General features: G+C 40.3%; 1 long non-coding RNA gene across 1 annotated transcript; it reads right to left on the bottom strand.

The window, feature by feature from the left end:
- Window positions 1–19,263: 19,263 nt before the first annotated feature.
- On the bottom strand, window positions 19,264–64,219 carry 4930533N22Rik (RIKEN cDNA 4930533N22 gene). Its single transcript, NR_131122.1, has 8 exons — window positions 64,154–64,219; window positions 57,967–58,256; window positions 45,317–45,552; window positions 41,096–41,377; window positions 40,298–40,398; window positions 38,678–38,784; window positions 31,971–32,059; window positions 19,264–19,619 (listed from the first exon to the last, which is right to left on the bottom strand). It is a non-coding gene; the product is annotated as an RIKEN cDNA 4930533N22 gene (long non-coding RNA).
- Between the last annotated feature and the right edge of the window lie 69,770 nt (window positions 64,220–133,989).

The raw sequence follows: 133,989 nt of genomic DNA, 5'->3' as shown, positions 1-133,989 counted from the left end.
CTTGATAGGAAAACAAAGGATGGCAAAGATTAACTCATTCAATATTCTTTTTAGTTATTTACAATTTGCCACACATTAAATATACTTAGGTGGGCCTTTCTGCATCCCTTTGATACTCACCAGATCCCAACCCTCTCGCTATAAGGGTTTTTCAAGCTATCAGAGCTCACCTAAGACCATAGAAAAACAAAGAGATTTACATTATGATTTATAACAGCAGCAAAATTATAGTTATGAAGTATCAATGAAAATAATTTTATGGTTGGGGTTCACCACAACATGAGGAACTGTATTAAAGGGTTGTAGCGTTTGAGAACTAATACTCTATAAGGTTGTCCTGTAGGTAACTCTGTGGGGAATTTTCTTAATTAGTGTTAGGTATGGGAGGACTCAGCCCATTGGGAACAGTGCCACCACTGGCCCCTGAACTTTCTTTTTTTTTTTATGTTTTTTTTCCATTTTTTATTAGGTATTTAGCTCATTTACATTTCCAATGCTATACCAAAAGTCCCCCATATCCACCCACCCCCACTCCCCTGCCCAGCCCCTGAACTTTCTAAGAAAGCCGACTGAGCAAGCCTCAGAGAACAAGCGAGTAAACAGCTTTCTCCATGGCCTTTACATCAGTTCCTGCCTCCAGGTTCCCATTCTGCTTGATTTCCTGCAAAGACTTCCCTCCGTGTTGAGAAGTTTAAGCCAACCCCTTGCCCCCAAGTTGTTTTTGGCCATGCCATTTTATCTTAAGAATAGAAACAAAAGACATAAAGGATGGGGAGTGGGTGTAAAGGGAGAGGTTGCTCACTGGGAACAAAATCATGGTCAAGTAGAAAGACTAAGTTCTGAAGCTCTGTTACATGCTAGGGTAGGTTGACTCCGATCAGCAATTATGTACTGTAGTTTCAAAAGAGGTAGAAGAGAGGGCTTTGAATATTCTTTCACAAAGACATGATAAATGTTTGACTTGGTATGTTGTTGATGTTGAGTTATGGTATGATCAGATTGCCATAATTTGATCATTATACAATAGATTTGTAGATGAAACATGACATTGTGCCCAGTGAACTAGTTAGCTAGTTGTCAATTAAAAACAAAATGTCAATCTCCTCAAACAGTGTAAGGATCAGTTTACCTCATATTTCCATGGGGCAGCATGAAACTAGGCAAGTCTGAGATGGGGGTGAGGGGTAGGTGTAGATAGGATTAACTACACTTCAGTCAGAGGGGGTAGTTCTAATTCATGAGTATTTTGTGACCAGAAGACCAGACTGGTGAAGCCAGAGGGGTAAGACTGTAGATTCACCTGCAAAAGCACATTCCACATCCCTGTTGCCTTCCCATCTGCTAACATCCTAGGAGCCCAAGCATTCTAGCTGATCTCAGAGTCAAAGGAGGACGGGCTAGTCTCGGGATCAGGTTATAGATGTTCAGTCCTATTGCTGCAGGAGTTAAGACCTGGGACATGATTTACTGTTGTCATCTGTTAGCAATTTCCCTTTTGTTATATGAGGAAGGAAAGGGAGATAGAGCTATCCACCTTGTAATTTTGTTGTGAGGGCTAATTGTAACATTGTAGGTACATCCCTTGACATCTCATATATAATCATTGGCTATTAACTTCCTTTCTTTAAAAAAGCTATCATGGATAATAAGGTTCTTTGATGTTCAAACTCCTAAATGATATTACTAAACTGATAAAATAGAAAAGGTACACTGCAATTTTCAAAGCCTTTCTCTCCAGTACACTAGTGCGTAATGGAATTTCACTCACTGCGCCTACATGTTCCCATTAGGGATTCAATTAGTTCCAGTTTCATAAATACCTTTGCATACTTGCATTCAGGGTGTAAAGCCATTCTGGATTTTGATATTTAAATTTTTCTCACATCAAAACATCGTCTGCCTTCTTTTCCCTTGTTTGTCCCTTGTGGCTGTGAGACAGTTTGCCTCTTCACAGGTTCACAATGAGGTTTTACTGTTTTCATGGAGAGGGTTTGAAGCCTGCTGCCTGAGTATCCAGTACCTGAGCTGGTGTCTTGGTGGTTTCAGAGCGATGCCACCCGCTGAGTGATGACAGGGAGGATTTGGGGCACAGGGGCTCTCAAGCTCCCATAAATCCTCTCTTCTCTGAAAAGTCAAGCAACTGTTGTAGAAAAGCAATAAAGTCCTGTGTGCTATATTAGTGTGACTGCTGCCCCAGGAGAGGGGATACAGCCATCTGCTCTGTCAGTGACAGTCACACATTGCGCCAGGGTCCAACCCTACTGACTGGACTTTGTGGTCTGAAATTGTTTTAGTGCGACATGGAACTAAAACCGTGGCTTAGTGGATCTGATGGAGCCATTTAAGCCCATTTATTAAAATTTAAATCATAGATGAAGAGAGCTTAAGCTGGTTTACGGAAGATTCAAGGGCAGTCTGTGGTGGATGAGTTCCACCACATGGACAGATTTACTTGTTAGGGCAGGCTCTCCAGGGAGCTGTTGCTCTCTTTGGGGGGTCACACAGCAAGTGCCTGAGTGCTGGGCCTAGTTCCATAGCTAGACTGGAGAGGATCCATCATGTCAATTGAAGACTTCAGTTTAGGTAGGGAAGAAAGCCCTTTTCTTTACGGGTATCTAAGAAGAGTTTGGGACTCCTTGGGCCCCTGTGAATTTTACTTCTCTATCACATAATATTCGATTCTCCAGCGACAACTGTATAACAATTTGACTTTATAGAGATATCTGGATTGGAAAAATCTCAGAGAATGATCTATATTCATCCTTTTGGGTGATCATTGTTTTGTTTGGTTTGGATCACCTTAACACAAACTAAAATCATCTGGGAAGGAAGACGGCATCAGATAGGCCTGTGCGCTTGCCTGGGGCGGGGTGTATTTTTTTGATTCCTGATTGTTGTGGGAAGGTCTTGTCTATTGGGAATGATGCCACCCTTGGGAAGGTGGTCTTGGGTTGTATGAACATTAGTCAGGAGAGCAAGTCTGTAACTAACATTCCTCCATGGTCTCTGCCTCAGTTCCTGCTTTGGCTTTCTTTAATGATAGGCTGTGCATAACCTGTAAGTCAATGTCTTAGTCAGGGTTTCTATTCCTGCACAAACATCATGACCAAGAAACAAGTTGGGGAGGAAAGGGTTTATTCGGCTTACACTTCCATACTGCTCTTCATCACCAAAGGAAGTCAGGACTGGAACTCAAGCAGGTCAGAAAGCAGGAGCCGATGCAGAAGCCATGGAGGGATGTTCTTTACTGGCTTGCTTCCCCTGGCTTGCTCAGCCTGCTCTCTTATAGAACCAAGATTACCAGCCCAGAGATGGCACCACCCACAAGGGGCCTTTCCCCCTTGATCACTAATTGAGAAAATGCCTTACAGTTGTATCTCATGGAGGTATTTCCTCAACTGAAGCTCCTTTCTCTGTGATAACTCCAGCTGTGTCAAGTTGACACAAAACTAGCCAGTACAGTCAATAAACCTCTTTTTTCCTCAAGTTGTTTTTGGCCAGTATTTTACCACAACAACAGAAAGCAAATAGGGCAGGGTGTCTTTCTAGGTCCACATGAAATATGTCTTCATGCCTCACTCCATATACCCAGGGAAGGTTTCTAAATGGAAGGTCTTGATACTTGGCTTAGTCATTTTGGAGTTGTCAGTTTCAGCAAATCGTCTGACCTCATAGGCTTGTTTGAGCTTCGAAAGAGTATCAGGTTTCTGTAGTGTAGTAGCTTTCATGTTTATGGCACTTGGGAAAGGACTCTGGGTGGAAATAAATTTCTATTTGGGGCCAGTGAGCTGGCTCAGTTGGTAAAGGCCTTTTCCATCAAACCTGACACCCTAAGTTCAGCCCCAGAGCCCTCATGGTGGAAAGAACTGACTTCTGAAAGTCGTTGTTTGATACACACACACACACACACACACACACTCACACTCACACACACACACAAACACACACACACACACAGAGAGAGAGAGAGAGAGAGAGAGAGAGAGAGAGAGAGAGAGTTTCCCCACTCCATATACATAAACCTAATAAAAAAATCTTTTTTTTTTTTAAGAAAAAGGGAGAATCAAGAAGCCATGTAAAGTGCTTGAAGTAGTTTGTGACAGAAAGCATCGTGTAAATGGGACTCTTATTATAAGACCTCAATGACCATGGACTAAATGAGATGGTATAATGAATGTTGTAGCATATAGAGTTGTACATTGGATTGTAGCTACTGTTACTGAGACCCCTGCTCACCTCCCTTCATAATCCCTGCTGTGGAAAATACCTTAGTGTGTGTGTGTGTGTGTGTCTGTGTGTAGTTCTATAACATCTTCATACCACAGAACTATTTTGCCTCAAACAGCTACTGAAATTTTTTTCTAAAGCTTGGAATTTCAGATGAGACCAATTATTGGTGGTATTCTCAATCCTTCTAAAGTAATGCTAACCAAGAAACTTCCCTCTTCACCCATGGGAGATGTGACCACACTTATTAATGCCCCCCATATATCAGAAAGTGTTACACTGGAAGATGCATTATACCCAATAAAAACATATTCATAGCTATCATTTTTTGACCACCTGAAATTTGGCAGGCATTTTAAAAACAATTTTTCTCTAATTTCTCTAAAGTCTTTTGTAAAATCTGATGATTATCTTTGATTTTAAGAGAAGAAAATTGAAGATCTGTGTTTATAGCTCTGAAGGCTTCCGGTGATCACTTTGCAAGATTACGATGGAGGAATTTGGCATTCTCTGTACCACTTAAGTAGATTAGGGGAGAAGAGGGAAGAAGCAGTAATGAACAGGGACACATTCATGTTACAATTTAGAAAATGCTTCCCAGGGGTTTCTTACTTGATTCTTGGTATGAACAACCTGGGCCAGCCTGTCTCCAAGACTGCTCCTGCCCCTCAGCCCCTCTGGATTCATATGGCTGCTGCGGTCTCCTGACTTTTCTCATGTTCCTATTCCCTCCATATGGTTTCCTTTCTAAGGCTGACTTGCAGCTATCTTCTCTAAGCCTCCTTTCCCAACCCCTCAGGACAGGATCAGCCACTGCTTCCTTTTATACCTGTTTTATTGAGAAATAGAATGATGGAGCAAGAAGGGCCCATCTTTCAGATGGATGTTAACAGTATTTTAGCTTATTCTTATTATTGTAAGTATTTATTCCAATTTATGTGTATAGGTGTGTGCTCCTTCATAAGTTCATATGCATCATGTTACTGCAGGAATCCAAGGAGGCCTATAAAGGGTATGGGACTCCCTGGTATTGGCATTTACAGACAGTTGTGAGATGCTATGTGGGTGCTGGGAGCTGAACCCATTACTCTGCAAGAGCAGTGAACCACACAGCATCTCTCTGGCCTTACTGTCAGGTGGGATAAAGAGAGAAAGTTCACTGTCTTACTTTGAAAGCAATTGATCCCCCACCAACCTTGCCGTGGTGGAGACTGACCACAGGGCCTTGCACCTGTGAATTGAGCACTAAAGCCCTGAGCTCCAGCTCCAGTTCTAAGCGATCTCTTACAGGATGAGCGAATGTGAAAAGGTAGTTTGTAGCCCCTTATATGTATGCTAGTTCACAAATTGCTTCTATTCTCCCTGCTTCAGCGGCTATACCAACAGAGTTACATGGTGAGTATCTTATCCCTGAATTGATTGAAATCAGTAAATATGTCTCTTGGTGTGGTCTTTGTATTAAAAGGAAAACTCCTATAACCAACATCTTAGCTTCTCCTCTGTCTTTTGGTCAAAGGCTGGCTTTGCAAAGACTCTCTTTCTTTTCTTATTTTGTAAGGAACTCTGTATCTTCACACTTTACAGAGGGCAATTAAAAGGAATCAATTACAGTCAGACTTGGGAAAGCAGTGTTGCAACAAAGGGGAAATAAATGAGTCAGGGCACTTACCATCACTGAAGCTGAGAGACTGCTCTTGCCTCAACAGTCTTTCTCAGGCATGAGACTGACAGCCATAAACAACCTAGGAGGGCGTGGTGAGGTGAGGGCTTTGCTTTATCTCCTGCAGGCTGGTGTAGAACTCAGATGTTCAGTCAGGAGAGACGGTGAGGCAGAGTGCACCCACTGAGGCAGGCAGGATGTCTTGTCTTCTCTGCACACTGACGTTCAAAGCAGTATCACCACCAGCCAGCTCAGTATAACTGTGATCTGCATGGCTAGCCTTCCTGATTGGTTTTGGTAAATTTTCTTTGGGGATAAGACAGAAACCATTAAATGTAGACTATGATTCACTGGTTCTAGGAAGGGTCTGTTCAGGAGGCATCCAACAATGCTCTAGGCAATGTAAAAAGTAGCCATTGGACTTTGGGCCCATATAGGGAGCTGCATCACCTTGCTGAGAGCTCCAATGTGGGGAGCCGCCCTCACATTCGCCATTGCAAGATGGCGCTGACATCCTGTGTTCTAAGTGGTAAACAAATAACCTGCGCATGTGCCAAGGGTAGTTCTCCACTCCCTGTGCTCTGCCTTCCCTGTGACGACAACTCGGCCGATGGGCTGCAGCCAATCAGGGAGTGACACGTCCTAGGCGGAGGATAATTCTCCTTAAAAGGGACGGGGTTTCGCCATTCTCTCTCTTGCTCCTGAAGATGTAAGCAATAAAGCTTTTGCTGCAGAAGATTCCGGTTTGTTGCGTCTTTCCTGGCCGGTCGCGAACGTGTGTAAGAGTTGGTGCTGAAATCCGGGATGAGAAAACCCAGGACGGGCTCCCCACACTCCAAGCCAGGCCATGGCACTTCCTCATCCCTATCCACATGTAGAGGCTCTGCTTGCTACATAAAGATAGTAGGAATGGGTCTTAAGACTTCTCAAGAAAATTTAAAAAGCGGTGAGGCAAGAATGGGTGGGTGGGTGGGGTAGCACCCTCACAGAGGCAAAGAGGAAGGGGAATGGCATGGAGGGTTGCAGAGGGGAGACTAGGAAGGGGGACAACATTTGAAATGTAAATAAACAAAATAACCAATAAAAAATTCAAGGAGCATCTTGGGCTTTGTGTATGTGTGTATGTATGTGTATTGATGTGTGTGTGTGTATATATGTGTATTGATGTGTGTGTGTGTGTATGTGTGTGTGTGTGTGTGTGTATGTGTGCGCTGGCCTCTCACTGGCCTGGGACTTGCAAAGTAGGTGAGTCTGGCAGGCTATCAAGCACCAGGAATTCATCTATTTATTTAACTTACAGCACTGGGATTCCAAGTGTGTGTCATTGCAGCACCTGCCTTCTTAATGTAGGTGCTGGGGATTGAACAGAGATTCATGTTTATATGACAACAAGCACTTGTCCTATAAAGACTTTACTAACTGAGCTATGCTCCAGATTTCCCTTCGCTGTCCTTTGGGAGATGGGGTACTAGATATGGAGCAGGTGCTCATTAGGCAAACCCTCTACCACTAAGTTACATGCCCAGCTCTCTTTTGTTGTTTTTAACATTTTTTTGTTCTATATATTTCAGTCATATCATTTCCCCTTCTTTGCTCCTCCTGTTTCCCCGTATCCCTAAATCCTCAACCTCACATTCCTTCCCTCTCTTAAAAAAGAATCAAACACAAGCAGAAGCAAACCCAAATGAAGTCAAACCCAAAACAAACAAACAAACAAAACTAAGCCACAAACCAAACTGAAACAGACATGAAGCTCATTTTGGGTTAGGCAACTATTCCTAAGCACATAGCATGCTGTGGGGTGTGGTTAATATAACCAGTGCCACTCCACTGAAGAAAGCTGTTGTTTTCTTTCCCAGAAGGTATCAATTACAGATAACTTTTGGGTTAGGGGTGGGGCTTAGTGTCCACCTTCCCTTCGACATGCTGGTATTTCGTCTGGTTTGGTCTTGTGCAGGTCTGCACGCTGTCACAGTTTCTCTGAGTTCCAGATATCTTTAATTTCTTTTCATTTTTGAGGGCTTCAGTAAGTTGCCCAGGTTCACCTTGAGTCACTCTGTAACTCAAAAGGCCTTGAACTTTCCATTCTCCCATTTCAGCCTTCAGTGTAGCAGAGATTACAGATCACTGAGCTAGCTCTCCATCCCACTTTCTTTCTCATTGAAGTAGTTGGTTCTATGTTCCCATATACTGGAATAAGTCTTGAATCCGTAGCAATCACTGAAGGCTAATACATTGTTTTCTTATATTTAAGCCAGGATCTCAAAACCAATATGGTTAGTAAGCTTGGCTATGCCTGGATAACTTGTCTCTTCGTTAACTTCTCTTCATGCTAATGATTCAGATTTTGACCTCTGGCAATTTCACATTGATTTTTTTTTCATATTGAGAACTGAACATCTTTTATGAGTACATCTTAAGTAAACAGCATAAAAGTTGTCTGAATTTTTCATTTGTCATTTGTAAACATGAACTTTCATTAGAGGGCTCTGAGTAAGCTGCAGTTTCACCAAGTGAGTGATGACCCTTAGCAGTGAACCACTTAACCTCCCTGGACACATTATTGTTTAGACTCACTTAGGTACAAGAGAAACGATGTACCACTAGTACATTGTATGTCATGGGTTAGTTTATGTTTCTGATGTGTATCACAGAATCCAATCGCACACATATGGCCAGGTCTCAGAACCCTCAAGTCAAGAACTTATCTCTCAGGGCTCCCTCTATTCCTTTTATCTATAATTCGCTCACCATGCTAGCTATTTTCTTCTTACATTAACAGGCAATGATGGACTTTGTGTGCAATCCACGACAGGACTATAAATATACCACGAGATCCCAACCTCTCAGCAAGCATTCCGATGCTGACTTTCTTGGATCAAGGTCCAAGATTTCTATGCCTGCACTGTAGGTGACCTGCAGTAGATAGTGGCCTAACTAACAGGGATTACATCACATCAATCTTGATGGAGGGATCAGATGTGGGAGGAAGGCCTTGGAAGAGATCCATGGGTTCTGAAGATGAAAATAGGCATAAAAGCAAGAAACATGTTCATATATTAAACCATTTCCTGAGCAAACATTGATTTCATTACTTCTGGTGAGTTAAGTGAATTTATTTCTAATTAACTAATTAATCTTATGTATTGGATTGCGCTGTTTTCATGTGTATCTGCGCACCATGTGCCTGCATGATATCCTCAGATCCTCTGGGGCTGGAGATTGCTATGATCTGCATGGAGGTGCTAGGTATAGAACCTTGGTTATCTGGAAGAGCAGGCAATTCTCTTAACCATGGAGCCATCTCTCCAGTCTCAAGTCATTACATTTTGTAGGAAGTATGTTGTAGATATTTAATCTATGAGCTGTTAGTTTCCATTACTAATTGAATCTAGTTACTTAGAGAAATCAATTATTTTCTCAGACAACTATTCCCTGAAAAAAATATCTATTTACATTGATCTTTTCCCTAAGCAACTTGCAGTAGTAGTAAACACTTGCAAGGATGACTACATTTGGACTCTGTCTCTCTTTTGTCTGTGTGCATGAATGTGTGTGTGTGTGTGTGTGTGTGTGTGTGTGTGTGTGTGCGTTTGTATACATATGTGTGCATACCTTTTCAATCCTCAAACTTGTCACATGAGAAATGTGAGTATGCAAATTTGCCCAAAGAGTTTGAAAAATTGTTTAAGGTCAAGAGATTATAAGTGGTGGAGCTTGGATTAATGAAGATATAATGGAGATATATTTAAATTAAACATGTCAAATAATAACAGATTACATAAATGTGGTATAATGCCCTATAAATTGGAGGAGGTTTAAGGATGACATAAACTAATTTCATAAAAATTATAACATTAACACAGAGAGTTGCTACTGTTCCACTACCAGAAAAAATGGTTTTAAAAGTTCCCAATAACTTTTTGGTAGAGGTACTTAAAAATTAGACTACTTAGAGGTAATTATAAAAGGGTAGGGAGAAATAAGAAAATTTGGGCGGTATTCAGATGTGAGAGGGCAAAATTCCTCAGGACTGTGCCAGAGAGTAGATCCAGTAAGGACTGGCTTCTGAGTTTGTTCTTTTGGGAAATTCTACTAACGATTAATTCAGCCTGGACTCAAAACCCTGGGTCTTTCACAGCAGTAACATCCCAGTGGTCCCAAATCTGCAGTAACAGCATCCTCTGAGGGATCCAGCCTGAAGCTAATGTTTGATAATACATAGTGGGAACTGCTGCTGCCTGTCACAAAGTCACTATATGAAACACTGGCAGGAGGTGACTGTGCTGCCTAGAAAGACCTTATACAGTTCATGCAGTGATTTTGTTTTTGGGTGGAGTTCTTTTGTTTTTGTCATGATAAAGTCAGTCTTATTTATATTCTCAGAAAATATTATACATGCACAACACATTTTGTTCATATTTACCTTTTCACTCTTCCCTCTAACTCCTCCCAGATCCACTCCCATGACTGCCTTCCAACTTTATGTCTTTTTTTTCAAGTTCATCTAGTTCAATTAGGATAGCCTGTATATGCATAGGTATGGGGTCATCTACTGCAATACAATCAACCAACCAGGATGCATACTTCTAAAGAATCCTGACCCCTCTGATATAAATAAAGAATTTAAAGACATTCTAGAATTCACTGAAAATGAAAATGAAACATACTGAAACTTTAGGGGCACAATGAAAGCTGTGCTAAGAGGAAAATTCATATCCAAGTGCCTACATAAACCGTTTTGCAGAGGTCTCATACTAGCAAAGTAACAGCACACCTGAAACCTCTAGAACAAAAGAAGTAAGCACACCCAAGATGAATAGACAGAAAGAAATTATCAAACTGAGTGCTGAAATCAATAAAATACAGAGAACAATAAAAAGAGCCAGTGAAACAAAAGAGTTGGCTCTTTGAGAAAATCAACAAGATAGACAAACCTTTATCTAAACTAACTAAAAGGTAGAGAGAGAATATCCAAATTAACAAAATCAGAAAGGAATGGGGATATAACAACAGAGAATCATAAAGATATACTTTAAAAATCTGAACTCCATCAAACTGGAAAATCTAAAAGACATGAGTAACTTTATCAATAGTCACCATTTAACAAAGTTAAATCAAGATCAGGTAAACAATTTAAACAGGCCTATATTGCCTAAGAAAGAGAATGCAAATAGATCTATACTTATCACCCTGAACAAAATGTAAGCCCAAGTGAATCAAAGACCTCAACCTGAAGCCAGATACACTGAAGTTGATAGGAGAGAAAGTGGGATTTAGCCTTGAATGCATTGGAACAAGAACAACTTTCTGAATAGAACACTAAAATCTGCAATGAATAAATGGTATGTTATGAAAAACAAAAGTCTTCTGTAAGGCAAAAGTCACCATTAAAAAAAGACACATAACAAATGGCACTCTACTGAATAGGAAAAGATTTTCACCAACTTTGCATCTGTCAGAAGGCTAACTTTCAAAATGCATGAGAATAGTTAAGATAAATAACACTAGTGACAGCTTATGCTAGTAAGGATGTGGAACAAGGGAAACACTTTTATATTGCTGGTAGGAGTGCAAACTTGTATAGCCACTATGGAATCAATATGGTGGTTCCCCAGAAAATTTGGGAATTGATCTACCTCAAGATTCAGCTAAACTACTCTTGAGTATAGACCCAAAGGATGTCTCATCCTATCACAAAGACCCTTGCTCAACCATATTCATTGTGACTTTATTTATAATATCCAGAAAGTGGAAACAATCAAGATATCCCTCAATTGAAGAAAAGAAATAAAGAAAATGTGGTACATGTACACAAAGGAGTGTTACTCAGATAAACATGGTATATATTTGTTTATAAGTGGATATTAGGTATTAAGTAAACAATAGCCAAAATACAATCCAAGGACCCAGAGAGGATAGATAAAGATGAATGGCCTAAGGGCAACACATGGACTTCACTGGGAGACGGGATTAAAATAGGTTTTATGGGCAGACTATAAGCAACTGGGCATGGAAGCATGGGAATCAGGTATGCAGTGGGGGAGAGGGAGTGGAGGGAGAGATTTCAGAGAGAGATGGCTGGGATTGGTTGGCATTTGGGGGTTGTGTGGAAACCCAGTGAAGTGGAAACTTTCTGGAATGTATGAAGGTGATTCTAATGACTATGAGTAATGGGGGATATGGAGTCTCAACTGACCATCTTTTGTCACTAGGCAAGGCTTCAGGAGTGGGTTACATTCAATGGAGCTGTTGGCCTAGGTGGTCCATGGAAATCCCCAAACAACCCAGGCTGATGCTAAGTCAAAGGATTGCTGTCCACAAACTGACAATGGGCCCCATGGCTGAGGATAACATCCACACAATTCATTGAACTCAGAGAAATCAAGTTGGTGCCTACATGGAGCCTTTATCCCTAATCTCTAGTTAATTTGGGATAGGAAAGTACTCTGTAGTCTACCAAAAGAGAAATGTGGACTCCAACCCAACTACAGATTGTTGGCTGGCTTGGTCTGTGCAGGTCCTGTGCAGACAACCACAGCTGCTGTGTGTTCATGAGCACAGTGATTGTCCCTGCAGTCTGTACAGTGTTCATCTCACAGGTCTCAGAGCCTGTGTTGGAAAGGTCTTCATTTCCCATCATAACTTGGAGTCAGAACTGAATTCAGTTACATATCTGCCAGTAGGTGGCAGATCAATGAGTGATATCTAAGTCATTTAAACATGCATCTCAGGTTTCTGAGGAGTTTGGGGGGACCACTGACTAGGGAAAGGCATATTCTGTAATCAAGAGAATTTGATTTTGGTTCAAGCACCTTTACTTACAAGCAAGTGAATTCATTCTAGTCATAAAATAAGATGATCACAGAAGTCATTTAGTTTAGCTCAACTTACTCATTTTGATGATGGAATAAAAAAAAAAAATGAATGAACATGGTTAAGAACACGTGGCTACAGAATGCCAGTCTCCAGGTTTTCAGAATTCTCTGAAAAATTGCTCTTTCCATTGCTTCTTGTCAGTGCCCACTTTATCTCATTGTTCTCGTTTCCATAATAGATATAATGACATTTATGTTCCTACTTAAAATAGAACTTGCCTAAGATGAAAAGCACATCAATTAAACAGCATTTTTGTAGATTAAAATGTTGCAGATTATTCAATGCTATTATCTTCACCATTGATTTTATCATAACTTCTGTCCTGTATATTAAATATCCTCTGGGTATTGGATTTTAATGCCAGGAGGACCATTCCTTCCACAACCTCATTTTGGATGAGGACACCAAGGTCAAGGGAGACCTGTGTGACTTGCAGAAGGTCACAGGTAATCAAACAAGTCCTCCTGCATCGTGATTCCCTGAGGATTCACATCTCAGGGAGTGGCTCCCTTGAAATGCTTCTCTGAAATGTGGCTGAGGCTGCTGTCTACTTCCCATGTAATTTCCCCTCTGGTATTTGACACCACAAACGGAAGCACAAGGCCAGATGCTTAATAGCTCCTAAATGGAGCTGATGAATGATAAAATGACCTTTCCCCATCTCTTCTGTGGGTCACTGTGTCTCCTCCAAAGTCATTGATTTTTGTTGTGTTATTCCCTTATTTCCACACTGGGAATTACATAAATGATATGGAAACAGCAGACTACTTATGGGAAGCTGGAATATAACAGGTCTAGATTTTTTTTTCAGGAATTGGCAGCTAAATGATGATAATTGGTATACTTCTAGCAGAACAGAAAACTATAAAATATAAAGGGAAAGTTATTCTTGGTCATATTATCCGTTCTTTCTTTAAATGGTAGAATTTATTTCTCTCATATCATATACAATGTTTTATCATTGCAGAAAAAATTTAAAACTATTTCTCATTTCTATCTTTACCGAATGAATATTCCAGGTTCATTTTGTGTATTTTTCTACCTCAACCGTAAAGTCAGCTATGTCTCCAAGGAGCTCTGGTTATTTGGAGTGGAGAACAGGTTTAGAAACCAAGATTTGGCCTTTAAGTTTTGTCTTTGGCCAACAAAGCAAAAAAATAGATTATGTGTTTGTGTATCCATAAGCATGGCTATTATGCCTATATTAGAAATGACACAAGCTTTTCTTAGTGTCTACAGCTTTAAGTCCTTCCCACATAGATCACTGTAGCATTCTTGCTTGAATTTCCCACTCCAATAATGAGAAACTTGGCTGACACCATCTGCTATCCATTTATGTAATTGTTCAGTTCTTGATGATATATGTAGCAATGCTACAACTCTTAACTCAGTCAGTGCATTTTTATTTTATGTTATTTTTTCTGTTCATATTAGTAGTTAACACAACAATGGTGGCATGCATACCTAACACTAAACAGCAAAATTTGATCAACTTAACTTACATCCTGATAAACTTTGGAACACTTGAACTTCAGCTCTCCTCCCATCTTATTCATTACATGGCACTTTAATTCTCTGTGTATGCGTGTGTGTTCATAGGTATACATTACTGCATACTGTTTAGTTTATGTTTAAAGAGAATGTAGTTTTCTTCATTCTCCATTCTTTCTTAAATCCTGGCTTTTAATCTGAGATACCCTTTTCTTCGTTTGAATATATCTTTTAGCCTTTCCTTCAGTGAGAATCTTTTGATCATGAATTTCAACTGAAGCTTGTGTGAAAAGTTTTTATTTTGCCTCTCACTCTTCTTTGCAGATAATCTTCTTAGGTACAGAAACTTTGACTGCTATGAAGTTCCTTTCAGCTCTCTGAAAACAACTGCTTTCTATTTTGGCTTTGCTTGTTGTTACTGAATGAAGTCCATCCCCAGTTTACTTCCACCCATTGAGGGAGATCTATCTCTAGGTCCTTTTATACATGTCTTTTGGTTATTATTATTATTTCAGTATGGCCATGTCACATCTATTTCCACAACATGAATGTGTATATAAATATATGCATGTGGGCACACACTGGCACATACACTCACACACACACACACCCCTCCACACACAGAACTCTTCCTATTTATCCCGATGGATATTCTAAGCCTGTGGGGGTCAATTTCACATATTACGTCTAAGCATCTCAGCCATTACTGCCTTAAACACTGCCTTTGTTTCCTTTCCTGTCTCTTCTTCTTCAGCCATTCAGGTTATACTTCTCTGTGTTTGTGCTACTGTGCTGTGTCTGGGAAATGCCATTTTCTTTTTTAATCTCTTTCTGGATATGTCAAATTTGCTGTCCAGCATAAGCACTGAGTTCTTACATCCGTTTGTTTTGTCTTTTATATCCAGAAATTCTAAGTGCTTCTTTCAAATCTATTATAACAAGCTGTTTTTAGTGTCCTACTAACATTAAAAAATCCCTGCCCCATTTTGTTCAACTGTAGTAATCATGGTTATTTGATTAGTTTATAGTTGAACTGCCTGCTTCCTGCTTCTTCTTATTCTCCATGTCCATCTGGTTACCTGTGATCACAGCTTTGGGAAAATTATTTGACCAGACTCCCCTAGCTCAAGGATGAATGTGCTTTCTGGGTTCCCTACAGAGGGCTTTTCACTCGTATTTCTGGCCCATTTCAAGTGAGTCTTACCTGAGAGGAGGAGGAGGATAATAAGTAGTTTTTAGCGTATCACCCCAACCTTAATGCTCCTGGTCTCAAGGATAACTTGGGATGGAATTTCCCCCTCTACCTCCGCACAGCCAGATGATGGAGTCTAAGCAATTACCATTGGCAAATAGACCCAGGCACACACTCTGCTTACTACAATCGTGATTTATACAGCATACAATAATATTATATATTTTGGCATTTTTGTCTTAACATTATAGTTGTTTCCTTGTCCTATCAAAACTGTTTGTATTTTTATATTTTCAATCACATTAATAATGTGATCAACTTTTAACACAATTATAAACCATCAGTAAATTGTGATTACTCTTTTAGATGCCTCATGACAGAAAAAAAATGAAAATTTCAAAAGGGCACAATTAAAACTTCAACTTGCAAATGGAAAACAGAAAATTGGATTTAGTAATTATAATAGATGAATTACAAAAACAAGGGCATGTCAATCCCACTCAATGTAGCTAAGAAGTTAAATATTAATATTAAGAGGTGCCAATTAGTTGCTAGATTTTGATTTCTGGTTTACCTTCCTCTGGTGAGTGCTAATGTGTGTGTGTGTGTGTGTGTGTGTGTGTGTGTGTGTGTGTGTGTGTGTACCAGATAACAATATCAAGATTCATCTTAACAGACATTCACCTTATTTTCTTAGGGTCTTAGGTCCTTGGGTTTGCCAATTATGCTAGGTTTGCTGGCCACTGAGCCACAGGGACTCCCCTGTCTGCCTTTCCAGTGAGGGGATTACAAGTGTTTGACACTGTGAGTAGCTCTTTAAAATAGGTTTTCTGGGTTGAACTTTGGTCTTCATGCTTGAATGAAAAATATTTCAATAGCTGAGCTTTTTCCTAGCCTTTGGGCTACCTCCCTCTGTTCTAGATGGGCATGCGCTACGGTCTCTTGCAGTTCGAATGCTAACAACCACAGGAGAATGAGGCCTGCTTCAGTGTGAATCAGGTAAGAGTTTTCAGGTCAGTCTGCCTTTGTTCTAGGGGTGTAAATTGCTACCATGATTCTGAAGACCAATTCAACCACACGATGTGCAATTAAGTGTATGGATAGCCTGCAGCCTGCAATTTTCCTTCTGAATAGGGTTTCCAGAGAAACGCTCACATAGGCAGATCAAGATATGTACATGAGTATGTTTGCCGAGGAAAAAACTGGAGGCAGTCCAACTGTTCATTCCTAGAAGAATGGAGAAGTAAAATACGACATGTGCGGATGACAGAATGCCACCCAGTAGCCAGAAGGAGTGAAAAGGAGCTACAAATAGAAATTTCTCAAGTACACAGTGTTAGATTGAATAAACAAAGATGAGATCTGTGGCTTCATCATATCAGTTCTGGTAACAAACCACCCCAAACTTACTGCTTTACAACGCTTGTTTATTACTTGTTTATTATTATTTTGGTCTAGCCTAACCTAAGGGGTAATTCTGCTAGTCTCTCCTGGCCTCACACAGTGTCCCTAAAGTTGACGGACAGTGTGCTATCTGCCTTTGCTGTGTAAAATGGCTTCATCCACAAAAGTAATCATTGACATTAGTTCTTTGTGTCTGGGAGGACTTCATGCCTATAGCGGCGTAGCTTAGGTTTTCTCCTGCAATGCCAGCCAATGTGCCAACACTGAGCAAAAGAAGACATCAATGAACAAGATATTATCAAGCCTTTGCCCAAATCATGTTTGCTAAAGTCCTATAGAATAATTATGTTCCAAGCCTTTGGAGCCTATGATAGCCCAGTAAGGAATGTTGTTCACTGGGTACTGTGACGGCCATATCATCTATACTATTAAAGAAGACTTTTTAAAGTCTTTTTTTTTTTTTAAAGAACTGCATCATTTCTCTGTTCATATACTGTAGCTCTCTGGACATGGTGGAGGTGGAGGCAGGAGGATCAGAAGCTTCAAAGGCTATATAATGAGTTTGAATTCATTCTAGGCTACAGAGCTTCTGACTCAATAAACCTCAAAAAAAAAAAAAAAACCCAAAACAAAACCAAACCCAACCAAACAAACAAACAAAAAAGCCAACCAACCAACCAACCAATCAACCAACCAACCAAGCCAACCAACCAAACAACCAACCAAAAACCTAGCATGGATGAAGAAATGTGTCATGAAGTCCTACCTGGGGCTTAGTTTTTATTGGCAGTTGGTGGCTACTTGGAGAGATGGCATCAATTTTCTTCAGGAATGCGGTTCCTAAGAGGCTTGCCCATGCTCCAGTAGAGGGGCCTGCACTGAGGCACATCCTGGCAGTACCAACTGGACTCAGGGGGCTTAAGAAACAAACACATACAATTGGAAGGGTACAGTGGTGGGTGATATGGCAGGAATTAGAGTGGAGTGAATGGGGCCTGAGTTGACTCAAAATTTACTATATACGTATATCAAATTCTCAAATAGTAAAACATAACACAAATATTGGAGCTTTAACTCCACTAGCTCAGAATATAATAATATTAAAGATAAGGTCTTCAAAAAGGATGATGTTTAATATGAGCATCTTAGAGTTGACTTTTTTTTCTTTTTTTGAGACAGAGTTCCACTATTTAGCTCTAGCATGTCTGAAACACACTTTGTTGATGAGACTAGGCCTTATACTCATAGAGATATGTTTGCTTGTGCCTCCTGAATGTTGGGATTCCATCTTACCTGGCAGAGTAGACTCTTAAATAGTAGGCTTTACTCTAGTGTGATAAGTAGCCTTATAAGGAGTTAGCATTAAAACACAGAGGGTGCCCAGGGTTGTACCCACAGAGGCAAGATCAGGAGGATGCAGGGGGGTGTCCATATGCAAATCAAGGGCAAGGGCTTAGTAGAGATCAACCCTATGAACACTTGGATCTTGGACGTCTATTCTAAAGAACTGTGAGAAAATAAATACAAATTGCTTATTACACCCAGTCCATGATATTATATGATGTTAGTCTCAGAAAATGAATATAATGTTAATTGGATAAAAATCTAAGATGCTCCCTCAGAAGTCACACTAAAAACGGTCTATAGATGTGATTGTAATTGAGCAAACATATGTATAGATGAGAGATGTGTGCTAAACCCCAGAATGAAGGTGCTTAGGGCACAGAAGCAAAAAAGACGCCAGTATAAGAAGGTTCTCATGGGACAGACTGTATATCTCATGCTAAGGAAGGTGATCAATTCTAGCAAATATAGAAATTGTAAGCTAAGGTAAAATAAACGTGATATTCCAAACTGAAGCAGAGTTGGTACTGCATGATGATAGATTCTCATATCATTTAACTGTCCCAGACGATACCATTGCTTATGAGTACAGGAAAGGAAACTGAGTCCACGGCAACACTGATAGACTCCTCATGGGTGCACAGCAAAAAGCTGTTGGGAAGAGGGGGTGAACCCAATCTTTCTGCCTCTCTTACCTGTACCTGGGCAACTTTTTAGATCATTGTTTACTTGGCTCCTTTGCCTCTCCCCTGCTTGGGTCTGCTCTTTGTATCTGCAATCTGATTTCTCTTCTTTCCTGGCTGCCCGTGATATTTCTCCTTTATTCCACTCTTCACACCCAGCTTTGCCTTCTGCTGTTTGCTGGTTCTGATTTATAGCCTGGCTCTTGTGTGTGGTTTCCTGGCAGCTCCAACTTGCTTCGCTCTGTCTTTCAGAAGGCTCCTAAGTTGCATGTACAGGGACTGAGGGGGGTGGGGGAACAGACCGGGAGAGCAAAAGAACACAGACAATAACGGAGGGATGGAAGAACCGAGCTTCAGCCTTGACTTCCTGAGCTTTGGGCATTTTGAAAGACATGTAGATTTATTTAAAAAATAAGGCCAGTGAGAGCTGATGGAAAGTGGGGGAAAGTTCTAGAAGCAGATGTTTATGCTTGACATCAGCAGGTGTGATTTACACCACCAGCATTGATTGGCAAACATGACAGATCCTGTCTTGTTCTCTGGGTGGACTAGTTTGTCAGAACAAGGATTGTAAATTTCTTTCACATAAATAATAGAATGCTGTAAGGTCTGAGCTCAAATCAAAACCCCCCAAAGGTTTTAGTCAGTAGTTGAAGGCAATGATATTCTATTACAGGCACTTGTGTTTTCATTGATTCAGCTTCCAAACAGGAGTGATCACATCACCTTCATTGAAATACTGTGAGAAAAAGAAAATAGTCACACAACAGGAGCTTGGAAAACATTAGTTGAATTAGTCTAAAGAGAAAAGGCTTCAGGAAATGCAGATGATAATGATGTTGTTTACGAATGTTGACTGAATGCTAGATACTGTGTTGTTGTGTGCTGGCTTATGATAGTTTGAGATGGGTGATGTTTCTTTGGCATTGTTTTAAAGATTATTAAGTTCACAGGAGGGTTTTTTTTTTCTGACCTGTCTTGGGCCTGTCAATTTTCAGAGTGCTTTCACCTACCCCCAGCTGCCTGTAAAGTCCTAACCGCTGAATGTGGATAATGCATGCAATAAACATGATTGCATGGGGTATGCAGGTCTGCTTGTTCAATTAGGTGTGAGGTCATCTGGAAAACAGAATTTGTGTATCAATTAATGTGGTATCACAGCTTCGCTGACCTCTCAGGGGCTTGTCTGAGATCTTTGCCATAAATTGTGAGTCATGTTTTATGCAGTGCGGCCACTCTCTTCAATCCTGTGGGGATTAGAGTCTTCCCAGGAGAGGTTCTTAGGGTCTTCAGCTAAACTATCTTAAAGCTCAATTTTCATTCCAAGATCGTATTAGCAGACCTTTGATATGGCATTGATAACCGCCTGTCACTCTGTGATTAGTCTCTCTGTCATCTCCTAATCCTAGCCTGTTCCTTTAAAGAATATGTGAAGTGAAGTTTCTCATTTTATCCCTGTCACCATGCTCAATCAATTTTGCTGTGTCTGGGCCATTAGACAATCCCAATTTGGGGGCTGGTGAGATGGGACAGTGAGCAAAAGAAGGGTATTTGCCATCAAGTGTGATGACCTTGGTTTAACCCCCAGAACCCACATGATAATGGAGAAAGCCGACTCCCCAAGTTATCCTCTGACCTCTACATGCTTGCTATATTGCCCATTCCAACGCAAAATAAATAACAAATGTAGAATAAAATTTAGAGAGGAGACACAGCTCAGCAGTTAAGAGCCCTTGCTATTCCTGCAGAGGATTCAGGTTTGGTTCCCAGCACCTATATGGTGGTTGGCAACCATATGAGACTCTATTTCCAGGGGATTCAAAGCTACCTTCTGACTTCCATTGAGCATGAGGTATATGTGATGCACATACATAAATCCAGACAGGTACTCATATACAGAAAAGTAAAATACAAAAATCAGAAATAAATTAAAAATTCCAATAGAAAAAAAATCTATTCACACTGCATCTCAAATAATATAGACAGCATTTTATTCTCCTTTGGTATTTTGTCTCCTGGCTGGTATCCTGAAAACATAGTCAGTGCAAGAAACTTTTCTTTTCATGGAGAAGCAACTGAGAAAGAGGATTTCATTTCCTTACCTCTGGCTTTATTTATTCACTTTTTTAATTTAAAATTTTAATATAAAAGTTTTAAAGAATTTTATACATAAATACTGCATTTACATTATTTCTAACAAATCCACCTCCTCTTGTGTCACCTATCTACTCTATCTCAAATTCATGATCTCTGTTTTAAATATTGTTACATATATGCATATGCACCTGTGTATGTATAAAAACAGCTTGCTGAGTCCTGTGTGTGTTCAGGACTGACTAATTGGGATTGGATAACCTACCAGGGGGCTTTTCCATGGAAAAGAGTAATTTTCCCTCTATAATTAATTGCCCGTAGCTCTTCATTTAGGAGTAGGGCTTCATAATATTTCCTGCATCTGTGTTGGCATGCCAGGTCTTGTTTAGGCAATCATGTTGAGATTTTGGGGGCAGGGGCATGCAGCTTCCCAAGTATAGAACATCCTACCTCACAGCAGACATCTGATACTCTGGCTCTTCCAATCTTTCTGTCCCTCTTCTGTGTGTTCCCCACAACTTAGATGTAGGGTTGTATTGCAGATGTTTCCACTAGGGTTGGGTATCTCAGGGTCAGTTCCCGTTTGCATTATGACTGCTTTGAATTTTGTAATGGTCTCTGTCTGCTGCAAAAAAGAATCTCTTGATGAGAGGTGAGAACTATAGTTATCTTAGTGTAAGTATAAATATTTAGAATGCAGCTAGATTATTCACTTTTAGGAAAGTGACAACTCTAAGATTTCTGGGGTTCATGGCCTTACCAGCAATGAGTAGTTAGCTAGGTTTACAGCCAGGCATTAATTTCCCCCTATTGAGTGAGCCTTAAGTCCTACTAGACAAATATAAGCACACTACTGCCCCAATAGGATTATCTTGCCACGGTGATCATGTTTGTTGTGTATGGGCTTCACAGCTGCATAGGACTTTTGACTCCCTTCCTGTCTTGGAACCTTGCACAGAATTTTTGGATATTGTGAGACCTAGTCCTCATGGAGGATAATTTTAGGTCAGTTCCAGCTCAATTCATCTAAGTCCTATGCCCAAAATGTTTGTATTGTGTCTTAAGAGTAGGGTTTTACCTTCATGTTCTAGGAGTCAATCAAGGTGACTGCAATAGCCTATAGTATGTTAGGAGTATCTCTGATGCTCCTGAGCAATTAAAAACTGTCTTTTTCTTAGGACAAAGTATCTCACTGGCATGGAATTTGCCAAGTAGATTAAGCTGGCTAGCTAGAGAGCCCATCCTGTCTCTGTCTATCCAATACTAGGGTAACAAATGCACACTGCCAAAACCATCCTTAGGTTCTGGGGAAGAAACTCAAGTCCTCATGATGGTAGGGCAGCACTTTGCCAAGCTAGCTTCCTATCTCAGAAACACTTATTCTTGTTAAAAGAGAAACATCTTCTATTTTCCTTCTCTTCTCTTCTCTTCTCTTCTCTTCTCTTCTCTTCTCTTCTCTTCTCTTCTCTTCTCTTCTCTTCTCTTCTCTTCTCTTCTCTTCTCTCTCTTCTCTTCTCTTCTCTTCTCTTCTCTTCTCTTCTCTTCTTCTCTCCCCTCCCCTCCCTTCCCCTCCTCTCCCTTCCCTTCCCTTCCCTCCCTCGATCTCTCACCCCTCCTTCCCTTCCTCCTTCCCTTTTCCCCTCGTTTCCTCCCTCTTTTCTTCTTTCCTGTCTCTAACCTTAGTGAAAATACGTATTTAATGGGCCATGTTAAGGTGTCTGACAAACTACCAATGCTGTCTGTAGGAAGTAACCCAAGTAGCATTCTGATGACCAGAATAAAACAACAGGACCAGTTTCTATAGCAGAACTTATCAGATATTGAGGGGGCAGTTGAAGCCTTGACTTGGGAATTGAGCCTTGAAATATTGTTTCTTACCCTATAATTGCTGATTAGTAAAATTACCCCTCATATGTGCAATCCAGGTTGCTGGGGTATTCCTTAAACTAACCCATGTTAATTATTCTGTGGGTTTTATTAACGTCACATTCATTACATTAGTGTGTTTCATTGTGACAATTCTACATATGCACATTCCGTAGCTGGTCTTCTACTCCCCCTATTACTCTCCATTGCCCTCCTCTGCTCCCTTGTCCTTCTCCTCTTTCCAGTAATCCTCTAGCTCCATCTACTTCAGTATTCTCTCTCCCTCTTTTTCCCTCTCTCTCTTTCACATGGAAGAAAAAACCTGGTGATTGTCTTTTTGAGTCTGGTGTATTTTGCATAATACAATCTCAAATTTTATCAATTTTTACAAGTAATAATACCTATTTGAAAAATTAATACTCCCAGCTAGCAAGGAAATGCAAATCAAAACTTCATTCAGATTCCATTCTATTTCAGCCAGGTAGTTATCATCAAGAAAACAAAACAAAATTCTGATGAGGATGTGGGAAGAAAGGACATCTCCTACCTTATGAAAGGAAATGTGATTGCACAGAGAAATTGGCACAGAGTCTGTGGGTGAATTGTGTGTGTGTGTGTGTGTGTGTGTGTGTGTGTGGTGTGCACACTACACTTGAGAGATTTTGAAGACTAATTAAGAATGATTAAGAAATGGTGAGAGTACGTAGTGTAAAAAATAAATTAAAAATAAAATAAAATTTAAAAGAAAAAGAAAAAGAAATGGTAAGAGGTGATTTAGTGAGAACCACAACCTTTTCCTCCAGAGATGAAGTTTGAAATTCCCAGTGGGGCCGGAGCAGGTGAGGGAGCCATCTTGGGTCCCAAGTCCCTCAGAGAGTAGTCTGCACAGGTGAGAGTATGGACTGCAGAAGCGACACAGCTTCTGGGACAGACCCTCAGGCTCCAGACATCCGGGCACTTTCTCTGCCAGAGGAGAGGTCCGCCCGGGAGGGCTCTGACTGCCAGAGCAGGTAAGGGAGCCATCTTGTGTCCCGGATCCCTCAGAGACTAGTCTGAGCAGGTGAGAGTGCTGACTACAGAAGCAACACAGCTTCTGGGATAGGCAGAAATGACACAGCTTCTGGGACAGATCCCATTTCAGGCTCCAGACATCCAGGCACCTTCCCCGTTTCAGGCTCCAGACATCCAGGCACCTTCCCCGCCAGAGGAGAGGTGTCTGCCTCACCCAGGAGGGCTCTGATTACCGGAGCAGGTGAGGGAGCCATCTTGGGTCCTGGGTCCTTTAGAGACCAGTCTGCACAGGTCAGCTCTCAGACTGGGAAGGGTGAGTGAGCAGACTGCAGAAGCAACACAGCTTCTGGGACATACCCCATTTCGGGCTCCAGACAGCCGGGCACCTTCCCCACCAGAGGAGAGGTGTCTGCCCAGGAGGGCTCTGACTGCCGGAGCAGGTGACAGAGCCATCTTGTGTCCCATATCCCTCAGAGACCAGTCTGTGCAGGTGAGCAAGCAGACTGCAGAAGCAATACATCTTCTGGGATAGGCCCTGTTTTGGGCCTTCATCTTCAGCCGGAAGACAGGTCTGAACGCCAGACCTCTGTGAACCTTCCCTGCAAGAGGAGAGCTTGCCTGCAGAGAGTACTCTGACCACTGAGACTCAGGAGAGAGCTGGACTCCCAGGTCTGCTGACAGAGGCTAACAGAATTACAGGAGGAACAAGCTCCAACCAGAGACAACTATAACAACTAATTCCAGAGATTACCAGATGGCGAAAGGCAAATGTAAGAGTCTTACTAACAGAAACCAAGACCACTCACCATCATCAGAACCCATCACTCACCTCAGCCAGTCCTGGATACCTCAATAAACCCGAAAAGCAAGACTCAGACTTAAAATCATATCTCATGATGTTGGTAGAGGAAATCAAGAGGGGCATTAATAACTCACTTAAAAAAATACAGGAGAATAGTGCTAAAGAGATAGAAGCCCTTAAAGAGGAAACACAAAAATCCCTTAAAGAGCTACAGGAAAACACAACCAAAAAGGTGATGTAATTGAACAAAACCATCCAAGATCTACAAAGGGAAGTAGAAACAATAAAGAAAACCCAAAGTGAGACAACTCTGGAGATAGAAACCCTAGGAAAGAAATCAGGAACCATAGATGTGAGCATCAGCAACAGAATACAAGAGATGGAAGAGAGAATCTCAGGTGCAGAAGATTCCATAGAGAACATCGGCACAACAATCAAAGAAAATGGAAAATTCAAAAAGATCCTAACTAAAAACATCCAGGAAATGCAGGACACAATGAGAAGGCCAAACCTACGGATAATAGGCGTAGATGAGAATGAAGATTTTCAACTTAAAGGGTCAGCAGATATCTTCGACAAAATTATAGAAGAAAACTTCCCTAACCTAAAGAAAGAGATGCCCATGAACATAAAAGAAGCCTACAGAAATCCAAATAGACTGGACCAGAAAAGAAATTCTTCCCGACACATAATCAGAACAACAAATATACTAAATAAAGATAGAATATTAAAAGCAGTAAGGGAAGAAGGTCAAGTAACATATAAAGGCAGGCCTATTAGAGTTACACCAGACATCTCACTAGAGACTATGAAAGCCAGAACATCCTGGACAGATGTTATGCAGACACTAACAGAACACAAATGCCAGCCCAGGCTACTATACCCAGCAAAACTCTCAATTACCATAGACAGAGAAAACAAAGTATTCCATGATAAAACCAAATTCACAAAATATCTTTCCATGAACCCAGCTTTTCAAAGGATAGTAAAGGGAAAACACCAACACAAGGACAGAAACTACACCATAGAAAAAGGAAGAAAGTAATCCTTCAACAAACCTAAAAGAAGATAGCCACAAGAACAGAATCCCAACTTTAACAACAAAAATAACAGAAAGCAACAATTACTTTTCTTTAATTTTTCTTAACATCAATGGACTCAATTCCCCAATAAAAAAGACATATAGACTAATAGACTGGCTACACAAACAGGACTCAACATTTTGCTGCTTAGAGGGAACCCATCTCAGGGAAAAAGACAGACACTACCTCAGAGTGAAAGGCTGGAAAACAATTTTCCAAGCACAATGTCCGAAGAAATAAGCTGGAGTAGCCATTCTAATATCGAATAAAATTGACTTCCAACCCAAAGTTATCAAAAAAGACAAGGAGGGGCACTTCATACTCATAAAAGGTAAAATCTATCAAGACGAAGTCTCAATTCTGAATATCTATGCTCCAAATGCAAGGGCAGCCACATTCATTAAAGAAACTTTAGTAAAGCTCAAAGGACACATTGCACCTCACACAATAATAGTGGAAGACTTCAACACCCCACACTTACCAATGGACAAATCCTGGAAACAGAAAATAAACAGAGACACATGGACACTAACAGAAGTTATGAAACAAATGGATTTAATAGATATCTACAGAATATTTTATCCTAAAACAAAAGGATATACCCTATTTTCAGTGCCACATGGTACCTCTTCCAAAATTGACCACATAATTGGTCACAAAATAGGCCTCCACAGATACAAAAATATTGAGATTATCCCATGCATCCTATCTGATCACCACGGACTAAGGCTGATCTTCAATAACAACATAAATAATAGAAAGCCAACATTCATGTGGAAACTGAACAACACTCTACTCAATGATTCCTTGGTCAAGGATGAAATAAAGAAATTAAAGACTTTTTAGAGTTTAATGAAAATGAAGCCACAACATACCCAAACTTATGGGACACAATGAAGGCAGTTCTAAGAGGAAAACTCATAGCTCTGAATGCCTCCAAAAAGAAACTAGAGAGAGCATACACTAGCAGCTTGACAGCACACCTAGAAGTTCTAGAACTATAGGAAGCAAATTCATCCAAGAGGAGTAGACAGCAGGAAATAATTAATCTCAGGGCTGAAATCAACCAAGTAAAATCAAAAAGAACTATTCAAAGAATCAACCAAACCAGGAGTTGGTTCTTTGAGAAAAATCAACAAGATAGATAAACCCTTAGCAAGACTAACTAGAGGGCACAGGGTCAGTATCCTAATTAACAAAATCAAAAATTAAAAAGGAGATATAACAAAAGAACCTATGGAAATTCCAAACATCATCAGGTCCTACTACAAAAGGCTATACTCAACAAAATTAGAAAACCTAGATGAAATGGACAACTTCTTAGACAGATACCAGGTACCAAAGCTAAATCAGGATAAGATTAATGACCTAAACAGTCCTATATTCCCTAAAGAAATAGAAGCAGTCATCAATAGTCTCCCAACCAAAAAAAGCCCAGGACCAGATGGGTTTAGTGCAGAGTTCTATCAGACCTTCAAAGAAGACCTAATTCCAGTTCTGCACAAACTATTCCACAAAATAAAAACAGAAGGTACTCTACCTAATTCATTCCATGAAGCCACAATTACTCTGATACCTAAACCACACAAAGATCCAACAAAGAAAGAGAACTTCAGACCAATTTCCCTTATGAATATCGATGCAAAAATACTCAATAAAAATCCAAGAACACATCAAAATGATCATCCATCATGACCAAGTAGGCTTCATGCCAGCGATGCAGGGATGGTTTAATATACGGAAGTCCATCAACATAATCCACTATATAAACAAACTCAAAGACAAAAATCACATGATCATCTCTTTAGATGCTGAAAAAGCACTTGAAAAAAATCCAACACCCCTTCATGACAAAAGTCTTGGAAAGATCAGGAATTCAAGGCCCATACCTAGACATAATAAAAGCAATATATAGCAAACCAGTAGCCAACATCAAACTAAATGGAGAGAAACTCGAAGCAATTCCACTAAAATCAGGGACTAGACAAGGCTGCCCACTTTCTCCCTACCTTTTCAACATAGTACTTGAAGTATTAGCCAGAGCAATTCGACAACAAAAGGAGATCAAGGGGATAGAAATTGGAAAAGAGGAAGTCAAAATATCACTATTTGCAGATGAGTGATAGTATATATAAGTGACCCCAAAAATTCCACCAGAGAACTCCTAAACCTGATAAACAGCTTCAGTGCAGTAGCTGGATATAAAGTTAACTAAAGCAAATCAATGACCTTTCTCTACACAAAGGATAAACAGACTGAGAAAGAAATTAGGGAAACAACACCCTTCACATTAGTCACAAATAATACCTTGGTGTGACTCTAAATAAGGAAGTGAAAGATCTGTATGATAAGAACGTCAAGTCTCTGAAGAAAGAGATTGAACAAGATCTCTGAAGATGGAAAGATCTCCTATGCTCATGGATTGGCAGGATTAATATAGTAAAAATGGCTACCCTGCTGAAAGCAATCTACAGATTCAATGCAATCCCCATCAAAATTCTAACTCAATTCTTCACTGAGATAGAAAGGGCTATTTGCAATTTCATCTGGAATAACAAATAACCTAGGATAGCAAAAACTATTCTCAATAATAAAAGAACCTCTGGTGGAATCACCATGCCTGACATTAAGCTGTACTACAGAGCAATTGTGATAAAAACTGCATGGTACTGGTATAGTGACAGACAAATAGACGAATGGAATAGAATTGAAGACCCAGAAATGAATCCACACGCCTGTGGTCACTTGATCTTTGACAAGGGAGCTAAAAGAATCCAGTGGAAAAAAGACAGCGTTTTCAACAAATGGTGCTGGCAGTTATCATGTAGAAGAATGTGAATTGATCCATTCTTATCTCCTTGTACAAAGCTCAAGTCTAAGTCGATCAAAGAACTCCACATAAAACTAGAGACACTGAAAATTATAGAGGAGAAAGTTGGGAAAAGCCTCAAAGATATGGGCACAGGGAAAAAATTCTTAAACAGAACAGCAATGGCTTGTGCTGTAAGATTAAGAATTGACAAGTGGGACCTCATAAAATTGCAAAGCTTCTGCAAAGCAAAAGACACCGTCAATAAGACAAAAAGGCCACCAACTGATTGGGAAAGGATTTTTACCAATCATAAATCTGATAGGGAACTAATATTCAATATATACAAAGAGCTCAAGAAGCTGGACTCCAAACATTCAAATAACCCCATTAAAAATGGGGTACAGAGCTAAACAAAATTTTCAACTGAGGAATAACAAATGACTGAGAAGCACCTGAAAAAATGTTTAACATCCTTAATCATCAGGGAAATGCAAATCAAAACAACCTTGAGATTCCACTCACACCAGTCAGAATGGCTAAGATCAAAAATTCAGGTGACAGCAGATGCTGCTGAGGATGTGAAAGGGAACATTCCTCCATTGCTGATTGGATTGCAAGTTGGTACAACCACTCTGGAAATCAGTCTGGTGGTTCCTCAGAAAATTGGACATAGTACTACAGGAAGATCCATCTGGGCATATACCCAGATGTTCCAACTGGTAATAAGAACCCATGCGCCACTATGTTGATAGCAGCCAGAAGCTGGAAAGAACCCAGATGTCCCTCAACAGAGGAACGGATACAGAAAATGTGGTACATTTACACAATGGAGTACAACTCAGCTATTAAAAACAATGAATTAATGAAATTCTTGGGCAAATGGATGTATCTGGAGGATATCATCCTTAGTGAGGTAACCCAGTCACAAAAGAAGTCATTAGATATGCACTCACTGATAAGTGGATATTAGCCCAGAAACTTAGAATACCCAAGATACAATTTGCAAAACACAAGAAAATCAAGAAGAGGGAAGCCCAACGTGTGGATACTTCACTCCTCCTTAGAATAGGGAACAAAATACCCATGGAAGGAGTTACAGAGACAACGTTTGGAGCTAAGACGAAAGGATGGACTATCCAGAAACTACCCCACCCGGGGATCATCCTATTATCAGCCACCAAACCCAGACACTATTGCATATGCCAGCAAGATTTTGCTGTAGGGACCCTGATATAGCTGTCTCATATGAGGCTATGCCAGTGCCTGGCAAATACAAAAGTGGATGCTCACAGTCATCTATAGGAAGGAACCCAGGGCCCCCAATGGAGAAGTTAGAGAAAGCACCCAAGGAGTTGAAGGGGTCTGCAACCCTATAGGTGGTCAAACAATATGAACTAACCAGTACCCTCAGGGCTCGTGTCTCCAGCTGCATATGTAGCAGAAGATGGCCTAGTTGTCTATCATTGGGAAGAGAGGCCCCTTGGTCTTGCAAACTTTATATGCCCCTGTACAGGGGAATGTCAGGGCCAAGAATTGGGAGTGGGTGGGTAGGGGAGCAGGGCAGGGGGAGGGTATAGGGAACTTTTGGGATAGCATTTGAAATGTAAATAAAGAAAATATCTAATAAAAATATAGTTTTTTTAAAAGTAAATTAAAACAGCCAAATTAAGAGAGAGAGAGAGAAAAAAAAAAGGAATTCCCAGTGGGTGGCAGGTGAGGAAACAAACTATGCATACCATCCTAACTTTAGGGAAGCAGATTCTGCAACTCCCTAAGTACAGAAATGCATAGCGTGTCATGGAGGAGTGGGTGTCTGTGTGGCTGGAATGAGGACCCGTGACAGTATTTGTCACTCTTTTGGCCTGCACAACATCCCCTGTTCTCAAAGAACTCTTTGTCTTTGCTGCATCTGGCTTCACAGGAGAATATGTGCCATCTTAGGAATAATCAATGATTCTATTGTTTATCTCTAATGTAGAAAGCCTTACAATAAATCTTGTCTTAACAGTCTAAGCATCAGATAATTGGAATTCTGTTTCTTCTTTCTATTTTCTCTAGTTATATAGGGACTACTTCACCTCACAAGACTCAGTTTCCTCCTCTGAGAAGTGGGACTCTTTGAAATAAGGGTGGATTTGGCAAAAATAAAGCTCATTTATATGTGAAAGGGAAATGGTTTTATGAAAAAACTTGTAGTTTAAAAAACTTGATTTAAATACGTTTTAATTTTTTCTCTGTGTTTCTCTCTGCCTCTGTCTGTCTGTGGATGTGTGTAGGTGTGTATGTGTGTGTGTGTGTGTGTGTGTGTGTGTGTGCACATGAATGTGTACCTGTGCAACCATTTGTATGTGGAAATACCCTCCTTGCCCCATGTGTTTCTGGAATTTTTCATCCCTTCCAAGGGGTGATTTCCTGTTAAATCATCAGCCTCCTGGGGCACAAACCAATTTTGCTTCCTGAATCACTAAATCACTGACCCTCTCCTCTCTCTCTCCTCCTCTCCTTTTCCTCTTCTCCCTACTTCCTTCTTTCCTTCCTTCCTCCCCCCCCCCTCCTTCTTGTTTTATCAGGAAGATAAGCAATGAAAAGACACTAGAATGCATATCAGTCCACCACAGCAATACAGTATTTGGACAATAAGGTGATTGGTAGTTTCTCTAGCAGATGTAGTGGGGAGATAGTACACACCTAAGAATCTATAAAGGTCAGATCACAGGAAAATTTGGGCAAATGAATAGTTTTTCAAATATTTATTTCAGAAAGAATAGTACAATTAACTACTTTTAAGGTTTATAAACTTACCCAAATAGTAAACTCCTCAAACAATTTTATTTTAAGTGCATGATTACCTTGTGTGGTTAAACGTGCAATGCTGTGCAGATAGAGAAACCTCCAAATTTTCGCTCAACCAATTACAAGCTCCAAGCCTCAAGCAGGCATTTAAACTCTGAATCTCCATTTCCTACTGTTTCACAGTGTTGTTTCAAAGATCAAATAGGGTGATAATCATTCAATTCTGGGTAGAATGTCAATATTCAACACTGGTTGCTTCTATTTGTTGCCCAGTTAAAGGGCTATAATGCAACATTGTACAGACAAATACAAAATTCAAAATTATAACTCTATCTATCTATCTATCTATCTATCTATCTATCTATCTATCTATCTATCTATCTATCTATGTGTGTCATGTACAAATATATCCACACACACACATAGTCAAATGCTTGAGAACCTTAGTTCCTTCCCCAGGTTCCACATAAAATGCCTAGTGTGAGGGTACATAATTGTAATTCCAGCACTGGCGAAGTGGATTTCCTGAGCCAAGCATCCTAGCTTAACAGTAAATTTCCAGGTCTCTGTGAATGGCACCAGAAGAACATTCAAAGTTGACTTCAGGCCTCCACACACATGCTCACTTACCTGTACCCTCACACAAAAATAAATGGGACCTCATGAAACTAAAAAGCTCTGTGTAACAAAGAGCATCATCATTCCAGTGAAGAGACAACCTATAGAATGGAAAAATATTTCACCAATTAAGCATCTGACAGAATGCTACTGCCTAGAATATATAAAGGATTTAAAAAAATCAAAATTCAAAATGAAAAATCCCACAACTAAATATTTAAAAACAATTAAAATGGGATATAGAACTAAGCAATTCTTAAAAGATTAAACAGAAATGGCTAAGAAATACTTTTCAAATGTAACTCTTGGCCCTCAGAGAATACAAATTGAAACTACTTTGAGATGTTTATCTTACCTCAATCAGAATCAGAATGTCAAAGATTAAAAAAAAATGACTGCCATGGAGTGAGAAGGGGAACACATATGCACATTGGTGGGAGTGCCAACTTCTAAAGCCACTCTGAAAGTCAGTATGGAGATTCCCCAGAGACTAAAAATAGTTCTAGCACATGATCCTGCTGGCCCACTCTCAGGAATATACCCAAAGATAATATATGCTGCTACAGAGATGCCTGCTCATTCAAGTTCATTTGCAATAGTTAGAAAATGGCAACACTCTACATGTCCATCATCCAAGGAGTATTAAGAAAAATGAAATCATGAAATACATAGGTAAATGGAAAAATCTGGAAACAATCATTCTGAGTGAGGTAGCTTAGACCCTTAAAGACAAACATCACGTGTTATCTCTCATTTGTGGACGTTAACTTTGGCTCTTCGGATAAGTGTGCTCCATTGAGAATATCTGTAGATCACAAAATCAGTAAGGGGTTGGGAGTGTATCAATGGAGGGGAGATAGAATGCAGTAGAATAATGGATAATAATGAACTAGGAAGAGGTAAAGTGGGATGGGGGATGGGACGGCAGGGTAGAGGAGTGAACATGGGTGGGGATGGACACTGAGGAAAAACCAACACTATACTGAGGAAAAAGTCATACAGAAACCCATTGTTGTAGAAGCTTCCTACAATATATACATACACACATACTAAAAGAATTTAAGCACTCATTCTATTAGGAGCAACAATATCACTACTAGACACTACAGGCTGACAACTGAAAAATCTGTACCAGGAATGGATGGTCTCTTTGGTGTTGTTGCCCAGTAAGATACTATAGATTTTGAAACATTATGGGCTATAGGCTATTGATTGTGCTTTGTTATCCTCTAGACTTTCATAGTAAGCCCTATTGTAAAGCCCTGTTGCTAAAAAACAAAATATTTGAGTCATACAACATGAAAAAAACCAGTCTTGCACTAATCTGCACACTTCCCTTCTACTGGATGATTTCTTTGTCCTAGAAGGTGCTATGCACGTTAGCAGAAGAGAAAAGAAATCACTGACCTTACCAATTCTGAACTCTGGGAATACAATAATGACCAGTCTAAAGACACACCTACTGGTAGCACAGACGTAATGGAACAAACCCATCACTTTCTCATTGGATGCCAGATCTGCTACACAAGTTTCAACCCATGCCCTAGCATGAACACTAGTAGGGCACTAATATGAACAGAAGTAGGTGTAAAATCCCACTGCTACCTATAGAGATTTGGGCAGTTGATTGTTGCTGAAAGAGAGAGAATCAGACCCTGATAGATTGACCACATTCCAGTCGAAGTCCACACTTCCAAGAATATAAAATTAGCATAAACTGTACTCAATGAGGTTTTTAAAAAAGAAGATACAAATTGGGTGTAAAGGAAGATGATAGTGAATCTAGGGAGAGATGGGAAAGGGAGTAGATATAATGCATTGTATGAATATATCCATATATAAATATTTCATATATACATGAAAGTAAACACTGATTTATATGTATTACTTAAAATATATGTATTTGTGTGTGTGTGAATATAAACATTGAACTTGGAGTAGTTATCATGGGGGCATACTGACTATTTCACTTCTCTTTGCAACCCCTAGTCCTGGCTTCTCAAACTTCATTGCACAGGCATGACTAAGAAATCAGTAAATTTATCATCCTGTTCAACCTCTGTGATGAGAGATGAGTGGTGCTTTGAAAATGTCCTGTGGTCCTCGTCATTCTGATGCATGAGTCTTGCCATGTGCTTTGTTTTAAGTGATGATGAAGCCAAACACTAATTTTCATGTGTGGAAAAGTAGAGAGGCAAGTGAATTTACCTCATATTTGCTACTACAAGTCCTTCAAAAAACAAGTGGGAAAGGCTGCTGGCAGTGAAAAGATATCCACTGTTAATACCATTCTGAGATGCCTACATGAACATTGCAGTCAAGTCAGGGCAGGAGCAGCAATGAGCTTAGGAAACACCACAGGGTTAACCAACCTCCTGGAATGGTCAAATCCAGGATAAGAACCGATTTTTTCCAATATACACTTAAGTCCTGATTCTAAGGCTCAGATTCTGGTTTAGTCCCATTTGAGACTTAGGGGTCTGGTATGGCTTGCTCGGATTGGTGAATAATTTGTGCCTTCAAACAAAGAGCAGACAAGCAAGCTCATTTCAGATGAGTCTGGACATATTTACTCAGAATCTTGGTTTTCACAGGAAAGGATTCCAGCTTCCAAACACTTTTTTTTGTCCAGCTGGTACAATTTTGTTTGAATGATAGCACTCAGAGGAAAGCTACCAGGGAAGAGAGAAAGCCCTGCTGAGTATGATTTATCCCTTTGTTTGATGAAGTGATTCTGCCACACAACTAGTTTAACTCTGTAAGGTATGGCCATTCTGGTGCAAGACTCTGGCTTTATAATTCAATCAACCGACTGAACAGCTAGAACAAACTGAGGATCAGGACAAGGGGGGAACCCACCTCTACAAACAACTGCATAGTAAACCTACTATGCTAAAGGCATTCTTCAATGCACTCATCACATAAGATGGCTCTTGTTTGCTACTGGATGCAAAAGAATTTAACCGGGGGCTTTGAAGATAAGGTGGGTAAACTTTCAACTTGTACTTCTTAATGATGATGTGAAATCAAGATTAAATGCACAAGCAAAGTTGTGCCTGTAGAGAGGTCTTATTCTTTCTAACTGCCGTGTAGTTAACCATTCATGGCTGAACATTTGTGTATGGATCTTTATGGCCATGGCAAATGTTTTACAACTGGCTCCTGTTGTTTTCAGTTGTGTCTATTCTTATTTATTAGTGATGATTGCACACAGGTGGGCATAAAATACAGGTATTTGCATTGTTAATATGAATATGTCATTGTTTCTTCATCAGTCTCATATTGGCTGAGCCTTTTTAATATCCTAGTTATTTGCAACTGTGAATAATGCTTCAATAACTATCACTACATATGTTATTTATTATATACATATGTATATAAGTGCATGTAATATTTTGTACATTTGTCAGGACTTTATTAGACAAATATCTAGAACTGCATGATCAAATGAAGTTTTGATTTTGAAAGATACTATAGGGGTTGGAGAGATGGCTCAGCGGTTAAGAGCACTGACTATTCTTCCTGAAGGTCCTGAGTTTAAATCCCAGCAACCACATGGTAGCTCACAACCATCTGTAATTTGATCTGACACCCTCTTCTGGACTGTCTGAAGACAGCTAGAGTGTACTTACATATAATAAATAAATACATCTTTAAAAAATACACGATACTATAAAATCTCTGTAGAGCTTGCCCAAATTATGAGGTGAAAGGATAAGAATGGGACCATGACATCATCTATCCTTAGCAAATTCCTTTGTTGTTGCTTTCCACCTTTAGGAAGTCTAGTTTGAATTTCATGTGTTGGACGTTGTGTATCAGGTATGCTATCCATCTCTTAGGCATGAATAGCCTCTTTTCACCTTCTGTTGAGAACTTTCTTCAACGATCCTTGAGATGATGAACCTGTAGCAACCTTGAGGTGAGATTAGAAGTAGCCAACACTGCTCTGGGCAGCCTTCTCTTTGGAGGGAGAAGAGTCATCCTTCAGGTTAGGTCAGGCATCTGTGCTCAGAGACAGTCTCCAAGTAATGTTAGGTAGAGAAAGGGAACCCCTGCTAAGAAAGGGAGTCCTCCTTTTTGGGCCAAGCTCAGAGAGCTATCTGGATATGATAGACAGGACTCTCCAACATCTCTCTCTCTCTCTCTCTCTCTCTCTCTCTCTCTCTCTCTCTCTCTCTCTCTCTCTCTCTCATATCTATCTATCTATCTATCTATCTATCTATCTATCTATCTATCTATCTATCTATCTAATCTTTCATGTTAATAAGTATTCCATCACTACAACAAAATATCTAATTGAGTTATTAGAAAAAAAATCTTTATTTCAACTCATAGTTTTCAAGGTTTGAATTCATGTTTGATAAATCATATCACTTTTAGACTTGTGGTAAGTTGTGTGTGTGTTTGTGCATATGTATAGGCATATATTTTTCACAACGTACTTATATAAGAATTCAACCACCCCCCCTCCAGTCCACAACCTACCAGAGGTAGTGGAAAAGAAAGGTTATTAAGGTACAGGGGAAGTGGACCTGTTTAGAAATAGTTCTTCGGGGCAATTCCAATCTTTGTTGTTCTCAGTCCAGTCCACTAGCAAACACCAACCATTAATCAGTAGCTGGAGTCCTGTCCACTTGGCAGACACTACACATGAATTAGCAAGGGCAGTTCAATCCAGAAGAAACTGCAAGGCTTATCAATCAGCCAGAGTCCATGGAAGCAGCAAGAAGTTGCAGGAATCTCATGAGAAGTTCTTTGGTGAGTTTTTCTCTATGAAGTCACCACAAGCGAAGTTTGGCAATGCAGTGTAAGGTGAACCTATCCACGTGTGTCATCAGTAAAGAATAGTGAGGTGGACACCAGTCAGAATGGCTAAGATCAAAAATTCAGGTGACAGCAGATGCTGGCGTGGATGTGGAGAAAGAGGAACACTCCTCCATTGTTGGTGGGATTGCAGGCTTGTACAACCACTCTGGAAATCAGTCTGGCGGTTCCTCAGAAAATTGGACATAGTACTACTGGAGGATCCAGCAATGCCTCTCCTGGGCATTTATCCAGAAGATGCCCCAACTGGTAAGAAGGACACATGCTCCACTATGTTCATAGCAGCCTTATTTATAATAGCCAGAAGCTGGAAAGAACCCAGATGCCCCTCAACAGAGGAATGGATACAGAAAATGTGGTACATCTACACAATGGAGTACTACTCAGCTATTAAAAAGAATGAATTTATGAAATTCCTAGCCAAATGGATGGACCTGGAGGGCATCATCCTGAGTGAGGTAACACATTCACAAAGGAACTCACACAATATGTACTCACTGATAAGTGGATATTAGCCCCAAACCTAGGATACCCAAGATATAAGGTACAATTTGCTAAACACATGAAACTCAAGAAGAATGAAGACTGAAGTGTGGACACTATGCCCCTCCTTAGAATTGGGAACAAAACACCCATGGAAGGAGTTACAGAGACAAAGTTTGGAGCTGAGATGAAAGGATGGACCATGTAGAGACTGCCATATCCAGGGATCCACCCCATAATCAGCATCCAAACGCTGACACCATTGCATACCCTAGCAAGATTTTATTGAAAGGACCCAGATGTAGCTATCTCTTGTGAGACTATGCCGGGGCCTAGCAAACACAGAAGTGGATGCTCACAGTCAGCTAATGGATGGATCACAGGGCTCCCAATGGAGGAGCTAGAGAAAGAACCCAAGGAGCTAAAGGGATCTGCAACCCTATAGGTGGAACAACATTATGAACTAACCAGTATCCCGGAGCTCTTGACTCTTGCTGCATATGTAACAAAAGATGGCCTAATCGGCCATCACTGGAAAGAGAGGCCCATTGGACACGTAAACTTTGTATGCCCCAGTACAGGGGAACGCCAGGGCCAAAAAGGGGGAGTGGGTGGGTAGGGGAGTGGAGTTGGGTGGGTATGGGGGACTTTTGGTATAGCATTGGAAATGTAAATGAGCTAAATACCTAATAAAAAATGGAAAAAAAAAGAATAGTAAGGTGGAGCAAATCCAACCAATGCTCGAGATCCCACTGTCTGTGGAGTCATATTTATATTCTTTCTAAACATCATGCACCCTTTTACATGTTTGCTATAGCAAAATGACCCTTCACCTGTTGCTTGCTTTAGCAAAATATCCTTTTACCTGTGTGCCCCAGAAAAAAAACATCATTTGACATAACTGACTCCCCAAAGAAACTAGAAGTTTCCACTTCACATCCATTCATATGCATGTGTTTGCATATGAATATGTGCGCATGTAGTGTGTGGGTTTGTGTATTTGTGTATCTTTGTGTGTGTATGTTGAAGAAAAACTGCTCACCTCATAACCAGCAGAACATTTTTAAAAATTAAAAAAATGGAGGGCTATAGGCTTTTATAGTCTTTAGGGCTACTTCCTCAATAACAACCTAAAGCCCTTTTACTAGGTCCTACCTCCCAATAGCACTAACCTGGGGATAAAGATTTTGACACATGGGTCTTTCCGAGTTCATTCAAGCTTTAGCTATACAGTGTAAAGTAAGATTCAATGTAAGATCCTAGTTATCTGGTCACATACAAGAATATGATAGATACCATTAAAATGTAGTACTTCCTTAGGCTAACAAACAAAGAACAAGTGGAAAAATGTACTCTGTGTCTTATACTTTAAACTCTTACAGCAAGGATACCACAATGTAGGACCTTACCTGTCATTAAGTAGTATTCACAATTTCATATGGAAATATTCAAATATATAATAAAACAACCATTCTTCTTATAGTCTCCCATATTGATGAATATAGGGGAGGTACTTCTGGTGGGGAGAAAAATGTCTTTATTCAACAACTCAGAAGAAAATAATCATTCATTGCCTTCTAGGTTTTGTAAGTTAATGCCTCACTTCCCATTTCTCCAGCAGTGATACACATGACCACATACCTTACACTCTGGCTTGAATACTATGTGTGTGTCAACATGCCCATTAATGAAACAGACAACATGAGATTTTTTTTTCAATGTGTGAGAATTTTCAAGTTTCACATTTCCCTTTGGAGATTCTCCAAGGGGAAGTTATGCAGCTAATGACTGCCCTTTGTAAGACACAAAACTCTATACTGTGTAATAATAATATGTTCGAGACACTCAAGTGTTTCTTCAGCAAGAAAATGACTGCTTTATTCAAAAATAATTTAAATCAAACTTGACATCAGGAGACTGTGCTTTAACAAAGGGCCTAGTGATGGGTTTGGGATTTGAAACTCTATGCTGCTGGTGTCTCCCCAAATATCAGACTTTTCTTTCTTAAGTTATCCACACAATGCTGCTTCTTTTCTTCCAGGGAATAAGAATTAAAAGGCATAAAATGGAAAAAGAGTCAAAATGAAGAAAAAGAAATAAGATGGGGGAAAATATTACTAGCTGTGAAAAGAACAAAACCACCGTAGAAGGAAGATTTATGGTCTATTTTTTTTCTGACCAGAATTTTTCAGGAACAAGATCTATCCTGGAAATTTTTGGAGACTTCATGTGGCTTACAGATTTTAACAGATTCTGTCCTTGTTGCCAAGGCTTCAGTTCATTATTTGTTCTTTTCTTGAAAGAGGGTCTGACTATATATCCCAGGCTGGCCTTGAAACCCTAGCCATCAGACCTAGGACTCCTGGGTGCTGGCATTCTAGGTGTGCACTACCATGCTGGCCTAAGATTCTCCTTTCTCTCTGTTCATGGAGTTTTGATTCTATGATTCTTGGCCCATGGCCCCAACTCACCCTATTTTTCCAGATGTTGTAGGTGTTCATGAAGCTGGAGGAGTTGGCTTTAATAGAAGACAGGCCACAGTTGCTCATCTGGTTGAGGCTGCATATCTTCTGTGGTTGTATGGGAATGTGCGCTTGCTCCTGAGAGCTGAAGGCAGCTCTAAAATCTATAATCCAATTTATAACCATATCATGTGTGTGTATGTGTGTGTGTGTGTGTGTGTGTGTGTGTGTGTGTGTGTGTATGTGTGTGTTTATCTCTTTATATCAGGTACATCTTAAAGGTTGAATGTGAAGGAGTAAACTAATCTATCAAGGTATCACCAGAATTCAAAACTGCATGTTGCTAGTAGGAAATAAGGCAAAGGAAAATAGTCCTGTAGAAAGCAAGGGTTGCATTCTATTAACTCATTTACCTGAAACGATTCTTTCAGGAAGTGAACCAGGGACTAAATAACAAAGGATCTAAAATCTTCTCTAAATATCAGAGTGATTACCTTTACAAGATTGTATTTATAATTTGTACCACACAGTCAAGTGGTTTTGCTAAGTATTGTTTTGTTTGCTTACCTCAACAACCTTGAGAATTAAGTGGTATAGGTGTTTTTCCCTGTAGAGATGTAAGTCACGTGGGTTGCTGGCTCACATGCAAAGAAGTGGATACTGTGGCTCTGGGGTTTGCAAAAAAAAAAAAAAAAAAAGAAAGAAAGAACTTTATGGAAAGTTAACCAACAAATAGCAGAAAGCAAACTAAATGAATTTAAGTGATCCTTCCTGATGGAGTAGGCTGCAGTATCCAATATCCAGGTACAACTTGTTATCCATTCTGGTTCATCCTTGCTTCAGATTTAGGTCCACAGTATGCTGTTTTAAACATACAGGTTTTGAACTCTAAATTCAGATTGTTCTACCAGGTTCACAAAGTACTTTCTAGATTAGATTTTAGGGCTCTGCATTTTGTCTTAAAAACAGCAGGAATTAGGTTTAGAAACCATGAGGATCTATATTATGGATTGGTTTCAGTGACTTTCCTCAACTTTCCAAGGCACATTGGTGACGTGGGTACAAAACTGGGCTTTGTGATGAAGCCCAGTGAAGATTTTGTTAGATCATCACATTCCCAAGTGGAGATAGCAATAACTGGGGACAGAAAGGCCACTATGAAGGAGCTATGATCACTTAGAGGTAGTAAAGTATCGAATGTATTTCAGTGATAAAGTATTTGCCTACTACGGATTTACTGGATTCACGTCCCAGGACAACACTTAAAAAACAAATGAACAAAACTCACACAAATTTCTAGCATGCTGCTCATTCTATTGAACGTCTTTAATCAAAGTATAATTTATTTTATTTAGTTGTGTGTACCTGGTAGGGATGCACATGGCACGGCCACTATATGGAAGTCAGAGGTCAACTTGCAAGAGTTGGTTCTTTCTGTCACGTGACTCCTGGGGATTGACTTTGTGTTGTCCAACCCTGTCAGCAGACGCTCATTGAATAAAGGTTTGTATAATGAAGAATTCCAGGCAACAGGGCTTGTACTTTGGACACTAAAGATGCAAGCTCCCACTTTATTCCTTTTCATAGTCTTTCACACATTTTTGCTCTTAGTGATGCTGAATCTCTTGCTTTTATCTGATAAATTCACTTGACATAAAAAAAAACAGATTTGCTTTTAGTGTTGCCTTTGCTTATTGAAACATGGAAAAATAAGTGTTTCTATTTTATAATTCCTATAAAAGATGAGCATAGATCTTGGAGAAATAGGAGTGACAGATGCATTCTCCATAGGACTCCTGGAGACATTGCTGTGGTAACGCTTTTTCAGTGCTCTGCACAGTTCCCGGGACATAATCGAAGTTGTTATTAGTCATAGCTATTATTACTGCAGTTTCAAATGAGCTGTGATTACATGCACATCGCTGGGTCTCAAACTCCCACCACTAGTTATGAGTGCATTCCCACCAACTCTCAGGTCCAAGGTGTATACTTCCTAAAGAATTTGATGTCAAACAATTAGAATGTGAGGACAGCTCTTGCTCAGAACGTCTCTGCTAATATTTTCAAGATCCACTAGCATGAAAAGGCAAGGTGCTCCTGTCTCAGAAACGCTGTAAGTATGAAATAATTATAGCAGATTCTTCTTGGCTTTACTGTACCAGGTAGAAGCCAAGCCTGTATGTAGATGCAGTAGAATTAAGCCCAAGGCCCAAGTTTTGGGTCTGCTTAATCTTGGAAGTAAAACAGTTCCCTAGGATCCTTGCCTCGGTAGTCCTTAATTAATTCTAATGAATGTGTGACTTCAGCCCTGTACTTCCCTGAGATGGGACTAAAGGGGTTCATTGCCCATCTCTTGGTTAATCAGTTTCATCATCATCCTAAATTAAACCTCCATTTTCATCTTTGACTCACTCTGCTGGCAGAAGTTACTTGGGTGCTCTGGAAAGACCTCAGCATGAACCAGGGCTCTGGAAGCAGCAGTGAGCATATAACAGCGGTGCTGAAATTATTTCCTGGAGCCCTTTAACGTTGAGATATTTAGTAACCTGAAATGTCACTCAAGAAGTCCCCAGGCTGTTAGACAACTGGTCAGTGAATCTAAAATGGCAGTGCCTGACTCTAGGTCAGGCACATTACTTCTTCGAAGAAATACTTAGGGGTCAGAGGATGGGTAGTTTTGCTCTACCTCTTGTGTGTTCTTGCTATGGAGAGCATCCTGACACATTAAAACCAACAATAATCACTAAGTCATTTATATCCTCACTACTCAAAACATGGTCCATAAAGCAACATCATATGTGTTTCCTGGAATCGTGCAAGGAATTGGACTTTCATGCAACAATAAGAACCTGTATTTAATCACAGCTCCTCGGTAAATTACTCTCTCTAGAAAGCTTGGAAGGTCCAGAAATCCTTTCATCTCTTTCTTGTGTGATATTCGGGAATGATTATTATTTGATATCATCTCTGGTTATACTGAATATGTCTTATTTTTCATGGAGTGATATGGGCTCAAGGGGTTAAGTAGCCTGCTCATTATCAGACCACTAGAAAGGGCTTTAAACCTAGTCTTCCATCAAAGGAGGTCTCTTAGCACTCGGCAATCAGGAGGCTTAAGTGAAAAACTAACCTACTTTCAGAGAGACAATACAGTTGGCCTTCTGTAATTACAGGCCCTTTTGTTAGTTTTGAACAAATGTGGATCAAAAACATTCAGGAAAAAAAATGTCTGTATAGAACCTGTCCATATTTCTTTTTCTGTGGCTAGATATGGTGGTGTATATCTTTAGTACCAGAACTTGGGAGGCAGAGGTAGGGGGATTTCTGAGAGTCTGAGATCAGATGGCCTACATAGCAAGTTCCAGAACAATGAGGTCTACACAAAAGTGACCCTGTCACAAACAATTGAACAACAAAAGCCTTACAAATCAGATTTTTTTCTTTTCAGATCATTTTTCTCTAAGCACTATAGTCTAATGTCTACATACAGAACAGTACTTTGTAGTAAGCACGGGAAATGATCTATAGCTGATTTAGAGTATAGGAGAAGGTAGATGATATGAGTTCATGCCCTGTAGATACCGAGGAACAGCTGTATATACTGCAAACATTGTCTCTTCTTTCTCTTCTCTTCTGATTATCTCCTGATTACCAGGGTCTTCCTCTGATCTCTACTAGATAGAATGGGCACACACTAAATCGATGTCTTTCTACCATAACTGTAATGGAAGGAGTGTTCTCTGCTGACCTTGGCTATCCTAAAGCATCTTTTGTCATGTGCAGTTTTCTCTATCTATTATTTTTCATTTCAAAATACCCAATGCAGACAGATTGAGGAGCAATTCCCTGGTAGGACACTATTTTGTTTCCTTCTTTTGGATAGAGACGAAAATTCAGGACTCTATCCCTTACTTTCTTTCTCAATAAATGTCACATAAGTGGACAAGTTTGGGGGAGACTTGTGGTTTCATAATTTATTTTGTTTGAAAAGATGAGTGTCTTGAATTTATAAAAATTTATGGGATGGATATGTTTATAGTTAGCCTCTGGCTTTTATGGTTTTGGTTTCTCAATAATGATGCTAAATCACAAAAGATAAGAGGATTGGGGAAGGATTTAAAGAAGAAAGAAAAATGAAACCCGGATTAAATAAACAAACACAGAGCCCATCATTTCTAAATGCAAGTCTTTCAAGTGTACATGTCTCACATCCTGTTTGGTGATCCTCAAAGAATAGATCAGATAAAGAAAGTACATGACACTGAGCTACTTGCATAACCTCATTTCAGGCCCTAGGCTTCAGTAACCATGAGGAAATCACTTGAGGACATGACAAACAACCTCTGGGCAGCTGGGGAAGACTACAGAAAAGCAAGTGGCTTCTCTATTTTGATTAATTCACCTTAAGAGAGAATTTAAGAAACTGCTTGAAGAGTAGATTTATGACTGGGTTTAGGAAAAGACACCCCCAATTTCAGGAGGATAATGTACCTACTCCTTGAAGCATCAGCATGGAAATTACATTAGTTTTTTATTGCTTCATTGCAAAGTACCTCAGAACTGACTTAAACAGCAATAAACATTTGTTATGGAGCACAATTCCTGCATGTCATGAACCCCGGAGAGATTTACAGGGGTGAGCCTAGCTCAGAGCTTCTTTTGAGGTTGTACTCAAGGCACCGACAGAGGTTGTGGTCACCCACAGCCTCCTCCCTGAAAGGCTGAAAGGCTGAAAGGCTCCATCATCCAGTTCTGTGGTCCATCATCAGGGTGTCTATTTCTGGCCCTTTGGACCTTTCTGGAAATGCTGTTGAGTGTTCTTGAAACATGGCAGCTGGCTTCCTTTAGAGCACAACAACTCAGAGAACAAGGCGGAACCCAAGTGCTTTTAATAGCTCAGCTTTACAAGTTGTCCATGGCCGTTATACATCATCCTATGGGTCTACCGGGGAGGTTCTGAGAATGGGGCTCAAGAGTTTGACAGCAAGCACGTTTACCTACAGAGCCACCCCACTGGCCATGCTCTCTGCTCCAGGCTTCTTAGTCCCCAAAGATTGAAGATTGTCTCAAGTCATGGGAAGAGGTGGGAGACATGTACTTTGAGGACCCCAGTTTCAAGTCTTACTTCCTCTCATTTGGCCAAAACATCTAAGGCAGGTTATTTCTAGTTCTGAAGAGTGGATTTTAGGTTTGCCCACCGTTAGCAATGCTGGGGATTAAAAGGCCTAACAGGTGTGAGACGCTTTGCATACCTCAATTCTGTGAACCCGAATGATGCTATTTTATTTCCTCATAAAGAAATTGAAGCCGAGGAAGCCAGAAGGCAGGAACATTATCATGAAAATAAAATTATCTGCTCCTCTTCAGTGCATTATGAGTTCCCAAAGGGTCCCCCCCCCCAACCAGAATAGTTTGTGATCTTTTGAGCACTGCCAGGTGGTTCTTACAGCAAAAACTAAAAGCCACATTATTTGACATGCATACTTTGCAGTTTATAAAGAGCTTTTACTGGTATTATATTGTCTGTGCTTCACTTTTTTCCAACATAAGATACCTCATTTACAAAAGTAATTTTTAGACTAGTACCTTATAGGAGTGTGAAGGTGTGTTCCTCTTGCAGGTCCTTACTTCTATGTCTGCTTATCACTCCCTTCCATGACTAGGGACAGGCAGTCAGAGCTCTTCCTTATCTGCCAATCCGTAAGACATTTTCGTCTCAGAGCAGCCAAGTGTCTTATCTAGTCACAACTCCATGGGATCCTGGAATGACTCTGAAAAAGCTTTTTCTTCTTCTTGATTTTAGAAGCTTTTGCTCTAAGCTCCTGAGATAGAAAAAGACATTAACCAAAAGTATTATCATTAACATTTTAAACTCCATTACATTCTCCTTATGCCAAGTAAAGGAGTCACCAAAAGTCTGGAAATGTTAATCCTAATTCATTTGCTTGTGAAGATGGTAGATCAGACTAGAAAACTAGTAAATAGTTTCAAAGTGGTATTATGATATGTCTCCTTGCAGAAGTATGTGGTTTGGGGAACAATTGATCTAGGCACAGTCTTTTCTGGCTGAAGATGTGTGGAAGAGAGGGTGGGGACCTGATATTAGAGGCAGGAAGGGATGCTAAGGTAAGATATCAACAAGATAAGTGGTGAATGCCAACAGTGATGGCAGGCAGGGACTAGAATAAATGGCCACCTTATATATAATATTTCTTTCTAAAATTGATAATCATCACCGGTGCATTAAATCACATTTTAAAATGTTTCATGAAGAACTAGAAAGAAGAGTTCAAAGTCTTTAAACAAAAAGAAAATTTAGGCAACACTAATTATTCTTAGTTGATCTTTATATATTGTATAATTATATCAAAATACAATACTATACCCTAGAAATAGATTGTATGTCAATCAAAAAATGTTTTGTCTTTTTTTTTCTTCTGATTAAAGTGTATATAGAGAACTTGTGAATAAGTAGCTAGCATGAGGCAGGTCATGACAGATGTGTTTAACAAATAGCCATTCCTAAGGTATTCAGAGGACATGAGTCACACTGTGAGGAGGACAATTAGCATTGGCACACACTAGGGGTAACAAGACTTGGAGATTTTGCAAAGGAATGTGTGTAGATTAGGGGTTGGCAAACATTTTTCCATAAAGGGCCAGATTGTAAATGTCTCAGGCTTTGTGAGCCATATGGTCTCTGTTTCATCGACTCAAATCTGCTGTTATAGCACAGAGGTAGCTACAGACAATGTGTAAATGAGTGAGCAGGGCCGTGTTCCAATAAAACTTTATTTATAGACGGTACATTTGAATTTCATATAATTTTCATATGTCATATTATCTTTCTTTTGAGATGTTTTTCAAAAAGTCATTCTTCGTTCATGGGTTTTCCACAAACGACCTTGGAATCATGTCCTCCTTGCTGCCTATGGTTCTGCAACTAATGTGGGGCTCTTTGAAAGTCCACACCATACCTGCCTACATGGACCTGGAAGAATTCAATCTAATTTTGTGAATGGAAGCATCACAAAGCAATCACCTGCTCCCAGCATTCTTCCTCAGGCCACAGCTGGATTTGCTGTTTATTCAAAAGCAGAACTTTAGTTTAGCAATGAGAGGTGGGCACCTAGTACAGACCATCTATCTTCCCCAGAAGAGCATGCTGAGATTCTAGACAGGTGGGGGGCTCCCAGGACTCAAGATTCTGCCCTTTTTCTTGAGCCTATTGAGTGGATTTCAGGAACCAGAGCTCAGCCAAACCAAAGTGATCTGGTCTGCTACTGTGGAGAGCCTCTAATTATTGCCTTTGTTCTTGTCTCTTATATAATCCTAAGAATGCTGTAAGCAATGCAAAAACAGGTCTTGAGTCTTTAGACATGTTTTTTCCCCAGTGTACCATGTTGAAGATAAAACTGCTCTTTTGCCTTCATTACACATGTGTCTATTTGACTTCCAGAAGTGGGTAGTCAAGCTTAGTCCATTCTAATATCTCAGGGTTGTGGCTTTCACATAACTCTGATAACAAGGGGAATGTGAATGGAGACTGTCAGGAGAAGCCTGGCTTGAATGCCTTTGTGCAGTCTCTGGAGGATACCCATCAGCACCCTGAATCTGTTTCCATTCCATGTCTGCCTCTCTGCCATCTCCTCTCCTTCCTACTTCTCTTACTCCCTCCTAGCAAATGCAAGCAATTATTGCTGCGCTAGGGCCAGGAGACAGAAAAGCAAACAATAACTTAGGAAATATGATTTTAAAACACAACAATCCAAATATTTGAACTTTAGTGACATTTGTATTCTGTCTTCTGTCAACTCTAATTTTATCAAACAGGAAAGAGTGACACTCAGGGGATTTTGTGATTTTCTAGTGTACTCAAAGGAAACCCCTGGTTTGTCTGAAAATTGGCGAGTGAAAAAGCAAACAACTAGGAATAATAGAGATAATTTTTTTCAGCCTTGTTTCTTCCTTCCTTGATTCTATTTACTGCATGCCTCTTGAAGATCACCTGGGAGCATGTACCTGGATAATTTTCTAGGCTTGAGGCAGGATGGCTGATTTGCTTTCTGAAGGATCTGGGTCTCCACTGTATGCTAAGAGGTAAAGAATGATCCCTTGGTAGCTCAAACTACTTGCTAGATTTTCTCAGATTGTATAGAATGTCACATCCCCCCCCCCCACAACTTCACCTAATAAATCCAACCCAGGCACCTAACAACTTTTCTCTTTCTCACCCAAATCCCATCATGGGACTATTGATTCCTTTAAAAGGGTCAGATGAAGGCTGTCCTCATGTGCATGTCTTGGTCACTGCTCTCTGAGGTTTACATGGAGACAAGCCTTTCTTCACAGCTTCTAAACACAGGATAACATGTCAGCATAGGCTGGATGTTCATGAACGTGTGTGTGTGTGTGTGTGTGTGTGTGTGTGTGTGTGTGTCCAGGGCAAAGCCCTGTCTCTTTCTCTCCCTCCACATTTCCCTTTCTCTTTTTTTATCTCTTTCTGACTCATGGCCAGAAATCTTCACTTCTTGGTCCTCTATTCTGTGCAGTTTGACTCCATACTTCCTGGATTCTCAGAGCCTTAAGGTATCACCACAGAGCCTCTTCAGAGAGCAAAGTTGGATTTAACAAAAATTAATTCCGCTACATTTACAAGATTTACTTGTCTTTGCGCTGTCATTTACAAGCTGTATGAGACAGAATCAATTACTTTATGTCTCAGAGTAAGTTTCAATGCTGTTCATTTCGGTACCCAAGGGCTATCTAAATGAACATATACAGTAGCTAATAGGTGTGCAGTCAACTATAAACTCAGCACCCTGGTAAGTGTTTTGTTTTTGTGGTTTCATGAAATTTTGTCACCAGAGCTATTTTCAGACTGTTAAGTTGAATGTCTGAGCTATTCAGTCACCCACCTAAGGTTGTTTGTCCAAAGAAGACAGAGTAAGGATGAGACTCATATAAAGTGTTAGATATCAGAGACCCTCATGTGCTGTTTGCCTCTGGTTATGCCTCACATCTGGCCACTCATGAAAGAATGGAGCTGGGTCTTTAAGATGGCAGGAAGCATTGTGTGGATTTCACTAAACAGAGAAGAACTTGAAATCACTCATTATCTTTGCCCTACTTGTATTTATATTATGAATTAAGTGGGTTTCACAGACACAAGTCTAGCTAGCATAGTGGCTTTGAAAAGAGATCAGCAAATAGAGAACTGAGCAAGAATCATTTGGCTTCTTTCAGCAAATGATTACCAACACATCCCCCCCCCCCAAAATAAAAGGCTTATGCACGTGCATACATTATTCTAAGTCAGGGGATTCCATAGAGAGGATAGGATAGAAAGGTATTGGAGAAAGGATATGGAGGAGAGCATAATTCAAGGTTAAAGTTACATATTTATCTGAGGTTGTAAGAGCTGAACATGTAGGGAATCTATGGCTGTGGCATAGTAAGGCTAGTCACATTGTTCTCTGAAAGGCAAGTTAAACAGTACACATAGTAGGGCAGCAGATTAAGCACATAGCCTTCAGTGATCTCAAGGTGTATTATTAACATGGCTACAAGGTCTGGCATAAGTTCAATCTCTTTGAAGGCAAAACATCACCACAACCTATTTTATTTATTAAGTATGATCCTAGCAATAATAGTTAGATAATAATAATATTTCATAAAGCACAGCCATGAAATGTATAGATATTTGATCATGTCTCTTGGGGCTGTATAGTGACTGCATGATTACTTATGACTTATTTTATATGATTTAACATTTGAGAGATGGGGACTTAAAATATTTATTTATTTACCTATGTGTGTAGCTGTGTGTATGTGCAGCAAATACACTGCCCTGTACATTTAGAAGTCAGAGGGCAGCTCATGGGAGTTATTTCTCTCCTTCTACTGCAGGTGTCCCGTGTATCAAACTCAGATTGTAAACTTCATCACAAGGGATTTAAACTGCTGAGATACTCCCTCCTCTTCCCCCTCCTCCCCCTCCTCTTCCTCTTGCTCCTCCTCCCAAATGGGGCTTTTGATAGGTAAATAGAATGGAGAGCCCAAGACTTATATTTTCATCTACTAAATAGATTTTTTTTTTGGTAAATTTAAGCAAGTTATCTTCCCAAGTTAATTCATTTGTAGAGTCTTGATGCCCTTCCTACCTGTCCCTTACAGAGTGACATTCTATTGCTACAGTATATGTGCTTGTGGCTATCATCAGGAACTTTGTCCTAAGTGGGAGGGAGAGTTGAACAGTAGAGTATTAACAGTTCAATTGCAACCAAAGTACAGCATGCATGTTTTTTTCTTCCTTTCCATTAGATATGATGCTTTTCTTCTCTCTTTATGTGACCCAGCACTACATGCCTTGTTAATAAATAGACCTGTGTGTGAACATTTGGCTGATAATGGGAACTGAGTGTGCAATTGATGTTTCTCCTAGAACAGCAAAGTGAGCTGCTGTGAGCAAAGCTGTAGCAGAGACATTTTCAATAATAGGTTTATAAGAGCCATGGCCACCTTGCATATTTTACTAGCTTGGTACAGAAGAGACTACTTAGGGTGATTAGATCAGTAAACTGGCTATTTGATAAAGGGGTTGGAAAAGAGAATGAAAAGAATCGAAGGTTTGGGAGTCTGAATGAACAATTGGAACAAGAAAGAATGGAGAATGAGGCTAGCTACCACTCATTTGTGAGACATCACATCTCAGCCACTTGACAGCAGCACTACCTTGTAGATACTGTTCCTGTTTACTGATGAAAGCCTGAGGTTCAGAGGTCAAGGTCTAGCACCCTCTATCCACACTGACAGGCAGAATCCCACCAGTTAGCTCTGATTCACGTTTTCTCTTGTTTACCTGCTAGCCAATATATCCTATAGGTCAGTTGACTTTAGCTCTTTAATATCTTCTAGGTCAGAAGCAGGCTGTGACCCACTTGGGTTCATATCCCAGACATTCTGCACATCAGTTTGTACTGCATAACAACAGCAAAATTTCAATATTGGAGTAGTAATGAAATAATTTTGAGGTGGCTGCCCATCACCACAACATGGGGAATTATATTAAAGGGTCAGAGCCCTGGGAAGGTTGAGAACCACGTCTAGATTCTGTTTACCCTTTACAGTGTCATCCCAGATAGCTCAGTCCACTCCAGAGCACCTAGGAACACATGCATGAGGCACCTGGGGTCAATTGGGTTCAATACTCAGTACAGAAACAAAACAAAACAAAACAAAACAAAACAAAACAAAACAAAACAAAACAAAACAAAACAAAACAAGCAATCAGACAGGAAAGTGAAGGCTCTGTGAGGAGGTGTTCACAGAAGCCCTTTCCTCTGAATTTAGTTTAAATCCACAGAATTATTGACAGCCAGCCCTTTCCTCATGCCTTTTTACTGATCAGGTAGATAGGTAGATATGATTAAACATTTAATTTCCCAGAGGGGTAGTTTAGGACAGAGATGGCACATTTGTAATATATACTTTATAACACAACACAAAACAGGAGAACAACAGCCTCTAGTGTTTTCAGCGGTAGGGACGCAGAGAATGAACTCTCAGTTTTGAAGGAATTCAAAGCATCACTGGACTTTTTCAGATGGGGAAACTGAGGCCCCAGCAATGTTAAAGCTGATCCAAATCAGCTTGTTAACTTACAGCATGGCAGACACTGGGACTAATATCTCACTACCTGGCCTCTCTTGTCACCCTTCTCCTTTCTTCTTCCTGCTCCAATGACAAAGCACCAATGTACATTCAAATTTTTCTGTGAATTCCTTAAGTATTCAGACAAACAGGTGGACCACACAATGACATCAAGTTCATTCAGGTGCCATCCCATATCTACACACACACACACACACACCCCTGACAGGGTAACTCAGCCTTGTCTTAATACAGGCAGGGCAGCCCTGTTGGCCAGTGCTGTGGAAGGAAGGGAAACTATGAGAGCTTCTCTCTCACTCTTCATCTTTGATGAGAACTCAGGACATCTTAACCAGGTATCTCTGCCCCCGACTCCTGCAATCCAAATTTATCATACTTGATGTGAGGAATCAAAATTATCTCATCTTAGCATAATGTGCTCTTTTAGTCCTGAGATTTAAATGCTACTGCCCCAAAGTGAATGGTGCAAAGCTTATAAACATGGAAAAAAATGACAGCTTACCCCTTGTTAAGCTTGGTGGGCCACCAAAAAAAAAAAAAAAGGCCCCATAGTTGGAGGGGCCCTTGTTGAAAGGAGAGAGGAAGAAAAATTAGGGGGTGAACATTGTGGTAGTGTATTATATACACATATTAAATATCTGGAATTGTCAAAAAATAAATTAATTTAAAAAAAGATGTATTTATTATAGGTAAGTACACTGTAGCTGTCTTCAGACACACCATAAAAGGGCATCCAATCTCATTACAGATGGTTGTGAGCCACCATGAGGTTTCTGGAATTTGAATTAAGGCCATCCAGAAGAGCAGTCAGTACTCTTAACCATTGAGCTAACTCTCCAGGCCACGTAGCCTTCATTTTCCTGTCTTGTTTGTTGTTGTTGTTGTTGTTTTTTTTTTTTTTTCTGTACTGAGTATTGAACCCAACTGAACCCAGTTGCCTCATGCACATGTTCTGAGGTGCTCTGGAGTGGATTGAGTCATCTCTTCAACTTTTATGTGGTTACTAATAAACAGGACAGAGAACATTCAGGGTCATTGAATTCCTAGCTTAGGGCCACAAGCAAGTGACCTTGGTGTTTAAATATGCAAGTTTAATGTGGAGGCAACATAATAAATGAGGCTGTGGGTTTTGTTTGTTTGTTTGCTTGCTTGCTTGCTTGCTTGCTTATTTTTCGAGGCAGGGTTTTTCTGTATAGTCCTGGCTGTCCTGGAACTCACTCTGTAGACCAGGCTGGCCTCGAACTCAGAAATCTGCCTGCCTCTGCCTCCCAAGTGCTGGGATTAAAGGTGTGAGCCACCACTGCCTGGCGAGGCTGTGTTTGTGGAGCCTGATTATCTTACCCAAGAGAAGTACAAAGAGGAAGGGCCATCCAAGCCCGAGCTGTGATCACCATACACTTATCATAAAAAAAAAAAAAAAAAAACAAAAAAAAAACCATCATTCATTGTCTTTTCTCTACATGAACTCTTGGCTGACATTTTCTCAGCCTGTCCATGGCTGTGCTGACTTACCTATAACAGAAGTAACCTTGACAAATTGCTTAAACTCTCCTTATCTTTTGTGCCTGCTACCATTTGGGGCAGCAGTCTCTGACTTTTCCATTTGAGCTGTTACTATTCATGTTTCACAAGGTGTTAGGCACATACATGTTTACTTTATAAAGAGTTGTCCCACACACATCAGAGATGACCTCTGATGCAGGGGTCAGAGCGTCTTTGAGCCTGAATGCATATGTGATGAGCTAGGCTAGAGCAAACATGAAGCAAGCACCATGTTTTCTAGGTGCTTCATTTTTTTCCGCACTCCAGAAAATGACATTGCTTTTATATATGAGGACATTTGCCCAACTAGCTGTATGGATTGTCAGAGCTCCGAAGAGCTTCAGGAGTGTAATTAATATTTCACATTACAGGTTCCAGTCAGTGGACCGGTCATGCTTTCCCCTTGAGAACCTCATGGATGGGTGGGCGTCAGTCATCTGGAATCACATCGTCTGTCCTGTAGATCAGCAGTCCCAGGGGAGCGATGCTGAAGATCAGGAATAATGTGGAATCTATCTCTTTAAAGGTTTCCTGGGAGAATCCCTGAACATTTTATAAAAGATGCTGCACTGACTGAATGGCTCTGATGTTTGCCTCTCAGTGGAAATATTTCAGGGCATGAGCCTGCTTGCAACCTTTTTGTGTTCCTTTCTTAATAACCTGCCCTCACAGAAAATATTCATGGAATTGCACATGCTACTTAACAGAATATTCTGATGACTGTATAATTTTTTCCTTGAGATACAGATTCTAAAAACATAGTTTATTATTAGGATTATGAAAATTTTATAATTTTGAAAGTTATTTGACTTTTTTTTTCCATTAAAACCTCTAAGCTTTCATTTGGCCCAACTTCAACAAATGTTTCATTCCCCCAATATAGAATAATTGGTATTTAAGTAGAAATATAAGAAAAATGTCATCCATAAGCTCAACTCCAAATGTCAACAACTGTTAATGTCTTGATCTGTTCCGGTTCTTTTGGCTGTTTTTATAGTTTACATAATTTCATCACATGGCATGAAAAATGTATTAATTCTCAAACAACTATTTTAGAAATATAATATGTTTAATATAAAGCAATCATAACATATACGAAACTATGAAAAAGAAAATTATAGTAATTTATAATCTAACCAGATAGAAAAACTGAATAACTGTGTAGTTTTCAGAATATTCTTTCTGTCATTATTATTGAATACTTTACATGTGTAGAAAAATAAAGATAATCGTATAACAATTATTCGTGTATTTATCATAGAAAAATTCTAAATGCTGATATTTCTACACATGATTCATGTTCTCTTTCCTGTTACTCACTGTGTCCTCCCACCCCATCTCCTTCCTTTCCATCAATCTCCTCCCTCTTCCTCCCCCTTCTTTGCAAAGTAAAACATCACAATTGAAGTTACGAATGCCCAGGCTTTTCTTTCCAGGGTTTATCCATACTGAACGACTCAGCTCAGGTCTATACAGTTCCTCTGATGAATGAAACTGTTCCATGTGGAGTTGCCCCATAGCATAATTAGAAGAAAGGCTTCGGTCTATATCCCTGTGCAGGAGCCCCTTTCATCTGCCCAGGGAATTTTCCAAGTTCTCAATGTATGCCTGGGATCTTGGTTAGTATCAAATCTGACATTCGTGTCTATGGTAAAATTTAATTATTTTAAAAATAGCATGTATATATGTGTATATGTGCGCATGAATGCAGGTGCCTTCAGAGGTGAGATGAAGGCTTTGAATCTCTTGGAAATGGAGTTCCAGGGAGCTGTGTGTCACCTGAGCCACCTGACATAGATGCTAGGAACCAAACTCAGTTCCATGATTCCTAGAAAGAACAGTATGCACTGACTGATCCCCCCAATCCTATATAATTCTAATTATAACAGTCCTAAGTAATCATCAAATGGCATTTATGATAACCTAATATCATAAGAATTATTTAAAAGTTATAAATTACTTATTTCTTGAATGTTCCAGTTAGTATCTTTGGCCACAGGTAATTGAAGAAAATTGAAACCAAGGAAAGAGAAATCAAAGGTAAAAGGGGCACTGTGTAGGCTTTGTGAGGCAAAGCACTCGTTCTGCTTTGTCTAAGAACTAACAAATTGTTTATAGTATAAGCAAAAGTGTGTATCACTAGAAGGAAAATTTAAAAACTCGTTTGATACTTCACACACACACACACACACACACACACACACACACACACACACACACACACACATACACACACAGGTTTTTATTGAGTGGCTGCAGAGATGGCTCACCACAAGCTTAAGGAACTGATTCAAATTGCCAGAAATTATGTAAAAAGCCAGGTCTGGCTGTGCATGCTGTAGAGGTAGACATATGCAGTTAATGAGAGGTCAGACACAGTTTCTGCTTTAGTAAGAGACCCTGTGTCATGACAATTAAATAAGAAGCAATTGAGGAAGACATTTGACGTCCTGCTCTGGCTTTTGCATGTGTGCAAATGGATGAATATGCATGTGAACACATATTCATATGCATGCACTCCATACATATTACCCCCTGTTTTAGTCAGGGTTTCTGTGACTGTGAAGAGGCACCATGATCAAAACAACTCTTATAAAGGACAACATTTAATTGGGGCTGGTTTATAGGTTCAGAGATTCAGTCTGTTATCATCAAGGCAGGAGGCATGGCAGTGTCTAGGAAGACATAGTGCTGGAGGAGCTGAGAGTTCTACATCTTGATCTGAAGGCCTCTAGGAGAAGACTGGCTGCCACATGGCTAGGAGAAAGGTCTCAAAATCCTGTCCCACAGTGACACACTTCCTCCAACAAGGACACAGCCACTCTAACAAGGCCACCCCTCCTAATAGTGCTACTCCCTGGGCCAAGCATATAACCCCCCCCCAAATCCTACATTTTTCTAATCTTGTATACTTTGTGTCAATATTGTTTTTTGGTGTATATGTGTGTATTCATGTATATGCATAGTAATGAATACACATGTAAAGGCTATATGTTAACCATGGTGGTGTTCGACACTGTGGCTGTCTATGTTTTTGAGACACAGAATAAATAAAAATACCAAACCCTCTTCTTCTTTTCCTCCTCCCCAAACAAGTGGCCCTTTGAACATAATCTCTATTTTCTCCTTTCCATTTGTGTTTATGCTCAGGGTGCTCGTAAGCATGGTTCCTTGTTTCCTTTGATTGTGAGCAGTGGTTGTGCATTATTTATTTATTTTTTTATTTTATTTTTATTTTTTCATTTTTTTAATTAGTATTTTCTTTATTTACATTTCAAACGTAATCCCCTTTCCTGGTTTCCCCTCTGAAAACCCCTCCCCCTATATCCCCTTCCCCCTGCTCACCAACCCACCCACTCCCACTTCTAGGCCCTGGTATTCCCCTACACTGGGGTATAAAGCCTTCACAAGACTAAGGGCCTCCCCTCCCATTGATGACCGACTAGGCCATCGTCTACTACATATGCAGCTGGAGCCATGAGTCCCACCATGTGTACTCTTGGTTTGTGGTTTAGTCCTTGAGAGCTCTGGGGGTACTGGTTGGTTCATATTGTTGTTCCTCCTAGGGGGCTGCAAACCCCTTAAGCTCCTTGGGTACTTCCTCTAGCTCCTTCATTGTGGATCCTGTGCTCCGTCTAATGCATGGCTTTGAGCACCCACTTCTGTATTTGCCAGGCACTGGCAGAGCCTCTCAGGAGACAACTATATCAGGCTCCTGTCAGCAAATGCACAGGATTTTCTTAAGCATGGTTCCTTGTTTCCTTTGATTGTGAGCAGGAGTTGTGCATTGTTTGTTTGTTTGTTTGTTTGTTTGTTTTTATATTGTAACTAACTTCCAATTTTGAGCATTTAGAATATCTTTAGTTATCTAATATATGTATTGAACAACGTTATGAATGACATTCTTGAAAATGCCTTTTGACATTGGTGTGAAAACTGCTCAAGGAGTGAGTTCTCACTGTTCCTTCTTTCACAGGACTTAGAACTCTCTAGGATCAGTGACTTCTACATGTCCACACTCTAGGACACCCAGCTGATGTTGACAGATAGCATCAGGAATAAATAAGTCAGTAGGTAAAGGAATAAATAACATACAACTCTTTTTTTTTTTTACGTATTTTCCTCAATTACATTTCCAATGCTATCCCAAAAGTCCCCCCCCCCCCACTCCCCTACCCACCCATTCCCATTTTTTGGCCCTGGCATTTCCCTGTACTGGGGCATATAAAGTTTGCCTGTCCAATGGGCATCTCTTTCCAGTGATGGCCGACTAGGCCATTTTTTGATACATATGCAGCTAGAGTCAAGAGCTCTGGGGTACTGGTTAGTTCATAATGTTGCACCTACAGGGTTGCAGATCCCTTTAGCTCCATGGATACTTTCTCTAGCTCATCCATTGGGGGCCCTGTGATCCATCCAATAGTTGACTGTGAGCATCCACTTCTGTGTTTGCTAGGCCCCGGCCTAGTCTCACAAGAGACAACTATATCACGGTCCTTGCAACAAACACTTGCTAGTGTATGCAATGGTGTCATCGTTTGGAGGCTAATTATGGGATGGATCCCTGGATATGGCAGTCTCTAGATGGTCCATCCTTTTGTCTCAGCTCCAAACTTTGTCTCTGTAACTCCTTCCATGGGTGATTGTTTCCAATTCTAAGAAGGGGCAAAGTGTCCACACTTTGGTCTTCGTTCATCTTCGGTTTCATGTGTTTTGCAAATTGTACCTTATATCTCGCTATACTAAGTTTCTGGGCTAATATCCACTTATCAGTGAATACATATCATTTGAGTTCTTTTGTGATTGTGTTACCTCACTCAGGATGATGCCCTCCAGGTCCAACCATTTGTCTAGGAATTTCACAAACTCATTCTTTTTAATAGCTGAGTAGTACTCCATTGTGTAAATGTACCACATTTTTTGTATCCATTCCTTTGTTGAGGGGCATCTGGGTTCTTTACAGCTTCTGGCTATTATAAATAAGGCTGCTATGAACATAGTGGAGCATGTGTCCTTCTTACCTGTTGGGACATCTTCTGGATATATGCCCAGGAGAGGTATTGTGGGATCCTCCGGTAGTACTATGTCCAATTTTCTGAGGAACCACAAGACTGATTTCCAGAGTGGTTGTAAAAGCTTGCAATCCCACCAACAATGGAGGAGTTTTCCTCTTTTTCCACATCCTCGCCAGCATCTGCTGTCACCTGAATTTTTGATCTTAGCCATTCTGACTGGTGTGAGATGGAATCTCAGGGTTGTTTTGATTTGCATTTCTCTGATGATTAAGGATGTTGAACAACTCTTGCTCACACTGAAAGGAAACAAGGAGCCACACTTAAGAAAATCCTGTGCATTTGGGCAATGTCTAGACTTCATTATCATTAAGTCCCACAGAGAATGGTAGTATTTGTTGTAATCACTGGATAGCCTGCTTTTGAAAAGGGCTAATGAGATAATGTATATGAACTCCATAGCATAGAGTTTGAACTGTCATAGGAACTAGAAACTCACAGTCAGTCCTTAGTCCCACACATCTGGATATTTTTCTAGCTTAGACTTTTGAAACATGTATAGAAATGGAATCATGCAATCACTCTGTCTCGAGGCTTCTTTCATTAAGAAAATGTTTTGTTTCTTAATATTCATGTGTTACACTCAAATAATTCTTTTCTTCCTACTTTAGCTTCTAGAAAAACAGCTATAAAAAGGATGAAACATTTCACTCATATCAGGCTTTGGGCAGGAGCTGACACTGTTATCAACTGCATCTAATAGGTTACCATGGCGGCAGAGTGCAGCAAGAGACATAGTTGAAGAAAAAACTCTCAGTTGTTTCTGTGTGAACATCTATTATGTTGTTTATGATTCTCAAACGGTAAACTGAGTACAGAGGCAGCTCTCAGTCTTTGTTTTCTCACCACCAGCTTCTAACCACTCACAGCATTATTATTTTAATTTAGTAATAATTATACCAATTGAGATATTAAAGAAAAAGTAGGGACAGGCACAGCACACAATTTAGTTGAGTGTGGTGGGTGTAGACATGGTATATTTCTTCCCTTCAAAATTTCTCTGTGATTTTCCTATTTTCTGCCCATTAAATAATAGTTTTGTCATCCCATATTTCCTCTGGGTGATTTTTGAGTGTTTAAAAAATCTTGTTCAGTTTAATTAAAAATGCCCATTCAAAATAAAATTGTATTTCTATTTGGATGATTTAATATATAGAACAATCAATAGGAAATCCTGAGAGAAAGGATAACTAAACACCCAGTGGATGCTTTTAGATAGAATTGCCTAGAATATTTAAATAATTCAAAGGATATTAAGATAAAAGGAGCAGGCCACAACAAAACTGAGAGAGAATACATAGTAAATAAAATCATTATTAAAAATAATAGAGTGGTAGACCAAATTCAATGATATAAGTCAATTATCAAATCATCCCAACATTTCATATTAAGTGTTGATGAATGACATGCTTCAGTCATAACTTCAGAGATTGCAAGAATCGGTGCTGAAACCCATGATACCCAAGTGTATGGTGTTATTAAGAGATTTATTTTACATAGAAGAAGAATAAAGAGAAAAATATAGGTTCTTTGATACTGAAGAAGATAACAGTGTGAAAAGCAGTGTAGGTGCCTGGAGTCTCCCTGTTTTCTCCAGATCAAAAACACAAGCCACTGAACCAGAGATAAAAAGAGGAGATTCACGACAGTGGAAGAATCATCTCACCAGGAAGATAGAGGGAATGTTTTAAATGTACAACATCAGTTCCTACATCTATACCTTTCAGAAGTGTACACACAGGCACTAACAGACAATTTATCATTGTTACTGGTAATTTTAATATGGAATTTGTGGAGGAACAAAATTAGTAGAGATATAGGTAATCTGAACAGTATTATCAATTGCTTTGAACTGCATAGTAGACGACAACCAACAATATACCTGATAACCACAGAATATACATCCCTTTGAAGTTGTTACATGCTAGGTCCTTTAAAATATGACTTAATGCAAAGTGGCTCTCACTGGTACCTGTATTTGGATGAGGGTTTTGATTTCAGGAGATGTGATGCAAAAACACATATGATTAAATTCTTTCTTTGAAAAGCTTCAATTTGTTATTTAAAACAAACTTTTCTTCAGTGAGTCACATGATTGGAGAGAGACAGGGAATCTCATGAAAAATCTCAAGCAAAAAGGATGTGACTGGTTTTTATAGTTTGAAATATTAACCCATTCAGCATAACTCAGCAACTTTCTGAAGTGTTATCTTGACTGTGAGCTAAAGGTGCTGAAATATACAGATGGGAGGAAGTCGGTAATACACTGGAGGGTTATTATTATGTATTTATTATTTACTTCTTGCTGTGTGTGCATGAAGATGGGTACATGTGCCACATCGTTGTACTGAGCTGAAAGGACACCTTTCAGGAGTTATTTCTATTCTTCTATTGGGGATCTGAGACTGTAACTCAGGTTGTTAAGTTTGAGTGACTAATGTCTTTACCTGCTGAGTCATCCCACTGGCCCCATTGGGTTGTATTTTTGATACTAAGCAGAAAGTATGGAAGAATTCAGAATGATAGGTCATCAAATAAAAATCCCAGTGTTGGACATGAGATTCTCCTCTTGGGTTGTTAGTGAGAGGTGTCCCAGCTCACCAGAAGTTGATGATAAGACCCTTTGCTGAAGGCTCCACACACACTGTTCACATGGCATGAAGAAAGCAAGTTGGTACTGATCAGAAAGTATCCCCACTTTAGATAGCGTTGGTAGCACAGGAAGGTGTTCTGGACAATGGTAAGGCTGGGGGATTATTGACAGTTTTACCCAGCTGTATGCCATCCTGTGTTCTGTTTCTCCTCTGGCGGTTTCGGAGCTCCACTGACAGACTGGCTCAGGGAGGGCTGGGCAAAGTTTGAGAGGGAGTGGTCTGCAGTCATCATGTCCCTTTGGGATGTCAGAGCCATGCTGTAAGCCAGGCCCGAAGGGGAGAGCCAGCTCAGACAAGCTGGAGTATTGAGTGCTGAGTGCCAGAGGGGCAGGAGAGAGGTTTTTAGGAGTCTTAGTGTAATGGCTCCTTTAGGTGAAGGCCCTCCCCATGATGATCTTTAATGAAGCAGCTCTCTGAGAAGTTCTTAGCTTGTTTGTATTCCAATATTGGGTGTGTATGTGAATGCATATGCTTTATTTGGGGAAACCAGGGATTATATAATTTTGGGGAAGATCATTGGCTGAAGGCTCAGGCTACTAAGACACCTCATTAGCATGGAGAGGTAGCTATTCCAGGTGTTGTGGTACTTGACTGACAGCCCATGGATACCTCAGTTGAGGGTCATGGCTCCAGAACAGGCATAGAGGCAGGGAGGGAGTAGTCCTATTCCTGCTGTCTCAAATCTCTGGGATCCCTGGGGTTCGAGCATGCTTCACCTCACCAGTCCCATGTCCATTTGATGGACACATGTTTTACAGCTGTGCACTCTGTGAACTATGATAATAATTGTCATCAAGACATGCCCATGGGTTGCAATACCGCCATGCATTATATGGGGTTATTAATTACTTTATGATTGAATATAAGACTCCTTGTATAGCAGTGAACATGTGCTAGATACTATAAAACTAGCTAAAAACCCATGCCCACCATCTCCCACCACATTTGTAGCACCAGGAGTGAACCCCTACTGTTAGTCTACTAATGAGCATTGAGTCAAACTACGCTTTCAACTTTTGTCTTTCTGATTAGGGCAGCTTTCAGAGCACATTGGAGAAGCTTCTATGTGCAGCTGATGGTGGATAATATAAACACTTACAACTGGTTCAGGTGCAAAGTGTAAGTGTGAGTGGAGTGCTCAGTTACAATTGGCTCATCTACATCACACTGTCCTCTCAGGGCTCAGAGATCATCAGGAAAGAGAAACAGGGCAAGAAAGATGTGAATTTAAAACAGCATGATGGCTACACCCACGATCTCACAGCAACTGTGGTTGCCTGTACAAGACCTGTACTAGATCAACCCAGTCAGTACTGAAATAACATGGAATGGGAAGTCTTCATCCCTAACTGAGGCGTTATGAACAATTGATGGCACATGGGGGTAGGGAGAGTCACTTTTCTTCTAGAGTTTGACACCTGATAGGCTGACCACATGACAGTAAAATGGGCCCACACCAGGAATAGGTAAGCAACACAGATTAAAATTATTAGCTGGTAAAACAACAATAACAAAATTTAGAGGAGCACATAAAGATGTGGGAGAATAGGAAGATTATATAAAACTCTTAAAGAATTAAAATACTTTAAAAACGAATTTAGAACAGATTCCCAGCTAAACACAACTTGTTTTTTGTGTATTGGACGAAAGAACAGAGACGAAGAAAACTCAGACAAAACATAATCTGTTGTCAAGGCCTGACCTCACGAAATTTTTAAAAATAGTCCTTTGAGCTAATCAGAGAAAAGCTAGATTGTGGGGGAGACTAAAAGTAGGCTGATGTATAAGAGGACACAAGCTCACTTCTTCCGTGTGTGTGTGTGTGTGTGTGTGTGTTCAGTGTATGTGTTCTTGGCTTGCACTTGGAGGTTCTGAGTCATGGTGAGGAACTCAGGTTGTTGAAGACTGCCTCCTTACACCTACAGCCACTAACGTTGTCCTGGACAGTTTTATTTAAAGAGGAGCTGAGAAGTAATAGAAAACTTAATCTTTTCACCACCTAGTGACACATAGCCCACTGCTAGTGAGTCCATTCGTGAGGACTAGTCTCCATATAGATTATCCCAGACACTGCAGTATCAAGTTTCTTTAGTGATGACAATCAGTCAGTAATATGGGAAGGAATTGGAAACTATCATTTTTTGTTACTTTTTTGGGGGAAAGATTCTATAAATGCTAGAGTCTTTAAGTAGAACATTTATGTTTTTATATAGAGTATGTTTACATGGTACAAATATCAGGTTCTTATTCATTTCTTTTACATAATTTCATAATTCTCTGTTAGATAAATAATATTTATTCTCAAATATAGTTTCTGTATTTATTTTAAAAAGTCAGCAGTAATTATTTCTGGGGCCTTATATAGCTTCTAGGATTTCTCCACCTGGATAAGTATATTTTTAGAAATAATTTTTTCCTGAATAGTATTTATATACTCTAGAATATGCTATCTAAATTAAGTATTTTGGTAAAAAGAAAAATCTATGTACTGCCTGATTTATATTAAAGTGATGAGACCTTTAAAATTTAGATCAATATAAAAACCTTAACATCATACTATATAATATTTGTATATCTATCAAAGTCTGTTTCATATCTATGTTTATTTTAAACATAGATATGTTATTGAATTGTGGAAGTATAAATTGCTTTCTTGCTGGATATACTTTAATCAGAGAGATGTACATAAAGTGCATGCAATGTGGTCAAAACATGAATTTTTAGTCATCACTTAAATGTAGAAAGCATGTAAATACATAAAGTAAATAGACTCATAAATTAAAATCAAATTAAAACTATACAGTGTATGTTCCATGACATTCACGGAACAGTGTCAATATAGGAATTCACAAATGTTTTGGAAGTTCCCAAATATGTGGAAATTAACTGCATTCCACATGTTGTAAGTAAAAATAGAAAATATTTTGATTTTAACTATAATAAAAACATGGCTTTCCAATCATTTTGGAATATAGTTTCAGTAGTACTTAGAGGAACTATGGCTTTATATGCTGATATTAATAAAAGAGTAAGATATCAAATTAATGGCTCAAAGGTCTACATGAGGTTAAAAACATACCTTAAAAATAAAACTTAGAAGTTAAATGGTGGTGGCGCATACCTTTAATCCCAGCATTCAGGAGGCAGAGGTGGGTGAATCTCCAAGTTTGAGGCCAGTCTGGTCTACAAAGTAAGTTCCAGGGCATCCAGGACTACACAGAGAAACTCTGTCTTAAAAAAGTAAGAAAGTAAGTAAGTAAGTAAATACTTAGAGCGAGGGAAGAGGAGGGATCCTGATGGGTGAAATATAGAAGAACATCCAAGATATGAAAGTAGAGTGGGACAATGTGAACATGGGAGAGGAGAGAGATGGGTTTAACAAGAACTAAGGACATAGAAAAACACTAATGGAAACACATTGCTAGGTAAGCTAGTTAAAAAATGTAATTTTCTTCTAAAGGAAGGAGCTTGAAGACAGGTACCTTGAATGGGCAGACCATGCTTTCCCCAGAGGACAAGGCCTATTAGAGGACAATCTTGATGCCAATACCTCCTTAGAAGTTTTTGGTCATGGATGTTCTAGAACCCTGCTGCCTGGAAACATAGAATAATGCCATTGGTCTTAATTGTACACCAAAAGTAGATGGTTAAGAGTATGTTGATAAAACCACACCACACGTTGGTTGCAAGGCATAGGGAATTAAAGCTGTAATGGACCTGAAATTTCTCTCCCTGTTGGATAGCTTTCATTGTGTTGGTAGAGCTATGTTGGCTGCTGGGGAAGAAAGGTCATCAATAGCTTCCCAGTCATGAACTTTGAATGCTGTAATATTGACTTGCCAGGGAAACATAGGTACATTAGTGAATTAGGGGAATAAAGATTATGGAGATAATTAAGCACTTTCTGATTGGATCTAACACCTGCTTCAAGGAAAGGGAATTGATTCCTGGCATTGTAAAGCTGATCAAAAAACCTATGGCTCAGGTTTTATAGACCTTAGAGGAGAACTTACTACCATGTTTTACTATTGCCAAAGTGTCTTCTAAATATTTAGGTTTATATCCTTAGATCAGTGCTGTTATCAACTTTGGTCAGAGAAGCTGCTGCTGCTGCTGCTGCTGCTGCTGCTTCTGCTTCTGCTTCTGCTTCTGCTTCTGCTTCTGCTTCTGCTGCTCCTTCTCCTTCTCCTTCTCCTTCTCCTTCTCCTTCTCCTTCTCCTTCTCCTTCTCCTTCTCCTTCTCCTTCTCCTTCTCCTTCTCCTTCTCCTTCCTTCTCCTTCTCCTTCCCCTTCCCCTTCCCCTTCCCCTTCCCCTTCCCCTTCCCCTTCCCCTTCCCCTTCCCCTTCCCCTTCCCCTTCCCCTTCTCCTCCTCCTCCTCCTCCTCCTCCTCCTCCTCCTCCTCCTCCTCCTCCTCCTCCTCCTTCTTCTTCTTCTTCTTCTTCTTCTTCTTCTTCTTCTTCTTCTTCTTCCAATGGCAGCAGTTAATGCAGAGACTCATAACTGATCAAACACTGAGAATAAGTGACTGATCATTCAACCCCAAATGGAGCATCTATACCAACTCCCTCAATGCCCATGGAAGAAACAGAGGATAGGAAGGATAATTGTAAGGCATCTTTTGGCTCTAAGATAGAATTGTAAAAATGATTTCCTATAGTTACAGATTCCTGTAACAGACCTGCACAAGACAAATCCAACAGAATCAGCCAATGCTGTATAAGTCACAATTACCTGGACTTAGTGGTTATGAAAATCAATTAAAATTATGCAGATATGAAATGTGAAGACGGGAGGGATCCATGTTGGTAAGTGTCTGGAGGAGTTAGAGGAAGGGGTTGAGGATTAACATGATCAATGGATACATGTGTAAAAATGCCAAAGGATACACAAAGGACAAAACCCACAATTTTCAAAAACAGAAACTTTCAAAAACAAAATTAGCATGTATTTAGCCTATCAATATGGTGATCTGGATGGTAGATAGTTACTCAATGTTAATGAAATGGATGGAGAAGAATATAACATGTTCATTCCTAAGATCCTCAAACTGCAAATGTTCCTCAAATTCACACGCTGTGGAGATGCATGTAATACTATTCTGTAATAAAAATGAAAGAATTATCGATAAGAGCAGCCACATGAATGAATATGGACAGTATTTTGCTGGCTGAAGTATGATTGATATTGAAGAAGAGTGACTTCTCTGAGAGTTGAGAGACGATGAACAATGAATGAGAGATATGAAGTAGATACACAGATATGGTGGACACATAGGTTTGTCATAATGTAAAACTAGTTGGTGAACACACCGATGTTCACTAGGAGGTATTTTGGCTTTGAATGTTTGAAAAAGTTCACAGTAAAATGTATCCATCCTATCTTGAACTGGAGCCCTCCCAACTTTACCGTAGTGTGAAATTGATAAGAACTGTACTTAGAGTATTGACAGTGGACCATTTCTTTGGCTGCCTTTCATAGAGCTGTGCTGTGGCAATTGACCTCAGCTACGGAGCATGAGGAGGAGCAAACATGTGTGAATAAGCTGTGATATCTGAAGAAAGAACATAGGTTCTCATGGATCCCAGGCTGACTCCAAAATAAGCCAACCTTGAATTTCTGATCCTCCTTACTTTTAAAAGCCAAGTGCTCAGATTTCATAAATGTGCTTCCATGGATGATTTATGTGACCCTCAGGATCAAACCCAGGGCTTTGTGCATTCAAACCAGGCAGTTCTCCAACAAAGATATATCCCAGCTCAGGAAGCTCAATTTTAACATAAGACATTGTATTGGTCTGCCTTACATTGCATAGTTGAGCTCCATTTGCCAGGACTCCATAGAGAGAAATGCACCAAAAAACTTCTGGTGGTGTGCTGCAGTTTCTTGCTGCTTCCTCAGACTCAAGTTGCTTGGCAGAGTGATGCCAGCTGAGACAGACGCATGTGCTGAGGAAAGAACCATGGAGGACATGTGATGTTTGGAGGGTATAAAGAAGACTCAGTGGGCAGTTCAGGAGGCTAAGCTTGGCTTGTTTATAGAGCTAGTTCTGCAATGCTTGTGGTCTCTTTGCTTCGCTGAGAGAGTCACAGTCAACAACTTCTCCTGGAGTTCCTCTTGATCCCTTCTGCTGACTCCAGCTAAGGACGAGGCCTGGCCGCCTCTGCTAGGTAATGTCACTGCTGCTGATACATGCTTGCTATCCCAACTTTACTAACCAGGACTGCTGACATATCTGTGGAGTGTTTGTGAGTATATCCAGCTGCCAATGCTAACCTGTGAATTGAACTGCCGATTTCCAGACAACACAGACAGGGCATTTGCTCCAAAGAACCTTTCTAACAGGTCCACCCCCATCCCCTGCCATATCCTTTCTTTCCCACTAATTCTGGCGGGCAGTGGGCTAAAAGGAAGCTAAAACATTTAAGAACCATCATAAAATAGGTTTTGAAAGAAATTACAGTAACATATAGGTGCTCCTGATTTACATATTTTCCCTTTGCTCCCCGGCTTCATCTGATCCACTCTGCACCCTTTAACTCCTGGCTCTAGTCAGAGGCAAGTAGCAGGTTCTGGAACTCCAGTCTTTGAGGCACCTTCTACTCTTGGTGCCCTTCAGTCTGTAGTCTTTCTTCATGCAGCACGTTTGCCTTTTAAGATGAAGGAAAGACATTTCTCTATCAGAAAGGAACCAGGACCTGGAGCCCTTTAAAATCCTCCATCTGAATCCCCTATGCAGATTAAGCCCAGTTCTCTAAGACATTGAGGTTGGTCACATGCAGGTAGAAAAACTTTTTTTTTTTTTTTTTTTTTTTTGAGCAAACTCTTTGCAGGTCTTGGTTAGCAGCTCCATTATCTGTCTTTCTGTGGAAACAATCTTAACAACTCATGTTTAGCATTGCTCCTCTCCAGTGGCAACCTGGAGAAGACACGTCTCTATAACAATAACAATCGCTAATCTATTTCGCTTCACTGTCTCTCACAAAGCAAGATGTTTATGAGGTGCAGATGTTTGCAGAGGACTGTTGGAAGTAGAAGTCAGAACCCTACCACAGAAAGGGGCTTTAGAGACTCACTAATCTAATCCCTTCCTTTTGCAGAGGACACATCAGGGAAACACAAGCAGCAGAAGAGATTAACTAATTTCTAGTTCAGTGCTCAGAAATTAGTTTTTTTTAATAACCTCTCTCTGCCAGGGATATAAGAATTAAAGCCTTGTTTCCTGACATCTTTCTGCTGTGACTGAACCCATGCTTCACAGTGGCTCAGGCTGAACCTTTGAGCTGTGAATGACAGAGAGCAGAGTGCCTTCCTGAAGAGCCCTGCTGGGACCTGCTGGCTACCTGAAGCTGACTGCTGATCTTCCTCAAAGCTGCTGCCCCTGCATGAGAGGAGCTGCCTGGCAGAGCCCCATCCGCTCCATGATTCAGTTGAAGGTGGGAAATGAGGTGGCAATGTTGCAGAGAAAGGGATCATTTGTCTGGCAGCCTGGAGGAGCAGGGCTAATGGGAGTTCACTTTCTCGGAGTGAGGAGTGGGTTAACTCCCAGTCTTTCATCAAACCTGCCTTCCTTTAATCCTGGATCGCTTTGGTTTTGTTTCATGGGGAGCTCCTTTGGTGTCCCTTCTGCTGAAAAGCAAGGCAGAAGCAGCATGCAGAGATACTCAGGGAGTTTGGTAGAGTCAGATGGCAGTGGCCAGTGATAGACCAGCTCCTGGGGCAAAGGTCTTACCAGTATGATTACTCCCTTGTTGCTGCTAGGGTCCAGGGCAGTGGCTGCCTTAGGATAGTGGGTTCTCAGGGGAGAAGGAACTATAACTGTATAGATTTGTCAGCACAGTGTGGGTAGAGCACCCAGGGTAGGAACTTCCTTGACTTCCTTGTTTACATTCTTCTGATACTGTATTTACAAATTACTGTATTTGGCAAATGGAAGGGTAGAAAACTTGTCCAGGATGATACTAGTCAAACATAGTAGGGCTATTTTAAAAACTATACATGAGTCTTCTTTCCACAAAGCTGCAGTTCAAGGGGACAGTGACAACCTCTCAGTGGATCAAATCAAATCAGCCTTTAATGAAATGTGACTGTTTATCTCCCGAAGCTCCAGAAAGAACCACCCGGCTATAGCTAATCAGTGGTTGAAATGCTTGTTGAAGCCACAAGTGCTGGGAATTCATGTGAAGGGAAGAAGGCTCCAGGATACTAATGAAGACTTGTTCCAGTCTACACAATCCTCCTTAAACACACACGCCCTAAGCCTGCATGTGCTTCCCACCTCTCTGCCACAGGAAGTACATCTTATCTGGGCATTCAGGTATTTTCAATGTCTCTGTCAGTGACATAGCCTCTGACTCAGGTTAGAGCTGGTTTGACATCTCTTCCAAAGTTTTGTTGAAGCATGGAAAGAGTTTATGAAGTCTGAGTTTGGATTCAGGGGGGGGGGAGGATTGGGGTGCTGAGGGTGTGGCTGAGATGGATGGAAGCAGCCTCCTATGGTTGGTCACACCTCCTCACAGGCAAAGGTTTGGGAAGAGAGTTTTACCCTTCCAGATCTATTCTTCACTAGATATAAGTGAGATGGAAGAGGGGAGGCTGGGGCAACTCCATTGTCTACAGCAGTCGGTCACTGTCAGGGCTAGCTAGTAGATCTGTACCTGTCAGTCACTCAGTCTACCTGTCAATTATGAGGCCTTCATAGCATGAAGTACACAATATATACATGTTTTTATTTCCTGTCTTCCTTTACATATCCTTAATCAACCTGTGTGTTAACAAGTATTTACGTGATATTAGTATTGAAAAAGGCCAGGAAGGACTCTTGTAATGAGAGGGTTTGGGAAGGAAGGTACAGTCAACAGAGAAACGATATATATTACAACGTCAGGTGTCCTATGTAATGCCAAATGAGTAAAACTGGATCTTTGCCACTCCCTTCTCAAGGCTGAGGTCATACCTTTTCTGTATGCTTTGTATATTTCCTTTATACTTTCTTATCTGTTATGTTTTCTTGCTGCCTTTCATCTTACTGATTTCAATGTGTGTGTGTGTGTGTGTATGTGTGTGTGTGTGTGTGTGTATATATATATATATATATATTCAGGTATCTTATGTATGTATGTTAGAGTCTTAAAATATTGACTTTTAAGGTTTCTTAGATTTGTTTTTTTATTTGTACATGCACGTGCCTGTAGAGGGAAACCTTAAGAGAGTGTCAGGTCCCCTGAGGCTGGAGTTAAGGTGATTGCAAATTCAGCACTTGTGGGGACTAGGAATTGAAATTGTGTTTTTAATGTGTGTTTAAGGAGTGAAGACAGTCTCTGAGAATTATTTTGGAGCCTAAAATCCTCCTGTGAGCAGATAAAAAAGAACTTAGTTTTTTCTGCCCTTTGTAAGCAATTGTAGTTGTTTCTGTTGGCTGGTTCCATGTCTCTAAATACCATGATCTGCATCTGTTTTCTCCTTTGGATGGTGTATAAACATTATCTAATATCTCCAATTTTCTGTGCACAGGTATACTTTCTATCCTCTATCCCACCCTTTCCCCAAAGCTGGATCCGTTGGTTGATTAATATTTAGCATTCATGTTCTTACAACTATGCATAAATATTCATAGCAGAACATAATGAGTACTACTTCCTTCTTTGGCACACTGTTTGCTTTTTCTGGAGCTAGTAACTGTTTTCTGAGTTGCACTCATTTCCTGTGAAGTTATTATCAACTCACCTCTGCATCTCCCCATTGCTTAATTCTCCTTTAACATCAAGTCACGTCACCTATTCTATGAAGTTTGTGCCTGTAGAGGTATTTCCCCTGGTTTAATGTACACTGATTGCTTTCTTGTCACCATTGTTAACCTGGAGTCTTCCTTCACCATGAACTTGGGGATTGATTTATCTTTTAATTGGATTGGATCTCTATTTCTTTCTTTCTTTCTTTCTTTCTTTCTTTCTTTCTTTCTTTCTTTCTTTCTTTCTTTCTTTCTTTCTTTCTTCCTTTCTTTCTTTCTTTCTTTTTTATTACGTATTTTCTTCAAGTACATTTCCAATGCTATCCCAAAAGTCCCCCATACCCTCCTCCCCCCCCACTCCCCTACCCACCCATTCCCATTTTTTGGCCCTGGCGTTCCCCTGTACTGGGGCATATAAAGTTTGCCTGACCAATGGGCCTCTCTTTCCAGTGATGGCCGACTAGGCCATCTTTTGATACATATGCAGCTAGAGTCAAGAGCTCTGGGGTACAACATTATGAACTAACCCTATCGGTGGATCTCTATTTCTTAGGTCCAATGTTTGTTTAAAAGTTCTTTTCCAAGGGGCTGGAGTGATGACTCAGCATTAAGTGCACATACTGCTCTTCAAGATGACCTGAGTTCAGTTCGCAGCACCCACCTCAGTTGACTTCTGACCACCTGTAACTTCAGCTTCAGGGGATCTGACATTCCTGGACACTTGCATGCATCTGTCTGTCTGTCTGTCTCTCTCTCTCTTACACACACACACACACACACACACACTTGCAAGCACCTCTTTAGCCCCACATTTTGGCAGAGTATTCCTGAAAGATAGGATAGAATGTTTCTGAAAAAGGACTATATTCTTTATTACTATTGTGTGATTGAGTTGAATATAGGTAACTAGGTTAGAAATTATTTCTGATTTTAAACTATTTTCCAGGCTCTGTTATTGCTTTTGAGATGTTTCAAACAATTTAAATTTTTATTCCTTTATTTGTTTTTGTCAATGATTAAAAATCTTGTGATCTGCTTGGTACAGATTTTTGTTTATTTCAATGTGGGATGTGTCTTTGAACTGTGTTTGTGTGTGTGTGTGTGTGTGTACAGATGCATCAGCTTTTTACCTGTCTGACCCTATCTTTTTGAAAATTTAATTATTGAAAAGTTAGACATATTCTAGTTTTGTTATTATTATTATTATTATTATTATTATTTTTGCTTGTGAGTGTTAGCTTTTTTTTTCTTTCAGCTTTGTTTCTGTAGGGAATAAATGGGTCTTCCCATCCACTTTGTCTTTTGCCATTCTGATGAAGATCATTTTTCAAAGGTACCCTGTAGCACCTTCAACTTCCAGGAGATTCCTCATTTCTGAATTGGGTTCAAGTCTCATGAACATAATGCCTGCTTTTAGTTTTTTAGGACACACACAGCAGTTTGAGGTTTACTTTGCTCCTGCTGTGGTCCTCTTCCACTTAGGTTATTTTGTCCGTTGGGTCTGATGTGTGCCATTTATGGTAGTAGCTTTGCTCAGATGCCCGGTGACCCTTAGCTGCCAGTTTCTGCTAAAAAGTAGAGCACCAAAATGCAAAAGGTGGATGGAAGTTCTGGGTTTGTTAGCTCAGACAGTGAGCTGGCTGTTCCATTGCTCGGCAATTGTTTACCATGCCTATACTATCATCTCTAGAAAGTCTTCTACTTAACATGAAGTTCTCTCTAAAGAAAACCCATCTTATCTTTTGCCTTCGTACTTACTGCCCTACTTGGAACTAAGTGGGAGGAAGAGCAGAGGAATCCAGTATTCAGTATGGAAATGATCCCCGGGTGCTCTGTTTCAGCACTCTGTGTGTGGAGAGCGCCAGCCTGAGACCACTCCCTCCCCCATTACCCACAGCCCCCATTCCCAACCCCTATTATGCTAAAAAGAAGCCTTTAGGCCTCTTCCACCATAAAGACAGTAGTCACGCAGCCCAAGAAGACTACATGCGATTTATTTGCTGCTTTAACATAACGCAATGTAATTCATCCCTTTTCATCTTTACTTTTGCTAGAAGTGAATGATATTGCTGAATTGAGTTTGGGGGATTCTGGTTGCTTTCTTGTCGCTGACTTACAAGTCTGCACACTCAGACCCACTTCATCAGGTTCGCCTTATACATTCTGCATTATGTCATACTACTAAATGTCATAAATACTGTCTTTTTTCTTTTCGTATTTTTAAAATACTTCCATGTTACATAAATATATGTATATATATATACTTATATAAATATAATATTCTTTAAGAATGTGATAAGAATAGGCAATTAATTTTAAAGAGAGCACAGAGAGGCATATGGAAGGGTTGGAAGAGAAGGAAGGGAAAAAGATAAATGTGATGCTTACAACATAAAATGTGGTACTCAAAAATAAAAATTAAAGTAAAATATATTAATTTCTTGCCCAAATAATATTTTATTTTTTTGAAAATTTCATACAATGTATTTTGACCATGTCTGCCCCAGCTCCTTCCTTAATTTCTCCTGGATCCTTCACACTTCTAACTTTGTGTGCTTTTAAAATTTGATTTAATAATCCCAAGTGCAGGGACTAAGTGGTTGAGGCATGCTCAGCTACACATGGGACATCTACAGCTCAACCCTGTTGAAGCTCAGGGACCTTCCTGGAAAGGAAGTGGGAAGAGTGTAAGAGCCAGAGGTGCAGTGAGCAAAGTATCCAGGGTCTTGGGGACTCAACAGTACCACTGACCTCATGACCCACAGCAGCCATGGTTACCTGCATGAGATCAAGCCAGCAAGTATGCATCATGAGGTGGGAAAGATTCATGAGTCCTCATCACTAACTGAGTGATATGAACAGTTCTTTCCTTCCACTGTGTGGGTTCTGGAGACCTAACTCAGGTAGTCAGGGTTGGTGGCACATGCCTTGACCCACTGAGCCATCTCAATAGCTCTAATTTAAATGATTTAATAAGGAGCAGGTGCCTGTCTTAGCTGAAATCCATATACTTTCCCTGAAGTATAATCTTACTGAAATCCATATATTTACCCTCAAATATAATCTTAATAATCACTCAATGTTTTGGTGAATCAGAGAGTGTTATATATGGAGAGGGAGATTGTCACAGATGAGTTCAGAGGTCCTCTGGGTTAGGAGTGAGTTAGTTCTGTTTCTTCTTCAAAATGAAACACTGTCTAGCCATTGGTCTGCTGATGGACACATAGACTGATTCTATGACTTGGCTATGGCCAGGATTCTAGCAACAAGCATGATGTTCAAATATTTCTGTGATATGTTGTCTTAGAATCCTGAGTGTATATACCTAAGACTGGTTTAGCTAAATCATACGGCAGTTCCGTGTTTTGTTCTTAGGGAACATAACACTGACTTCAGTAGTTGCTGGAACAGTTCATATTCTTACCAAGAGGATATGCAAGTTCTGTTTTCCCTCATATCCTCACCAGCATTTATTGTGTTTTATTTAATGATGGCAATTCTACATGTGGTGGTAGACTCTTCGCTTAGCCTTAATTTCTCAATTCCCTCAATGGTGAAGGCTGTGGTATATGTATACAATAGAGTTTTATTTAGCCATAAAGAAGCACAAAATTATGCCACTTGCTGGAAAAATGGATGAAAGTGGAGACCATCATATTAAACTGAACAAGCTCAACTCTGAAAGATGAATATCCAATGTTTCTCTGATTTGTGGGTCCTAGATTATCTACATATCCATATAAACCAAGAGGACCCTGGGGGCAGGAGACTAGTTGAAGGGAGGAGTGGGGAGCAGGGTAAGGTTATTGGGGGCTAATATGGTCAAAGTACATGAGACATTGAAGACTTTTTATGAGAACCATCATCATGTACAATGGATGATTTTAAATCTTAAGGAAAGTAAATTCGAAGCAAGCATTAAACAATTTGTCCATCTTTAAAGAGAAGAGTTGGGCAGCTTAGTCTTCTTCTGGGACTCCTAGTAGTGGGATCAGGAGCTGTCTGACTCTCTTGCCTGTGTTTGCGACACTTTCGTCCTACTAAGTTGCCTTGTCCAGCCTTAATAAGAGGGGAAGTACCTAGTTGTACTGAAATTTGATATGCCATGTTTGGTGGATATCCAGGGGAGGCTTGTACTTTTCTGAAGGGAAACTGAGGAGTGGGTAGGGGGTGGAGTCTGGAGAAGGGACTGAGAGGAAGGGAGTGGAAACTTCAGTTGAGATGTAAAAAATAATGAATAAATAATAAAATAAGCTAGGATAAAGATAGAAGAAGGAGGAAGAGGAGAGTTCAGAAAATGTGTGTGTGTGTGTGGGGGGGGGCGAGTGCGCACATATGTGTGTGTACAAATGCACTTGTATCCAGTTTTCAGTCTTCAGAGCAAAAGAAAGAAACCTGAAAATTTAATTTTTAAAAGTTTCCAGATTAATTTCTGAGTAGTCGTGGAGTGAGTGTGTTCAGAAGATGCTCATGTGTCTTTGAGGCTCTTTCTGCCTGTGGGTTCAACATTCACATCCTTTCTCCTCATCTTAATGCTGAAAGGGAATGTGGAGAACTCTGGATAGTTTAAACAAAAGGAACAGGTCACCCCCGCCTCCCACCCAAACATGAGCATTGTTAATAACTTCTATATTCTCTTCCTCTACTTTATTCTAGGAGCCTTTCCCCGCTCGAGGTATTTTTGCTCGTGAAATTATCTTAGACAAAAAGTAAGTTGTCAGAGAGAACCTCCCACTCTCTTCTCATATCCAGTCTCTCTATCTTAAAGGTGATTGACTCTGGAGTCTTGAATCTGAACTTCAGGGTGTTGATGTCATAAATTATGTCTGGATGCTTGCTCTGCCATGCTCTCTTCCTTCCACCCTCTTCTTCATTTCTTGCCTCTCAGTTCATACCTACACGCACATTCAATAGGTCAGGGCAAGCCAGGTAGAAAATGTGTACTAATCCCTCTCCAAAGCAAGAGGCAGCCACACTTTTACAATAGAAAACAACCAGGTCTTTATGAAAAGGATTTTGTTAAAGGCTCGACAGGGGTTTTGTTCCTTTATCCAATTGGAGTGTGGTGTGTGTGTGTGTGTGTGTCTGTGTGCCTGTGTGTGTGTGTGTGTGTGTGTGTAAATCTGCGTGCACACACTGTGGGATTAAAGGACAGGTGCATTGTGGGAATTCACTCTAACTGAGCTGAGAGCAGGCAGCTGCAGCATTGCGATAGGAGCTTGGAATGCTTCAGCGAGCCAAAACTGTCAAAAACTGTTCCTGGGGTCTGAAAGACGACTGTAAGATGTCGTGTTCCTCTGACAACCACTCAGAAAATAGAATTGGGGCGGGTGGAGGAAGGGAAGATGTAGAGAAAGCTATCAGAAGCCTTCCTGCTTCTCCATGGATGCCTAGGGGATGCCAGTTTTGTTTGATTGTCTGTGCCAGGGGTCAACAAACATCAGTGAATGGATAAGCAGTAAATATTTTCAGCTCAGTGGCCCATATGGTCTCTGTTGCAACTATTCCACATTGCTGTGGCGGTGAGAATAACGTCCGTGGTGGCTCATAAGTGAGTGTAGCTGAGTTCCAATGTAATGTCACTTATGGAAACTGAAAACTAGCTTTCATATAATTTTACATGCCATGAAATAGTCTTAATCATTTGAGTTTTTTCAACCACTTTGAAATGTAAAAAATATTCTTTACTCATGGTCTGTACAGAAGAAGACCACAGGTAGGGTCTGGCTCCAGGCTGTGTTTGGCAAAACTCTGATCAGTATCCAAATTGTGGTGTGTCAGAGAGAAATGGGATGTGTGGGCCTCCTTCCATCCTCATTCTTCTCTCTTCATAGTTTGTGGTGTTGATTTGGATGTCAAAGATCTATACCCAGAAAGTGATCTGTTTGTTCTTAAACCCATCAATGTCACCATTGAGATATGAACCTAGGACTGAATGAGAGACTTTGTAGCGCAGATAAAGCGCAGGCACGTTTTAAGATTCCCAGGGGTTACAGTAGATATGAAATGTTTTGGGAAGCACCTTAGGTTGGGGTTTAGCTCTTGGAAATGGCAATTAGAAAATAAAGTCACTTTTGTAAATTAGTTGAGACATCTTGTTCAGTAATGATGTCTGAGTCAAAAACTAGTGGGAAAATCCATTGTGAGCAGGCAAATTACAGTAACAGAGACTCCAGCTCTGACGTGTTGAGGCAGACATAGGAAGGGCACAGAAGTTAAAGTTAGTCAGAACCATGTTTAGATCATGCTTTCCATGTGTGCTAGATGTGTCATATGATAGATGATGCTTTGCCAGTTTCCCTGATTGGAACGTGAGGCTGTGAATATTTCTCTGGCATCAAAGTTGTAAGGGTCAGAGATGTTCCACATGACATACCTCAAGGTATTTAACAGTCATTTTATACCTTCATCAGCCCAAAGAAGCATTTGCCTAAGTCAAACTATAGTTTTGGAATAAACTCTTAAACAGTAGAATAAATAAATGAAGATATTTTTCTGTTTTTGAAATTTTTATTGGATATTTTACTTATTTACATTTCAAATGTTATCCCAATTCCCAGTTTCTGCTCCACAACCCCCCTATTCACTCCCCCTACCCTGTCTCTATGAGGTGCTCCCCCACTCACCCACCCTCTTCCACTTCAGCACCCTAACATTCCCCTATGCTGGGTCATTGAGTCTCCAGAGGACCAAGGGGCTCCCCTTCCATTGATGCCTAATAAAGCAATTCTCTGCTACATATCCAGATGGAGCCATAGTCCCCCCATCCCCAGTATACTCTTTGTGGTGTAGTCCCTGGGAGCTGTAGTCTGGTTGGTTGATATTGCTATCCCCTTCAGCTCCTTCAGTCCTTCCCCTAACTCCTCCATTGGGATCCCCATGCTCAGTCAGATGGTTGGTTGGTTGCATCCTCATCTGTATTAATCTGACTCTGGCAGAGCCTCTCATGGGACAGCTACACCAGGCTCCTGTCAGCAAACACTTCTAGGTATCAGTGATAGTGTATGGGTTTGGTCTTTGCAAATGGGATAGATATCTATGTGGGGCAGTCTCTGAATGATCTTTCCTTCAGTCTCTGCTCTACTCTTTGATCATGCAGTTCCCTTGGACAGGAGGAATTCTGGATTAATATTTTTGAGGTATGTGGGTTGCCCCATTCCTCAACTGGGGGCCATGCCTATCCACTGCATATGGTCTCTACAGGTTCTATCTTCTCTTCATTCGATATTTCTGATAATGTCCTCCCTGTTGGGTCCTGGGAAACCCTTGGATCCCTGGCATACCCTTGGATCCCCAGCATCTGGGACTTTCTAGTGACTTCCTCCAGTTCCCCTCCCCCACTGCTGCATACTTCCTTTCAAATTCCTGACCCTCTGTACTTCTCCCCTACCTCTTCCTGTATCCGAACTGTTCTCCTTTTCCCTCTCCATCCTCTCTCCCTCCCAGATACTTTACTCTCTCTACTTCCTGAGATTATTTTGTTCCTCCTCTTGAGTAGGACTGTGGCATTCACATTTTGGTGTGGTCTTCCTTCTTCTTGGGTTTCATATGGTCTGTGAGTTGTATTGTGGGTATTCTGAGCTTTTTTGATCTCCTGAGCTTGTGGATTGGCAGGATTAACAGTAAAAATGGCCATATAATCAAAAGCAATCTACACATTCAATACAACCCCCATCAAAATTCCAATACAGTTCTTCACAGAGATAGAAAGAGCAATTCTCAAATTTATCTGGAACAACAAAAAAACCCAGGGTAGCAAAAATCATTCTCAACAATAAAAGAACTTCTGGGGGACTCACTATCCCTGACCTCAAACTGTATTACAGAGCAATAGTGATAAAAAAAAACCTGCATGGTAGTGGTACAGAGACAGGTAGGTAGATCAATGTAATATAATTAAAGACCTAGAAATGAACCCACACACCTATGGTCACTTGATCTTTGACAAAAAAGCCAAAACCACCCAGTGGAAAAAAGAGAGCATTTTCAATAGATGGTGCTGGTTCAGCTGGCTGTCAGCATATAGAAGAATGCAAATTGATCCATTCTTATCTCCTTGTAAAAAGCTCAATTCCAAGAGGATCAACAACCTCCACATAAAACCAGAAATGATGAATCTAATAGAAGAGAAAGTGGAAAAGAACCTCGAACACATTGGCACAGGAGAAAATTTCCTGAAGAGAACACCAGTGGCTCATGATATAAGATCAAGAATCAACAAATGGGACCTCATAAAATTGCAAAGCTTCTGTAAGGCAAAAGACACGGTCAATAGGGCAAAAAGGCAACCAACAGATTGGGAAAATATCTTTACCAAGCCTACATCTGATAGAGGACTAAGATTCAATATATATAAAGAACTCAAGAAGTTAGATTCCAGAGAACCAAATAACCGTATCAAAAATGGGAACAGAGTTAAACAGAGAATTCTCAACTGAGAAAACTCAAATGGCCAAGAAGAACTTAAAGAAACGCTCCTTAGTCATCCATAGTCAGCAGGGAAATGCAAATCAAAATGACCCTGAGATTCCACCTCACACCAGTCAGAATGGCTAAGATCAAAAGCTCAGGTGACAGCAGATGCTGGCAAGGATTTGGAGAAAGACGAACACGCCTCCATTGCTGATTTGAATTGCAAGTTGGTACAATCACTCTGGAAATCAGTCTGGAGGTTCCTCAGAAAATTGAATATAGTTCTACCTGAGTACCCATGTATACCACTCTTGATCATATACCCAAAAGATGCTCCAACACATAACAAGGACACATGCTCCTCTATGTTCCTAGCAACCTTATTTATAATAGCCAGAATTTGGAAAGAACTCAGATGTCCCTCAATGTAGCCTCCCACAAGCCTGAAGCAGGCTGAGCCAGACCTTGACTTTGTTGCCACTAAGGAGATTACTTAGGGTGGAGCCTGCCTCCCTGGATCACTCTATTCTTCTGCCACTGCCGCTGCTGCTACCTGCTGGGAGTCGGCCTAGCTGTTCCAGAGTCTACATCGGATCCTACACATAGTCACCTACAGCTGGGCTCCAAGGATGATTTGGCGGGTATGGGCTTTCCCCTCTCCTTTATAAAGCGTGTCCGCCATTAAAAATTTGAACCTTGAGCAGACTAGTTGTCTTGGTTCCATTATTTCTCTACCCACCTAGATTCCCTCTTCTCTTCCAGTTCCAAGATGCCTCCTAGGCTCGAACCCAGACATGAGAGCCACAGGCCGGCCCCAACACCTCAACAGAGGAATGGATACTGAAAATGTGGTACATTTACACAATGGAGTGTTACGCAGCTATTAAAAACAATGAATCCATGAAATTCACAGACAAATTGGATGGAACTTGGAAATATCATCCTGAGTGAGGTAACCCAGTCACAAAAGAACACACATGACAAATACTCACTGCTAAGTAGGTATTAGCCAAAAAAGCTCATTTTAATCTTTGAAATACATGTCTTCTTTGACTTAGAGAACATTGAACTTTTCCACAGAAAAAAATGTAACAGTTCACTTCTGATCATACTAGAAACATCATGTCTCCATAGAATTATCAGTGTTTAAATGATTGCTATTTGTCCATCACTTCTTGAACAAACAGTTAAATTTTACATTATTATTCCTGCTTTTGCCAAGATTTTAAAAGTACTAAGAACCATAAGCATTCCCTCATGTCTGAGGTTATGTATGAAGTATTGTTCTATGTACAACATATCGCAATGTATTTTTAAAGTATTTTTACAATATGAAATGTAAATTCTTTATACAAAATCTGTAAAACACAGAGAAGATTTAAAAGGTATTTTTTTTATCTGGACACATTCCAGGGTAACTTCTGATAAATCACTGTTCCTGCTTTGATGTACACCATCCTCTACTCCAATTCATCTTTTCTGCACCCATGAGGTGATATGTGTTTGTCTAAATGTACACATGTGTAACACATATGTATATCTTAAATGGCATCTGCTTATCATTAGCAATAATGAAAAAGGTATTATCACTAAGAAGTTGAAAAGTACTTATTTACTTATTCCCAAAATCAGTCCCTCCTCCCAGTTCCCCCTCACACAGTTCCTCCCCCATTCTTCCCTCCCCTTCTCCTTTGAGAATGGGGAGACCCTCCTGGGTATCACTTGACTCTGGTACATCAAAGTAAATCCTCTCCCACTGAGACCAGACAAGGCAACCCAGTTAAGGCAATGGGATCCACAGGCAAGCAAAAGATTCAGGGACAGCCCCTGCTCCAGTCGTCGGGAGACCCTCATGAAGACCAAGCTGCACATCGGCTACATATGTGTAGGGGCCTAAGTTTAGGTCATGCTTGAAAAGTTGGTTGTTCAGTCTTGAGAGCCCCCAAGGTTCCAGGTTAGTTGATACTGTTGGTCTTGCTGTGGAGTCCCTATCCTTTTCAGGTTCCTCAATCCTTGCCCCACCTCTTCTACAAGATTCCCCAAGCTCCATCTAATGTTTGGCTATGGGTCTCTGCATCTGTTTCCATTGGCTGCTGTCTGGAGCCTTTCAGAGGAGAGTCATTCTAGGCTCCTGCTTGTAAGCATAGCAGAGTATCATTAATAGGTTCAGGGATAGTTCTTGCCCTTGGGATGGGTTCCAATTTGGACCAGTTATAGCTCAAACACAAAGATCAACAATTAATAAATGGGATTTCATGAAACTGAAAAGCTTTTGAAATAGGACAAAATGGCAGCCTACAGGTTGGGAAAATATCTTTCCCATCCCTACATCTGACAGAGGGATAATAACCAGAATATATAAAGAATTTAAGAAGTTAGACACCAACCAACCTAAATAACCCATTTGAAAAATGGGCACAGAGCTAAACAGAGAATTCGCAACAGAGGAATCTTTAATGACTGAGAAGCACTTAAAGAAATGTTCAACGTCCTTAGTCATCAGGGAAATGCAAATCAAAATGACTTTGAGATTCCATCTTACACTCATCAGAATGGCTAAGATCAAAAACTCAAGTGACACCACATGCTGGTGAAGATGTGGAGCAAGGGGAACACTTTTCCATTTCTTGTGGGAGTGCAAGCTTGTACAACCACTCTGGTGGTTTCAAATGCTATAGCATTTGAAATGTAAATGAAGAAAATACCTAATTTAAAAAAAATTGGTGGTTTCTCACAAAATTGGGGATATTTCTACATTAAGACCCAGCTATACCACTCCTGGCATATACTCAAAAGATGCTCTATCATCCCACAGGGGCATTTGCTCAACTATGTTCATAGCAGCTTTATTCATAATTGTCAGAAACTAGAAAGAACTCAGATGTACCTCGACTGAAGAATGATACAGAAAATGTGGTTCATTTACACAATGGAATACTACTCGGTTATTAAAAACAAAGACATCATGAATTTTGCAGGCAAAAATATCATTCTGAGTAAGGTAACCAGGACCAAAAATAACATGCTAACATATATGGCATTTATTTAATTAGAAGTGATATTAAGCATAAAGTACAGGTTAACAATTCTACAATTTCACAGACCCAAAAATGTCAAATAACAAGGCCCAAGGAGGGGGAAGGTGCTTGAATCTTTCTCAAAAGGGAAAATAAACTAGATATTGGAGGTGGATAGAGGGAAGGAATTGTGTGGGAGAAGGGATGGGGAGACAAAAGGGACTGGAAGTTTGAGAATCAGGTGTAGGAAAAGAAGCAGAGAGAGAATGGAAATTGGCAGTGGGTAGCAGGATGGGCTGGGGGAGGGGAAGGGGGAGACACATCTCTAGGACATGCCTCAGACTCTAGCTGAAACTCCTAGTAGTGTGGTAGATAGAGCCTGAAGTGGCTGTGTCCTATAGCTAGGCAGGCTTCCCAGTGGAGGGATAATGATAGCAACTCACCCACCAAACCTTTGACTCAAAATGTGTCCTGCCTATAAGATGCACAAGGACAAAGATGGAGCAGAGATGGATGGAATGGCCAAGAAATCTTTTATAACTTGTGTTGATTCAGTAATATTTTGTTACAATGGCCAAGAAATCTTTTATAACTTTTGTTGATTCAGTAATATTTTGTTACAAGTGTTTGTGTCTATGCTCATGAGATTCTAGTCTGTTTGTTTTTCTTATTGGAGAATATTGGTCTATCAGGATGAGCTTGAAAATATTTCTTCTGTTTTTGTCTTTAGGAGAGCTTGTAGGGAATTGTTATTTATTTCTTATGTGTTTGATAAAATTCATCAGTAGTCAATTTGTACAAAAGCTCAATTTTGGGCCCGTACTCCTTTTATATTGTCTCCTAATCTCATGAAAGATTATTAGCTTCATGATAATAAATTGGAAGAAAATCCCTTTGTCTCTACTCTCATTGTGACCATGACTTGAGTTGCTCCTAATTTTCAAGTTAGGCATTTGTCCTTCACTCCAACTGGTCAATTTCTGCAATGTTTATTTTATTTCTCAAGTTCATCCCAGACAAATTTAATTTTCATAGCATATAACTTCTCTCTTGAATTTTCTAATCATAGGGGTTCTCTTTTGATATTATTTGACCACTTTTTTTTCACTTACAGCTCCATGTTTCTATTTCATGGAACCTTTTCTTTTATATTACATTCATTTTTCAAACATTACTTTCTACCTTTATTCCCTCCTCTGATATAGTAGAATCACTAACATAATATGATTTAAAATTAAATTGTAAGCTCTGCTTGGTATAAAACAAAACCTATTGCTTTTTTATTTTTTGTAGCAGTTCTGCTCTTTATGGACCATGACCTCCACAGCTAATTGGGCAAGGTATGTGGTGAAAGGGCTAGAGTGCCTACAGATGCTCTTAGTTAATAGCACCTCCCCTGTGTTCAGCTTGGAGATGCTATTCCAGGAGACAAGCCACATTTTTGCAAAAACGCTCAGTGTTATGTCCCTCCCAGTTGTGTCTTGCAAGTCTTTTAAGGTCTTAGGGAGCAGAAAATTTGGATCCCTAAGATGTGTTCTGGATGTGTACTGGTGTCTTGTATAGAAGGGGGTGGTCGTGTTGGATGAAGTCTGGATCAGCTGGACTGAGGTCCATGGGGAAACAACAGGGCTTATCTGCAGCTTGTGTACATTGGGTGCTGTTGTCTGCTAGTGGAGTTCTAGTCATTTGTCTCAGGTTTGAAGATCTTTATACAGAAACCTCTTTTATTTATTTATTTATTTATTTATTTATTTATTTATTTGGTATTTTTCTCGTTTACATTTTCAATGCTATCCCAAAGGTCCCCCATACCCACCCCCCCAATCCCCTACCCACCCACTGCCCCTTTTTGGCCTTGGCGTTCCCCTGTACTGGGGCATATAAAGTTTGCAAGTCCAATGGGCCTCTCTTTGCAGTGATGACCGACTAGGCCATCTTTTGATACATATGCAGCTAAAGACACGAGCTCCCGGGTTCTGACACAGAAACCTCTTTGTTGTGACTAAAGGCTCTGCTGACCCATAGGCTTGGCTGGAAGTCAATTTTCCCTCCCAAGGTCACACAGAGACATTCATTTCCCTTGAGCTATTCTTGGGGTACATGGCCCCAGGCTCATGTCTCTAGTCATATCTTTTGATATTCCTAATCCACTTCTTATATGAGACATTGCTCAGATGACAAGCTGAGTGTTGGTTTTTAAAACAAAGTCTCATCACAGGGAAACATGCATACCTCTGCTGTTATTTACAATACCAATTATACAATCAGCCTAGGCATCGAGTAGCAGATAAATATGCATGGACAATGTATATACATACTGGAGTATTACTATATCACAAAGAAAAAGAAATTGTGCCATTTCCAGGAAGGTGGATGGAACTGGGAATAGGAATATTAAGTAAAATAAACCAAACCTGGACATATCATATTTTCTCTCCCATGTGGAGTAAAGTTGACATGAATCTTCACATTTCCTAGAAAAAAAATGAAAGCATAAATGGCATATTTGGGAAGAGGAAGGGAACCAGAGTGAGTATGGTAGGTAGGGCAAGAGAAGACAATGACATTTGTGAATGTGATCATAACACATTATAGGCATGTTTTAAATGCAGAAGATCCCCATTATTTTACACAATATATGTAACAGTAAGGAAATTTTAACATTTTTATAAGTATATATTCTTCAATATTTATTGCAACAATATATATACTAGCTAAGTTATAAAACCAAGATAGTGATCTGTCAAAGAGAGATGGACAAAGAACTTAGAATTTTATTCAGACATAAAGAAGAACATAACTATGCTATTTGCAGGGAAACAGGCCCAACTGCAGATTATGATATAAATTGAATTAAGTCAGGATCAGACAGAATACCATGTTTTCTTTCATGTATGAATCCTAGATTTTATAACATTATGTAAAATTTCATTTGTATAGATGAATGAAAGTAGAAGCAACTATCTAGGAGGAATGAAGGGGAGTAATTGGAGGAGGATGGAGAGAAAAGGGTCAGAGTCAGGAGATATGAGAAAAAGTGGGCTCAAATGATGTAACACACATATAAAAATATCTTTATGAATCCTACCCTGGCATACCATGGATATATACCAGTAAAAGAGGAAGATAAAAGACCTATATCTTCCAGTCTATCAAAAAGTGTGAGCAGAAAGTTCCACTACTCTGGAGATCCCCAATAGGGTGGGATTTGTTGGCACAGTCTCCTCTGCTACTTTTGTTTTGACCAAAGGACCCGGTCACCATGTCTGTTCATGGACTTGCTCTTCTCTGCTCAGATGAGCTATCTTTTGTCCTAGTACTTTTCCACTTCCACGTGGGATGTGGTTTTCTTTTTATATGTGCATCACTTGATCCCTAGGCTCTTCTTACTATAAAAATCTATGAATTTGCCCTCAACATTGTATGAGTTCAGTTCTCATTCATACTTTGCATTTGATGGGACTAACAAGAATAATTTTCTTCTTTTTGACTTTTTTTTTTTTTTACACTCTTGACAGAGGTTGATTTTCAACCAACATGTGGTTTTTGCAATTAACTTTCTGGTTTTCAGTCTCAAGAGAATCCATGCTATTGGTTGATCATCCATGTGGAATTTAAAAATACATCTGCTACTTCCAGTATATCTGGTCACTGGCCATTTGGAATCTTTTGAGATGTCAGTGTTCTGTGAAAACAGTCAGGAAAATTTGACTTCACCAACATAGAAGACTTAATAGTTCCAAAGGGAGAAAGAGGGGCATCCCCAGGGTTGGTTTGACTCACACGCTGTAAAATTACAGAGTGATTCAAAGTAATTACAAAATAAGAACATTTACAGCTTCTTTTCTGTTCCTCAATTCAGAAACAGAGGACTTAGATGGCAGTGACTCAAGTGTCTTGGGAACAGCATCCAGCACACAGAAGGATCTGGAGGAGGGAGAAAAGCATAAACTCCCATAAGGTCCTGACTTCCTAAAAGACTGTCAGTGGTTAGAAAGACTTTGGCTTGATTTCTCAGTATTAACAGCCACAAACTGAGTAATGATTTTCACAGCTCAGTGGCTTCATCTCAGTTGGTGATGCTAAAAGCTGTCGATTGCTCTGCTATTTAAAAGATAACATGCAATTTCTTTTTTTAAAAGACCCAGGCTTCATTTAATCAATGCACCTAATTTATGGGCTTTTACTTAGTTGGTGTACCCACTTCCCAAGTGACTGTCACTGCTTAAGCTCAGTGGAAGGAGACATGATAAAGTAGTTGAAGGTAACTCAAAATGTGGCATGGCAGTCCTAAAACTGTATGGGTGATTATTAATTTAAACATTAGTGGGCTCAATGTGGCAGTTATGTGCATGAATATGGTAAATACCAATCATATTTAACCTTATATGATCCCCCTCCCCAATCTCACCATTTCCAGTCTCCAATAACCACTAGTCTTCTTTCATCATCTTGACCTTTTTTTTTTTTTTTTTTTTTGGCTTCCACACATCAGAGAAAACTCACAATTGTCATTGGTGTCTGGCTTATTTTATTTAACATAATTATCTTCAGTTCCATGTTCTTGCAAGTTACAGGATTCTACTATAGTATGGGCTGACACTCAATTGTGTATGTCTACCACATTTTCTTTATCCACCCATCAACTCATGGCTACATAAGCTGATTCCATATCTTAGCTGTTGAGCATCGGTCTGGTTTGCCAAGAACATTCATGTTGGATCTCGAGATCAGGCTGGAAGGAGAGCACAGTTATATGGTAGATCTGTTTTTTTTGTATTCTATTCTAATTGATATTCCCACTAGGAGTATATGTGAATTGTTTTGTTCCTCATCCTTACCCACCTTTGTAATTTTTTTTGTGTTATTTTTTATTAGATATTTTCTTTTCTTTTTTTTTCCATTTTTTATTAGGTATTTAGCTCATTTACATTTCCAATGCTATACCAAAAGTCCCCCATAGCCACCCACCCCCACTCCCCCACCCACCCACTCCCCTTTTTTGGCCCTGGCGTTCCCCTGTACTGGGGCATATAAAGTTTGCATGTCCAGTGGGCCTCTCTTTCCAGTGATGGCCGCCTAGGCCATCTTTTGATACATATGCAGCTAGAGTCAAGAGCTCTGGGGTACTGGTTAGTTCATAATGTTTTTCCACCTATAGGGTTGCAGATCCCTTTAGCTTCTTGGGTACTTTCTCTAGCTCCTTCATTGGGGGCCATGTGATCCATCCAATAGCCGATTGTGAGCATCCACTTCTATGTTTGCTAGGCCCAGGCATACTCTGACAAGAGACAGCTATATCAGGGTCCTTTCAGCATAATCTTGCTAGTGTATGCAATGGTGTCAGCATTTGGAAGCTGATTATGGGATGGATCCCCGGATATGGCAGTCTCTACATGGTCCATCTTTTTATCTCAGCTCCAAACTTTGTCTCTGTACCTCCTTCCAAGGGTGTTTTGTTCCCACTTCTAAGGAGGGGCATAGTGTCCACACTTCAGTCTTCATTTTTCTTGAGTTTCATGTGTTTAGGAAATTGTATCTTATATCTTGGATATCCTAGGTTTTGGGCTAATATCTACTTATCAGTGAGTACATATTGTGTGAGTTCCTTTGTGAATGTGTTACCTCACTCAAGATGATGCCCTCCAGGTCCATCCATTTGGCAAGGAATTTCATAAATTCATTCTTTTTAATAGCTGGGTAGTACTCCATTGTGTAGATGTACCACAATTTCTGTATCCATTCCTCTGTTGAGGGGCATCTGGGTTCCTTCCAGCTTCTGGCTATTATAAATAAGGCTGCTATGAACATAGTGGAGCATGTGTCCTTCTTACCAGTTGGGGCATCTTCTGGATATATGCCCAGGAAAGGTATTGCTGGATCCTCCGGTAGTACTATATCCAATTTTCTGAGGAACCGCCAGACTGATTTCCAGAGTGGTTGTACAAGCCTGCAATCCCACCAACAATGGAGGAGTGTTCCTCTTTCTCCACATCCACGCCAGCATCTGCTGTCACCTGAATTTTTGATCTTAGCCATTCTGACTGGTGTGAGGTGGAATCTCAGGGTTGTTTTGATTTGCATTTCCCTGATGATTAAGGATGTTGAACATTTTTTCAGGTGCTTCTCTGCCATTCTGTATTCCTCAGGTGAGAATTCTTTGTTCAGTTCTGAGCCCCATTTTTTAATGGGGTTATTTGATTTTCTGAAGTCCACCTTCTTGAGTTCTTTATATATGTTGGATATTAGTCCCCTATCTGATTTAGGATAGGTAAAGATCCTTTCCCAATCTGTTGGTGGTCTTTTTGTCTTATTGACGGTGTCTTTTGCCTTGCAGAAACTTTGGAGTTTCATTAGGTCCCATTTGTCAATTCTCGATCTTACAGCACAAGCCATTGCTGTTCTGTTCTGGAATTTTTCCCCTGTGCCCATATCTTCAAGGCTTTTCCCCACTTTTTCCTCTATAAGTTTCAGTGTCTCTGGTTTTATGTGAAGTTCCTTGATCCACTTAGATTTGACCTTAGTACAAGGAGATAAGTATGGATCAATTCGCATTCTTCTACACGATAACAACCAGTTGTGCCAGCACCAATTGTTGAAAATGCTGTCTTTCTTCCACTGGATGGTTTTAGCTCCCTTGTCGAAGATCAAGTGACCATAGGTGTGTGGGTTCATTTCTGGGTCTTCAATTCTATTCCATTGGTCTACTTGTCTGTCTCTATACCAGTACCATGCAGTTTTTAATCACAATTGCTCTGTAGTAAAGCTTTAGGTCAGGCATGGTATTTCCACCAGAGGTTCTTTTATCCTTGAGAAGAGTTTTTGCTATCCTAGGTTTTTTGTTATTCCAGATGAATTTGCAAATTGCTCCTTCTAATTCGTTGAAGAATTGTGTTGGAATTTTGATGGGGATTGCATTGAATCTGTAGATTGCTTTTGGCAAGATAGCCATTTTTACAATATTGATCCTGCCAATCCATGAGCATTGGGAGATCTTTCCATCTTCTGAGATCTTCTTTAATTTCTTTCTTCAGAGACTTGAAGTTTTTATCATACAGATCTTTCACTTCTTTAGTTAGAGTCACGCCGAGATATTTTATATTATTTGTGACTATTGAAAAGGGTGTTGTTTCCCTAATTTCTTTCTCAGCCTGTTTATTCTTTGTGTAGAGAAAGGCCATTGACTTGTTTGAGTTAATTTTATATCCAGCTACTTCACCGAAGCTGTTTATCAGGTTTAGGAGTTCTCTGGTGGAATTTTTAGGGTCACTTATATATATATTATCATATCATCTGCAAAAAGTGATATTTTGCGTTCCTCTTTTCCAATTTGTATCCCCTTGATCTCCTTTTGTTGTCGAATTGCTCTGGCTAATACTTCAAGTACTATGTTGAAAAGGTAGGGTGAAAGTGGGCAGCCTTGTCTAGTCCCTGATTTTAGTGGTATTGCTTCCAGCTTCTCTCCATTTACTTTGATGTTGGCTACTGGTTTGCTGTAGATTGCTTTTATTATGTTTAGGTATGGGCCTTGAATTCCTGATCTTTCCAAAACTTTTATCATGAATGGGTGTTGGATCTTGTCAAATGCTTTTTCTGTATCTAACGAGATGATCATGTGGTTTTTGTCTTTGAGTTTGTTTATATAATGGATTACATTGATGGATTTTCGTATATTAAACCATCCCTGCATCCCTGGAATAAAACCTACTTGGTCAGGATGGATGATTGCTTTAATGTGTTGTTGGATTCGGTTAGCGAGAATTTTATTAAGGATTTTTGCATCGATATTCATAAGAGAAATTGGTCTGAAGTTCTCTATCTTTGTTGGATCTTCCTGTGGTTTAGATATCAGAGTAATAGTGGCTTCATAAAATGAGTTGGGTAGAGTACCTTCTACTTCTATCTTGTGAAATAGTTTGTGCAGAACTGGAATTAGATCTTCTTTGAAGGTCTGATAGAACTCTGCACTAAACCCGTCTGGTCCTGGGCTTTTTTTGGCTGGGAGACTATTAATAACTGCTTCTATTTCTTTAGGGGATATGGGACTGTTTAGAAGGTCAACTTGATCCTGATTCAACTTTGGTACCTGGTATCTTTCCAGAAATTTGTCCATTTCGTCCAGGTTTTCCAGTTTTGTTGAGTATAGCCTTTTGTAGAAGGATCTGATGGTGTTTTGGATTTCTTCAGGATCTGTTGTTATGTCTCCCTTTTCATTTCTGATTTTGTTGATTAGGATTTTGTCCCTTTGCCCTTTAGTGAGTCTAGCTAAGGGTTTATCTATCTTGTTGATTTTCTCAAAGAACCAACTCCTCGTTTGGTTATTTCTTTGAATAGTTCTTTTTTCCACTTGGTTAATTTCACCCCTGAGTTTGATTATTTCCTGCCGTCTACTCCTCTTGGGTGAATTTGCTTCCTTTTTTTCTAGAGCTTTTAGATGTGTTGTCAAGCTGCTAGTATGTGCTCTCTCCCGTTTCTTTTTGGAGGTACTCAGAGCTATGAGTTTCCCTCTTAGAAATGCTTTCATTGTGTCCCAAAGGTTTGGGTACGTTGTGGCTTCATTTTCATTAAACTCTAAAAAGTCTTTAATTTCTTTCTTTATTCCTTCCTTGACCAAGGTATCATTGAGAAGAGTGTTGTTCAGTTTCCACGTGAATGTTGGCTTTCCATTATTTATGTTGTTATTGAAGATCAGTCTTAGGCCATGGTGGTCTGATAGGATACATGGGACAATTTCAATATTTTTGTATCTGTTGAGGCCTATTTTGTGACCAATTATATGGTCAATTTTGGAGAAGGTCCCGTGAGGTGCTGAGAAGAAGGATATCCTTTTGTTTTAGGATAAAATATTCTGTAGATATCTGTCAGGTCCATTTGTTTCATAACTTCTGTTAGTTTCACTGTGTCCCTGTTTAGTTTCTGTTTCCATGATCTGTCCATTGATGAAAGTGGTGTGTTGAAGTCTCCCACTATTATTGTGTGAGGTGCAATGTGTGCTTTGAGCTTTACTAAAGTGTCTTTAATGAATGTGGCTGCCCTTGCATTTGGAGCGTAGATATTCAGAATTGAGAGTTCCTCTTGGAGGATTTTACCTTTGATGAGTATGAAGTGTCCCTCCTTGTCTTTTTTGATAACTTTGGGTTGGAAGTCGATTTTATCCGATATTAGAATGGCTACTCCAGCTTGTTTCTTCAGACCATTTGCTTGGAAAATTGTTTTCCAGCCTTTCACTCTGAGGTCTGTCTTTTTCCCTGAGATGGGTTTCCTGTAAGCAGCAGAATGTTGGGTCCTGTTTGTGTAGCCAGTCTGTTAGTCTATGTCTTTTTATTGGGGAATTGAGTCCATTGATATTAAGAGATATTAAGGAAAGGTAATTGTTGCTTCCTGTTATTTTTGTTGTTAAAGTTGGCATTCTGTTCTTGTGGCTGTCTTCTTTTAGGTTTGTTGAGGGATTATCTTCATGTTTTTTCTAGGGCGTGGTTTGTAATTTTTATAATTGTCATTCTACCTGGAGGGAAAAGATAATTTTGATTTGCATAATCATTAATAACATTGGGCATTTTTCATACATTTGTTGGAAGTGTCTATTTTATTTTAGAAGTTCCTGACAATGATTGGCACTTCTTAAAAATGTTTTTCTTTTTCAGGTACAACTAAATTTGTCATTATGTCGTCCAGTTGAGTGGTAGCTTTGTTGCCCAGTCTCAGAGACTTAAACTTATGGACCTCACTACTTATTGCTGCATCCTTCCTAAAGGTAACTTTCCTTTTTAAAAGTTCTTACCAGTTTCTTTCCTTTCGTGTTTCAGGAAGAGGAGGATGCCAGTAATGAATGGGTTCAGGGCATGTTACACTCTAGATGTCAACTTGAGGATGAGCTTAGGAGCTGTCTAGGGATCTTTTTATGAATGACACTGGATGTTTGTAGTCACTTGACCACGCCTTGCATCAAGGAAATTAAATGTCCATGTGAAAATTTCTTTTTGTTTTTATGGAAAGGGGAGGACAGACTTGGGATAGGATGTGGACATTCAACAACCTTTGCTGCAGCCAAAACTTATCTTTTTCTGTATTCCTTACCATCCTAGTTATTTTTAATTGTTTTTATTTTATGCATTTGAGTGTTTTTCTTGTATGTATGTTTTTGTACCATGCTCATGCTTTGTGTCCATGGAGTTCAGAAGAGTGTGTCAGATACCATGAAACTGGAATTCTAGATGGTTGTGAGCCACCATGTGGGTGATGGGAACTGCACCCAGGTTCTTTACAAGAGCAATGACCATCTTTAACCACTGAGCCATGTCTCCAGTTGCCCATCCAGGTTGATTTTACTGTTAATGGGACACAATAAAAGTCACCTGGGAAGAGGGAGTCTCAGGAATTGTCCATATCAAATGGACTTGTACCCATGTATGTATGTGGGGAGTTATTGTGATTGATAACTGATGTGGGAAGACTCAGCACACAGTGGGTGTAACTACCCATGGGCAGGTGGTCTTGAGTTGTAGAAGAAATCTGGCTGTGCACAAGGCAGAAAAAGTGAGCCACTGAGCAGGACTCTTCTGTGGTTTCATCTTTAATTTATGCTCCAGGTCTATGCCCTGACTTCCTTCAGTGAAAGGCTGTTACATGGAAGGGCAGGCTGAAAGATACAACCCTTTCCTTCCAAGTTGCTTTGGGTCAGTGTTTTGTTACAGTGACAAAAGTAAAAAGAACACTTAGAATTTATTCAACATCTAGAAATGCATGTTTGTTTGTTTATTTGTCTTGAGACAGAGATTTCTTCTATAGCACAGTCTTGTTTGTATTTGTGACCCTGCCTCAGGCACTCAGGTGCTGGGATTACATGTTTGTGCCATCATGTTTGATTGGCCACAAACGTCTGCACAAAAGCAAATATAGTTTTGGTTTTTATATAAAATGTTTTTATAAGGTATCATCCCTGAGTGAGGTTTCTGATCTACTTGGTTTGAAAATGAATTTACTTATTTGGTATCATTATTTTATGTATATTAATATTATTAAAGTTACATTAACTTTGAAACTAACCTGCTTCTCATAGGACATGTTAGTGCAATGTTCTGTGCTTTGAAGAAAGGTTAATACTAAAATCAATCTCGCAAGCCTTTCACACAGAAACAGCAACAGCTCTCCAGTGAACAATGGACTCCTGGAATATTTAGGTCTGCAATGATACTGCTGGAGTGTGGCAGAGCTCAGAGCAAGGAATGATTGACCCAGAGGGATTCAGGTCACAGGTGTTTGGTTTGGTGCCTCTTCTCCACAGTTCTGATAGGACACTCTCATAAAATAGAATTCTGCCTTGAGTAGGCAATGGAGTTGAACTTCATAAAAAGAGACTTATCCCTAAACTCCTTTAGTGCTTCTAAACTGCAAACAATAGGACATTTGCCCAAGGCAAAACTCCATTATCTGCTACTTTCATTTGGATCCAAAGTAGAATTTGACCAGAATAAAAGGCTCCTTATCCATTCAATAAAATCCTAAGGGATTTTCTGTACTAAATGAATTCTAAAAATTGGAAGATGTTTTTAATGAGGCAGCTAGTCCTTTGCCATTTTAATTGCTGGCCCATTATCTGATGTTCTTTTTCTCTGCTACAAACTACATGTCTCAGTCTGCCTTGCCAACTGGTTATGTTCAACTAATAAAAGGAAATTAATGGTGGACAAGCTTTAGTACATCTTATCCACACCTGGGCTGCAGGTAGTTTGTCTGTTAATGGCTGTGTCAAGTCAGTGGTTTCAGATAAACTTGAAACCACCAGTCTATGTTCCAGATATCCTTACCATGGCTTTCATTCCTTGCAGGTAATTCCTGACTCCTATTCTCCATCTCCAGAGATGTACTTTGTTCATCAGTGGCTGCTTCTGATTTCAGAATTATCATGAATACATTTGTTAATAGTTGTCATAACTAAGTGGGGGCGTAGAGCTCCTGGCAGGCTGCCACAAACAAACCACAAGCAGACCTTTAGGTACTTTGACCATTCTTCTAATAATGACTATCCTTATGCTGAAACAAAGTCCCAGGTAGGCATATGCTGTTTGACTTTTGAAAATAAAATGATGTCGTTTCTGTCTCCGACCAGCAGAAAAGAGAGACGACACAGCGTTCTTCTCAAAGCAGTTTATTCAGGAACCTTTCAACATGCAAGAAGAAATCTCTCCTAGCCCCCAATCGCAATCCCTTATATAACCCCTCAACCACACCCCATCAGACCAGTCCGTGTAATCTCAGTTCACTGGCCTTCGTCAAATGGCCTGATCTTGCGTCATGGTGCGCCTGCGCAGCTCTCACGATGGATGTGGCTTATTTTCGGGTGTATGAGGAAGTCAGGTACAAGTCATAAGACTTGGCTGCAGTCCAGGGCACCATCTTGGGACTACCGCCACACCCGCTCCCCACAAAATGACTGTAAAATTTGTCAAGTAAATTGTGAACTGGGTGCTGATTGAGCCATCCATCTATCAAGTCATAAGCTTGTCTGTGTCATCGATCTTATGTTGTCAAGCGGGAAGGGTAAACAGGAGAACAGATCTGGAAGTTTAAAAGGGTAGATGTTAGGCACTAAGAAAAGTGCTCTAGATGCCCAGGGCATATGCTTCTTTAGCATTATCACTTCCACTCTGCATTTCTCTTGTGCCTAATGGAGACCATCCTGTGACTACTGGATAGAGGGAGGAGAAACTTGAAGGAAGTGAATCAATGGGTTTGATGACAAGTTGATCTCTGGCTATATGACACTGCTCAAGAGTTATAACAGGAATACTACAAGTGAGGTGTTCTAGCAATATGTCTGGCTACCTACTTCATAAGAAAGGAAGTATGAGCATAAGTGTGTGTCTGTGCTAATTTGTGGTAGTGGTTTCATGTCTAGGGCTGGACTGAACTACAAGATGGGTAGAAATAAGTGTCGATAGGAAGAATATGGACAGAATCTATGGAAAGGGCACAATATGAATATAGTCACCTCATGATACAGCACCAAAGGTCTCTTGGTGACCTAGACATTCCCAATTATTGGGGAAGAAAGGGAAGGTCTATTCTGGTCTATTCTATACAGCCTCTTCTGAACTTCCTGAAAGCATAAACAATAGTCTTATGGAAAGGAACATATAATAATAGTAATAAAAAGCCATTAGAAGTTCAATTAAATGCTGCATGACTCTCACTAAAGTTAGTCTGGTTACTTACCACTCCAGTGTGTGGTGTTAACATTAAAAACCATTTCCCCTGTTACTCATGAACTCCTTGCAGCTGTGATCACTTGCTCATGATTGGCCCAGGCATCACTTCATCAAGTATGAGAGAGGGATATGGGGCCTCAGCCTTCACTGACAGAGGGAATGGAGAATAGGGTGAAAATGCCAAACCCCCTAAATGTGGTGCTACCATGTGCAGTGTGTATGTGGCATAACATTAAGGTCCTTCTGATGGAGAAACCCCAAGCTTCATTCCCAATAGACTGGAGTTCCTATTGACCTCCACTCTGCCAGATTGCTGTAGACTTGTATCCCTTCACTCAAATCTCCTCATCTCCCCTTTCTTGTAGCTCTTAACAACCTCTACTTCTATGACTGACTTTAATGTGGATCCTACACATGAGTGAGGCTGGGAACTACTTGTCTTTCTCTTGCCAGCCTCATTCATGATGTTGTGGATGACAAGATAGGGTTTTAGGGTTATCATTGCTGTTATAAAACACCATGGCCAAAAGCAAGTTGGGGAAAAAGGGGGTTATCTTGCTCACAGTTCCAAATATCAGTTTATTTTCAAAACTGGTGAGGACAGGACCTCAAACAGGGCAGGAATCTGGAAGCGAGAGCTGATGCAGAAGCCATGGAGGGCACTGTTTACTGGCTTGCTCTCCATGCTTGCACAGTCTGTTCTCATGTAGAAGCAGGACCATCAATTCAGGGATGCTGGTACTCACAATGGACAGTGGGGCCCTCTCCCAGGAATCACTAATTAAGAATGTCCTACAGGCTTGCTTACATCCTGTTCCTATGGAGACATCTCAGTTGAGACTCCCTCCTCTCTGATGACTCTAGATTGTATCAACTAGACATAAAATTAGCCAGTAAACAGGACTTTTTCTTTTTTAAGGCAGAACATTGGATATATTTCACACTTCCTCATCCATTCACCCAGCCAGGAACACTTAGCCCGTTTGGATATTTTGGGTGTGCAGTGAGTGCTGAAGTAGACATGGAAGTGCAGCTGTCTTAGAAACATTGGCTTTGTTTCTTTAGACATGCTTCCAGAATAGGCAAGCTGGATCCTATGGTAGTTCTAGTTCTAGCTTTTTGAGCAATGCCTTTACTATTTCTGTAATTCCTGTGGTAATTTACATCCAACAGTGTATAACTTACCTTTTGACTGACCCCCCCTCCAACCTTTGTTCACATTTATCATCTTTTGTCTTTTGAGGATGGCTGCTCTCACAGGAGTGAAGTAGATCTCATTATTATGTGGATGGGCATTTCCGTGAAGATACATCATGTTTAATGCTTTCCACACACCCATTGGCTATTCGTGTGCTTCCTTCTGATAAAAGTCTATTCATCTCTTTCTCTCATTTTCAAATTTGGTTGCTTTCCTGCTGCTGTGTGCTTTTTAAAACCTGTGTCTTTGAGAGCCATAGCCAAAACCTTTGTCAAGACCAAAATAAAGATGCATGGAGCTGGAGAGATGGCTCAGCAGTTAAGAGCTATTGTCACTCTTGCAGAGGACTCAGGTTTGGTTCCCAGGAGTCACATAGTGTCTCACAAATGTCTGAAACTCTAGATCTAGGGTATTAATGTCCTCTCTGTCCTCCACTGGCTCCTACATGCATATGGTGCATAGACATACACTTAGGTACAGAGGCACATATACATAAAACAGATATATGTTTAAAAAAATAAGTACTTTACAATATGCAAATAAGGTTTTACTTTGTATTTTCTAATAGTCCTATAATTTCATGTCATAACTTTAAGCCTTAAATCTATTCTGTTTTACATTTATATTTTTGTGAGGAAATGGTATGTTTCCAATTAACTGTATGTGTCTATGCAGTTTTCTTCACAGAATTTATTGATGAAAGTGTTCTTTGAACAGTTCTAGAACCTGCAGTGAAGGTCAAGTGACTACTGTAACACTCAGCTTCTTGTGTGTGTGTAAATGGGTATTGGGTGTATGTGAATATGGGTGTGTGTGTGAGTGGATATAATTGGTGTTCACATGGTATGGGTGTTTGTGTGAGTGGGTATATGAATGTATGTGTCTCTCTGTGTGAGTGGGTATATGAGTATACATGTGTATGGATGTTTGTGTGTGTGTATGGATGTAAGTATCTATGGGTGTGTGTATGTGTATGTGAGTGGTTATATGGGTGTATATGTGTGTGAATGTGTGTGAGTGGGTATGTGTGTGTATGTGTATGTGAGTGGGTAATGGATATATGTGTGTGTCACTCTCTTGGTGTTTGTGTGTAATATATGTGCGTGTCTACACACATATTTTCTAGTAAATTTATATACATCTTAAATTGCATGTTTTCAAATTGCACATGATTAGACATTATGATAATCATTTTATAAATGAATAAAATGAGACCAAGAAAAAAGCAATAAATTGCCTACGGTCAGATGGCAAATAATTACCAGACATAAAATTCAGATCAATTGCTACCTAAGTCCTTGTTCTCCTTGTCATAACTGTAACTTTGTTACTGTTATGAATTGTAATGTAAATATTTGATATGTGAGGGTCATGGCTCACAGGATGAGAGCCACTTCTCTAGAGAAGGATCACTGCCTTTAGCTCAAGGGCAATGCTCAAAGAGACTACTACTAACGTTTCATGGGTAGGAAAGACTTTGAAGAAAAAGTATAAACTGCATTAGCAATCAGAACATTCTGACAGTGCTTTAAAAATACATGTGTGAGAATCAAATGAATGTTTACACTAAAATTTCCATCATTTCATCATTCTTATATGATTTTGGAAAAGGCCACTAATAAAGAAAGGATCTATTCATGCTGAAACTGAGGGTGGTTTCTTTTGTACAAGCATTTCTGCTATTAATTTCTTTTTATAGCATGCTTCTAGTAGATTTTCCCAGCAAGCAAAGCTACCCAACCTTAAAATGGAGTTACTTATAATCACGTAGGGTGGTTAAGTGATTGTCTGTCACTCACGAGGCTTTGGGTTTAAGTCCAAACAACACAAACAAAGGTCTCAGAGTCACTCACATTTTATAAGGGAATATACAAAGATCCGAACCTAGTAACACTAATGATAAACCTCTGGAACAGTGGTTCTCAACCATCCTAATGTGACCAACAAGTTCCTTATGTTGTGGTGACCCCAAAGATTCATAAAATTATTTTATTATTCACAATTGCTATTTTGCTATTGTTATGAATTGTAATGTACATATTTGATATGTTACCCTGTGGGAGTTGTAATCCACAGGATGAGAGCCACTTCTCTAGAGAAAGAATCACTGCTTCTAGCTTAAGGACAATGCTCAAAGGGACTACTACTAACATTTCATGACTTGGGTCTCTAAGTTATTAGCAGAGGTGTCCAGATTTCTGACACTGTGACATGATATGGTCGTTGATGAAGTTTATGCTTGAGAACTGCACAGTTGAATTACCAAAACAGTTTAATGTTTGTTTTAAATAGGTTCATGAGTTTTTGTCGGGTTGCTGTCACAGCTATCCTGAGTCACATGCAGTGGACTGGACACCTTAAGACTATTCAGGAAGAAAATGTTGAGTAACTTAACTTAGGCTAAGTATCCTGGAGAACTTGGTTGTTAGTTTAAAAACACTGAAATCAGAAATACTGAATAGGACTTTGCTATTGTTTGTATGTCTGTGTGCTTCCCAAATACCTACGCTGATACTTGAGCAGCAATATGGTGGTATTAGGGGGTTCGCCTTAGGGAGGTGACTTAGTCAAGAGGGTGCAGACTGCAGATAGAATTAAATGCTGCAATAAAAGAAACTGAAGAGAACTAGCTGTCCCTTCTTACCATGTGAGAATACAGTGAGAAAGCCCAACTGCAAGTCACAAGATGACCCTTGCCAAATACAAGACCTGATGTCACTCAGGCCTTGACTCTCCTGCATTAATTACAATGGAAAATAAATCTATGCTATTTGTGAACTACTCAGTTTATAAAATTTCCTTATAGTAATCCAAATGAACTAATAGTAACTCCACAGCATGTTTCAGAAGCAAACACAAGCTCTCTACTTACATTTCTCTACTCAATCTATCTACTACATTATATATGTGTATATATTATTTATATTTACATATATTAAATATTTATATGTAAAATATTTATACATAAATATTTATACATTAAATATAGATTGCTTCTGCTATGCTTTTTTTTTTAAACTGGCTATGGGTAGTATCCAGAGAACATGCCTTCAGAAAGCCCTGTATAATGACATTCTATCTTGATTATGGATGGACATGAACTTGGGCTTGGTCTCATGAAGAAGTGAACTGCTAGTGATTCTATAGGTGATAATGGCTTATAGTTATAAGGAGGTATTCATGATCGTCTCTGTTCTGGGTGTGCATAAGCCAGTATAATATATAAATACACACACACACACACACAGACACACACACACACACACACACACACACACAGACACACACACAGACACACACACACACACACACACACAGACACACACACACACACACACAGACACACACACACACACACACACACACACACACACACACACACACACACACACACACACACACACACACACACACACACACAGACACACACAGACACACACACACACACACAGACACACACAGACACACACACACACACACTCACACACACACACACTCACACACACACACACACACAGACACACACACACACACACACAGACACACACACACAGACACACACAGACACACACAGACACACACACTCACACACACACACACACACACACTCACACACACACACACTCACACACACACACACACACACACACACACAGACACACACAGACACACACACACACACTCACACACACTCACACACACAGACACACACACACACACTCACACACACACACACACACACACACACACACACACACACACACACTCTAGGCAGGTTGGAGTATGGGAAATACAGACTTGATTGGATGTTCAGTTTTATGTGATTTCCCAAATTCCACATTTGCACGTGCTCCTTTGAGCTCTGGGCATGACCATTTATTCTAAGGTTTGATGTGTCTGATATTACTTGGATCAGTTACACTTGCTCTTCTAATAATCTGAAAGCTTGAATGGGGACACATAGACACATTTCATGTCCCATTACCAAGGCAGTGCTGTTTTATGAAAACATGTCTCTGGTTCCTGGAGATTCTGACATTTCTCTTTTAGTCCATTCCTAAAGTTTAATTATCCTGCTCTTTTTAAAATAACATGCTCAAGAATTCTTGAAATACATGTTTATTTGTTTGTTTGTTTGTTTGTTTTTAAGAGTGGGGGGAAATAAAGAATGTGTCTAGTTTTTGATGAAGCAGAATCAGAGAGGGCTGATAGAAACACATGGTCTGTTGAGAAGCTGTGCTCATTCCTAGGAAGAAGAGCAAAAGATTCACCAGGGCATGTTTCAGACATAGCTGGTCTGATATTGTCCTTTTCTTATCTTCCCCATTGCTCATGTGTTCCCTTCCCTGAAGCATTAATTTACTAACTTGTATGTTTATGTCACTAGGAATTAATATATAACAATGAATGTGTGGGTAGTTGTACATGTATGTGGACACAAATGCCAGAGAGTTGGCATTAGAGGTTTTCAATTGTTTCTGCATCTTAATTTTTGAGACAGAATGACTCCTAGAGCTCATCAATTGGCTTGACTTTAAGGTCACGAAAGCCAGGAATCCTCCTGTCTCCACCACCCCAGCACTGAGGTTACAGGCATGTGCTCAGTGCTCAGGATTTAAACTCAGGTCTCATGTTTGCACAGTGGTTAATTTACCAATGAACTGTCTCCCCAGCCTGGAGATTGGCTTTTTAATTTGTGGACAAGAAATAGAGAACGATTTCAGATGGCTACTCATGGATATTGTCGAAGCTCAAGCACTTTCCATCATTCTGAGCCATTGTGCTGAGTATGTGGATCTCATCCTTACCCCCCTAAAACATCTTCAGAGCTCTAGGCTTCAAACCAGCATGGCAGCCATAAGGATGATAAAGGGTGAAGATAAAGAGCCATTCTCTGTTACATGGCTGCTATTTTTTTTCCCAATAAAAGCCATGCAATTTAAAGTTTTAGGTAGATATTTAAGAAGAAAAGATTGTTGAAATAGTGCTGAATTAACTGTTTTATGTAGTTTTCCAGACAATCAATCATAATGACTTCTTTTGTCTATCGTTTAGTCTATCTCTGTCATAAAATTGTGTCCAGATTCACTTGTTGTTTTGGTGGTGGTAGTGGTGGTGGTGGTGGGTGGTGGTGCTGGTGGTGTTGCTGCTGCTGCTGCATCGTCATCATCTCCTCCTCCTCTTCCTCTTCCTCCTTCTTTTCCTTCCTCCTCTTCTTCTTCCTCTCCTCATCCTCTTCCTACTTTGTTTCTTTCTTCTCCTCCTCCTGCTGACCCTCCTCATCTTGCTCCTTCTTCTTTTCTTCCTCCCTCTCTTTTCTCCTACTTCTTCCTCCTCTTTCTCTTCTTTCTTCTTTCTTCTTTTCCCGAGACAGAAGGTTGTTTTGTGTAGCTCTGGCTGTCCTAGAACTCACTATGTAGACCAAGCTGGCCTCTAACTCACAGATATTCTCTTGCCTCTGTCTAGAAAGTGCTGAGATTAAAGACATGCACCTCCACCTGGCATATCCACCCCTTCTTATGTTTGTACAAAACCTTCTCCTTTATTTATTTTTCTCCTTATTTCATGTTCTTTTTTCTTTTGCTCTTCCTTCCTTCTTCCTTCCTTTCATCCACTTTTCCTTTTTTTTCTATCTCTGTCTCTATCCCTTTCTTCTTCCTTCCCTATCCCCCTATTTCTTTCAATACTTTCCTTCCTTCCTTCCTCCCTTCCTTCCTTCCTTTCGTCCTTTTCCTCCTCCTTCGTCTTGGAGTCTTGAATATTTACTGATGTCAAGAGAATAGCAAATACCAGGCAGGAACTCATTATCCTCTGAGACACTGCTATTACAGGTGTGCACTACCATGTGTGCTAGAGATGGAACCTAGGGCTTTGTCAGCAAGGTAAGAACTCTACCAATTAAATAACATTCCAGAAAAGAATTAATATCAATAACAATTTCCCTGCACCCTTGTTCTCAACAAAGTCAGTGCCCCCACTGGAATGTCATCACTGTTACTGACTTGTTGGGGATCATTCTAAAGGGGTTTTATAAATTATTTGTACAATGCTCTTACCTTTTAGGAATAAAGTTTCTGATACGTTTAATGACACTTAAACTACTTAATAATACTAATTAAATATTTTGCTTTCGACAAAGTAATGTTTACATTCTTATGTAAACTGCAGACTGAAGTCTTTTCATTACTCATTATCAGTAATAATGAAGTAAGAGCACTTCTATGATTTCAAACTATTTGTTGTTGTTTTAGACAGGGTTTCTCTGTGTATTCCTTGCCATCCCGGAACTCACTCTGTAGACAAGGCAGACCTGGAACTCAAAGATCTGCTTGCCTCTGCCTTTACTGGAGTGCTGGGATTAAAGATACAAGTCACAACTGCCCTGCTTCAAACCATTCTTTAATATTCAGTAAACCGTGCTTTGTAAGTAGCTACATTTTTATTTCAGATGGGTGCTCTAATGGTAATAATAAAACAGGCACCCAGGTATTGATAATAGCTGCTTTGTTTTTATACTAAATAAGACATAGATATATTCATGGGAATGTGATAACTAATTTGTATATTGGTTCCTTTTTATTTTTATTTTTTCTTTTCTTTTTGAGATAATAATATAACCACTGTATCTTTTCCTTCCCTTTTCTTCTTCCAAACCTTCCCCTATAACCTTGTTCTCTCTCTTTTAAATTCATGGCCTCTTTTCATATTAATTGTTATTGCATGCACATATATATATACATGTAGATTCGTAAATATAGCCTGCCCTGTGCATAATGTTATTCATGTGCTTGTTATCAGGAGTGATCACTGGAGTGCTCTTCCCTGGGAAAGACTATTTCTTCCACTCCAGCACTCCATGCTTGCTTGTAGTTCTTCTTGTAGAATCAAGGCCATGGCACTTTCTTTCACCTACTTTTGCATATCTATTGTCCTCATTTAGGTCACATTTAGGAATTCATGCTGGTGAGAATTTTGGGGGTAGCTTTTGACCTACCAGGAAACACAATCTCACAGTACATTCCCTAGTCCTCTGGGTCTTGCAATTGTTGATCCTTTTTATTTCTATAAAGATAAATCTTTTATTTTAATGGAAGTATAATAAAACCCATATGTATTTTTTGCATGTAGAACTAGTAATAGATGATCACTATATGTTGTGTATGCATATGTCGACCTATGCAGATTCCTTCCATTCTCCTAGTGTGTGCTTCATAGATGAATCAGTGTGTGATTGCATCAGTTCTCTTGCACAGGGTACTTAAACTGAATCATCATGAAAGCTGCGGTCCTGAAGCTACTTGGAGTCATGTAATGGAACAAGTCATATTGACATTCTGGTGATCCTCAGAAGGTGTAAAGGCTTGATCTCTTGGGGAAAAGGTTTTCCCGTCATGTGGGACAGGAGCCACAATGTTTTTACAGAACCTTAACACCTTCTTCACCAGGATACTGCATACATTCTGAGTACACCCTCTGAGATACTAGATAATAAGAAAAAAATATCACTCATATCAAACAGGGTGTCCCAACATGCACACACCTGAAAGGCATGAAAGAGTCATTTGTGGGGGTCTCCAAGTATCTGTCACTTGTAGGCTTATGGGTAGCACTCTGCTCTCTGCCTCTGAGCTTAACTCATTTATACACACTTCCACAAACAAGGCCAACCTTGGAGAAGCCCACTGTCCTGGTCGTGGACATAGGTATCTCTGTGTATCATTCAGTCCTGATCACTGGAGCTGGAACTTCCCCTTCCACAGCTAGTTTCCATGCCAGCCTGTACATTATGTTCTTCCCAGTAAAACTCTTTTGCAAGTCAGTTCACAGCAGTTTCCCGTTGGCCAGAATCCAAACCTTTAGCAACAAGAAAGCCAGAGTTTCTACCACAATCTAGTCTAGGATCTGAATACCTTATGAATTTCTACCATGTGCAATGCTCTCTTAAAAGCAACAGCTCTGTTTCTCCAAAGGTCATAAACTGGTGATTACATAAATGGTTTTTACCAGAGCAAGAGAGAGGAGAAATACCCTTTATTCAGTTGGTATATGCTAGCTGGACACACAGCCAGATATTCCTCAGTATGCTTTTCTGAGATTGAAAAGTACTTGCTCAGGCTAGAGATTTGAGGCTTCAAGGAGTTAGGTGACACATCAGGTTTTGGGACTAGTGATGGTTAATCTTTTTTAGATCTGGAAATATACCTTTAGGTGCAAACGGGTAACTGCAGGGGTAAGGTCCTCCCCTAGAGTGGGTAGCTCTTCCCACTGGTGAAGCCTCGTTAGAAAGAAGTCTAAGGAAAACGGTGTTGCCCTTTCCTGCTTGCCTCCACTCCTTGCCTACGGGTGCATCTATGCTTTTGATGCATTCATCTTTTCCTAACTATAAAATGCTGCCTCTTTAGCTTTCCACTCTGGACTAAAGATCAGTAGCTGTCCAGGAATCCTCTAGACCTTCAGTGCCAGATTGGAGCTGGTAATGAATTTAGCTTTGTGGAATGAGCAGCCACTGGGTTCTCAGTCTCTCCAGCATATAAGTGACTGTTGGATTGTCCAGGCTGTATCTTGTGAGCCAAATGACTAATTCCCTTTGCAACACATATTCATTCTATAAGTTTGTTTGTTCTTTTAGGGAATGTGGATTGGCGCAGACCTGGAACGTAAATCCCCATGTGTTTTGTGCCTGCCTCTGATGACCGTTTTCAGCTCTCCTAGTCCTGTGCGTTTGATCTCCAGATCTAGCACATTTCTCTTACACCAGCAGCTTCTCTGTTCCAAACAAACAGTAACACTCTTCCTTCTCTCCTGCAGTCACATCTAGCTGAGTCTCTAACAATAAGTGCTTAGGGTTGTGAAAATTTGGTCTATTTTTGTGTGATGTGAAGAGCAGTGGTTTACTGGCTCTCAAAATGTACAGACTCTCTTTATTTTAATAATAATAAATATTTTACTTTAATGGATGTATAATAAAACTCATATGTATTTTTTGCATACAGAACTAGTAATATATGATAGTTATATGTTGTGTATTCATATGTCAACTTATGCAGATTCCTTCCATTCTCCTAGCATTTGCATCATAGATGAATCTATATGATTGCATCAGTTGGCTTTAAAAGGCTACATGTTCATGTCTGTTAGTTAAATTACCAGCTATGACCTCTGACCTCAGCTTGTACAGTTTTATCATTGGCTTTCTGTAGTGCTACTTGATATTTTTTAGGATTTTTAGGAATTCTTTTTCTCTTTTTCATGTTTGACTATTTAGACCAGTGGTTCTCAACCTTCCTTATGCTGCAACACTTTAATACAGGGTCTCATGTTGCGGTGACCTGACCGCCAACCATAAAATTATTTTCATTGCTACCTAATAACTATACTTGTGCTATTGTTATGAATCTTAATGTAAATACCTGTTTTTCAATGGTTTTAGGCCACTCCTGTGAAAGGATCCTTCAACCCCTAAAGTGTTATATAAAGGGGTGTGGATGGGCCAGCAGCTGCCTCTAGAATGGTGCTGCAATACATATTCCAAGCTCTGCTAAACCAGGGTGATCTGTGTTCTCTTAGCATTCTCTAGGGTTACTGTGCATACCAATGTTTGGAAAATCACTTTTGAAAGTACATTCGCAAGTCAGATCTGGCCAGGTACTTGCAGTCACATTTGAAATGAGAATGAAAGTGCTTTTTCTGTACATTCTCCTCTAGGCCTTGTCACTGGGCAGTGCAAGCCTTTCAGAAGTTTGCTAACCTTTGTTCTAGTACATATATCTCACAAAACTGAAATTCTAGGTAGATATTCAAAATGATTTATTTATTTTACTTTGTGTGTATGAGTGTACATGTCTGCACATCTGTGTGCCTAAAGGACTTAGACACCAGAAGAGGGAGCCAGGTCCTCTGAAAGCAGAATTGTAGATAATTGTGCAGTACCACATCGGTGGTAGGAACCAGATCTGGGTCTTTGTAGGAATAACAAGTGCTCTTAACTGCTGAGAATCTTTCAGGCTTCTATTTAAACAACAACAACAACAACAACAACAACAAAACCAAACACAGAACAACAAACCTGTCTTGTTTTTACCCATATTCCACAAGAATGGGCACAATTCAGTCCTGCCGTCCTGCCTCCTCATTTATTTTGTTTGTGTATTTGTGCATTCTCTCTCTCTCTCTCTCTCTCTCTCTCTCTCTCTCTCTCTCTCTCTCTCTTTCTCTCTCTCTCTCTCTCTCTCTCTCTCTCTCTCTCTCTCCCTCTCTCTCTCTCTCTCTCTGTTTCTGTGTGTGATGGGTGGGGGTGATTTCAGTGACATTTATAACTTTACACATGAACATTCATGAATTTTGTGCATGTATAAATATATGATTTTGTCCTTGGCTCAAACCTTCTGGAAGACAGATCAAAGTGAGACTCTCTAGGAGCAATGTCTTGAATAGAAATACTTATGTGATTGGCTGAAGGAACACTTCTAGAAAATCTGTAAGTGAGGAGTGGGAAAAGCAGATGCTTATCTGCCCTGAACTTAGCCCCCAAATGTTTCCATGCCTAGTGATGGAGTGGGAACATAAACAGAGAATTGTTTACCTCATGGCCAGAGCCTGAGGTTTTTGGACCAGTATATTAGTCCTTGGCCTGGTATTCATTGGGGAAAGAATTCCTTGACAGCTTATCTGGAGAAGACTGCTCTATTGGCAGAAACTGCCCCCAAGATTTTGGCAGCTATCAATCCAGCCCCTGATCAGGTAGGCTGCTGGTGGGGTTCAGGTCATAGCTTTAATCTCTGTGTTCTTGGTCTCTAGAACAATCCTTAGCCCCTGGGAATCAAGAAGTAAATGCATTACATGGACAAGCTTCAGTCTGGTTTCATTTGATTGCTATGGTAAAATACTCTGACCAACAGCAAACTGGGGAGGAGAGGTTATTTGGTTTATACTTCCAGGTCTCAGTCCATTGAGTTCCTGGAAATCAGAACAGAAACTAAAGCAGAAGATGGAACACAGAAACCATGGAGGAATGCTGACTGCTGACTTGTTCTCTGACTCACAGGCTCATGTTTAGCTAGGTTTTGTTTTTTTCACAACTCAAGACTACCTGCCTGCCTAGGGATAGTGCTCCCCACCAGGGGTCTTTCTTCATCAATTAATAGTCATAACAATCCCCTCCAACTCCAGACATGCCCAGTATTATCTAGGCAGTTCTCAATCCCACTTTTCTTCTTAGATGACTCTGGGCATTTTCTTTCTTCTAAGTTGGCATTAAAGCTAAGTAGGATGCACATCTTCCCAATATAGGTCTTCCTTGTTAATTAAAGCAGTCTGCTTTCATTGTCTTTTTAAGTATCCGTCCAATCAATAAAGCAAATCATCTTGGTAGTTACGGTAACAAGTCCAAATAGAGATCCAGATGAAGAGAACTTCACATACTGCCTGAGCTGTAATAGGCAACCATAAATGTTAGTTTAGTCCCCTTTAAGATTAAGTATGCTCTCCATATTTTATTATGGAGAGCATCAACTTTCCTGTTTATAGCTTCTAACAAATTCAAATGAGCTGAAATACATTTCTGCTGTTATTATTTAAGTGGTTGTTCTACGTGCTCTATTTGAGGCTAAGAAAGATGACCATCCACAGAGTAAAGAGGTGTCATGTTGCTTTAAAATGAAATTGTAATATGAGATATAGTAATGATAATGACATTAGAAAGTGTAGAATACAGCAGTGAAAATATCATCTACGTTGTAAACAGTGATTGCTGCCAGGGTAATTCAGACCTCTTACAAGGTAGGCCACGGGTTAAGTGCCATGTATACTGTTGTCAATTCTCAAAATACCTCTAGACAGTGGTAGATCCATAACAGGTATGGCACATGACTAACAAAGTAGAAAAATGGTGGAACAAGTATGTTTTCTAATGTTTAAATATAGTTTTAAAGTAGTTAAAGTTCTGCAAACATTTTACATAAAAACTGGTTGTATTAAATTTTTGAGTTATATGTGAAAACACCATCCTCTTTTTAATTCATAAGATTTCCAATTGTCACCTTCTGATTTCCATCTGATCCCAGAGCTGATCCTGTGCCACAGAACTCTCCATACCCAAATACCTCCGGGAGAGAGCTGGGCTCCCAGGAGTGCTGACATGCGTGTGGGCACAGGTAAGACTACCACTTCTGTTCAAAGGAATCTGCTTGGAACTCTTAGGACACAGGAACAGAGGAGCAGCCTGATACAGGATCCTTCCACTTTCTGTCTGCACCCAGAGCTGATAGTGTGCCACAGGTCTCAATACCCAAATTCCTCCTGGAGAGATCTGGTTTCCCAGGAGTACTGACACACAGGCTTGTAGGAGGGAGAAACCACAGTCAGAGACAGCAAGACCAGCTAATACCACAGATAAACAGATGATGAGAGGCTAGGGCAAGAACATAAGCAACAGAAACCAAGGCTACTTGGTACCATCAGAACCCAGTTCTCCCACCACAGCAAGCCCTGGATACCCCCAACACATCAGAAAGGCAAGTCAACTGGCCAGAACACACCCCCTCCCCTGAGTTTCTGAGGGACTGGAGCACTAACCAAATAGTACACATGAAGAGACCCATGGCTCCAGCCCCATATGTGGCAGAGGATGACCTTGTTGGACATCAGTGGGAGGAATGGCCCTTGGGCCTGAGGGGGTTTGATGCCCCAGTGTAGGGGAAGGCTAGGTCTGGAAGACAGGAGTGGGTGGATGGGTGGAGGCACACTCTAATGGAGGCAGGGGAAATGGGGATGGGATAGGGGGTTTCTGGAGGGGAGATCTGGAAAGGGGATAACATTTGAAATGTAAAGAAAATATCCAATAAAAGGAAAAGAAAAGAAAAAGAAAGAAAAAAAAGTGAAAAAAAAGTAAAAAAAAAAAAAAAGATTTCCAAATGTCTTAGTTAAGCATTTGTGTGTGTGTGTGTGTGTGTGTGTGTGTGTGTGTGTGTGTGTGTATACACATGCCAATTCACATATGCAGAAGTCAGGGAAATTGAGGTATCTAGTCCTCTTCTTGCATGAGGTGATACTGCATAGGACTAACAAGTCCCTGGAATAAAACCCGGGCCATCAGGCTTAGAACAGCCACCTTTAAATACTGAGCCAACCAATGCCTAATCTCAAACCTTCTTACCATCAGATATTGTTTATCCAAATTTTAGAAGTAAAGGAACAAGTCTCTAGAGAATACAGAGAACCATGGAATGTCAGAAGACAGGAAGATGATAACAAAGGAGTTGGAGGAGCAGGAGGAAGATGGCAGCATTCAGATAGGAAATGATTTCCCTTTGCCTAACATCCACAAACTTGTACCTAGCTCCAGGTTTCTGCTGTCAATTCTGAATTGACAATTGACTAAACTAGAGGACAATTCTGAATCTACTGATGAGGTGTCACTGTAACCAGGTCTGGAGGTCCCTTGAGCTGATGGACTCTAGGATAACCCTAGCAAAGCCCAGTAGCCATCTCCAGAAACTGCCGCTCTGTTGGGATCAGACACCAGAGGCCTCTTCTCTTAAGCATTCCTTTCTCTACTTAGTTCTTACTATTGGAGCAGTAGACTAGAAAGACACCACTTAGGGGAGAAATGCATCTTCATAGACTGAGACCAGTGAGCAGAATGAAGAAGAGTGGGTATGTCTTGCAGAGATGAGAGTCAAACAGCCAGGATAGCTGTATAGTTCAGAAGAAATGAGAGTGGGTTGCACTGCACTGCCCCTCCGTATAATACGTGTATTCAATGAGAAGCAATGCTAGTGAGTAACCTCATTCACTGTACTTGAACATTCATGTTTCATAGGACGAAAAACTGCTCATTTGTTCTTTGATTCAGGATCTTAATTAAACTTTAGATATGCTCTTTCATAAGAGGAAAAAAATTTTATACATGGGTGAAGTTACGAGAACTGGCACTGCTGCTGCATCTCAGCGTTGGAATCCTGCTGGCATCGTCTACAGCTGCACATTATGACATTTTTTCAAGTCCCAGAAAAAGTGTGATTTAAACTGAAATAGCTTATTTCTACTTGCCATACCTACGTTATTTGGTGGTAATTTAAAAATGTATTTATACCCGTGTAGCTATGGAATATTTTCATTGTTGGTGCTCATTCTGTTAAGGTCATTTATCAAATACCACTGAATTAGGGTGTATTGGATCAGATGATATAAAGTTCCCATTAATTGGGAACTTGCACATATGTGCTCATGCATGTGCATTCATGTTCATGCTGTATGCTTGTGAGTGTATGGGTGGCCCATCCCATGCTTATTCATGTGGACACTAGACTAAAGCCATATATCAAGTGTCTTACCCTGTCTCTCTCCAACTTGATGCCTTGAAGTAGAAACTTGCTGTGGAGGCTAGGCTGGCTGGCCAGTAAGCTCTCAAGATGCACCTGTCTTTCTTTTCTACATTTTTAACTTTGGAGTTGTATTAGGATTCTCTAGAACAGTGGTCTCAACTTTCCTCATACGACAGACTTTTCATAAGTCCCTCATGTCAAGGTGACCCCCGAACTATAAAACTAGTTTTAATTACTACTTCATAACTGTACTTTTGCTGCTATTATAAATCATAATGTAAATATCTGTGTTTTTCTGTGGATTTTCAGACAATCTTATCTGGACAACAGATCTGGAGGTCCTTTGGGCTGTTGGACTCCGCAGGAATGTATAACTCACACTAGGTAAGCTTTTCTGACTTCAGCCAGGTCTTCATAGAGGCAGCCTCACAGACCCACCAAGAGGCATGCCTTAGTGGACTGTATCAAGACAACAATCAATATTAATTTTCATAGCAGTCAAAGACAAAAAAAAGTATATAAAGAATTGATATCCTGGAATGACTGTAGGGTTAGTTCTATATTCTTCCTCATCTCTAGTATTGGTCCTATGTTTCTTCACCAAAGCAGCAATGGTAGTGACTTCAACAGGAAAGTAGAATGATTAAAAAAGACAGTGCATGATTTAAGAAGATGGACAGGAGATAATCTAGCTCAGCATCATTTTGATGTTGCTGCCACACAAGGATTGGACGTGACAAGCAGTGAAGAGTGATAGAGAGTTGAATCCATAATGCAGGGACATCAGCATATTCCCTGGCAAGAAAGTGTCATATAGGATCAACCACAAGACATTCTTATCTATTTCATACCTTCATTGAAGAAATTAGTACGACTCAATGCCTACTGAGTCAATGAAGAATCCACAGCAAGACATCAAATAGCAGATATCTATATACCACTGCAGCAGGTCTTATCAGCTGTAGTTACAAATTATTTGATAAATAACATAATTCATTTTAATTTAATAGAATATTATAAACTGAATTGCTGGGTTAAACATTGTGTCACAGGGCCTGATTGTTTTGTGCTTGCACAGTGACCACTGAGTATATCTTCTGTTTTGGTCAAATGTCTTTGTCTTCATCTATTTTTTTCATACTATTTATTAGCTGTCTTAGTTAGGGTTTCCTTGACTGTGAAGAGACACCATGACCAAGGCAGCTGTCTTCTGCCTGCAGTTAGGAGGAGGTTTCCAAAGCCCATCTCCATAGAGACACACTTCGTCCAACAATGCTACACCTACTCCAACAAGACCACACCTACTCCAACAAAGCCACACTTCCTAATAGCGCCACTTTCTATGGGCCAAGCATATTCAAACCACCACACTACCTTAAATGTTTTGTTGTCCTTTTTGTGGCTTAGAACACTATTTTTCTGCAGTGCTTTTTGTGAGAATCTGTTCCCCACCAAATTCCCTCTTCTAGGAAGCTCTTCATAATTTTATGAACAGGAAGCCAGTCTAATTCTCCTGTGTTTCTGAAGCTGAGTCCTGAGAAGTTTTGCTTTCCACATTGGAAACTAGCTTGTATTCTCTCTTCTTACACATAAGAAGTATTCTGTGATTCAATTACTTTTAGAGAAGAGGATGCTTATGTTTACATAAGTATTTGATAGTTCTCTTTTAATTAGTTAAGACTTTCCAACTTCTCTATTCTACCATGTGGAGTGACTTACTTCTTATTGTGACCCCACTCAAATGTCATATCAGTCATAAACAAAGCAGTTCTTAAACCTTCCCAGATGGAAGCGTGTCTATTCCTCTGAATACCCAATAACATACTGTCCTGACCCCCTTTGAAGACACTAGGATTTGTGAAGACACAGCCATATTTGTGTCTAACATTCTACATGATATTTTTTTCTTTTTTGGGGGGTGGGGGGTTGAGACAGGGTTTCTCTGTATAGCCCTGGCTATCCTGGAACTCATTTTGTAGACCAGGCTGGCCTCGAACTCAGAAATCCACCTGCCTCTGCCTCCAGAGTATTGGGATTAAAGGCGTGCGCCACCACACCTGGCCCAACATGATATTTCTTAAACAAAGGTTTGTAGTAAAGAGATATAAGACTATCTTTCTAATCTTCAGTAAATACAAATGTTGTTTCAATTCTTGGCTGACATTGAATGAAGGGCCTGACTTCACATTTTAGTTTCTTCATTGTTAACTGAGGCTAATATTGTCTCCTTCCATGGATTTTTTGGTGAAGTTCCATTTCCATGAAACTGAAGTAACTAGTAAATATTCACAATGTAAGTTCCTTCTTCAAGATTCAACTCTGTGGCTTCCTCAAAGCCTACAACAATTTTTTTTCCTTTTTTTTGGGAATGAAGTCTACCCACAATGAATGCTTATTTGATAGCTGAACTGAATTAGGCTAAGGGATTTACTATGCCAGTAGATATATAGTGAGGGTTATGCAAATAATTGTCTTTTTACAGGAACCGTGAAGACTATCAAGTTTATTTGAAATGAAGTTGGAAGTGTGATTTAATTATTTTTCCTTTGGGCAGCTTTCATAGTACTGGAAGATGCTCTGAAATAGCCAAGAATGAAGTGAAACTGACCATCACTCTTACCCAACTGTGAACTGCAAGCTACAATAATGACTAGCCTGACAAGAAGTGCCTACTGGTGCAATTGTGGCACGAAGAGTTTGTAGTGACTCAACACTTTCTGATTGGATTTAAGGCCTGTTCCCACATGGATGGAAGAGGGAACATGGTGGTACTGTGGTTAGGCTCAAGAATCTGTGGCTAGATATATCATTGGCCCTAGGGAAGAACCTACCAGTATTCTCCAAAATTGGAATACTATTACAATAATGCGTAATGACTAATAACTATCCCCATAGAACAGTGCATTCCTCATCCTCATCAGATAATCATTTTCTTGTATTACATGACAATCAGCATAGAGAACACAATTGGTCAATTGCAGAAAATAGCAGACTGTAGCTAGAACATCTCTATCACATCCCCTACTCTCAAAGCCAGAAATCATCACAGAAGAGAGAATGGAAAGATTGCAAGAGCCAAAGGTGGCAGATGACTATAAAGGAAATGGACACAAACAGGGTAGTTGTGCATATGAACTCAAAGTGGTTGTGATAGCTTGTATCAGACAAAGTCTCAGAATGGAGTAGGAAAGGGAGCAGAAAATACAACCTCTAGCTGAAGAACCACTGGCAATTGATAGCTGCTGGGAGAGGGAGTTATTCTTTAAGAATGTGACCCCCCAGTGGTTTGATTATGTTCTAGGGGATGGCCCTATGCTCAATAATATTTGGGTAGCATAAATTGAATTTGATGATAGGTTTAAAAAATAGCTCCTTCCCCCTGAACAATGGGCAAAGTGGCATCTTGTTGGTGGTCTTATATCAGTTATGGTTAGAGCAGATGAAAGTTCTTTTTTCATCCTAGCTTGATATCTGGTTTCATGGCTGAAGCTGTTTTATGTCCATTACACATCAAATCAAATCAAACCAAACCAAATCCAGGTAGCACAGTGAGAGAGAAGGAAGACAGGCAGAGAGATGCAGACCACCATGCCATGCACAGACCTGCCCTCAGGTACACACAGGTGGACCATAGACACCTGTTTGGTGTGATGCCACACAGCGCTGGCTGAAGATGTCACCCAGGGGCCTGCCATCTGCATGGCCAGCCTGCAGTGGGATCCACCACAATGTGCAAGTATGGGGTGGACAGAAGGGAGACAAAGAGAAGTGTAAGTTTGAGAATTATGAAGAGGGATGGAACCGGAGACTTGAGGATGGAGAGGGGGAGCCTGTTGTAAGTGGCCAGCCCTTACTCCTGGGGCAATGTTGATGTTCCAGTCTAGCTACCACTGAGGGCCATGTCTGTGGCTTATATTATCACTAGAGAACATGGGAATGTCCCTGGCTAGAGCAGCCACCTGAGACCACAAGGACGTTCAAGAGCTGTGAAGAACTGGCCCTGCCTCTCACTGGCTTTGGTGCTTTGGAAAGCTGTCCCCATCCTTTACTGATGACAGCACTCAGGAGAGTGGGAATTCAGGAGAACTGGCCCTGTACTTCACCCAGGACAGCACAGTAGAGCTGACCCTGGTGGTAGGGGTGGGGGTGAGCTGCCCTAAAGGCATGAGTGCAGATGAGCTGACTCTGGCAGTTGGGAAAGCTGCCCAGTGTCATCATCACAGGAGAGCTAACCACACCCCTCACCAGCTGCAGCACTTGGAGCAGACACTGCACCTCGCCTGGACAGCACAGCTGACCCTGGTAGAGAAGGGGCACAGATGAAACGGCAAGAGCACCAGAGAGCTGTCTCCACTACTCCTCTGCCAGGAGGTGGTATGGGTTTGGGGGTGATGACCTCCCCAGCTCATCCCTCACCATCTGGAGCAGTTGGAGAGCTGGCCTTGGGGTCATGAGAGTAAGTGAGCTGTTCCCATCACTCACTGGCTACAGCAGTCACCAGAGTATAAACTCTGCACCTCACTTGGATAGAACAGAGATGGCCCTGGTGGAGGGGCACAGGTGATCTAGCTCCAAGTGCTAGAGCATGGGAGAGCTGGCCCTGTCCCTCATCTGCTTTGACGTGATGTGGGTGCAGGGGTGATGCACTCTTCCTTCTCTCTCGCCACCTGTAGTAGTTGGGAGAATTAGCCTGTAGGGTATGAGAGCTAGCCATACCCCCTCACCGGCTGTAGCACTTGGGAGAGCGGGCCCTGCACCTTGATTGGGCAACACAGTGAAACAGGCCCTGGAGACTAAAGCATGAGTGAACCAGGCCTGAGGATATGAGAGGAAGAAGGCTGGCCCAGACCCTTACAGGTTGCAGCACTTGGGAAAATGGGCCTCACACCCTGGCTGGCAGCCCCAGTGGAGCTGGCTCTGGAGGCATGGGTGTGAGGGGAGCTGGCCCCAAAGGCATGAGAGCAGGAGAGCTGACCCTGCCTTCTGCTGATGGTAGCATTGGGTGGCCTAACTAGAGTAGTGCTGGAGAGCTTGCTCCGTTAGTGTGGTTAAAGGACAGTGGGTGCACTGACCTGCTCAGCTACCACCCAGGCCCAGATCCAGGGCTTTGAGTTGACCCACACCCAAATCTGTTATCACTTGAGAATGATTGGGGTATGTGAAGGGCCAGTCCAAAGCTGGAGGATCTCCATAGCACAGGACAACCACAGAATAATTGGCAGGAGGTACAGTAAGAATCCAGTATTGAAGGTGTCATAGGGGCCAGAGACTTTAACTAGACCTAGGTAAATGACTCATTGCAATGAATCTTTGCAAGTGAAGGCATGTGGACAAAAGGATATACTGTGAGACACACTGACATCCTAGAGATTCCACAATGGGATGTTTTGCTTTTGTTGTTGTTGTTGTTGTTGTTGTTGTTGTTGTTTTGGTGGTGGTGGTGGTGGTGGTGTGTGTGTGTGTATTTTGGAGGAGAAAGTTGCAAGAGCAAAGTGTGGATATGAGAGAGATGAGCAGGACTAGGTTGCATAATGTGAAACTCACAAAGAATCAATACAAAATTAAAAAAATAACAACAAAAGGATATGATGTTAAAGTAGGGAGGTGGATCTGAATGGAGTTGGGGGAGGAAGGCTAAATATCATCAAAATACATTGTATGACATGCTCAAAGAATGAAATACAATTAAAATTTTTTTTTTAAGTATAGAAGTCCCCTTTTCCATGGTTTTGCTGTCTGAGGTTTTAGTTACCCGCCACCATCCGGAATTTTCATGTCTCAAAGTGAATGGGGTATGTGAAGGTACCCCATTCTTCTCACGTGTTATTAGATGGTACAGCAGCCTCATGAATTATTAGAAGGTTCAGCAGCTTCATGGTATGTCAGGAAACCATCATTCCCCTCACGTACCTCATCACATCAGCACTGTATCACCTCATAATCACAGAGGACAACCACAGAAAACAAAGTGGGGATTGTGCAAGAAGATATTGATGGAAACAGAGAGACCACGTTATGTAAGTTTCATTATAGTGCAACTGTTCTCTTTATTCTTGGCTACTGTTAATCTCTCATTGCCTCGAATTGATTCATTAAACCTTACCTTATTATGGGAGGTAAGTGTCTAAGATGGCTCATTGCTGTCAGAGGTTTCAGTCACTTGCTGGGGGTCTGGAAATGGATTTCACACAGATAAAGACTTTTCAAAGGTACATTTTATAATTATATTTCTCATTATGCACTAGGAAAATTCCAAGGTTAATGCTCTTTGCCATAGAGTTCGAGAAACCTAGAACCAGGCTACAGGCCCTAGAGGGTAAAAGAATAATAATTTCTTTCATTTTTCCATCCGAGACTGGGTGAACTTAAAATGTACTTAGACTCAAATAGAAAAGGATCGCCAGTACCCTTTTAATTATGCTGTATACCAAATAGCACTAATTACCTCCTAGATACTTTCAAGTACATACAATCCTGCTTATGCTTTTGTATTTGATTCAAAGAGAGCTATCCTCTATCAGCCACTTAATGAACAGTTCTCTGCAAGTGGCCCCAAAGGTGGGCATTACCTGGGCAGATTTACCCTAGCCCACATTTGGATCTTGTTAGCTCTCAAAGGTATCTTTTTAGGAAAGTTGTGTGGGTTGTCTCTCTTGGACTGACCTGCATTAACCACATTTAGAGAGGGATGAGTCAATATTTGTGTGAATTTGTTAGTTTGCCTTGAGCATTCTTCCATCAAGTGGGATACAATGTATGAATTGGCTTGCTAACAAAACCCAGCCCTCACAGGCTGATCTATAGAGAAAACTGGCTTCTAATTAGAAGGCTAGGAAAAATCAGGGAATAATTACTAAGTTGATGTTAGACCTGGTTCCCCAATACCTATCCTTGGTCCGTTCTTCTTTCTTCCTCTTCTGTCCACATGACAGATGCTTTCTGGGAAAAAAATGTCAGGCTCTATGACAAAGAGTTTTGGAACTGAACTTCCTATTTTTCATTCAAGGACTTTCTGTTTTGTAACCATGTGACCAGGGAAATTTGTTTAATGCTCAAGGCTACAGAACTTTCTTGGTAACAGCATCTGTCCTAAAGAGATTAAAGTAGCAGTAGCATGTAGGTGACTTAAGGGAGTAGATAAAATGACCCTGGTATGGCCCAGAGTGGTTGACTGTAACTTTGCCCTCTGCCTTTTGCACATTGGGAGACTGGGGGCTTCAAAATGGCTAACCTTCTTGCATTAGGCTGAAATTAGTAAGTGACAGAGCTTAATCAGGACTGAAGAGTGGAATCTATTGTTTGTTTTGGAAGTTGGATGTTGGTACCCTGGAGAAATAAATACAGTATAACAGGGATATGGGTTCTCATTTTCCTTCAAAAAATGTCTAAGCCCTAAGCAATAGAGGGTGGACTCCATTTGTTCTGCTTATCATCAACTTTTGATTTATTTTGTCATTTTCCATATTTATCTTCTGCAACTTGGACCTTCCTCAAATGATGCCCTAACAAATCAGATCAATTTTTCCCTGAAATGTGTTTTTAAAAGAAATTACAGCCATCCCAGGCTCCTGTTCTTAGGGAGGAAGCAGTGTGCTTGGCAGTTTCCATTGCTTCTGGTTGTGATGAGATTGGATTGCAGGCAGTCATCTTCAAGCTCTGCCCTAATTAAGATGAACAGATATTGTTAGTTGGCCTGTTTAATCAGTCCCCCATCTGGCATAATCATGTTTATGAGTGGGCTCTGCTCTTGCTCAGCTTGGGCTGTAGTTAAAATGACACAAGGCAATTGTGTCTCATAAGAATCAGGCCAACTTATTTCTTGGCCTAATTCTACCTGGACAGCAACATTTCAAACTTGCAAATTAATCATATGGAGTGTTGCTGTAGCCTACATGCATGCATGCATTCCATCCATCCATCCATCCATCCATCCATCCATCCATCCATCCATCTATCCATCTATCCATTCATATGTCCACCCTTCCCTCTATCCATCCATCCACTCATCCACCCATCCATGGTTCCTTGCCAACAAACTCCCAGAGCTCTCATATTCACTAGGCTCCCTGTGACTCAGCTTATGATATCATGAAAAGGAGATTGCTCCTGCTCTGTGTGATATTAGTAGAATGGAAACATTGCTAGAACATTTGGATTTTCAAAAAGTAAAGACTGATTTTTTTAAGAGTCTTAAAACTTGCTACGTTGAAATAATTGTTCATACAGTTCTGTATTCTGTCTCTGATAATGGTGATTCTGCCAAAGGAAGGTATGGAAGCTGCCTTTTGTTACATAATTTCCTGAAATGAATATGTTTTTGATTGATTATTTGTATCTCTTTATTAGATGGGGCAAAGTTGAAGTCCTAGGTAAACAAATTACAGACAACACTGGGAGAGAGATTGTAAGTTAACACTGGCATGAATGAACTGATAAAGCCACAACTTTCTGCCTGGAAAACAATTTGTACATCAGGAAAGAAAAATTATGGCTAACAATATTGCCACTTCTCCATGATACCCTGCTCTGAGCTTAGCCTGAGTTGTGGCTTTTGTATTATAAACAGACATAGGGAAAACACTAAAATATTCAGCTCAGTCATGCTAGACTATGAGGCTAGACTATTCTTTATGAAGAAATGGATAGTTGCTAAGCTGAGGGATGTGTGTGTGTGTGTGTGTGTGTGTGTGTGTGTGTGTGTGTGTGTATGTGTGTATGGGGGTGAGAATTCTGTTGCATGCAGGCACACTGCAGGAGAAAACAATATGGCATGGGAATGAAGGCCCCTCTTTCTCCCTTTCTCGGGTACTGAGCCCTTGAGGCTTGTTGTTTTTTGAGCTGGCAAAGCCTGGACAGAAGATGGCAAAGCCTGGACAGGAGAAGCCAAAGTAGCAAAGACAAAGCCATGATTCGTTCTTCAGTAAAGATAGCTGAAGTTTCATACAGGATGCAGGTAGTGGCATCGAGACTTGACATGACACCATAAGAGGAAGACAAGAACCAAGAAAAACAAGAGAGTCTTGGAGAGGAAAGGCGAGGCACTGGTAGGTCTTCAGTGTGTCCTCCAAAACATGCCAGTTAACACTGAGTCTTGACACGAAGCCTCTAGCACTTTGGATAAAGGACTCTTAACTTTCTTGCTTTATCTATGGTATTTTTATACCATATTTGCATATCAAAATAGGCTAACATTTTAAAATAGGAAGTGAACCATAGAGGCAGGAAGTAAGGCTCTGCAGATAGTGTCTGAACACATACTGCTGACGAATGATTTGAGAGGGCTATTTGAGGTGGAGTTCAAATATTGCCAGGATGACCAGAGGCTCCTAAACTTTGCCACATCTCAAATCCAGATAGTAAAGTATTACAGACACAGAGATCTGGCCTCTATCCAAAGAGTATTATATTAAAATATTTTGAATGAAATTAATATATTTTTTTACACAGTGACATATTTATTTTAGAATCCATGAGCCAGATGATCTTAAAGATAGAATTCAACTTTGAGACTTTACAATTTATCTGGGAAACAGTCGGAATTCCAGGAGGTGGCTAAGTTTTGATACAATACCATATACCAGAGTGCTTTGAAAGCTTCCATCCTGTGTATTTTGAGGAAAGTAGATCCATTTTCACAGTGTGTTGGAAGATTGTCCCATTGAGAGCAATTGTGTTTCAGCTGCTTCCTGCTGCCACTGGCAGGTAAAGATGTGGCTGACCTAGTGTGTGGGCTCTCAGAGAAGAGCAAATAAGATGAGAGAGGATGCTGGAAGCCTTCTTGTAACGGAGTGTATATATCTAACCACACTACTTGGTACCACCTTCTTTCTTCCTTACGTAGGCTGAGGTCATAAAATATGATGATAAAAGCCAACTCATGCATTTCTTAACACTATATTTTTATATGATTTTTCTATATCAGTACTAGGCAAATAATGGGTAGTACACCATACCTATTGGCCTTTTAAAAAAGTTAATTAATTAATGTATTTGTTTTACATCCCAACCACAGTTTCCCCTTCTTCCTTTCCTTCCCCCACATCCACACTTTCTCAGTTTCTCTTCAGAAAAGGGGAGGTCTCCCATGGATCTCAACCAGCCCTGGCATATCAAGTAGCAGTAAGACTAGGTGTATCTTCTCTATTGAGGTTAGATAGGTAGCCCAGTAGGAGGAAAGGGTCCCAAAGACAGGCAACAGAGTCAGAAACAGCTCCTGCTTCCACTGTTTGGACTCCCACTTGAAGAGCAAGCTACACAACTGTAACATATGTGCAGAGGCCAGTCCCATGCATGCTCTCTGGTTGGCAGTACAGTCTCTGTGAGCCCCTATGGGCCCAAGTTAGTTGATTCTGTAGCTTTCCTTGTGGTGTCCTTGACCTTTCTGGCTCATACAATCCTTCCTCCCCACTCTTCAGAAGGATTCCCCAGGCTCAACCTATTGTTAGGCTGTGGGTCTCAGCATCTGCATTAGTTGCTGGGTGAAACGTCTATGATGATGGTTATGCCTCCTGCCCCAGAACATCTTGTAGGTAGAATAATTATGGGTCAAAGATTTTGGCTGGTTTGGTGTCCCAGTTCTTCCACTGGAAGTCTTACCTGGTTGCAGGAGATGGCTGGTTTAGGCATTTTATCACCTATTGCTCAGAGTCTCAGCTAGGGTCACCCTCATAGATTCCTGGGAATTTCCATGGGTATTGGTCTTTTTTATTAAAAAAATATTTGTTTTAGTTTAGTTGTATAAGTTCCAGCCTATATGTCTAGCACTATATGTGGGCACTGTCCTCAGACCCTAGAAAAGGACATCAAGTCGCTTGGAATTGTAATTTCAACTGTTGTGAGCCACTATGGAACTCAAGTTCTCTGCAAGAACAAGTGCTCTTAACCACTAACCTATTTCTTCAGCACCCTAATGACTATTAAAACAAGCAATCAAACAACAAATGAAAAAACGTGCAAAGAGCTGTATAAAAGCACTTGTCCCTGAGACTTTTTTTTATACTTGGTACCAGATAACCTGAAAAGAGCCTTTAACAATAGCTCGGTTTGGACCCCAAGGTGATGATTCATTGTTCTCTGAAAGAAGCTGCAGATACACACCTTTGTCTTAACTTTGGACTGTCCTGTATTTCTACAGTCACTTTAATGATTTAGTTGTAGCACAGTTTATCTGTTATCCTTTGTTCTGTTATGCTGTGCTTCTCTCCAAGCTGGCCTCTAGTTCTCTTTCCATGCCAGCAACTTTTAGAACCCCATGTTAGAACCTTTGAGATTCCAATGTAGACCAAAGACCAGTAGCTCTCCAGGAATCTTCTGGCCTTCAGCACCATATTAGGACTGCTGAGCTATTCAGCTTTCCGAATTGAACAGCTACCCAACACTCAGCCACTCTAGTGTGAGATAGACATTATTGGACTACCCAGACTGCATTCTGTAAACCAAGCTAATAAATCTAATTAATATATTTATTTTCATTTTTCAATTCAGTTTCTTAAGTAAAATGCCTTATCTCTGTTTCTATTATCCATCACTTCACAGTGTTTATCTGAGACTTGGCATCACCATTATACCTAGAAAATAAATTTCTAAAGCACTTATTACATTCTCCCAAATAGTACTCTATAAATCTGTTTGTTTCTTCCATTAGATTATTGTTCAAATGGAAGCATGTTTTCTTATCTTATTCAACACTGCCCATTTCTTGTCAGAATTTTTCTTTTCTTCAGTCTGAAAGGAAGAGTAATTTTTTTAATAAAGGGTCTATTATTTGAAGTATGACCTCATCTTCACAAGTTGACTTTCAAGACCTTAGAGAAATAGCTACAATAATGATGTAGTAAATAATAATAATCCAGACTCTGTATGAGTCACCCAGAGGCATTTGATAGCAAACAGAAGCCCTAACAGGCACTGAAAGATAATTGTTTCACTTGGGATAATGTTGTTGATATTCAGACTGACATAGAGCAAGTGTGTTGGCCAGTTAGCTTTAGGTTTAGCTGGGAGGATAATGGGAGAGGAGAGAAAGCAAGGGAGAGAGAGAGAGAGAGAGAGAGAGAGAGAGAGAGAGAGAGAGAGAGAGAGAGAGAGAGAGAGAGAGAACTGACTATAATAGTCATGTAATAACTAAATCTGTCCAGGATTCCTTAAACTATTTGAAGAAAAAGTTATTCTTTAAAATAGGAAAAAGGCAGACATAGAAAACAAACTCACTTTCTTTTTTTTATTAATATTTTTATTACATATTTTCCTCAATTACATTTCCAATGCTATCCCCAAAGTCCCCCATACCCTCCCCCCCAATTCCCTACAAACTCACTTTCTTTTGGTGACAATGTCTGTTTTCCCCCTTATTCTATGTTTGGTATAGGCTTTGAAAACCTAAATTGCAAAAGGGGTGACTTAAAGTCTTTATACCCAGTTCTTCAAGAGCTATAAACATACATTTTCTTTCTAGTTTGAATTTCCTGGTAGATGACTAGGGTTTGACACTGCCGATGGGTGGGTCAGCTGCCTTGTCCCAAAGAAGACAAAGAAAACAATTTCCTTCCATCTAGACTTAAGCTTGTCAGCATGTATCACTGCCAGCCTCTTAAAAGTGTCCAATTTTCAAGTAGTAGTTTTAAATTGAAGCACCGTAATTTTCCCAGGGACAGTTCAGGTGAATGAGAATTCTCCCCACACTTGATGTACACCCAGAGACCCAGACATAAAGAGTATTGTTCACAGTGTTGATGGGAGAGGAGCTTTAAGAGTTCTCTTTGGGACCTGCTTCAGAATGTAAAGAGAATAGTGAGCCTGCCTCAGGATTTTTACAGAAAATGAAACATTAGAGATCTGCCTTCAAGATTCCCTTTTGATTGAATCCCTCTGGTCTCAGGACTCTCCGCTAAAATGTCAAGTTTACTTGCATGTCCTGGTGCCTTTGCATATAGACAGAAGAGGAAAAGTCAAGCAATTTAGTTAATATTAAATTTGAAGGACCAATTAACACCCAGCCCCACTCCCACATCAGTCAGACTTGCTATCTGGAGGGTCAAGAGCTCACAGCATCTTGGCCATTTTAAGTAGAGCAGAGCCTCCAAGGTTGTTCATAATACTCTCGTTGTAGAATGATAGATTCGGAGACTAGGCAGACGGCTGTTGGTTATAATTAAAGAGGATACTTTCCCTCCATGGTTTGAGAAGAGAAACTATTAAGAAATTGGTCTCAAGACTTGGGTTAGGGCCAGATGGAAAAAAAATGCATGGTAATTCTTCCAGAGTTCCCAGGATAGAAAAGGATGTAACTAGAATAGTAACATTATGCTCAACTTTAAGCAGCAACAAAGGTTCCCAGAAAGTTTTAGTTCCTCTGTGCGTGTGTGTGTTTTGTTAAAAAATTTTCACTTTTATATCTGAAAGGAATTAACACCAGCTGTCTTTCTCTGAGAAAGGATTTTTAGATCTTTTTCCCAATGTGAACCCAAGTCCTTTTTCACTTGAAGAGCTCTTTTCTTAACATCTGCGATGGGGGTTCTAGTGAGGGCTATAAGTTACAACAACAACAGGGCATCAAATGTCCTAAGTGGACCTCTTGCCACAATGTCACTGCTCAGCAATGGACACAAGACCCATCACGGAACACGACAGAGTTTTCTTTCTGGCATTAGGGAGAAAGATTGTACATGGCCATGATGCTGTAGGATGTAGGCGTGACTTGAAGGATGCTTTGCTTTTCTAGTAGCTTCTGCACTGAGGAGCAACCGACTGGCAATGAGATGCAGAAAACAGGAAAAACCAAAATGAAAACCAACAGACTGAAGTCCTGTATCTACAATGCTTTTTGTCTTATAGTCTAAGTTCTCCTACTTTTCTCTTTTCGGTGGTTTCCTTATGTGTGTCTATTCATAAATTCTCTTCTCTGTGTTAAATTGGTGTTCTGTTACTGTCACTCAAAAGTGTGTTAATACTTTTTTATTCTTCTCCGTTCCTGATTCTTTATAATTGATACTCCATAATTAATCACAGGGATGTGTTAATATAAGTGTAAAATCCAGCAATATGCTGAACTGAAAAACATGGAGATCTGGGTCAAATACAAGCATCGAGTCAAGAGGCAGGGAAGAAACCTAATTGACTAGACAGTGGGTAGATACAGGAGCTCTCAATGATGTGCATGAAAGGTGATAGCCTAGGCACACCTTCAGCAAGAGGGGAGTTCTAGACAATAGAAGAAATCAGTGTTGGGAATCAGAGATACAGAATGCAAGGTCAAGTCTGGACTCGTGCTCTCTAGGCCATCTAGCATATTACTCATCCAGGGAAGGAAACACGATGACCAGGCTTTCAGATCAGTGAAGGCAGCACCTCAAGTGACTCAAGCCCAGGCAGAAAAGTGATCCAAAGTGAAGAGGATGGACCTGTGTGGTCAGGGCAGATGTACAACATTGGCCTAGAATAACGGAGACAGGCAGGGAGGCTCATAGTAGACTCCATGATGTCCAGAACACATTCACTCCTCTTGCTAACAGTATTGGCCTTAGTACACAGGGCAGAAAAGTGTACTGCAATGGGAGGAGGGGCTGAGCTCACTTGCACAGATCAGTTGTTTCAGAGTCTAAAGGGTAGGATGATCAGCAGAGGAAAATATAGGTCCTTTTTTTGTTGTTGTTTCCTTTTGTTTTTCAAGACAGAGTTTTTCTGTGTAGCCCTGGCTGTCCTGGAACTCACTCTGTAGACCAGGCTGGCCTCACTCAGAAATCTACCTGTCTCTGCTTCTCAAGTGGGTGGGATAAAAGGCGTGCACCACTGCCGGGGCTTAAAATATAGGTCCTTTATCTTGATACAAAGAAAGTCTGTTTTCTTCCTAAGGCTAATCAAGAGCAAAGCTTGGGGATCATGTACTAATTCTAAACATTAACGGTGCACTATAGAACCTTAGCCCTGAGCTGGACCAAAGGAGATGGAGGCAGCCCTCCTCTTTTAAAAATAATTTGTGAAGTGTTATTAAAACATTAACACATGCATATAATATGTATTGATGGAACCCATCCCCTCTCCTTTCCACAGTTCCTTCCTCATCCCACAGGTTACCTTTTTTCCCCAACTTCATGTGGTTTCTTTTTAAACACACCATGTAACGTAGGAGTGCCCCTAGGTGTGTGGCTGTTAGACCTTCTCCAGGAGTGTGGGGGATTCTCTAAACTGCATCCCTGAAGAAACAAACAAACAACCCCCCCTTCCTCAGCAGCCACCAGTGGCCAACAATACCCCAGCTAGGTGGGGCTCCAGGAATTCCTCTCCCCCTCACACCCATGCCGGAAGTTTGGCTGGCTTGACTCTTTTTTAAGCAGTGGTTCTCAAAGATCTTTCTCAGTTTACATTCATTAAAATGGAAATGCCTGATCGCTAAACAAGACTTGGGGAGGGGGAGAGAGTCATAGATTTGGGTTTTAACCCCCACCCAGGTGGTTGGAAACCACATTGGTCAGTGTCTTTACTCTGACTGCCCATTGTAATCTCCCAGGGCTGATATTCTGAGGCCCAGCCTGGGTCAATGCATCCTAATGAGACCCTTGTGGAGAACTGCTAGTGTAAAGGTGGTGACTTTCAAAGAGGCACTTAAGGGAGCAGGTGGCGATCTTTACTGAATGTTGAAACCAAGTAGGCAAGCTTCAGAAGAATCAGAAGAATGGAAGCAAAAGCTTGAGAGGAAGGACTGTAGGTCGCGTGGAAGCAGTTGCTGATTGGACACTATTGGTTGCTTTTGTGTACCAACTGTAACCTGGTGTGCTGTGGCCGAACTGTATTTAATCAGGCTAAACTGACAGCAATTGAATGAAATTGCTGCAAGAAATAGCCACAGCTTACACAGTCCTTCGCATTACCCAGTGAGCGGCCAATACATTGACTGCTTTGTTTCTGACAAACAGAGGATGGCCTCAAATAAACCATCTAAATCAATGGGGAGGAACAGAGGGATCTGGCTGTGCAGCCAAGGTAAAGAACTAGAAAAAAACAGACTTCAAATAGGCAGAAAAAGGAATGGGGGCTGTCCTGTGTGTTGCGCTGTCCTTTTCTCTGAGCTGTGACTGGAAGGCAGCTCTTCTGAACTTAAACCTCTGCTAAGCTCTCAGTGCTTCAGCCTCAGGCAGAAATTAAAATCCTCAGCTGCAGAAGGCAGGGGATGTGATTTGCTTGACTTTTTTTTTTTTTTCAACTGTGTTATTTTGATTTGACAGGGACACCTGGAGACCTGGGTCTGAACATGGCTGCCCGGTCATTATTTGTGTTCCTGGCTTAATTGTGAGTGCTCTTTTAAACAGCACTGAGGACAAATTGGAAATTTAGCCCAGGGCTAAATTTTAGAAGTTTAGAAGGACAACTCACTGAAGAGTTAGCATAGCCTTCTGTTGTCAGAGATGGTGACTAAAGGGCCACACAGGTGAGCTTTTAAAGGTTCTCACCACAGGGGTGTGTGTAGAGTATAGCACACTTTCAAGGCAGATCATTACCATGGTGGAAGACAGGTTCTGCTACAAGAATATATTTCCAGAATCCAAAGAAGACAATAAGATATTGAATCTTGAGAGTGTCTGGTATACAAATGAACTACAGCTTTGTTACCAGGTGAGACAACCTTCACACTTCAGTGTGGGTATCAAGAGAGGGCAGAGACTTGAGTGAGGGCCATACATTGAATCTCAAATATAAGAAGGTTGGCCATCAAAATAAACGATACCTGAATGCACTGTCTTAATACTAAAATTCTAACAAACAAGAACACTGAACAAACTAACAAAGCTTTGAATAGAATCACCAATAGCCATGCTGGTTCATACTGGTGGCTAATACCAAAAGGAAAATCAGAAATAATGGTTTCAGGAGATGAGACCTACAGAAAAAAAATAGTAACAAGAAATAAAACCAATCGATACCAGATGAATTGCAGAGCTGAACACGAATGGTAAAAAATAAAGACTCTTAAATGAAATACAATGCCCTAATAGGCTGTGGAGAGATTCCTTGAACAGGATTCAAGGAGCACTAAGCATAAAGGACGAAGCTTTGCAAATTGTATCTTGGGTGTTCTATGTTTCTGGGCTAATATCCACTTATCATTGAGTGAGGTAACCCAATCACAAAAGAAGTCATTAGATATGCACTCATTGATAAGTGGATATTAGCCCAGAAACATAGAACACCCAAGATACAATTTGCAGCCGGGTGTGGTGGCGCACACCTTTAATCCCAGCACTTGGGAGGCAGAGGCAGGAGGATTTCTGAGTTCGAGGCCAGCCTGGTCTACAGAGTGAGTTCCAGGACAGCCAGGGCTACACAGAAAAACCCTGTCTCGAAAAACCAAAAAAGAAAAAGAAAAAGATACAATTTGCAAAACACAAGAAAATCAAGAAGAGGGAAGACCAATGAGTGGATACGTCATTAGAGTGTGTAATTAAAACATATGTAGGTTACTGTATGTCAATGATATCGGGTTGAAACTTGCTGGGAAACTTCACTCTCAGGTTGCTCAGGGTCTAGTCATAGATCGTGTCAGCACGATATGTGTAGATGACAACTTGAGAATGTCTCCTGCCTGGAGAGGGATCCCAAAAGAGTCTAGAACCCTGGGTGAGTGTTGTGAATCTGAAATGACATGGCAAAGCTGCAGATGCTGTTTGAAACCAGGTGGCAAGAGGCCTTTGCCCTTCCTATATTAGGAAGATGAGACCAACCAAGAAGCCGCAAATCCTTCAACAGTGCAGATCACAGTATTTGGAGGAAGGAAGCAGGTTTTCTTTGTAACACTTGACATGAATTCTAGCCACAGAGATACCAATACGATGTGGCTGAATGATTAACCTTCCTTGTTTGTCCTCATAGTTACATTATCCACTGGATGTCCTAGAAAAACACAGCGTCCGTCTGTAACTGCCATATCTGAGCTGGTCTGCTTATGCCAGGTAGGACTCACAGTTTATCTTTCTCCCAACTTACTTTCTTTGAATTCAATAAAAGCATGGTTTTTGTTGTTGTTGTTGTTTTTTGTTTGTTTGTTTTTTTCCTTCCTAGAAAGATTTCTCTTAAAGTCAGGGTAAATGATGTAATTCAATGGAATCAGAGTTCTGAGATTTGGTGCAGAATTCTGTTGGTAACCCTCTCAAACTTTTGTGACAACCATCCTAAGTCTAACTTGACCTTTCAATGGCTAGGGTGAGATGGGTAGCAGAAGGAAAGAAGATGGGGTCAGGGGTGGTAGAAAGAGAACTATGTAATATTAGTAACGTAATAAAAAATGCTGTCAAAATCCTTCCAGAATGTTTGTTTAAAATGTGTGTATGTGTATGACTGTATGACTTGTGTGTAGTGTATGTGCAAGTACATGTAGTGCATGCATGTGTGCACTTGGGTGCACATGCACACGTGGAGGCAATAGTTTAATGTCATGTATCTTCCTTGGATTCTCTCTGCTATATTTTTATTTTGTCTTATTTACTTAAAATATAACTAATTTCTCCCTCTTCTCAAACATTTCCACATCACTTCCCATTTTCTTTCAAAACCATTGCCTTTTAAAATTACTAGTATTTTACACACACACACACACACACACACACACACACACACACACACAGAGTTACACAATATACACATGTGAATATATATACATATATATATATATATATATATATATATATATATACATACACCCTCACACCCCCACACCCACACCCACCCACACCCACATATATATGTATATGTATATGTATATATATACACAACTTAGTTGAGTATGGATAAGTTTTTTGGGCTAACTATTTGGTATTAGATAGCCATTTAGGGGCTCATCCCTGGGAAATACAAATTCTCCTTCTCTCAGCTATTGTTAATTGCTTTTAGATTTTTACCTATGGGTGGGGCACCAATGAACTTCCCCATCAATGGTGGTATGTCACCTTGTATTATCATTGTTCAGATCTTGTGTAGGCAGCCACAGTGTAGATATTTCATGGGTATAGCCTCCCTTTCATATCTAGAAGACAGTCTTCTGGTCTTTTGCCTCTTATAGTCTATCTGCCTCCTTCCATGATGCTCCCTGAGCCTTTAGTGTAGAAGATGTATTGTAGATGTATGATAATTGAGGCTGGGCACCCTATTGTCAGTTCTATGAAATTTGACCAGCAGATGGGGGAACATTATAGAAAACCACTTCAGTTTTTGATATTTTCTCACTGAACCTGAAGCCCACCAATTTAGTTAGGCTGGCTAGACAGTGAGTTTCAGGGATTTGTGTATCTCTGCTTTCTCATCAGTGAGATTGCAAATAGGTATCATTCCACCTGGCTTTTTACCTGGGTTCTGGGGGATTTTTTTTTGTGCAACCATTTATTCTTAATTAAAACATTTCATCCTAAATGGAAGCTTAATATTTGGGAAATTCTAAAGGAGATTACTTAAGACTCAAAAAATAAACAACTCATGAGCCTCAGGAATTTCCTGAAACTTACAAGATACACAAGGTTCCTCCATCCCCAAGGTTGTAGAGCAACCAGTCAGTGATGAGGCTTCTTAGAGTCTTTCATGTATGTAACTCCAAGAAGTAAAACTATGTTCTTTCAACTACTTCTGATTTCCACAGGTAGATTTGTATACCAAATAAGCACCTTGTGCTGAATAATTTTATGCCAACTTGACCAAGGTAAAGGCAGTTGAGAGGAGGGATGTAGCAGGATTTTCCCTGTCCAATTAATTTAATTATTTATTACAACAAGAAGCCTGTGATTGGACAGGGAAATGGGAGGCAGAGCAAGGAGTTACAGAGACAGAGACGGAGGAGACAGGTAGGGAGAAGGAAGCTCTATGGAGGATGAACAGGATGATTCACATTCAGTGTGGCTTTAGCTAGCCACAGGCAGATATAAATATCATATAGGGATAAAATAATTGGGGTAACTTGTCTAATCTAGGTGGGCAGCTTGTATCATTATGAATGGGCTCTGAAATTATTGTGTGAGCATCTTGTGAATTGAGAATTTATTGTTAAATAAATCTGACTGGTTAATTATAAGCTTCAAGAGTTTTGATTTCACTGCGTTACTGGGTATTGTGATATCTATCCGAGAGGTGGGTGGTCATTGCATGGGGCTGGCATGGCAATGTCCCCGAAAGGGAAATTAACAAGTCTCAGGGGCCCTGGGCCAGAGAATCTGCTGAGATGAGAACACCTGGCTGGAGCCCTGAGTAGTGGGGGAAGTTGTCAGTCTTTTTAATATTTCCTGCAACAGAGGGAACCTTAATTTAAAAATACCTGCATAAAATAGTGTTGTAGTCAAGCCTGTAGGGCATTTTATTAATTGATTAATTAATTGATGGGGGAGGATCCAGTCTATTTTGGGTGATGTTGTCCTTGGGCTTGTGGTCCTGGGTTCTATAAGAAAACAGGCTGAGCAAGTCACGATGAGCAAGCCAGTAAGCAGCACCCTTGTTGTCCTCTTCATCAGCTCCTGCCTTCAGGTTCCTGCCCTGTTTGAGCTCCTGACCTGACTTCTTTTAATGATGAACATCAATGTGGAAGTATAAGCTAAATAAACTCTTTTTTTTCCAGCTTGATTTTCGGTCATAGTGTTTTATCACAACAAATGGAAATTATAAGAAACCATAGAAATTGACCCAGTTAAAATTAATTAATTATAATTAGCTAATAAATTAGTAGGTTTCTGTATAGCATTTTCATACACATGTCACTTGGTAATTGACCTCATTTTCAAAGTATATTTTATAAATTTCATCATTTAGGATTAGTGCTGATGAGAACATTTAGAGATTTGCCTTGTTACCCCTTCTATTGTGAAGTCTCTCCCAGGGACAATATCTATTTACTATGGTTTGAATTCATCTTCTGTCTTATAATAAATGATTGAAGTATATGAGCTATTCAGAATTGATGCACAGAATTTTTGTGCCGTATGGAAGAAAGAGAAACTTGTTCTCCTGAATTTTTAATATGCAATGGAACATTCCTGCTGGCAGCCAAGTTTTCTCAAGTCGTGAGTAGATGAAGGTAATAATCAGAGACCTATAGATATTGAGAAATAGAAAAGCCATATACTTGTGATTGACATTGCTTCAACTGTTTTGAAGCTCATCTTCATCCTTGATTATCAAGAGATTTATTCATTTATTTCTTGTGAATATGAGAATGTGGTAGTGGGTATAAGGATAATCTGGCTTGATCCTGAGGGTTGATTCTGCTGATCTGGCTGGCTAGGTGAGTGTCCCTTTCCCTCAATATTCTGCATGCATCCCTCCCAACGCTACTTGGTTGAAGAGGACACACTTTGCCTAATAGAGGAAGCTCATTCTTTAGTCAAAGTTATATGTGTAGCTGTAAATCTCCTCTCCGAGATCATCCAAATAAGATCTCAAGAATGGTAGGTAATGTTGATTCACCTCTGGGTGTTCCTGTGAGGGTGTTTCCAGAGATGGGTAGATCATAAAATGTGGAAAGCCTTCTGGGGTGTCACTTGGCAGGAGTCTGACATTGGCCTAGGACAAAGAAATGGTTTCAGACAGGAATCTGACATTGGCCATGACAAGGAAGTAAGCTCAGTCAGGAATCTGACATTAGGGCACAATAAGGAAGTAAGTTTTGACAAGAATCTAACTTTAGACTGTAAAAGAGAAGTAAGGTAAGGCGGGAATTTTAGGCTTAGGTTGGAACAGAAGAACTAGGTGTCAGGCAAGATTTTGGGCTTGGACGAGGAAGTGGGCTCAAGTATTTCAGTCATTATGACAAGCCCTTTTAAACAACTCTCGTGGGAGTAATCATGGGACTTCACTTGCTGCTTTGTTAATTTCTTATTGTACTGCTTGCCCAAAATACTTGCATGTAACTAAAATGGTATAAAAAGTGCATTGGAAAATAAAAATTTGCCTTCATACTCTGAATTGACTGGGGTCACGCTGCAGTGTTGTCTGTCTTTTTTCTTTTTTTTTTTTCCATTTTTTATTAGGTATTTAACTCATTTACATTTCCAATGCTATACCAAAAGTCCCCCATATCCACCCACCCCCACTCCCCTGCCCACCCACTCCCCCTTTTTGGCCCTGGTATTCCCCTGTATTGGGGCATATAAAGTTTGCAAGTCCAATGGGCCTCTCTTTCCAGTGATGGCCGACTAGGCCATCTTTTGATATATATGCAGCTAGAGTCAAGAGCTCCGGGGTACTGGTTAGCTCATAATGTTGTTCCACCTATAGGGTTGCAGATCCCTTTAGCTCCTTGGCTACTTTCTCTAGCTCCTCCATTGGGAGCCCTATGATCCATCCATTAGCTGACTGTGAGCATCCACTTCTGTGTTTGCTGGGCCCCGGCATAGTCTCACAAGAGACAGCTACATCTGCGTCCTTTCAATAAAATCTTGCTAGTGTATGCAATGGTGTCAGCGTTTGGATGCTGATTATGGGGTGGATCCCTGGCTATGGCAGTCTCTACATGGTCCATCCTTTCATCTCAGCTCCAAACTCCGTCTCTGTAACTCCTTCCATGGGTGTTTTGTTCCCAAATCTAAGGAGGGGCATAGTGTCCACACTTCAGTCTTCATTCTCCTTGAGTTTCATGTGTTTAGCAAATTATATCTTATATCTTGGGTATCCTAGGTTTGGGGCTAATATCCACTTATCAGTGAATACATATTGTGTGAGTTTCTTTGTGAATGTGTTACCTCACTCAGGATGATGCCCTCCAGGTCCATCCATTTGGCTAGGAATTTCATAAATTCATTCTTTTTAATAGCTGAGTAGTACTCCATTGTGTAGATGTACCACATTTTCTGTATCCATTCCTCTGTTGAGGGGCATCTAGGTTCTTTCCAGCTTCTGGCTATTATAAATAAGGCTGCTATGAACATAGTGGAGCATGTGTCCTTCTTACCTGTTGGGGCATCTTCTGGATATATACCCAGGAGAGGTATTGCTGGATCCTCCGGTAGTACTATGTCCAGTTTTCTGAGGAACCGCCAGACTGATTTCCAGAGTGGTTGTACAAGCCTGCACTCCCACCAACAATGGAGGAGTGTTCCTCTTTCTCCACATCCTCGCCAGCATCTGCTGTCACCTGAATTTTTGATCTTAGCCATTCTGACTGGTGTGAGGTGGAATCTCAGGGTTGTTTTGATTTGCATTTCCCTGATGATTAAGGATGTTGAACATTTTTTCAAGTGCTTCTCTGCCATTCGGTATTCCTCAGGTGAGAATTCTTTGTTCAGTTCTGAGCCCCATTTTTTAATGGGGTTATTTGATTTTCTGAAGTCCACCTTCTTGAGTTCTTTATATATGTTGGATATTAGTCCCCTATCTGATTTAGGATAGGTAAAGATCCTTTCCCAATCTGTTGGTGGTCTTTTTGTCTTATTGACGGTGTCTTTTGCCTTGCAGAAACTTTGGAGTTTCAT

The sequence above is a fragment of the Mus musculus genome, chromosome 7, assembly GCF_000001635.26.
Source record: "Mus musculus strain C57BL/6J chromosome 7, GRCm38.p6 C57BL/6J".
Lineage (NCBI taxonomy): Eukaryota > Metazoa > Chordata > Mammalia > Rodentia > Muridae > Mus > Mus musculus.
This window is presented reverse-complemented; position numbering and strand designations above follow the sequence as displayed.